The 136,879-nt window shown below is 33.5% G+C and overlaps 20 protein-coding genes, 2 long non-coding RNA genes and 1 pseudogene across 34 annotated transcripts; 10 read left to right on the top strand and 13 right to left on the bottom strand.

The window, feature by feature from the left end:
- The first annotated feature begins 833 nt into the window (after positions 1–833).
- On the top strand, positions 834–3,041 carry LOC105637902 (heat stress transcription factor A-2). The gene is made up of 3 exons (XM_012221570.4): positions 834–1,492; positions 1,802–2,641; positions 2,748–3,041. Exons 1-2 carry the CDS (start codon positions 896–898, stop codon positions 2,624–2,626), a joined length of 1,422 nt encoding a protein of 473 aa, XP_012076960.1. The 5' UTR covers positions 834–895; the 3' UTR covers positions 2,627–2,641; positions 2,748–3,041.
- On the bottom strand, positions 2,303–6,573 carry NPR1 (regulatory protein (NPR1)). 3 transcript variants are annotated; one of them, XM_012221572.4, is made up of 5 exons: positions 5,221–6,573; positions 4,313–5,060; positions 3,966–4,166; positions 3,522–3,791; positions 2,303–2,951 (listed from the first exon to the last, which is right to left on the bottom strand). In XM_012221572.4, exons 1-5 carry the CDS (start codon positions 5,746–5,748, stop codon positions 2,947–2,949), a joined length of 1,752 nt encoding a protein of 583 aa, XP_012076962.1. In that variant the 5' UTR covers positions 5,749–6,573; the 3' UTR covers positions 2,303–2,946. The 3 variants fall into 3 exon arrangements, with proteins under 3 accessions (XP_012076962.1, XP_012076963.1, XP_012076961.1); XM_012221573.4 differs by having other exon boundaries at positions 3,543–3,791; positions 5,221–6,572; XM_012221571.4 differs by having other exon boundaries at positions 2,303–3,791; positions 5,221–6,571.
- A 468-nt stretch (positions 6,574–7,041) lies between these two features.
- Positions 7,042–8,690, bottom strand: LOC105637901 (DEAD-box ATP-dependent RNA helicase). Its single transcript, XM_012221569.4, has 3 exons — positions 8,423–8,690; positions 7,871–8,099; positions 7,042–7,624 (listed from the first exon to the last, which is right to left on the bottom strand). The coding sequence occupies exons 1-3, from the start codon at positions 8,445–8,447 to the stop codon at positions 7,228–7,230; spliced, it is 651 nt and encodes a 216-aa protein (XP_012076959.1). The 5' UTR covers positions 8,448–8,690; the 3' UTR covers positions 7,042–7,227.
- A 3,971-nt stretch (positions 8,691–12,661) lies between these two features.
- Positions 12,662–16,106, top strand: LOC105637900 (calmodulin-binding family protein). Its single transcript, XM_020680993.3, has 8 exons — positions 12,662–13,162; positions 13,603–14,085; positions 14,180–14,360; positions 14,452–14,540; positions 14,642–14,729; positions 14,835–15,065; positions 15,164–15,265; positions 15,371–16,106. Exons 2-8 carry the CDS (start codon positions 13,646–13,648, stop codon positions 15,806–15,808), a joined length of 1,569 nt encoding a protein of 522 aa, XP_020536652.2. The 5' UTR covers positions 12,662–13,162; positions 13,603–13,645; the 3' UTR covers positions 15,809–16,106.
- Positions 16,107–17,465: 1,359 nt separating this feature from the next.
- Positions 17,466–19,185, top strand: LOC105638349 (EPIDERMAL PATTERNING FACTOR-like protein 3). The gene is made up of 4 exons (XM_012222141.4): positions 17,466–17,676; positions 18,050–18,307; positions 18,607–18,650; positions 18,729–19,185. The coding sequence occupies exons 2-4, from the start codon at positions 18,196–18,198 to the stop codon at positions 18,951–18,953; spliced, it is 381 nt and encodes a 126-aa protein (XP_012077531.1). The 5' UTR covers positions 17,466–17,676; positions 18,050–18,195; the 3' UTR covers positions 18,954–19,185.
- Positions 19,186–23,941: 4,756 nt separating this feature from the next.
- On the top strand, positions 23,942–29,817 carry LOC105637899 (casein kinase 1-like protein 1). Its single transcript, XM_012221567.4, has 14 exons — positions 23,942–24,476; positions 24,562–24,602; positions 25,848–25,917; positions 26,125–26,273; positions 26,358–26,453; positions 26,553–26,623; positions 27,257–27,318; positions 27,442–27,505; positions 27,589–27,673; positions 27,748–27,874; positions 28,005–28,087; positions 28,170–28,233; positions 28,589–28,734; positions 29,128–29,817. Exons 1-14 carry the CDS (start codon positions 24,401–24,403, stop codon positions 29,425–29,427), a joined length of 1,434 nt encoding a protein of 477 aa, XP_012076957.1. The 5' UTR covers positions 23,942–24,400; the 3' UTR covers positions 29,428–29,817.
- A 1,950-nt stretch (positions 29,818–31,767) lies between these two features.
- Positions 31,768–32,427, bottom strand: LOC105637898 (DUF3511 domain protein (DUF3511)). The gene has a single exon (XM_012221566.4). The coding sequence runs from the start codon at positions 32,262–32,264 to the stop codon at positions 31,878–31,880; it is 387 nt and encodes a 128-aa protein (XP_012076956.1). The 5' UTR covers positions 32,265–32,427; the 3' UTR covers positions 31,768–31,877.
- A 952-nt stretch (positions 32,428–33,379) lies between these two features.
- TAG1 (membrane bound O-acyl transferase (MBOAT) family protein) lies at positions 33,380–39,330 on the bottom strand. Its single transcript, NM_001305997.1, is given in 16 exon segments — positions 33,380–33,490; positions 33,618–33,671; positions 33,869–33,931; positions 34,128–34,175; positions 34,498–34,560; positions 35,117–35,137; positions 35,255–35,336; positions 35,581–35,717; positions 35,820–35,921; positions 36,894–36,992; positions 37,211–37,334; positions 37,913–37,980; positions 38,093–38,168; positions 38,291–38,364; positions 38,509–38,589; positions 38,968–39,330. Coding segments are annotated over 16 exon segments (1,566 nt in total).
- Positions 39,331–41,599: 2,269 nt separating this feature from the next.
- On the bottom strand, positions 41,600–44,311 carry LOC149493991 (eukaryotic initiation factor 4A-14). 2 transcript variants are annotated; one of them, XM_089724871.1, is made up of 5 exons: positions 44,116–44,311; positions 43,616–43,703; positions 43,413–43,519; positions 42,693–43,123; positions 41,600–42,499 (listed from the first exon to the last, which is right to left on the bottom strand). In XM_089724871.1, the coding sequence occupies exons 2-5, from the start codon at positions 43,681–43,683 to the stop codon at positions 41,864–41,866; spliced, it is 1,242 nt and encodes a 413-aa protein (XP_089580997.1). In that variant the 5' UTR covers positions 43,684–43,703; positions 44,116–44,311; the 3' UTR covers positions 41,600–41,863. The 2 variants fall into 2 exon arrangements, with proteins under 2 accessions (XP_089580997.1, XP_089580996.1); XM_089724870.1 differs by having other exon boundaries at positions 43,616–43,685; positions 44,116–44,310.
- A 636-nt stretch (positions 44,312–44,947) lies between these two features.
- On the bottom strand, positions 44,948–49,481 carry DWA1 (DWD (DDB1-binding WD40 protein) hypersensitive to ABA 1). 2 transcript variants are annotated; one of them, XM_089724872.1, is made up of 13 exons: positions 49,124–49,481; positions 48,963–48,994; positions 48,796–48,885; positions 48,635–48,711; positions 48,472–48,526; positions 47,796–47,856; positions 47,636–47,689; positions 47,403–47,483; positions 46,608–46,647; positions 46,136–46,245; positions 45,820–45,930; positions 45,400–45,516; positions 44,948–45,247 (listed from the first exon to the last, which is right to left on the bottom strand). In XM_089724872.1, exons 1-13 carry the CDS (start codon positions 49,316–49,318, stop codon positions 45,158–45,160), a joined length of 1,113 nt encoding a protein of 370 aa, XP_089580998.1. In that variant the 5' UTR covers positions 49,319–49,481; the 3' UTR covers positions 44,948–45,157. The 2 variants fall into 2 exon arrangements, with proteins under 2 accessions (XP_089580998.1, XP_089580999.1); XM_089724873.1 differs by having other exon boundaries at positions 48,472–48,517.
- Positions 49,482–52,299: 2,818 nt separating this feature from the next.
- Positions 52,300–56,098, top strand: LOC105633489 (ABC transporter I family member 1 pseudogene; annotated as a pseudogene). Its single transcript, XR_016321987.1, has 2 exons — positions 52,300–53,500; positions 54,943–56,098. The product of XR_016321987.1 is annotated as an ABC transporter I family member 1 pseudogene (transcript).
- Positions 56,099–64,651: 8,553 nt separating this feature from the next.
- On the bottom strand, positions 64,652–65,203 carry LOC110009922 (uncharacterized). The gene is made up of 2 exons (XR_016322069.1): positions 65,065–65,203; positions 64,652–64,960 (listed from the first exon to the last, which is right to left on the bottom strand). It is a non-coding gene; the product is annotated as an uncharacterized LOC110009922 (long non-coding RNA).
- LOC110009921 (uncharacterized) lies at positions 64,957–66,718 on the top strand. Its single transcript, XR_002284792.3, has 2 exons — positions 64,957–65,251; positions 65,579–66,718. It is a non-coding gene; the product is annotated as an uncharacterized LOC110009921 (long non-coding RNA).
- Positions 66,719–79,089: 12,371 nt separating this feature from the next.
- On the top strand, positions 79,090–81,266 carry NMT1 (myristoyl-CoA:protein N-myristoyltransferase). 2 transcript variants are annotated; one of them, XM_012221562.4, is made up of 3 exons: positions 79,090–79,332; positions 79,431–79,501; positions 79,679–81,266. In XM_012221562.4, exon 3 carries the CDS (start codon positions 79,726–79,728, stop codon positions 81,040–81,042), a length of 1,317 nt encoding a protein of 438 aa, XP_012076952.1. In that variant the 5' UTR covers positions 79,090–79,332; positions 79,431–79,501; positions 79,679–79,725; the 3' UTR covers positions 81,043–81,266. The 2 variants fall into 2 exon arrangements, with proteins under 2 accessions (XP_012076952.1, XP_012076951.1); XM_012221561.4 differs by having other exon boundaries at positions 79,670–81,266.
- Positions 81,267–82,122: 856 nt separating this feature from the next.
- LOC105637894 (telomere repeat-binding factor 4) lies at positions 82,123–85,109 on the bottom strand. The gene is made up of 6 exons (XM_012221560.4): positions 84,809–85,109; positions 84,316–84,536; positions 84,040–84,124; positions 83,348–83,431; positions 82,512–82,791; positions 82,123–82,436 (listed from the first exon to the last, which is right to left on the bottom strand). The coding sequence occupies exons 1-6, from the start codon at positions 84,956–84,958 to the stop codon at positions 82,405–82,407; spliced, it is 852 nt and encodes a 283-aa protein (XP_012076950.1). The 5' UTR covers positions 84,959–85,109; the 3' UTR covers positions 82,123–82,404.
- A 133-nt stretch (positions 85,110–85,242) lies between these two features.
- Positions 85,243–90,133, top strand: LUT2 (Lycopene beta/epsilon cyclase protein). 2 transcript variants are annotated; one of them, XM_012221559.3, is made up of 12 exons: positions 85,243–85,372; positions 85,458–85,790; positions 85,927–86,098; positions 86,332–86,467; positions 86,570–86,680; positions 86,781–86,883; positions 87,332–87,475; positions 87,562–87,669; positions 87,831–87,927; positions 88,013–88,141; positions 89,004–89,136; positions 89,786–90,133. In XM_012221559.3, the coding sequence occupies exons 2-12, from the start codon at positions 85,503–85,505 to the stop codon at positions 89,949–89,951; spliced, it is 1,587 nt and encodes a 528-aa protein (XP_012076949.1). In that variant the 5' UTR covers positions 85,243–85,372; positions 85,458–85,502; the 3' UTR covers positions 89,952–90,133. The 2 variants fall into 2 exon arrangements, with proteins under 2 accessions (XP_012076949.1, XP_089580992.1); XM_089724866.1 differs by having other exon boundaries at positions 85,285–85,790.
- Positions 90,134–95,163: 5,030 nt separating this feature from the next.
- Positions 95,164–99,292, bottom strand: LOC105638346 (putative transcription factor bHLH041). Its single transcript, XM_020680681.3, has 8 exons — positions 98,493–99,292; positions 98,286–98,408; positions 98,056–98,161; positions 97,938–97,952; positions 97,707–97,766; positions 96,742–97,566; positions 96,178–96,567; positions 95,164–95,445 (listed from the first exon to the last, which is right to left on the bottom strand). The coding sequence occupies exons 1-8, from the start codon at positions 98,609–98,611 to the stop codon at positions 95,377–95,379; spliced, it is 1,707 nt and encodes a 568-aa protein (XP_020536340.1). The 5' UTR covers positions 98,612–99,292; the 3' UTR covers positions 95,164–95,376.
- Positions 99,293–102,797: 3,505 nt separating this feature from the next.
- LOC105638345 (basic helix-loop-helix (bHLH) DNA-binding family protein) lies at positions 102,798–106,030 on the bottom strand. Of its 2 annotated transcripts, XM_089725241.1 has the most exons (9): positions 105,838–106,030; positions 105,600–105,722; positions 105,397–105,502; positions 105,279–105,293; positions 105,107–105,166; positions 104,709–104,991; positions 104,227–104,645; positions 103,619–104,005; positions 102,798–102,967 (listed from the first exon to the last, which is right to left on the bottom strand). In XM_089725241.1, the coding sequence occupies exons 1-9, from the start codon at positions 105,954–105,956 to the stop codon at positions 102,899–102,901; spliced, it is 1,581 nt and encodes a 526-aa protein (XP_089581367.1). In that variant the 5' UTR covers positions 105,957–106,030; the 3' UTR covers positions 102,798–102,898. The 2 variants fall into 2 exon arrangements, with proteins under 2 accessions (XP_089581367.1, XP_089581366.1); XM_089725240.1 differs by having other exon boundaries at positions 104,227–104,991.
- A 2,333-nt stretch (positions 106,031–108,363) lies between these two features.
- Positions 108,364–112,225, top strand: LOC105637891 (uncharacterized). 4 transcript variants are annotated; one of them, XM_012221556.4, is made up of 9 exons: positions 108,364–108,506; positions 108,624–108,732; positions 108,865–108,943; positions 109,056–109,174; positions 109,273–109,355; positions 109,821–109,942; positions 110,261–110,425; positions 110,618–110,711; positions 111,637–112,225. In XM_012221556.4, the coding sequence occupies exons 3-9, from the start codon at positions 108,919–108,921 to the stop codon at positions 111,836–111,838; spliced, it is 810 nt and encodes a 269-aa protein (XP_012076946.2). In that variant the 5' UTR covers positions 108,364–108,506; positions 108,624–108,732; positions 108,865–108,918; the 3' UTR covers positions 111,839–112,225. The 4 variants fall into 4 exon arrangements, with proteins under 4 accessions (XP_012076946.2, XP_012076947.2, XP_089580878.1 ...); XM_012221557.4 differs by having other exon boundaries at positions 108,418–108,506; positions 108,619–108,732; XM_089724752.1 differs by lacking the exon at positions 108,364–108,506 and having other exon boundaries at positions 108,591–108,732.
- Positions 112,226–112,447: 222 nt separating this feature from the next.
- Positions 112,448–115,239, top strand: LOC105637890 (hypothetical protein). 2 transcript variants are annotated; one of them, XM_012221555.4, is made up of 8 exons: positions 112,448–112,604; positions 112,734–112,812; positions 112,897–113,015; positions 113,112–113,194; positions 113,708–113,829; positions 114,158–114,322; positions 114,520–114,613; positions 114,849–115,239. In XM_012221555.4, the coding sequence occupies exons 2-8, from the start codon at positions 112,788–112,790 to the stop codon at positions 115,048–115,050; spliced, it is 810 nt and encodes a 269-aa protein (XP_012076945.1). In that variant the 5' UTR covers positions 112,448–112,604; positions 112,734–112,787; the 3' UTR covers positions 115,051–115,239. The 2 variants fall into 2 exon arrangements, with proteins under 2 accessions (XP_012076945.1, XP_089580877.1); XM_089724751.1 differs by lacking the exon at positions 112,448–112,604 and having other exon boundaries at positions 112,611–112,812.
- A 254-nt stretch (positions 115,240–115,493) lies between these two features.
- LOC105638343 (CRS1 / YhbY (CRM) domain-containing protein) lies at positions 115,494–119,547 on the bottom strand. Its single transcript, XM_020680642.3, has 9 exons — positions 118,515–119,547; positions 117,791–118,271; positions 117,584–117,714; positions 116,993–117,343; positions 116,742–116,898; positions 116,372–116,664; positions 116,222–116,281; positions 116,029–116,121; positions 115,494–115,821 (listed from the first exon to the last, which is right to left on the bottom strand). Exons 1-9 carry the CDS (start codon positions 119,505–119,507, stop codon positions 115,756–115,758), a joined length of 2,625 nt encoding a protein of 874 aa, XP_020536301.1. The 5' UTR covers positions 119,508–119,547; the 3' UTR covers positions 115,494–115,755.
- A 2,436-nt stretch (positions 119,548–121,983) lies between these two features.
- On the bottom strand, positions 121,984–124,995 carry LOC105637889 (cytokinin dehydrogenase 3). The gene is made up of 5 exons (XM_012221553.4): positions 124,161–124,995; positions 123,497–123,624; positions 122,884–123,165; positions 122,489–122,757; positions 121,984–122,397 (listed from the first exon to the last, which is right to left on the bottom strand). The coding sequence occupies exons 1-5, from the start codon at positions 124,786–124,788 to the stop codon at positions 122,109–122,111; spliced, it is 1,596 nt and encodes a 531-aa protein (XP_012076943.1). The 5' UTR covers positions 124,789–124,995; the 3' UTR covers positions 121,984–122,108.
- Positions 124,996–132,599: 7,604 nt separating this feature from the next.
- Positions 132,600–135,871, bottom strand: LOC105637888 (Translation initiation factor SUI1 family protein). Its single transcript, XM_012221552.4, has 7 exons — positions 135,582–135,871; positions 135,396–135,482; positions 134,563–134,627; positions 134,356–134,437; positions 134,188–134,255; positions 134,028–134,111; positions 132,600–132,853 (listed from the first exon to the last, which is right to left on the bottom strand). The coding sequence occupies exons 1-7, from the start codon at positions 135,727–135,729 to the stop codon at positions 132,797–132,799; spliced, it is 591 nt and encodes a 196-aa protein (XP_012076942.1). The 5' UTR covers positions 135,730–135,871; the 3' UTR covers positions 132,600–132,796.
- Between the last annotated feature and the right edge of the window lie 1,008 nt (positions 135,872–136,879).

The raw sequence follows: 136,879 nt of genomic DNA, 5'->3' as shown, positions 1-136,879 counted from the left end.
TATATATATGACCCGAAAATAGATTCATATTCAAACGTCTTTTTTCATTAAAAAAAGAAAAAAAGAAAAGAAAGTAGCAATTGTGCATTTGTGATTGGCATTTATTGTGTGTAGAGATGACAAAATAGATAAGATTTACTTAAAATTAATGAACAGCTCACTTATGTAGTCAATAGTTTTTCTTTTCTCGATCGGTTTTAAGTGAAATACCATAATGAATTATACAATAAAAATAATTTTCTGTTAATTCAAATTATAAAAACTTTTTACCATCGGAGATGTTCAAACTCAATACGAACTCGTTGTATAAGTGAGAAATTAAATTAGGCTTGGTATACAAAATCAATAATTATTTTGTTTTAAAAAAATATTATTTTTTATTACCAATTATGTCAGTTTTTCCCTAATGACCAGATACAGAAACGCTCATTTCCTTTATTAAAAAAAAAAAAAAAAAAAAAAAAAAGGAAAACTAGTTTGATGGGTATGGATTGGCCAGACGTCATAGACAAACAAATCTTTCCTTCCCGTACTGAATTCTTAACGGTTTTGGAAGAACCGGTTCGATTCCATTTCCGAACCGAAAGTGTGGGTGAAGAGAGATCGGTCCATAATGAGATGCCCCCACAAGGTGACAGGTGGCCGGTGGTTATATTTTGTTCATTTTAGTATTAACGTAGGTAGGGCCTTGTTCTTGAAGAAAGAGGCAGGAAGGAGTGGCAGAATGGAAATTTCCAGAAAATAGAGGGATTAGGATTAGGTGGGGACAAATGGCAATTGCCAGAAAAGGAAAAAAGCGTCTAAGAGGAGTAAGACGTGGCGCCTCTTCTTCACTTCTTCAAATAAATACTCGCTCGCTCATCACACACCTTACCCAAAGGAAAAACCAAAAGAAATGTTGGCTCCCGATTTTGAATCTTGCGGTGACGGTTGTGGCGGTGGAGGTGGAGGTGGAGGTGGAGGCCTTTCTCCGTCGCTTTCAGCAACTTTCATGCCAAAACCTACTCAACCGGAGGAAGAAGAACCTTTGCAATCAATTTCTGTCAAAGAGGAGGAAATGCCAGTGGCTGGCAGTGGAGGAAGCGATGGTGGGCCCTCTTCTTCAGCTTCTTCATCCTTAATGACAACTGAAATTGAAAGGAAGGCGGAGACTATCAAAGTAGTTACTATTAAGGAAGAAGCAGGGGAAGAGTATGATGCAGGGGCTATTGGTGACGTTGATAATGGTGTTAATAACAATGGATCGTCGTCTTCTTCTTCTTCAGTTGATTTGCCTAAACCGATGGAGGGTTTACATGAGACAGGTCCCCCACCGTTTTTAAGAAAGACTTTCGAGATGGTGGAGGATCCTGAGACGGATTCTACTGTTTCTTGGAGCAAAAATCGAGATAGTTTTATTGTTTGGGATGCGCATGAGCTTTCCAAACATCTGCTTCCCAAATACTTCAAGCACTGTAATTTCTCTAGTTTCATTCGCCAACTCAACACCTATGTAAGTTTTCTCCTTTTGATTCTGTTTGTTTTGGTGTTTTTCTTTGTTTGATTATACCTCCTGTACATGTGTTTGATATTTGGAAATATCAATATTCTCCCGTAATTAAATAATTTTGCATTTTGGGATTTTTACTGTTTTATGAACAATTTTTACGTACTCTGATATTGGGATATGTGTCTCCCAGGTTCAGGAACATGTTTTATGGACACCCTAAAAAACGATTTGATATTTTTACGCTTTTGATTAAGAAAAAGATAGTCGATTGTGTTGTGTGTTTGGTTTCTTATGGTGGAAAAATGGTCTCAGGGCTTCAGAAAGGTTGATCCTGATAGATGGGAGTTCGCAAATGAAGGGTTTCAAGGAGGTAAGAAGCATTTGCTCAAGAACATCAGGAGAAGAAGTAGGTACAACAAGCAACAACAAGGAGCAGTAACAAGCGATGATTCAGCAAAACTCAGTTTAGAAGTCCAACTTGAGAAGTTGAAGAATGATCAAGATTTATTGAAGGTTGAAATCTTCAAACTCAGACAGCAACAGGAGAATTCGGAGAATCAACTTAGCACTGTTGAACAACGCGTTCGAGTTGCAGAGTGCAAGCAATTGCAGATGTTTGTTTTCCTTGCCAAAGCAGCCAAGAAGGGTAGTTTTATTCAGAATCTAATCCAAAAGAGAAAGCGACAAAGAGAACTGGATGCGGCTGAATTCGGCAAAAAGAGAAGACTGCTTGATAGCCAAGTCCGTGCAAGGTTGCTTGATGCTGTGGATGCCAACCAAAGTGTAATTTGTAGAAACCAAGCTCAGGAACAATTGGCTACAATGCAAACTGAACTTACTGAGATATTAAAAGAGGATACAGAGACCAATACAATGTCAAAACTGTTTGAAACTCCAATAAGTGATGAGTTTTGCAGTCCGGCTATCGCGACGTGTGGTACCAATACTCAGGAATCTGTTTATCATCTAATGTCAGAGATATTGCTAGATGATGATACGGTTCCTGAGGTTTTAGTTGATGAAGACTTAGATGTGAATGACTCTAAGTTTTACCTTGAATTGGAGGATTTGACAGGAAAGCCAAGAAGTTGGGATGGATATGTAACTGAGTTGGTACAGCAAGCGGGTTGTATTTAGTTCTTGATTGCACTGGTAAAATCTTTTATATGCTTCTCTCTATGCATTATTTGCAATTGACTGTTATAAGTATACATGCTTAATTAGCAGATATTGATACCAAATTCTATACTGGTTGCAGGATGTGAATTGTCAGGCAGGTGGCCCTTCCATTTGAGCTGCTCCTAGCCCGCATTGGAAATGCTAGTGTTTGACAATGGTCATACATGTTCATATTTCCTGAGTCGTTTTTTTCTTTTTCTTTTTCTTTTTATTCTGTCACCAATGATGAATCATCTAGACTGTAAATATTCCCACACGCAGTAAATACCATAGTTTTATCATCCTGCATCAAAAGTTTTAAACTTTGTAATATCAGTAGTCAGACTTTGGGTATCAAACTACATAATAGTATGGAATAGCACTTGAGGTTTAATTGGTTTTTTCTGATTTGCTATGCCCTTATGAGGTGATAAAGTTAACATATACAGTCTCTGATAAAATGATTAGCTAATAAAATAATTATTAGTTAATGTTAACCAGAAGGTTCAAACTTTAAACAGAACAATCTGCAAGTCATGACACGTGTTCAGAAAAGGAGAAAGCTACGATATTGTACAGTTGGTGGTGGGTCTTTGTAGCAAGTTCGAGATGATAATAGAAAATGTAATGGTTTTAAAGTATTTAGGTGAGATTTTGTTGCCTAAAGAAGCAAAGTTATGGATAATTATAACAACCTCCTTGACTAATGACAAAGACAAGCATTTTATATTTGTATAACAACCTTTCCATTAATGAATTGCAGAGCAGAGTAAAAGAATTAAAAGCATAATTAATACTAACACAAACCAAGAAAAAGAAAACTTATAGCCCTATTAGTATCAAATATAAGTCAAGAGAATAGGTTAAGCCTTACCACCCCTGGTAAGGAACTTACTATTGGACCTCACTGCCCCTACAGATTTTGATGAAGAAGAAGATGATATAGTTGACCTGTCAAACTCTTGTTTATCCTCAGTAAATGCTTTAGTAAGAACTTCCTGGAGTTCCATGAATCTTTGTTTCTTTTGGAGTCTTTCCTCTGAAGTTTCATTTCCTAAATAGGCTAACTGTGATAACTCTTCTGCATCCATGATCCTGTTCAGCACCTCTGAGCACCGAGGGAAAAACCTTTTCCCAAGCTCCACTGCTCAGATCAATGTCAAGTAACAGAGTCAGTTAACATACAATTCCTAAATTTTTAGGATTGACCTTATTTGGATATCTAGAATTAGAGTTTTTAGGATTGACCTTGTGTTTTAAGACAACACAAAGAAAAACTCTACATGTAGGTTATTTACATATGTAAAAGGAGTGTTACCAGTTCTAGAGAGTGCTTTCATCCTATTCAGATGCTCCTCTTGAATTCTAAAAGGTGCCTCATTCAAGTCTACAGTTGTCTGTGTACTAGCCAAATTCTTATTCTTGACGCCAGTTAATGGAAATTCATTAGTTCCATCCACTTGAGCAATATCCATTGCAACTTTTGCTTCCATGGGGAATAGAATTTTTGCCAGTCCAACTGGTAAGAAAATATCAATAATGTCAGTGTCCTTTATAAAAACAAATTTAATTTTAATTCTCCAAAAGGATTATAAATTAATATGCAAATCAAAAAGAAGTTAAGAAAGAATATGGATAGACAGAAGGATTCTGACGAAAACTCACCTCTATTTTCGAGGTATAATAATTTCATTCGCAGGTCATCGCCAGCCATAGCAAGAGAAAGAGAAGCCTCTCCAAGCAATGGATCTCTTCTTTCAGCTTGTTCTAATATCTCTATACATAATCTCTCCTTGGGAGAAGCTTTCCCTTCCTCAATAGATTTATAGTAATCTGAAGCTCTAGTAAGTCTCTTTGAGATTTGGAGTGCTTTTCTGCCATCGGAAGTAAGATCTGATGGTCGAGCTCCCTTAGTTAACAGAGAGACTATAATCTTAGGCTCTTTTCGCATTGCAGCAACATGAAGTACAGTGTATCCCCTTAAATTTCTACAGTTAACATCAGCAATACCAAGATCAAGAAGTTCAGTGGTCGTCTTCGCGTCGCAATATGCAACAGCATAATGGAGAGCATGAGCATCATCCAAATTGGTATGTGCCTCTTTCAGTAGCATTCTAACTAATTCCACATCATCTGAGTCCAAAGCTCGATGTATTCTCTTTATATGTTTATCAGGATAACTTGTGGTTTGAGGTGTGTCTGAAGCAATCTCTAAACGAGAATCTGTAATTTGCTTTACAATGTTTTGGGGTAATGCCTTGTCAAGAGTTACAATATCAACATATGATTTCACAACGATCTCAATACATCTTGTCAACAATTTCTCACACGCTTTACCACAAATATTTGCAACAGATAGAACCACCAAGATATCATCAATTGCAACCTTTTCAAGAATGTCTAGAAGGTGCCTCTGCAATTAAATAGAAAAGCTCAAAAATTCTGGAAAGAAATCAGCAAAATGTTAAAAGCAGGGGATTGGTCACTGTAATCTTACCCAAAATCTGCTATTCTCCATCAGAAAAATTGGCAGACAAAAGAGAAAAATTCACAAACAAACTTCTAACTCTTACCTGGTAGAGAGCCACCAATTCAGGAACCTGAAACGTAAAAGCAGCATATAGCACCTCAACCATAAAATCCACAGCTGGTCTACAAGCCACATGGGAGCAATCTTCATCCACGCAAACACAAACGCCTTTAGGCAACGGCCTCACTTTTCCATTATACAAATAGCTCAAAACTGTTACAATCGAATCAAACCCAATATCATAGTCTTTGGCCAACTCTTTCACTTCAAAATTTTGACCTTTCTCTTTGGCTGCAGAACCCGAAAACACTGCCTTAAAGAAAGGACTTCTCGCCGATAGAATGCACCGGTGGACCGGGACCTCCCGGTTAGAGGCGGAGATTGTGATTTTAGCGTCGGCGAAAAAGTCAAAATCTGAAGAGTCAAAGATGGATTCAAGGCTTTTAGAGAGCTGTTGAAGAGCAGAGATTTCTGGGTTTGGAGGGTTTGGAGTAGAGAGGGTTTCTATGCAACAGGTGCTGCTTCCATTGCTGATCTCGTTCGAATCAGAGAATCCAATCCTATTATCCATTAAAAGAACAAAAAGCAGAAAAGTGGAATTTTTGATTGAGGGTTTAAAAAAGGGTTCAGTGTTTGAGACAAAAAGAAGCCATTTTTGGAACGAGTACAGATTGCAGAGCGAAAAAAAAAAAAAAACAGAGACAAGAGACCTCTGAAATCAATCACTATCAAGAACGTTAAAACAGAGTATTATATGCAATTCCTGATAAAAGGCAATCAATTTAGGGAAGATGACGGCCATGGATGATAAAGTCGATATGCAAATATCTCAGTTCGCAACAACTTATAACACAAGCGACGAAGAGTGCGAACAAACAGGGAGACTAGACCAGACCAGAGAAGTACAAAAGAGACAGAGCTGTTTTTCATGGGCTTGTCATTATTGAGTAATTGATTCCTGAATTTCGACCGTAAAAGAGGATCAACCCATGTTCTCTTTCATTTCTTCTTCAGTTTCTCTAGAAATTGAGGTTTTTGCTGCAGTATCTTTGCTTACTGGTTTTTGATAAAAGCTGTTGTCATCTTTTTGTCTTCTGATCTGAAAGGTGATTCTTTATTGAAGCGTAATCCAATGGCTGGGCTTTGTGCTTATAGCATCAATTGGGAGGTCAAGCATTCATTTTTGAAGTGCTTCCTTTAGCTACATTTTCTTTATCAATATTTCACAGTTGAAATTTTTGTTTAACCCGTTTTCTGCTTTCGTCATGGACTCATGGCGTTTTTGCCATTTTCCTATTTATTTAGTGTTCTTGGTTCTCTCTCCTGTAAACGTCATCAAATTGCTAACTGATTGCCGTCTTTGGCTATATATATAGAGAGAGGAAAATACTTCCTCAAATTCAATTCATAATCTCAAAATTTTAGAGAGTAATATGAAAAATAAAATCTTATATTGAGAATAAAAAACATATTATTCCTATAATTTAATTTAGCTGAAGATTTTAACTTACAATTTTATAATTTACAGAAACATCAATAAATATATACACACAATCGTTATTGGACGGTATTACAAGTTGACGGTGGAATTGGATAATGACAGACATTAATTTAGTCAACTTTATAAACAAACGAATTATTCATATTTGTTGCTTTCAACTGGCTGGTAGATGGGAAGGAAGGTAACTGAAAATAACAATTAATAATTCAATTACAGTGTCTTGAATCATTCCATAAGGTCTGGCATCAGGCATGCTTGGTTTAAGGGTTTGTTATCAGAGTAGAAGAACTGCAGTATGGTAATAAATGATATAATAATGCTTAGAATCTACCTAAGAAGGAGCAACCTCATCCTCGGACTAAATTTTGATATCAAAACCAAATCCTGTTATAAAAACCACAGATGGATTTGATAAAAATTCAGATTCTCAGCCAAACAAGCACATCAATGAAATGGGTAATGAAAAACAATGAACTATCTCGTACCCTGTAATTGTTACTCAAGAAAACAAGCGAGCAAGATATCATTGCTATGACAGTACTTTTCAGTTTAATCTTTCTTATTACCTCGAGGAGCACAAACTTTTTCAAGCCCTTTTCCAACTGGTGAACATACTTTTTCAAGCCCTCTCCCAATAGAAGCTGCAAACCCACTTTCCCTTACTGGTGGTGAAGAGGGAACAGAATCACTGGATTCCTTCTTAGGGTGGTGGATAGTTTCGACAAGGGCTTCCATTTCTTCCTTGGCTCTTTGAAAAATAATTGGCCCTTTGATCTCATCAATGGGAGTGTTTTCATCAATATCATCATTTCTGCCATGAGTTTCTATGTTATGAACGTGAGTTGACTTATCAGGATGAATCATTGCTTCAATCTCTTCCTTAGCTCTTCCAATTAAATTGAGCGGTTTGAAAGCGTTTTCTGCCTCTACCTCAACAGATTGATCTCTGAAATAGCAATAACACAAAAAAATCAGACATTATAAATGAATTTGAATTTTAGAATCCATGTATGCATATGATAAAAGTTGATTTAATTATGTTGAATTCAACAAAATTGAATTCACAAGAGTGAAATGAACGATTTTTATTTATATTGAACATGAAAACATGAAATCTCAAATAGATTTTATATAATTTTATAGAATTCATTTATATCAGACAATGCTAATTGATTCCGTTGTATATGGAAACCTTTTTTCCTGAGTTTCAGACTCTTTCTTGGTGTGGATAGTTTGAATCAGAGCCTCAATCTCTTCCTTTGCTCGCTCAAACACATTAGGAGCTTTCACATTATCCAATGGGGTGTTTTCATCAATGTAGTTGTCAGTGCCATGAGTTTCCTTTTGATAATGATGCATTATTTTCTCCTGGATCTCCTCCTTGGCTCTTTCAAATATATTAGATGCTTTTACATTCTCATCTGAGCAAAACAAATGCCATTCATCAAACACAAAGAACAGGTTGACACTCTCTAGTTATCTCATTGGCATAATTACAAGCACAATATCGACAATAACAAGAAAAAATCCAATATACAATCAGGGTCTCAATCATATTACAAAATGTGGTTAAATAGTGAATTACAATACCCTTAACTCTCTCAAGCACTACAAATTCTTCATCAATTCTCTAATTCTATGGTTCTTCTTGAACAGTGAAATCATCCAATCATTTTTCAGAACAAAAACGAATAATTTGAAATCAATTTTGGGTACACATTGGAAACAAAAGGAAAAATAGAACCTGAAAGGTGCTTCGATCCGGCCATTGAAGATGGAAAAATCTTAGGCAGACAAAGGTCCCAAGATTTTTCCTCTGTGCTTTCGATTCGATTCGATGTACGAGCTGGCGGTTAAAGTTCGAAGAAAATATAGGAAAGAGAGACAGATAGGACACAACACGTTTTTCGGATTATGATTCGTTGTCTGCCAGATCGGACACTTACTTAAAAATGATTATTGGTTAGGTTAGGATTCTTTATACCCAGAAAATTATGAATATTGGTTAAACTTCCTTGAAGTGTGTAAGAAGAAAACAAAAAATACTAAACCAACCGTTATAAAATTATACCTAGTTGGGCTATGGTCCAGCAAACTTTTGACAGGCCCAAAACTTTAGAAGTCTACAAGCCTAGCCCAACTTCACGGTGTAATATATAATTTTGACCGATTTTTCCTGTGGCCCTTCAACAATAACTTTTAACTTCGACATTTCAAGAATAATTATATTCTTCAGAAATAATTTTTTTAGAGGGTTCATTTATGATTATGTATTTTCACATTCATTTTAACGATGAACATAATTATTACTGGAATCTGAAAGTACAGGATAAAAATAAGTATTTCACAAAATTCAGGGACATGAAAATAATTATAGAAACTACATATTCAAATTTATACATTAGCCCCAACTTTATCGCTCCAAATAAATATGTGGATCTTGTTTTTTAATGTCTTCAAGCAAAAAACTAGCATGAGATGTCATGCTATGCAGCCCTCGTGATACCAGACTTAGTAGGCCCACCTGACCTGAAACGTCTATTAATGGGCCTTAACTTGAGACCCAAGTGAGGAGTACACGTTGAAAGATAATAATAAAAATAAACATTTATAAATGCCTTGTATAATATATCCGTACATGGCAGAGAGTAGGGCTTGGGAATAACTTTTGGAAGAAAAATAATAATTGAAAAATAAAAAAGAAAATGCAAATTCAAAGTTGAACGCCCACCACCAGACACAGACTAAAAAAGTTCGACACATGCTTGTTGGAAATATTAGAATTTGACAAAGACCATAGCTTAACGTTAGATATTTCTACGCGGAAAATATATAAACTTGGAACGTTGTTGGAATTTTGGAATGAAGAATAACAATTTCTTATTTTCTTTTCTTAAATAAAAAAAAAATACACATAATAGATTATAAGACAACAGTAATAATTCTCTTATAACAATGTAGAATCTATAATTATAATATATAATATGCCAATGGCGGCTTTGGAAAATTTGACAGCCTAAATTTTTGAATGGTGGGTTTATATAAATTTTATTTTTCTGTGAATTTTTTATTTCCAAGTTGGTAGCAAATGATAATTTTGTTTTGTGCAATCTTAAGGATTGTACAGCTTGTAACCCACAATCCCTACATATATAATATAATATATCCAAGCAAAGTATCAACTTAAATTAACTATTAATTCATAAAATTTCTGCACAAAGTCAATCCCTCCAATTGGTTCATTAATTAATTGATTAATTAATATACAACTAACTAATCAGTTAGGGTAGATGGGCTTCATGGCGGCCAATATTACCCAAAAAAAAAAAAAAAGAATTATATTAAATTATTAGACAAAATCTCAACTTATTAGTAATGTATTTGCCAAATTACACTCTCTAAAACTTAAAAAATAGCAACTAGTAATTATTTTAAGAAACAACACGTAATTGTAAATATAATTATAATGTATTTTGTATTTTTTTTATACATATATTTTCATGCTCAGATTGAGATGGTTTTTAGGTTTAAGGTGTTGTAGGGCAAGGCAGTACTCTTTGGTCCTCCCAAATCCCATCCTTTCTTTATATATATATATATATATATATATATATATATATATTCAACAATAAAAGCTTAAAGCATCTCTGATACAATCATGAATTGTGCTTAATGTGTCTTAATAAATGGAATTTATAGATGATAATGTGTCTGAATATATATTTTTAGATATTAAATTTTAAAAATAACTCTCCAATAATAAAAAAAAAATCAGTTTTAGCGCAAAAAAAATTTAATTGTCAAGAAAAGAGAAGACATAAAAGACAATAAAAAAAATAAAAATAGCAAAAAATTGAGTCATGCTATCTAACAGACACTCCAATAATAGAAAGTGTGATGGATAGTATCTCTTTTTGTTTTGATACATTAGACTCATAAACTAAACAAATAATAATATTGTAAAATATTTTTATTTTAACTTTCAATTTTTCAATGTGTCAAATAAATTAAAGCAAGCCATGATTACATCATAAATGCTCTTATTTATGCTTTTATGCATTGGTGGTGGGTGGTTGGTGAGTAGTGACCTCTCTCAACAATCATATCTCAACATATTTAATGGTCTAACCATATATAGTTTAAAAGCCTAATTACTGGTAAAAATTTCAAAATTTTAACTATTAATACATCTTTCTCTTAAATATTTTTCAATTTTAATTTTTTTAATTATAAGATCATAGCAATGTTAACTAAATTCTAATGAAACTAAATAATTCGTCGTGAATTTGTTTAATAGTTCCAAAAATTATTTTCAAAATTGAAGATTCAAGTAGTTATGAAAAATATATACATAAATAACAATACACAACGGCAGGACCAGACGCTGTACGAGTAGATAAGTGTAGTACACGTCATTACTCCCGACGGGTCAACCATCACCTTCACCTTGACAGCTATGAATTTGCAGTTAAAATTCAACGCCAACTTTGAGTTATTTTTACTGAAATACCCCCGTTTCCTTTATTTTTATATTCTTCCCGGAAACCTGGTGATTTTGTTTCCACTCATCTGTCATCTTCCTAATTCTTTTTTTTTTTTTTTTTTTTTAAAAGAGATTTACTTGTCTTTATCATTTTGTTTGTGCTGTTACTAAATTAATGAACTAGACTGGTAAAACTTTATTATTATTATTATTATTATTAGGTTCTATACGTGTTTCAAGAAATTATAAAATTACAATGAATATATTAGTATTTTCATTCAACTAACTTAGATTAATTCAATGTAATTCAAGAATAAAATAATTATACCTGCTATTTCACATCCTATATCCCATTTTAATATTTAAATTAATTAAAAGTAGTGAGTACATAATTTTTCAGATTCCGTACAGTCTAACCGTATATCTACTAAATGTGATTATTTTTTTATTTATATACTTTAGACGGGAAGTGAAAATATAATTTAATTTTTCTTTAATATGTTCAAACTAAAATTAAGCCATCATCATAAAATTAGACTAGAATAAAAAAAGGAGCATTCAAAAGCATCATCTAAAACCGGGGGCCAAACTAAAATTTCCATTTCTTGATCAATTCCCAATCAAATCACAAAATGAGAATGATCTTGATCTTTGACCAATCTCAGTTGATTACTTGATTTTGACCCGTGATTCATTTCTCCCAACATCGTGAGTCATTGGTAATGACTAATGATGGGCCGAGAAGAAGGGAGAAAAAACAGTATTCATGGTCTTCCACGTGGATATTTTAACTAAAAGGAAAAAGAACTTCAAACAAATAATAACTTGTGCAAAAATGAAAATCAACGTGTGTTTGAATTTTTTATTTTTTTATTTTTACGAAAGGATAAAATATTATTAAAGTGAAAGAGAGAGACAGTAAATAATAATATTATATAGTATATCAGAATAATATAATCCCATAAACGTTTATTTATCATTTAAAAAAAAGTTAAGAATCGTTTATTAACTTTTAAAATTTATCTTTATATTAAATATAATAATGATTTTTAATAATTTGTTTTATTATCATTTTTTCTTTTAATTTTATTCGTAAAATAAAAAAATTTAATTAAATAATTTAATTAAATTAAAAGATACTTTATTACTAATTTAAGTAATTTAAAACCACTAAGATACGGGGAAAAACGTACAAAAAGGGCAGTAGGAAAATTAAATGTACTAAAAGTAATAAATGCATTAAAACCCACAACTACAAGAAGTCTTCGATAAGCGTGTGCATGACTCAAGCCATGACCGAAAGTTGCGGTTGACTGTGAAGAAACACGAACAATAACAAAAACAGAAACGAAAATCTCAGCTAGTTTTACTTTTACAGACATTTCAATTTCGTGTTTTTTCATGGAAACCCATAAACAAGCTTCCTTTCTTTGACCGCCTATCAGTCTCTCTCATCTCTCTCTCTTTCAGTCTTTCTCCCTCTATCTCAACATCTCCATTTAACTGTTTTTTTTTTCTTTTTAATTATATCATATGGAAACAGCAGAACCTCTTTTCTATATTACCCTTCACATTTTTCGGAAAGTTGTATTCAAATTTTCAATCTTTGAATCTATCAAATAACTCGTGGTTTTGAACCTTGAAAAATAAAATGAATATATAAATAAATACCACGTTGAATATCATCTCACCTTCCATAACTTTTCCATTCAATTCAAACCCCTAATCTCTATATGTTATCGTCTCTCACTCGATTCTCATAATATAAAATATTCCACGACTTCTGTACACTGTCTTCTTCCTGCTTTTCAGCCACGTCTTTGAAGGTTCTAGTGGACCCATTTCCTTTCTTGTGCATATATATAAGAAGAGGAGTCAAGAAGCATTCTATTCACTTTAACCCATTATTTTGATTTAGCTTTTTTTTAGTTATCACTTATTAGCCATTCTAAGACAGTGCTCTATTCAAAGACCTTTTTGATTCTTTAATCTTGATCACAGGTAATACAAGACGAAAACATACAATTCCTTTCTTTCTTCCTAAAACATAATAAGTTTATCTTTCTTGTTTCCTTTTGGGATGGTTACTGCTAATTGATCTACATGTTTCTTTTGTTTTATTTGTTGTCTTTTTTGACGAAATGATTGGAATCAATTAAGTGTGGTGTTTTTGCTATTTTTTCTTGTTGTTGATGGTTTTCGTTTCCACCTATTTGCTTTAACTTTCTTTTTCCATTTATTCAATATTGGCCATAAATATGTTTGGGCCAAGGGGCATGAATGTTACTGTACAATTTCCACATTTCAATTCAATCTCCTTTTCAAACTTTGAATTTCCTGACCTTTTTATTTAAAAGATTGCATTTTCTGCCCATTCTCAATTCACAAGGATTCGACAATTTATATTCCTAACTTAATTTCTTTACTGTTTTCATGATCAGGTGCCGTCATAAGATTATAATTCCACTGGTGATTGGAAAATTTATGGGTTTATCGCTTTCTTTACTCTATTCAGCCTGGGAAGAAATTGTACGGCACAGCTTCTTTCGTTTAGCCTACAACTATAGTTTCGGTCCTAAATACGGTGGTATCCCCTTAAGGACAGATAGTTTCAAGAACACTTCTGATACGGAAACCATGACCAAGTCACTTCAGTCAAATTCGAGAGGAAGAAAAAATTCTATAAGTTTGAAGAATTGTAAACCCCAGAATGTAATGCTTGATACCAGTTTGTCATTCAAGAATCTAGTTCAAGATAAAGTAGAGTCAAAGCCAGCACTTTCTCTTCCTGAACCAGCAATTTTGTTTTCTCCTAGACCGGTTAGTGAGCTTGAAGCTGCTGCAGTTAAAGTTCAGAAGGTTTACAAGAGTTACAGGACTAGAAGAAATCTTGCAGATTGTGCCGTTGTTGTTGAGGAGTTATGGTTAGTATTTTGATCTTAACAGTTGATCACTATTTTGGTTAATCAAGCTCATTGCTAATTATTAGCGACTAATTCTCTGTTTAAAATTTTTCAGGTGGAAGGCTTTAGATTTTGCAGCTCTAAAGAGAAGTTCAGTGTCATTCTTTAACGTTGAAAAACCTGAAACTGCTATTTCAAGGTGGGCAAGGGCTAGGACAAGAGCAGCCAAAGTTGGCAAAGGCTTATCCAAAGATGAGAAGGCTCAGAAATTAGCTTTACAACATTGGCTTGAAGCTGTAAGTCTTTTAAACACATTTTCATATCTCCTAACACCCATGATGGAACATTGGAATTAACCATATCATTCAATTTTCTATGTGTGAACAGATTGATCCTCGCCATCGGTATGGTCACAATTTACACATGTATTATGATGTCTGGTTTAGAAGTGAGAGCACTCAACCTTTCTTTTACTGGTGAGTAATGACAGATTTTTTGTTTTGTAATCAAGAAAGTACATTAACAATATGCTTTTTATTAAATTTTCCATTTTTATTCATTCTTGTGGAAAATGCAGGTTGGATGTTGGAGATGGTAAAGAAGTGAATCTAGAGAAATGCCAGAGATCTGTACTGCAAAAGCAGTGCATCAAATATCTAGGACCTGTAAGTTGAAAGCAATATATATCTCTTAAATTAATAATTATTATTCCATTAAAAATACAGTTCAAGGGAGTGATTTCTGATTTCTGTTGTTTATCTTGTTTACAGAAAGAAAGACAAGCATATGAAGTAATAGTTGAAAATGGGAAGCTTGTTTACAGAGAGAATGGAAATCTTGTCAATACAATTGAGGGTTCAAAATGGATATTTGTGCTTAGCACGACAAGAGCTTTATATGTTGGGCAAAAAAGGAAGGGTGTGTTTCAACACTCTAGTTTTCTTGCTGGTGGTGCTACTACAGCAGCTGGAAGATTAGTTGCCCACGAAGGAGTTCTTGAGGTACTACACTATTTCTACCAATGCTTATTTATATATTTGCTTGGACAGTTAAATCAGTTGCTAATGACCTAAACTTATCTCTAATGTAATGAATTCAGGCTATATGGCCATACAGTGGCCATTATCACCCAACAGAAGAAAACTTCAGGGAATTCGTTAGCTTTCTTCAGGAAAACCATGTCGATCTCACAAATGTTAAGGTATCCTTTTCTTATCCATTGTGCACTGAAAGATGCACTTTTATGCACTTGTTTAGATTTGTACCCATATGCCTAAACTTATTTGATTTTGATCTTGTTATGCAGAAATGTGCAATTGATGATGATTCTTATATTGGACAAAAGGGAGAGTCAATTTTGGGTTCTGCAGAAACTTGTCAACCCATCAGCGCAAATAAGTCTGATGTAGATTTGTCCATCAAGGAGACAACAATGGCGGCTCTTAACAAAGAACAAGAGATTAAAATTAACTGTGGTGCCAATGTTTTTGAGTGGCCTGAGAGATTACCTTGCAAATGGACAACAGGGGCTGGACCTCGCATTGGGTGTGTCAGGGATTACCCAACGGAGCTACAAACAAGAGCATTGGAACAAGTCAATCTATCCCCTAGAGTTCCTCCTGGGACTATTAGCAATTATGGGCCAATTCCTTCTCCAAGGCCCAGTCCAAAGGTTAGGGTGTCCCCTAGGCTTGCTTACATGGGACTCCCGAGCCCAAGAACACCAATTCCTGTAGGCAGCTAAGCCGTTTCATCAAAAACGACAATGGGGTCAAGAATGATTGGCAGCAAATGGGGCACTGCTGGTGCGTTATATTTAGTTTAATTAAGAAAAATAAGGATGGATCAAAGGGACTAACCCAAAGTTTTTTAATTCACTTCATTCTTTTAATATGGCTTAAATGAGCCAAGTTTTTATTTTATAGTTACTAAACAAATTCTGGCCCCTTATTTTAGTGTTGGGTTTTGTATATCATCCCTGTATACAGAAAGTTGAGACTTGATATTTACATCAATGAAGCAGAATTATTTCCATTTATAAACCTTCTTTTATATATATATATATATATATATATACATATATATACATCTTAGAAAATCGCAAGATTTTGATTATCACAGTTTATACAATCCAATAGCATTTTCTAAAGATCAATTTCTAGTTTAACATTGGATTATTATATTATTATTTTTTGCAAATCAGGGCCTTTTTTCATATGATAGTAATTTAAAAAAAAAGGGGTAAAATATTTTTTTAAAATAAATGGAGACGGTGTCTTTCACAGTACAAAATTCATTTTTTGATATTGATGCAGCAGACTGAGAAACAAACTCCATTGAATAATCAAATCAGTCCATCAAAGTGTCAATTTTGTACCCAACAATCCCCAAAAAAATTTATAAAAAAAGAATAAAGTGTTTTTGGCAGTCAATTGTTAAATATCCAATAATTAATTCCAAATTAATAATATGCTTATAATTAATCTTTTTCTGGCCCAAGATAGACTGACAATAAGCTATATAATAGGGGCAATACTAGAAATCCACTGGACATTTCATAAACATTGTTTTGTTGTGACCTTCTTGAGAGATCATGAACTCTTCTGCTTCTCCCTACTAATAGTACTATCTTCTACAGCAGCAACAGCAAGCTAGGTATATGTATTAGGAGGCTAATATTTCAGTGTTTAGGTTTGCTTTTTTTAGCTTTCTGACTTCTTTTATCATACTTCTCTTGCTTCATTTTGCCTCATGACCTATGCTGACATTACAAATGTCCAAAAAAACTGAGATTAGATACTCATAATACGTAAATAATGGTTATTTTGTTAGAGGCAAATAAGCTTTCTTGTCATCTAATAAGAAATACTGCATTTGTTTTATTTGCAACATTCTCTTTTAATTCTGATAATGAAAATTTACATGCAAAAGTGATGCTCTTAACATAAATTTATGAAATCTCCCGTCAAAATTGCAGGAACCCTAGAAATTAATTCAAACAATACTATTTTAAGTGATTACTTACTGAAAATTCCCTAAAGTAGGATCTGTTTACATTGGTCAAAACTCAGAACCAATTTCAACAGCATTTTAAACAAGGGAAAATCTTGTTTATTTTCTGGGTTTCAGTTTAAAAGAAAAGACATCAAATTAGTGATTAGACAATGATGTGAGTAAGTAAAGCTTAGGACACTACAGTGACAGAGATAGGTCATTACTAATTAATTAACACTGCATGATCTGAATGGATGGTTCAGATTCAAAGTTCCATGACTTATTATAAGCCAGATAGATTGCTTGTTATCCATCAGCCAACCTGTATGAAATTGACCAAACGTTGTGTCCTATGAATAGTTTGTTTAATTAGTTGCAATTAATATATGTAATTAATCTGAGTTCAGTGGCAACTGACAATCTTACCAATGAAGCTTCATCATAATCTGTTTGTTAAAAAGTTTCAGTTCAAATCTTTACATTGTAGAAGTCAAAATATTTGAATTAAAACTACCCAGAAACAGAAAGGAAAAATTTTTGTAGTGGAAGCTAACAAATACTCTCTTCTTTTATTGGCACCAGCAACAGATTATCAGAGGAAGAGGCTCTGCAGTCTAGGTAAAGCCCAAACCCTATATGGATTCTTACTAAATTCTTATATTGCATAGGGTCCTGTTGAGAGCTATAAAGAGGAGCCTTTGCAACGGGAAAGCTGTATAAAACTATTAATTATACAATAGTTGTTTTTCATTTCTAAGACATTTTTTTGTGAGTTGTCAAATAGAAAAGATATAAATTTCTTTAAGTTGTTTATTAGATAATCTTCTTGAAAAGAAAGGTGGAATCACTTGTCTCAGAAGCAACATTGCTTGCTCCACCAAGAAAACCAGAGAAAGGAAATTTCATCTTCGTATTGTATTTGTATATATATTTTATACATTTTAAACATTTTCTTTTTTGTCTCTTTCTACAAAATCTTTGAATATTTCAGCTGTGTGCATGGTTGTCCTTCTGAAGTGAGTCTGACCATCCATGCCAAGAACGAAGAACCACTTCTCTTATTTCTCAGTCTTCACGGATACAAAAAAGATCACCATCGTCATCATTATCATCATTAGGGTTTTCTAATTAAGAAATATGAGAAGAAGAATTTGCTTCTTTATAATAGCAAGTCTGCAGATAATCACTTGGTGGTGTTGTGTAGCAAGCTGGCAGCTTTCATCACATGATCCTGCTGCTCCCAGACAGGGTTAGCTGTTCTTTCTTATTCTTTTCTTTTTCAACAGTAACCAATTTGTCTGATTCATTTCTTTTTTAATAAAGAAAACCCTTTCTTTTCCAAACTTGTTTTAACGTCAAATGTCCTCCAACATAAAAAATTTAAAAGCTTGATTTTAACCTTTTGTTGTATTGATTGATCTGATCCCAATTTCCATTTTTTCCTTTCCTTTTTGAAGTTCATACAAACTTTTTACTAAAAACACTTCTGTCTCTTTCTGCTTTTGGAATTTTTTATTTACTTATTATCCTTATTTTTTGATCAAACAGGCCAAATCCCACAATTCCAACAAGCTGCATTCGGACCAAATCAGGTAATTTTCATCCTTCATACAACTCTTTAAAGCTCTTTGTTAGTATATATCTTATGATCTTTGGTTTTATGTTTTTAGGGTACAAAGAGAATTAATGGAGTGGCTTATGGTAAAGAACAATCATTTAGAGGGCTAAGTAGACTTGGGTCAACACCGCCAAATTGTGAGAATAAGTGTAAAGGGTGCGTTCCTTGTAATGCCATTCAAATACCTGCAACAACTGATCGCAAAAGAGTTGAATATGCTAATTATGAACCTGAAGGATGGAAATGCAAGTGTGGCTCTACTTTCTTTAACCCGTAGGATTAGCTTATGAGTTAATTACTTAAGTTCTTTTTTTTAAGGTTTAATAGGAATTTTTTTGTCGGAAGGTTAAAGTTTTGGCTGTAATCTTTAATGTATACATCTTTAGGTTAGAGATTTCCTTTTCTTATATTATATCAATTATTCTTGTTAATCCCTTGCATTAGGTTTTAACTTCAAAGAAACTCTTATTTCTCACCAACTAACTTTCCTTTATCTCTCTCTGTTTAAGAGTTACGTGGTTCTAATTACAATTCAGTGTCTAATAGAGATTATTCTCCTATGCCAACCCTTTTTTTTTTTTTAACGAGGAGAAAGAAAGTATTAACATATTATATTGATTAATGCAATTTAAAAATGAAATATCCTATTGGATATTATAAACAAAACCTAGTTGATATGTGTACTTAACAACTTGATTAAGATTATGGAGGTATAATTATTGGATCAGCTTCCATTATAACATATATATATTTTATTTTTATGATGTGTAAGTTGTCCTGGAGCGATATTGAGCTATGAACAAATACAGTATCGATAAGCTAGCCTGGAAGGATAGTTGGCCAGTTGGTGATAGAGACATAAAACAACTTGGACTTTGTATCTTTATGTTTTTTTTTTTTTTTTTTTGACATTGTATCTTTATGTTTTTATTCCATAGGCGACCACAAGAAAAATAATATTCCATGAACATATATATGCCCAGTGAAACGCGGACACGAGAATCGAAATCATGCATTGAAACTGTGCTAAAAGGAAACTAATCGCTGTATACGCATCTCCGGAGTTAATCGTGTTCGTCATGGAAAATTTACTTCTCAAAATATATAGCACCTTAACAGAATATATTCCATATAAGAATTTTACTTGAACGAAAGATTTAGAGTCTAAAATTAATGGCTAATAATGTTTTTCTTAAAAAATTCAGAGGATCCGAATTAAAAAAAAAAAAAATTTCCCATTTTTGTAAAATTTCTTAAAAAAAAAAAAATGGACCCAGAGGGATGCCTCCACATGCCATCTCTGACTCTGTTGTTGAGATCAGAAGCTTGAAGTATGAAATTGTCAGCCATAAAAAAATTATACTTATGCAGGCATACATAACCTTCAATTTGCCATAAATTGGCAATTGCTGAGATAATATGCATTTTATGAAATCTATCTTTTATTACCAACTATTTATTGACATGTGCAGAATTTTCTTAACTCTTTCATATGAAATACGATTTTTTTTTTTATTTACTTTACTCAGAACTTAATTATTTTGCACCTGCACATAATTGCACGTGATAATGATTAATTTAATTTTGGATCCTTCCATTCAAAAAGATTGAAAATAAAAAATGAAACATTCAATCTAACCATAATTAAGCAATTAATATAAATTGGTTTATCAATTTTTTTTTTCCTTTATGTATTCTACAAATCATATAATTAACTAGCAATATACCCGTGCTATGCACGGTTAAAAAAAATTAAAATAAAGTAAAATTGAGAGAATATACATATAATTTATAAATTCTTGAATGAAATTTTTTTATTATGCTATTAAAAAATATTACAAAGATATATCAATAGTAAAAAAAAAATATAGCCTGATTTTTTATTATTAAAGTACAATTAGTATATATGCATGTGTTCAGTAATATGGATTAAAAATATTGTAATTTATAGAGATAAATAAAAAAAAGTAAAATGAAAGGTGATAAAATTCATTAAGTTGATTAATTTAAAAAATAATGTAAAAAATAATTAACTCTTTATTTCATTAAAATCCATGAATAAATAATTTATTTTAAACAATTAAGAGTTGTATAAATCTTCAACTTACTTATATTTAACATAATTTAATTTAATACAAAAATTTTTAATTTTTTAATATAAAATAATAACTGCCCATATCATTACAATTTATAAATTTTGTAATTTATTTATATCACTGAAAGTTATATAAATTATTACTTAACACACTACTAATTCTCTAACGTTATATTAATCGAATGCATTTAAGACGGTTTAATTTAATCATAATTTAATTTATTTTAAAATAAATATAAAAATAAACGATTAAGTCATACGCATGTCATTAATTTGGAAGCCTTACGTGGTAATATCAAGGAAAATTCTGCCTGTTTTATATATATATATATATATATTGATTTGATAGTTTACGACTACAAAAACATGTTAAATAATCTTTAAAAAATGAGAAAAAAAAAGTTTAAGTAAGGACTACTAACCCAATTAGTGGAAATAGTTGAAATGTAGAAAATTCTGAACTTAAAAAAAAAATGAATAATATATTTAAAAGTAGAGACCAACACACATTTGCCAATAATATAGAAAAATATAATACATATAGTATTTCTAAAAAAGCTAAAGCGTTTCTTGATGATAAATAATTTAAATTAAAAAAAAATGCTAAACTACACCATTTAAAAAAAAAAAAAAGAAATGGAAACGTTAAAGTAGGAAAGATATATTAACAATTGTTAGAGTCGTTTATTACTTCACAAATTTAAGAGTAACCATTTGTTACAAAACAATACATTAATACACTAATTGAATAATTCATTGTTATTAAACTCTATCATTTTTTTAAAATAATAATTAATAATAATTACTTAAAACCATTAATACATTAAATAATCAAATCAAACCAAACCAAAAACACCAATTCAAAATAAATCTAAACTACATTAATACATTAAATAATCAAATCAAAAACAATAATTCAAAATAAATCCAAACGAAACCAATACATTAGTACATTAAATAATCAAATCAAATCAAACCAAACCAAACCAAAAATACTAATTCAAAATAAATTCAAACCAAACTAAACAAAGTCAATACATTAATGCATACTGAACATTTCACATGTTAACTTTTTAGGTAAAAAATGCTTGCTTTTATATATTTTGATTAGCTCTGCTTTCATATTCAAAATTCAAAACTTTGTGAATTGTCAAAGTATAAATTAACTATAGATTGTACGTTTATCATATGCATCACATGTTGATTACAACTTCCTTTAGCATGCAGAGAAGTTTGATTAAAGACTATTAGTTGGAGATTCACCAAGGTAGGCTCTATGGTAAACCTAATTCAGTTAATTAGATACTAATACTATCAGTTTCTTCTTGGAATTTTAGTCCAATTTTATAGAACCTACCCATTTCCTTTATTCACACAAAAAAATGTTCATTTTTTGGAAAAATTCAACGAAGTACAACTATCACCAAGTCAAAATAATTATTTCAATTTTAATATTATTATGTTAAAACTTAAAATTTATTAATAACTTAATTTATTTGAAATAGTGATATCAATTACAAAATACTCTATGTTAGAAGAAATATGAATTCATCAATCAGATTGGTTTGATTGGTCTTCCTACCTATTTAGAAAATATAAAAAGTGAGAAGTTTCGAGTTTGAGTCATCTCCACTTGTTAATGTTATTCAAAAAGGACCCAATGGGCTTTTTATATATCCAAAAAAAAAAAAAAAAAAAATCAATCCATTCTCTCATGCATCCAGAAAAAGAAAAAACATGATTTTACAAAATAGGTCATGAGTTTGAACTAAAAACAATCTCTTTAAATATTCGTGATGATTTTAAATTTAGAATCTTAATCTTACATATAAAATTTACTCAGAAAAGCGGTTGGCTCATTATTAAACTCCGTTGATAAATTGAAGCAAAATTTTTGATCAGCAACCGGGCTTAGCGGTATCATCACTGTATAAAAAGGGGCATATGAGTGATTATTCATGGCACGACAGGCCCAAAATGTGGCTGCTTATGGTTCGCAGGTTAGGAAATTTGATGCCAAGACATCCTTGAACATGAAGAAACACACATTCAATTCACACGATAAAAAGAGAAAGTGAGAATAGATAAAGCAACAGTTCTACTGATTAAATTTAAAAAGCCTAACAAATTATTAGTGTGAACTCCAATAGTTTAAATCACTCGCGATTATATCACGTGGAAAATACGCTCAAGGATCATGTCACGTGATAACGGGATAGTTCCCACGTGAGACAGACAGCATCCAACCATTGGGAAGATTACTACTTCATCCTTTTAGATTTGACAAAATTAAGTTGACCCACAATTTATTCAAATATCTACGTGGTCTCCAAAATTTGCCTCCATGTATGGTCCGTGCTTACATTTTTCTGGGTAAGGTAAGTTTGCTCGATAGCTCTCCACTTTTTGCATTTGTCTTTTTCGTCTCTCGATAATCATATAAAAAAAAAAGAAATTGAAAAATAAATAGAAGAGTTTAAAGTATTTTATTGTATTTTAATAACAATAAAAGTGTGCGGAAGAATCATATAGTTTGACAGAGTTGGGATGATTTAAATATTTGATTAAATTATAAAAATTATAATTAGAGCATATTTGACAATATTAATTATTATAATAGCTGTTAACTGCTTTTTTGAATATTGAGAAGGAGATTTGAATCTGAGTCGATGATAATACTGTATATGTACTTACCATTATATTATGTCTTAGTATATATTAATTCTTAGCTAAAAGTTAGTATTCTGTAAAAATAACTGTTTAACTTAAAATGATAAAAAAATATTAATAATTTAAACGTTCTAACATTTAGCGTTTTAAAATAATAAATTTTTTAAAAATCATATCCATTATTTTTTTTTTTCCGAATGCACTTAATTAGATAATTAATATCTTTTTTTGTCATTTTAAATTAATTAAATAAGCTAAAAACTACTTATCTCTAATAGTAGATAACAACTATGAATTGCCGAATAAGCCTTTAATCTGAAGAAACCTAAGGGCAAAATAGTAAAAGTATCCACTTTCTTTCTTTTAGTTTAACTTTCGGCACGCGTACTAATCACGCGTCGCCAACCATCTCTTTTAGTATAACAGTAAAGATAGTAATTAATTATAATTAATTTAATTATAAAAAATGAAATCATTGAAAGAAAAGAAAGACCCACACACAACGTTGCCTCGGTGTTCAAAGTCTTTTGCTTCAAATTAACAATGAGAGAAAAGAAAGAGAGAGAAAACTGAGTTTTAGAGAGAGAAAGGAAGATGATAATACCAGGAGAGACCGTCAGCTTCTAATATTCTTTTTCTGATTTTTATTTTTTTTCATTATCTGTAATTAACCTAACCCTAGATTAGAATTTTTTTTCCCATCTCTTAATTCACTAATCTTTAGAGAGCTACGAAATTCTAGATCTCCAATCCCCTCAATTGGTTTTTTGATTTGGTTTCTTCGTTTCCGTGCGACTTTTTTTCGATTTGTCGGTGCGGTTGAATCGGTGTACAGTATCGTGTTCTGTTTTGTCTCAGCATTATTTTTGTATTTTGCATTTTAATATTTTTTGGGGGTTGGATTAGGGTTTGTGCTGCGTCAAGGAGGTTTGAATTTTTAGCTTTTGTGGATTTTCTTGATGGAACCGCGAGTTGGTAATAAATTTCGGCTTGGTAGAAAGATCGGCAGCGGGTCGTTTGGGGAGATCTATCTCGGTTTGTTATTTCTGTTTTTATTGTTAAGTGTTCTTATTTTTGTTAATTTGGTGATATTGAAATTATTGATTAATTTTGTTGTTAGGTACTAATATCCAGACAAATGAAGAAGTCGCCATTAAGCTTGTTAGTGTTTCTCTCTAATTTCTGTTGGGATCTCGTGAATTTCTTCAATTTTACGTTGGTGTTTGAATTTAATTTTAGTAGATTACGTGGAATGTTGATGTTTTCTTTTGTCTCATTCACTTTACCTGAATATTTGGAATCAACAAAGTGGCTCAGTAATATAATATAATTGGAGCATGAGTTTATGTTGCAACTTACTAAGTGACTAGTTTAGGTTCTAGTACTCTGACAGAGCAAATTAAATGATGGGAGGCCCGCCTTTGCACCAGTAATCGAGTGATGAGGTGTTTTACTTGTAACCTATTAACGAAATGATGGTGGTAGCAACTAATTATGTGAGCTCCACTATTAAATTCGAACCCAACTCACCTTTACTACCGAGATTTTATCCAATGCCGATGAGGCCTTTTATTCTCTTCTGTAATCAAGCTCACTTAGATTGCATGCTATTGCCTTTGCCTCTACAAAGGGAGCCTCTGCGAAATTTAAATAGGAGCTTGGCAGAAAATTTTTACTTGTCTCTGTTTCAGCCCCATTTGGAAATTGCTTTTGGGATGGAGATCATCATATGGAGTTGCGTCTTGATATGTGAACTTCTTTCGCAGTCCCATTAATTTCTTCCCTAGGATTACAATGGATGTAGAGAGTCTTGAAGTCAAACAATTATTCCTTACTTCTGCTACTGCTAGTAATCATTATTAACTGTTTGGCAAAGATTTTAGATTCACATAGCTTATTTGGAATCATTGAGTATGTTCACAACAAAGTATCATGAACAAGTGAGCACGGAATTCTCCATGCACTAGAACTTCTCTTCGAACCTATGGGATGGTGTTTTGTGAAAATAGCATGAGTAATGCTATTGTCTATTACACTGCCATTTTTTTTTCTTCTCTTTACCGGCTGTTGTTTTGGCCTTATTCCTGCTTTCCAGATGATTATTGAATTAAGATTACGTGTAAATTTTGCTTGGAGGCAACTTATCTAGTGAGTAATGTTTAAGTGAGAAGTACTCTATGAAATGGGGAATTTTACTTACCTTAAGAATTTGCGTTGGAAACAACGGATTCATATAGCTGACTCCAACTAGTTCGAAACTAAGGCTTAGTTGTTATTGTTGTTGTTTAAGAATTTGTGTTTGTTGCGGAAATTGACCTTTGCTTTTTTCAATTATTTGGATTTTTATGGAGGGAATCATTTTTTCCTGCTGTGCAATAAATGCTGAAATCAATTTCTAATGTTCAGGAAAATGTCAAGACAAAGCATCCTCAGTTGCTATATGAGTCAAAGTTATACAGAATCCTTCAAGGAGGAAGTATGTGACGTCTTAAGATTTAGTAGTCGATTTATTTTGTGTTTAATTCTATTTTTCATGTGCTTTTGTCGTTAGTTCTCTTTTTCTGCTTTTATTATATATATATATATATATATATATATATATATATTATATGCGTGTGTATATATATATATGCATATAATATAATATCTCTGTTTTTTTTTTTTTTTATTTAATTTTTGGCAGCTGGGATTCCAAATGTGAGGTGGTTTGGAGTTGAGGGAGACTATAATGTCCTTGTGATGGATTTGCTTGGACCTAGTCTTGAAGACCTATTTAACTTCTGCAGTAGGAAACTCTCTTTGAAGTCAGTTCTTATGCTAGCTGATCAGATGGTAGGTTTCATAAACTTTGGGTATTCCTTCTAGTAGGTTTCGTGCTTTCTGAAAATTACACTGGGCTTTTGTTTTCTTTTTAAGATCAATCGTGTTGAGTTTGTTCATTCAAAATCATTTCTACATCGAGATATCAAGCCAGACAATTTTCTTATGGGCTTGGGCAGGCGTGCTAATCAGGTTTCAGTTTGAAGTATATGTTTTTTGTATAGTTATGTAATCTTCTACATTCCTGAATGTCCATATTAGATGTACTTACTAGATTGTTAATATCTGCAGGTGTATATGATTGACTTTGGTTTGGCAAAGAAATACAGAGATAGTTCAACCCATCAACACATTCCTTACAGGTCAGCCGATTCAAGCAACTCCTGTTGATAGGTTAAACTAAATGCAATTATATGGTGGTGGTAACATTTGTAACAGTTTTGAAGGAATTTATCCTTGAGCACTGGATGTTGAGATTGTTTGAATGTGTGTTTTTATACACTGAAGGTTTGGGTGCCAAAATTGGTGAAGGGGAGGGGAATGGTGGATTTTATAGAGGAAGGGGGGTGAAAAGGGAGGAGAAAACATTTACTTTGTGTTTTGGAAGATACAACCAAATGATAAAGGGAAGGGAAGTTTGTTTGGACAAGGGTTAGGGAGAGGGAATTGCAACTGTGGAAATGAATATTTTTCCTTTTCTTTGAGGTGAAATTTTTTACGTCCTGAATTGGGTTTAATGCATTCCAAAGCCTAAGAGGACGATATCAGTAAGGGGTTATCCTTTTTGTCTCTTTCCACTCCTAAAAACAATTAGATGCAAGAGGGTTTCCCCACCATTCTCATTCCCTTCCATCACTTCTCTATCAATGCATATTGAAAAAGCATTTGAGCTTGTTGTCTAATGTAATCTATGATTTTTACTGTTATACATTTTGTCTATTGTAGTATAGTTATTGTAAACAAATGCTGACAACATTTGGTAATATTCTTTGCAGAGAAAATAAGAATTTGACTGGAACTGCCAGATATGCAAGTATGAACACTCACTTGGGAATTGGTATGTGCTTCCTATCTTTTCCCACTTTGCCTTCTTTGCCATTCTGATGGCTTTACCATTGGGCAGTCCCTTTCATCACCATGATTTCATTTATTTCATTCCTGACTCATTGGGCTGTTGTAGAGCAAAGCCGGAGGGATGATTTAGAATCTCTGGGTTATGTTCTCATGTACTTCCTAAGAGGAAGGTGATTCTTGCTGCCTGCCTACCTCTTCTTGTCTTGCTGGCTCTACATTGGTGTTTTGTTCACTGATGTCCCCTTCTCTGCAGTCTTCCTTGGCAAGGATTAAAAGCAGGAACTAAGAAACAGAAGTATGAGAAAATTAGTGAAAAGAAAGTGTCCACTTCAATTGAGGTAAGCTGCACCTTCAGTTAAACATTCACCGTCTCCAATTTTATTAATCTGACCAAAGACATATGCTTTTGCAGGCCTTATGTAGGGGTTATCCAACTGAATTTGCATCCTACTTTCATTACTGCCGTTCTTTACGATTTGATGATAAGCCTGATTATGCTTACCTGAAAAGAATATTCCGCGATCTCTTCATTCGTGAAGGTAGGAATATATTATTGTCTAGTTTCTTCAACTCTGTAATGCCTATTGTGGTCTCCAGTTTTGATTTATCTATACCTATTGAATTATAGAATTGGCATTTAATGTTTTCATATATTGCTCTTTGTCATAGGCTTCCAGTTTGATTATGTATTTGACTGGACAATATTGAAGTATCAGCAATCGCAGCTGGCTAATCCTCCAGCTCGTGCCCTCGTAAGTTTTAACGTGTTACTTGTGTTTGTCTTCTGTTGGGCTTTGGCATAGCATGCATTTGAATAGTTCTTGTTTATATTAGGGCCCTGGAATTGGAACTAGCTCTGGAGTGCCCCCTGCTATTGCCAGTGCAGATAGACAGACAGGTACTCTCTCGTGCTTCTCACTTTTAGCATAATGCTTCATTTTTGGGTAGCAATGGAATCTGTTCCCTTGCTTGCGTGGAGATGTTGCAGTTTTGTTTTACTTTTTTGTAATTTTCAAAAATACTTTCTCCAGTTTGTTCTTTTACCTTTTGTTTTTCATATTGTACATGAATTTTCCTGGTAAGGTTTGAACAACCTAGCTGAAATTTCACCTACTTGTTTGTCTCTTGAGCTGGCAGTGGAGCATACTTGATTTGATGATGAATATCTGGTCTTGTAACTTCAAGTTGCAAAAACTTGATCTTGGCGTTAAAACATGCTTGTGGTTTTTAATTGTTTCTTGTCCTTGTCCCAGGTGGTGAAGAAGCGAGACAAACTGGTCAGTCAATAGATTCTGCTCGGCGCAGACTTTCAGGGTCGGGGCCTATCCTAAATAGTGGAAATTATGCAAAGCAAAAGAGTCCAATTGCAAATGATTCTCCCGCTAGTAAGGATCCTCTGGTAAGTGTTGAAGGTTTCCTGGTCTTGTTCTGGATGCTGAACTGTGTAAAGGTCCTTCCTTGATGCTGTGATGCGCAATTGAATTTTATGGCCAGATACATTTGAAGCTTGTATCCTAATTGTAGTGCGGTTTTGGCATCAGTTTTGAATGATATGTGCTTTTATTGTTTTCCCCCCCACTAAAACCTCTTATTTATGGTACAATTGCATTGTCAAGCAATAATATTGTGCCTTGTGGGCAGTGGGTTTGCCTGATTGTGATTTTGCAGGACTAGTATTGCTAATTGATATGTGTGCCTTTTTGGTCTTCGTTATAAATATTATGTGATACTGATGGATATTTTTGTATTGCATTCAGTTTAGGCCTAACCTGCATTATTCTGCATGTCACAGTTACCGAGCTCTGCTTTCATAGGACGATCAAGTCGATCCACAAGGCAAGCAGGTACCGTTTCTACTAGCCGCGATATATTTGCTGGAAGTGAGGCTGATCCGCAACGCTCGCGCACAACTGATGCAAGTCCAGGAGCCGCCCATAAAATTTCTAGTGGACAAAGGAGTCCTCCTTTAGGATCTGCAGACCCCAGGCGGTCAGCATCAACCAGAAATGCCACGCACATGAAGAGCTATGAGTCTGCCCTCAAGGGAATCGAGGGCCTGAATTTTGACAGTGATGATAAGGTTCATTATTAGGTGCTCAGTGCAGTGCATTGTTGTAAATCATGAACTTGGTGTGCCGCTAAACTTGCAGTGAATAGATTATTCTCATGAAGTTGAGTTTCGGAGAAGTGCTTAGAGGCCATATAAATCTGCATTTTCAATTTGCACGCTCAAGGCATCAGCCTGATAATGCGAAAACGGTCTTGGGAAGCTGAAGTTTGCAAATTGTAGAAGTCTTAAAATTCGACGTTTGAGTGTGTTAATGCGGTACATTTTCTTTTTTCAGATATTCCCATAGCTTAACCTGTTTCTGTTGCCACTTTGTTTCATTTAAGCTCTCATATTTTTTATGTTCCTTTGAATCAGAAGCGTTAAAAACCTGAAGCCAATGTAAATTGGGCGTTGTATCCATATTCCTCTTTAGTTTGTGTGTTTTGGGCTGCAGGGTAATGTGTCGGGTAACAACTTGCCAAGCACTATTGGTCACCTGCTCTTAATGATTTTTACCATCATGCTATATGAAAATCGAATGCTTCTGTGTCGAAATGAAATGCTCGATCTTTTAATCTTGTTCTAATCTATTTTGAAGTGTAATGATAGGTCGTTGTAATAACCTTGACACTGCAAAACCTGGGGTTTCAATGTCGTTTCAATATATGATTGTAACAAAGTCCAAACGAGGCCAATTGGTCTCTTCATCCTCTTGTCTGATCTGTTGCCCTTTTCCCGTTATTTCGTTGCTTAAACACTTATTTCCATCACTTATGCAACAACAAATTGGGTTGAGGAATGGTTCAATAATTGGTTTGGGTCCAAGTTATAAGTATCTTTGTATAAGAAACTTAGGATTGAAACATATTCTTCAATATAAATAGGAAGTCATCGATTGGAATATTTTCTTGAGGCTTTTCGTTCATTCTCCGATCTATGCAAGATTTTGAATAGCAGAGACATGAAGAAGACTTGCTATGGATTCAGTTTTATAGAAGTCATTTATTTGTCGCTCAGGCAACAGGGAGACTTTATCCTTTTATGAAGGAAAACATTCCCTGTCGTCCATTCATTTGAAAGACTAAATGTTCTCGCACGAGGAAAACATTCTATCTTTCCCTTGAGCCATTTTAACATGCTAAGAACACAGCATCCAATTTTAAGCATAAACTTTTCACTGGGTCAGCACTCTGGCTGAATTATCGGTCCTTAATCCAATTACAAGTATGGAAGGATTCTAAAGATTCATTATCACAAGAAAATGATACTTCAGTAATTACTGGTTTAATCAACTATCTTAATTGGTTAACAAGACACGACAGAGTTCAATATTCAAAAAGCAAGAAATTAGCATATGAAAAATGAAAAGGGTTTTAGAACTAATTGTTCTCTCCCTGACTCAATGTGATGATATAGGATAGGAAGATAGAACATAGAGAAAATCACCTTTGCACTTAGGTGAAAGGCAATTACATCGTCCGGTAAAGCAAAAGAAACATAAAACCAGCTACCAGTTATAATACAGATCAAATCATCTTCCACTGTAAGCACGTTGAAACTTATCAAGTAGCATTGAATTCTGTTCAGATTCGGATCATATTAGTCTACTACTCATTGTGCAACTCTGGATCAAACCCAGTTTCTGCAAGATAATCCTTAGAACCTCAAACAACTGGAAAATGAAAATGCTAATCTCCAAAAATTGGGGACAAGACACAATATCTTGAAGAAATTACGGGACAGCTAATCCTCTAAAATTGCCTCCCAGCTTGGGAAAAATGTCATAATTAACCAGTTTCTACAAAATGATCTTTGTTCATCCTAATCTCCTGAGGATCCTAAAATCCCCATGGGTATGCGAACCGGATTCAACAATGATACCCAGAACAGTTCCTTTCTAGTCACATTGTTTGTATGTTTGCATCTGCCTGAACCCAGGAAGTTATTACAGAGAACAAGCAGGATTTCTATTGCTTTTTTTTTCCCTCCCTTTTTACTAGGTTGCAAGCTAGAATCAAATAGGCACATAAAATTTATATGGTAAGAGGAAACTACACCAATAATAACGGGCATTCAATTCAAACCAAATCCTCAACGACATGCATATGCAAAACATGCCAAAAACAGTTCAAACATTAATCAATGTCACACTTTAATGTAAGTTATTTGCCCCAATTAAATATAAAAAAGGAAAAATCACAATCATATGACTTCAATTTCAAATATAAGCTCTATGACACCGGTATAAGACTCCAGGAAAGGAATAGACGCCTAAAAAACTCCCAGCTTCCTATCAGAACTTGTTTATCCGAACACAATATTTCTAGAACCAACAAACTTATCACAATTCCCAAATCAAGGCACTTTCATCTCCACAACCAATTTAAGAACATTCAATTATCATATACTCGAAAAGAACAGTACAGTACACAGCTTAGAAAGCCCAAAAACATAACATAGAAAAATCGAAGAATAGAAGTTAAATTCAGAAATCACCACCAGCCATAAACGACTCTACTGTACCTGTCCTTGAGCCACCTAAAACTCTTCTTCAAAGACCCTTTAACTTTCCCTTCTACAGTGTAAACCTTATAGCTAGCCACTCTTTTCTTCCTTTGCAACTCCGGATCATTAAAGCTCCAGTTTTTAGAAACCGACCCATTCATTGACTTCCCCTTTTTGAACTTAACATCGGTATTACCAATCTGGGTTTGGTTTGGGTAAGCTGAAGATGCATAAGACGCACTGTAGCATCTGAGATCTTGCATGCCACTCACGCCTGTTGATGATGATGATGCGGGTCCCAGTGCTCCATGGCCATTATATGTCTGTAATTGCATTCTTCCATCGCCAAAAGACTTAGATCTGAAATCTTCCATTGAAAATTCTGGGCCTCTCTCTCAATTTCCTCCAGGTTTTGTACAATTAATTTAATATTTAATGGAGCTTTGTTATTTTGTGTTTGCTTTCTATCTGTCTGTGCAATTATTTTTAAGCTGTGGCGTTGACCGTATGAAGAAAGCTGTGGCGTCGGTGGTGTATACTAAAAAAAGGTTTTACTGGGTGCGAATGCTTTCATACTTAACTTTTGACTTTTCAGTTTTTTTTTTTTTTTTTTTCCCACGATCCCATGCCAACTTTTTTATAATAAAAAAATGTGCTCACTTACTTTCTTTGTAACATGAATAGCAATATTTAGATAAAAATTTTTGAAGATTATAACATTTATTACAACCATATAATTAAAAGTTTAGATTTTTTATTTTAGAAGTTTGCACAAATTTATATTTGGTATTTTACGTTTAAATTTATATATTTAAAAGGTCATTAATTTGTTATCGACATTATCTCTTAAACTTTTTTTTTTGAATAATTTCACCAATTATTTTTCTATTCTTTCCCCATTTTTATAAATATAATTAAGAATATATTTATATTATGAAATAAAGTGAATTGGTGTTCATAAAAAGAAAATTTCTTTTGTATATTCCTAATATGATATAAAAAATTGAATAAATCTTGTCAAAGTAAAATAATTAATCAAATTTATTAATTAATATTATTTTCAAAAAAATATATTAACATATTAATATAATAATTTGTTGAAAACAAATCTATGAAGTCAATCTATGAGAATAAGTTATAACCGATCCTTTGTAGGAAATGTCCCTCAAAAGAAAAATTGAGAATACAAGGAAGGAGCTTTAAATAATTCCTGAATATTACAACCGACGGCAAACTAATAATAAAATGACAAAAATGAAATATAGGGCAGAAAGGGGATTGCTGATGCATAGAAAAGAGAGCATACACAGATTGAGCATTATACATTTACAGTTTTACTCTAATGATTAACGATTAAAATCCAGTAGTACAACAGGGGACTAGTCCCCGCATAGCCAAAATTGCTTGTAACATTTTCTCTCATGCACAAAATGTTGGAAGCAAACCCATCTCTGGTAAATCCTATATATAAAGCACAAGTCGGTCGGTTTCATCTTAATTCAGCATTGCCTTTCCGATTCATTAGGTCATGATAATACAATAGCACACACATGGGTTGACCAAGAATGCAGAAAATGAACCAAAAGATCATATTTCCCACCTGTGCCATTAAAAGAGCAAGTATCATGATATGACCTTTTTTTTTTCCATGGAGGCTGTATGTGGCGGACAAGATAGATTAGCTAAAATAAGATAGGAAATAAAATCTGAAAAGAATGAAGACATACCATGGAGCTTCTGAACTTGTTCTGGAGGTAATTAGTGATCCCGACCAATGGAATCTGATTCAAACAGGAAAGCAGCAATTTTTTTTAATATATAATTTTAATCTTGATGAAGAGAACAATATTTCCCCCTAATCCATCAGGAGATTCATTGGACCTAGGACTATATTATAATAGGTAGACCTTTTCAATCCCCACCCCAACTCCATGCCAGAACCCAAGTTCCAAAGTAAAATAAACTTCTAACATATTACCTGAAACATAATTCCAATAAAAGCCCAGAGCTTGAACATGTGGCAAGGAACAGCAATGCACAACTGCGAGCAAGCAAAAAACACGATTAGCTTAAGCAAATTTTACGGTTTCATCTCACAAGTATGTCCACCGGACCCCTAAACAGAAATAACTCAAAAATAAACATTTAGACATACATCACCATGTGCAATGATGACATCCTTAACAAGGGAATTCAAAATTGGAAAAAAAAAAAACAAAAGGTCAACCCTTGAATACCTCATGAAATACAGCTGAAACGAAGAAAGCAATTAACAAGGCTACCCCCTGCATCATCACAATAGAAAGAAAAATTGTGATTATCGAGACCAACAAGGTATTAATGTTAACTTTTTCTAACATAAACCACAAGAAGCCGCTTGGTATATGAACCAACTGCTTACAGACCTAAATAGAATAAAAAAAAAGCAATGCTCTATGCTAATTCAAAACTTTAAAGTTCTCATACAACCTACATCAAAATCTAGGCAAGGTTTTAGAACATCTTGAAATTGAAGCGATATTCTTCTATGCATATGGCACACAGTAAAGCTTCCAAAATAAGTTATATCAAGTAGTAATTGAATTCTAAAGCGAGAAGCAGAAATACCCTTGGTATTTTATGCCGCAAGCATGGAAAGTAGATATGGCGAACCATCCACTTATGAACAGGCTGTGATAAATACGATCATGTTAGTAACATTATTGACCAAAAATTCTGTGCAAGTGTTTGTTAGTGTCAGCGTGTGCATGTGAATCCACACATGTGCAGGCACATGCATTTATGTGACATTATCTGATATTTATTATCACAAGATTCAGCAATACAATTAGAATGCAACAATTATAAAATCAAACTTGTAAATGATTTGCTCAGATTGATACTTGAACTCTCATCAAGCAATTTATAGAACACTCCAGTATTAGAAATTTAAGATTGTACAGAAATTAGAAGTTATAGATCCATTAAAATTATAAGGTTGATACAAATGTTATTAGTACGAAACAACCTCATGGGCTGTATCATACTAGAGTTCCAACACCACTCATGTGACGGATCTCAAACAACATTGTCATATCTGAATATGCAGCTTATAAAATATGTGATATATCAGACTACATATTGCCAAAAATAAAAAATAAAACCACAAGTTATGAATAAAATAATCATCTTAATATAGAGAAGTCAAAAGAAAAACTATGTTATAATTTCAAGTAAAGAAACATACCATATTCCACATTCTCCAGTACTGATGAAGCCACAAATCCAGAGAGGTAGATACATGACAACATTTACAATTTGAAATAAGCAAAGGATTCTTTCAGAGACATACCCAAAGGAAAACATTACTATAAGAAACTTTTACCTCCTCAACTGTCCTTGCATTCCACCAATCTTTATAGAACTCTCTGTCACCAAACCGAAGGAGCTCAGCAAGTATATTTAACCTGCGTTGCCAAATGTAATAATAATACACCTCAAATGTCATGCATTGGTCAAACAAATCAAAGCCTGTGTAAGACATGAGCCAAAAAAAACGTACAAGTTAAACATAAATATGATAGCATGATCTCTGAGACATTAGTAGAAAAGAAAACAACCTTCGTGACAATCATTAAAAACATTTCAATAGACAGAGAAAGTGTAATACTTGAGACTTGGGAAAAGAAAACAAAAAGAAAAGGAACTCACCATAGATGAAAAAAGCAGTAGAACATGCAAAGCCACACATATAAGTTTGGAACTGAGAGCTTCAAAACCCTTTCAATGGCATATAATAGATCCCCCTTTAAGGGATGTTGTGAATTCTGGACAATAGGATTGATATACTGCAGATTATGTCCACAACCATGTCAAGAATGCATGTGCCAATTTCCCAAAACAGCAGAAAGGACAAGGAAAGCTAGTTTTGAACATAAAGTTCTCCTTACTTGTTCTATGATAAATCCCATGAATCCTGTAAATATTATTAACTTGACAAATTGACGAACCACCCAACCCTTTCTAACTGAATCTGTTCGAGGATAACTTGGCTACAATAAACAAAGGAGAATTAGAGACCCATGACAAGGAAAATATAACTTAAGCACTCCACATGACAAGGAACAAGTGAAGACATTATATTGACAAAAACCCCGCCCACAGTACCCAAAAATAAGAGTATGATATGAAGTATAATAAACTGACACCACCACACAAATTTTAGAAAATCAATGGTGAAACTGATTTGGATGGAAATGCAGTCATTACAACAATCTCACTATGTAGCAGAACATTCAACACGCATACAACAGTATCAACAATCATCCCCAGCTGCCACCACCCAGTAGAAAAAGAAAAGATAATAACAATTGAAAAAGGAAGCCATAAGTATAGGTTTCTTTCCTAACATATCAAAGACAACTACTTGATGCAATGTTGCACATATCAGTTATTAAAAGTATGCTTTTATAGGTCAAATTATTGGAAGAACTAAAAATCAAACTAAGCTAATCACAAGTGCTGATTAATAAGATATGTATTGACACGAAACAAAGCCATAAATGAAAGAAATATTGACCTCTTGGTCAGCCAATTCCTAGGACTAATTTAGAACAGACGACTCAAGCAATTAAACACCAACACGCCCAAAAATTTCATGAAAAATCAGAAGTAAAATATTCAGAGCTTTGAGAATTTTAAGAACAAACGAGGAGACACCGTATCACAAATCCATGTAACTACAAGACCCAGTATGCATGTCCAAATCCATTCAAAATAACAGGAACAATGTCAAAATAAAATAATGGATTTTACTGAATTAAGAACAGTAAGTATGCCAATCATCGAAATACAGAGAAACATCAGAGGAGTGTCTTTCATTGCAACACATCCTTGCAGATAGTTAAATCAAATCAAACATCATTAACAGTGATAGGAAGGCATGCCAACAAGCATTGGTATTATTGAAATAATACAAATGCAAAAATTTCTCATTTTTACAATCTAATAATACGATCAGCTACCTGGTAACATAGCGTAGGAGCAACCATGAAGTAGACCAAACTCTTGAAGCTAACATCACGTGAAGAATCTGCACCTGAAGTATCGGATAGTGCATCTCCCTGGCATCAAGTAGAACTACACTGAATGAGGGATGGCCATTTTGTTTGTATTCCGTAAATATCATTGCAGAAGATGGAAAATCTATCCAAGCTAAACATTTTTTTCCACTTGGGAGGGGGGCAGGCAAGAAAAAAAATTGTGCATTTCTAGCAAAGAATACTGATAAAACTTTTTCAGGCGTGTATCAATAAATTTTACAAAAGAATTAGAGTTGCACCTTGTCAGCTGAGTTGGCAATGGCTCTCATGTCATAGTTTGTATGTGCATAAGATACTAATTTCAACCACACGATACAAGCAAAGAGCATCAATGCAACACCAGACAGAACAGCAGACCCACAACTACAAAGATTAGCAAAACAAATGATTAAGCATTTTAGCATCCTTGCTAATTACTAAGACAAAAACGACACTCCACAAGATATAAGATATTCCATTAATATGCTGCTCAGAACAAAATGAAATGAAATTAGCAGGCCAAAATTCCTAATATCACTACATCCTTCTGGAATTGTACAAATAGACAGAGATGGAAAGAGACATGTATGTATAGACAGAAGAGAAGAAGAGGGGCTGAATCAAATATTGAAAGGAAAACTGAAAACTTTGCACATTTGCAAAATTGCAATGCTGAAAGGCGGAGAACAGAAGAAGCCAACCAATGTCGGCAATTCCAGCCACCAAATCATAAACATTCCCAAGGCATTTGATTCCTTATCTCAACATGTATTTCCAACAGCGTTTGCTCTCAATAGCCTTTCTCATAGTACACACATTCTTTTAACGATTCTGAAATAGAATGCAGCCATTCAATTTTCAATTTCCATAAAAACAAGGGAAATTTGCATTCCAACAGTATTTTAAACAGTTATAAATAGACAGCTAAGGCAGCTAAATCTATCAAGAGCAAAGTGAAAAACCTGAGAATCACAGAAACTGGGTACAAAACTGCTGTTGTGGTAATGAGCATATGAAAGAAAATAACAATCTGCAATATTAAAATTAAAGTTAATATCAAATAAATGTCTTCTGTTGGGAAATTTCAGTAAGCCACCCCACTCTTAGCACTAAACAGAATAATCGTATAGAAAAAAACTCACAGGTGCAGATATATATTTTCGATATGCCAACTTCTCAACTAGATAGGCGGCAAGAGAGAATATAGGGAGGGTAAGACTGCATATAAACCACAATCTTATCATGTTTCACGTCAACTATCAAAAGGAATCAAAACCAACTCAAACAGCATTTGCATAAAAAAATTACTTTGTCAAAATTAAAACTATAAAGATAATTACCAGCACATAAGAAGGGGCCAATCTCTCAACGATCTTGAACTAAACCAAAACCCCGTTTTAATTAACCAACCATACTGCAAAATCCATTTAATACCATAAATTGCAACAGTAAGTTTCCTCAACCAACCAGAAGACAAAACGTAAGAAGTCAAATATACCACCCACCATTCAACTATTGATGTAAATTGCCAATGAGGAAAAAAAAAAAAAAAACAAACCTTCATTAGATTTTCAATGATAAGCCTGCTGTTAACAGCAACAAGCACTACTATACAGAGGTTGAACAGACCTGCATGACTCTGATATAAATGTAAAAAGTAAAAACTAGTTAATTAAGAATAAAGCATCCATTAATATGAAAATAATTTAGACATTCTTAATTACTTCTCATTCAAATACGCATAGCAGCTCAAAAATCAACAAAATGGTATTAAAACCTTAACTTCACAACCTAAAAGTCATTTCACCAACTTAACAAAAATAAGTAATTTTATTTTCGTCATCAACCTGCACCGTAAAATCCACCTCTAGAGCAAAAATACAATCAAACATACTCATTTATAAGCTTCAGTAAATGCAGAGCCAACAAATACAAAGACTTCCGTCTTAGAACCGTATATGCATATGAAAAATAAGCAGCAGTTTGAAGAAAAAAAAAATCGGTTCAACATCCATACTTGTTTAAATATAGCATCAGAGCTAAGCGGACTCTCCCTGAGCGCTCGATGAGCCGGCACCGATGGCCGGTACGTGAATTTAATATCCGACCTCCCACGATTCTCGCGATTGTCAATCTTATCCTTGTCACCGCCGCAATCTTTTCCATTAATTTTCTCTGTCTCCGGTTCCGTCACCATACCTGGATCCATCATCACCTGGCCACCGCTTTCAGATTCCAATTCAACAATATTCGAAGTCAATTCCGGCAAAGCTCCATCCGAGCTGGTGCCTTTCCGTCTCCGTCGAAGCGATACGTTAAGATCGGAAGACGACTCAGCAACACCATCACCTCCGCTAGTAGTGGTCTCCAAAATCGTCATTTAACACTAAATAGCAAAAATTGTGAATTGGAGAGGGAAAAAGAATCCAATCATATAAAGCATATGTCAAATGAAAAAAAAAAAAAAAAGGGAAAAACAAATGATTGTGTATTTATAGCAACAAGAGTAAGTTCATGGAAAGGCGTGTCGGTGAATGGGAAGGCAAGGAGCAAAGACCAGAGGAGGAGATTATATATGGATTTTGAATTTTGAGTAGAAAAAAAGACAAGTGTGACGAAATCCGAAGTGGAAGGTAATGAATGCGTAATGGAGTTTAGCGTTTTTAGTTGAACAGTCGCAAGAGAGGGCCGAAGGCGGTGGTCGACGTAAAGCAGTGAGGTGTCGACAATTAGAATTGCAATTTTATAACAAACTATCTTTGCCTTGAAGCTTTCTTTATTGAGCAGATTTTTTTCTTATTTTTCTTGTAATTTCTTTTATTGTATTTCTGGTGGTGTTTCTGTTTGCTGAGAATAGATAGACAAGTTGGACTGGAAAGAGATATTTTCTAAGTTAATTATTTTGTAAAGCGATTTGTTATTAGATTTGTAATCTAAAAAAATATATATATATCAAGTTTTAACTTTGTTTAATTAATTGGTTATTGATTTAAGAAGAAACAAATTACCTCTAATAAATTAATTTTTTTATGAAAAAAATAGTTAAATTACTTAAATAATAATAATAAAATATTATTTTATTTAACTAAATCACTATTTGTTTCATTATACTTTAATCTCAATAATAGAGATAAAGCTAATATTCGCAAAAATTACTTAATATTCTTTAATCTTTTCAAGATAAACAAATAATTTTAAGAAAAATAATTTCTAAAAAAATGATATATAAAAATGAATGAAAAAGTAGTTTTTTTGTAAAGTTACATTGATTATAGAAAAATAAAAGTTTCACTCAATTATAGCCGAGAGCTTTCCAATTCGAAAAATAAAAGTTTCACTTAATTATGATAGAGAGCTTTCTTCGAAGGTGAATGTTATATAAAGGAAAACATTTTTAAGAAGTAAATTATTTTTTTGAAAAAAAAAAGTGTAAAACTTAAAATCTCAGTTAATGCTATGGGAAAGTGTTTTTTTTTATTATTATTTTTTGGGTAACAAGAGATGGTATATTAAGGTATCTGAAAGGATCCAAACCAAATCCAAGTTTCCTATGGATTGTGAGCTTATGACCTTTGACTTACCTACCTACCATCTTTGTCAATTGTCACCTTCTTTGTGAGAAGGGGCACAGTTAGTTTTAATTTTTTTTTTTATTTTAAAAAGTATTCATTTTTCCTATATTATTTATTTCTCTAAATAAAATAACGGGATACATTAAATTAAAATTAATGAATATTTTCTCATAAAAATTTTAATAAAAAACAGAAGAAGATTTTGATTATTTTTGTCGAAAATGACATATTTAATTTATTAAAATGCTCGCTTCACGCAAAGCGGTTAGTAACTGAAGGGTCACGAAATGTGGATTGTGGACAGAGAAATTGACTGCCAAGATGTCTTATATAATGAATTGAAAGAAGCTTATTAGCCAAGGGAATGGGTTCGGGCTGATTCGTAGACAAAGCTTCATTTCTGTTGCGAGGAAAGCTTCTCCCTTTTCCGAAATATGAGTCGTTTAACGTCGTGTTGTATGTCTGATGTGATTCCCAGAGACAAAGATCACCACACATGTTCATCGTCGAAAGTCCAGATACAGATCAGACGCGTCGTTTAGTTTCAATCCTAAACTGGTGCGGATTAGACTCTAAAAAAAAAGGCAAAATTACATGTACGTGTACGTTTTTCTTTTAGTTTTATATCTGTATAGAGTAGTATAAGATTTCAAAGATTCTCAAGAATCAGTTATCACTTTTTATTCTGTAATTGTTAAGGCGGACAAATTCAGTTATGGGTCAGACAAGTTTCAGACCTTAGCTGTTTAGATGCCATATATGCAAAAAATGGCATCTAATTACAAGTTTTGTAGGTTCTGTAATTCAGGATGAAACTCAAGGCCACTTCGACGCACTCTTTTTTACTTTTTCTTTTTTGCCTTAACCATTATTTACCAAACTAATATCCTTACTCGACAATATCTTGTTATATTTTCGTTTTTCCTTTTTTTTTTTTGGGAGGAAATCTTGTTATATTTAACAAAAAGAAACTAATAATGCTAATCTAAATTGTCATAGAAATTGTAAGTACTTGCTTGCATATATAAAGATTTTGATGAAATATTTAAAACAAAAGAAACATTAGAAACCCCAAGGTAGATAAAGGATCTTAATTAAAAGAAACAAACAATGCAACAAAAATCATCAATGCGTTGTATAGCATTGCTGAATCTTGGAATGAAGTATCACTTACTGGTCAGCAGTAAATAAAGATACCAGATCCTACAAAACAAGACTTTATAGCTTTAAAAACAGATATAAAAAAAAAAAAAAAAAGAAAAAGAAACGAAAAGCACAACAAATGGGGGGGAATTGCCCTCTCTCTTTCTCTCTACTAACAATGAGAAGACAAAATCTCATTTAGAGGAGATCAGCAACATTTGATGGCAGCTCCTCAATCACCACATTGTAGAACCTTTGGATGTCAAACAGCATCCTGTCGTCATCCTTCGTTACAAAATTAATTGCAACACCCTTCCTCCCAAACCGTCCACCACGTCCGATACGATGGAGATAGTTCTCTGGCTGAGTTGGGAGATCATAATTTATAACAAGGGAGACTTGCTGGACATCAATACCACGGGCCAAAAGATCAGTGGTGATTAGAACACGAGATGACCCAGATCGAAATTCGCGCATGATAATATCTCTCGTGTTCTGGTCCATGTCACCATGAGTAGCAGAAACTGTGTGGTCTCGACTCCTCATCTTGTCTGTCAACCAATCAACCTTGCGCCTAGTGTTGACAAAAATAACACTTTGAGTGATGGCTAAGGTTTCATACAGATCACAGAGTGTCTCCAACTTCCATTCTTCCTTATCCACGTTGACATAAAACTGCTTTATACCCTCCAAGGTAAGTTCATCACGCTTCACCAGAATTCTAACAGGTTTGTTCATAAATTTCCTCGTGATTTCTAGAGCCTCAGGTGGCATTGTGGCAGAGAATACACCAACTTGAATCTTTGCTGGAAGAAGCTGGAAAATATCATAGATCTGAAGGACAAGCAGGACAAAGATTAGCACAACCGATTCAAAAATAAAGCTGCAGCTGCTTAAAGCATGAACAGGAATATGGTATTTTAAATGGTTTTGCACAAAGAGAAACACAAACACAAAGACCTACACCATATGCTTGTGCATTATGAGATGGAAACTGCAAGTAAAAAACCTAGGAACAAAGAATGACCTGATCCTTGAAACCACGTGAAAGCATTTCATCTGCCTCATCCAAGACAAACATCTTGATATAATCAGGACGAAGTGACTGCCTTCGCAACATGTCAAACACACGACCGGGAGTGCCAACGACAACATGTACTCCACTAGATAGAATACGTTGATCTTCACGAACACTGGTACCGCCAACACAAGCATGCACTTTGACACCAAGATAATCCCCAAGTGCTCGCATAACCTTTTCAATCTGCTGTGCCAGCTCCCTAGTGGGTGCTAGAACCAAAGCCTGGCACTCCACCACGGCATAATCGAGTTGTTGGAGAATACCAGAACAGAAAGTAGCAGTCTTCCCTGTTCCAGATTGAGCCTGTTGAATCACATCAAGTCCCTTGCAGAAGGGAACAATTCCTCTCTGCTGAATTGCTGAGGGCTTTTCGAAACCTGCAACAAGTTAAAACTTTAGATAGATCCTTAAATGAAATAAAGGATTAACAGAGTAACAAAAAAAATAAAAGGAAATTTCCGTGATGCATAAATACATGTATTTCCACGTAAACGTGCAAGCTACATCAAAAGCACATGCAGAGAAATTCAAATTCTTTTTTAGAAAAAAGTTACAGAAGTGTTTGGCTTTTTAATGTGTGAGATCGTTTTATGTTGATTTCTAACAATTCATATACGGAAGCATGGCTTTTTTCAAATCCATTTGATGATGCGTAATTGATGTTACCATATGCATAGATGCCTCTCAGGAGATTCTCTTGCAAACCCATAGAGTCAAAACTATCATAAACTTCATCATATGTTGTGAAGAAATCCTCTCCATCAGTTGCAAGCCTAAATAGACAAAGTGTTTAAATTATTTACATAGTGTGTAAAACACCCAAACAGCAAATGGAACAGGAATAATTGCAAGGAAATAAAGTAACTTACAATTCATTCATTTTGGAATCATACTGTTTGGCATCAAATTGCGATCCTTCTGGTGCTAGTCCCGCCATAACTGGAACAACAATTTACTCTCATAAAGAACAAAAAAAATATAATGTCATAACTTCCAAACAGAAAAAATAATAATAATAATAAATTGTCAAACAGTGTACATACCCTAGTGAGAAAATTTATTATCAATCGAACTACTACTACAATAAAGTAGAATATGAAAGCTACTTCCACAAATAGTAATCAGAAGATTTACTAATCAAAAATACAAAAAACAACAATGAACAAAGCATAATTAAAAACCCAACATTCTATCCTAACTGGATTCGAAATAAGAACGTATCCCCAACTTTCAACAATTGTTATATCCTAACTGGATTAAAAAAAAAAAAAGCGTATTCCACACTTAATCGTAAGCACAAGAAACATAACAAGATATGAATAAAAAACAAGCGCTGGATCGAGGATAAAGGGTCAAGAAAGAGAAAAACCTTGTGGTCGTCTATGATGGTGATGATGATTTGCGAGGAGAGAGCTTTAGCTTGTGCTTGCTTCACTTGCTTCTTCGGATTAGAAAATTAGGGTTTCCCAAACTCCTCGGATCTAAACCGTGGAGTTGAGGAACAGAAACGAGAGCTTAACAACTACAACTGCTGCGAGTGTGTTATGGTAAGAGAGATTGCTCGCTGAGGGTTCCGCTTTTATATTAAACTATTATTTTATTATTTTATTTTAGTTTGTACTTTTCCGATTCAATTACGGATTCGCCCCTGCTTTTTTTTTTTTTTTAAATAGAGATGGATTCGAAATATGATTGATTAATGGGCTTTTAACTTTCAAGCCCAACACCCTCCATTACTCCTTATTCAATTCTTTGATTACATCACATGAGTTGCGCAAACCAAGTGACAGATTCAATAAACTGAGAATTTATGCTATAATATATATATATATATATATATATATATATATATATATACACTCTAATACGTTAGGCTTTGTTTGAGAAGGAGAAGAAAGAAGACGATGAAATAAAAAAAAAAAATAATAAAATCAACTTCACATTAATCAATGCAATTTTCTCAATTTATTCGTCATTGTTTCCCTTAATGTAGGTCCCTCGTCTTTTTCGAATTAGGAAAAAATTTTTACCCAAATATTTTTCTTACACATTTTCTTTCCTCCAAAAGGATCATTCTTTTCAAAGAAAAGGTTAGTTTAAGAGAAAAAAATCGATTTTTTGGGACAAACTTATTGACAAATAATTATCTCGAGATATATACTATCCGAAATCCTTGAAGGAAGAAAATATAATAAAGTCTATTAATACAAAGTTTTTTTTTTTCAAAAAAAAAAATTGTCTTTACAGTTATTGCAGTTCATGCTCATTTAAGCAAAAGGATAGATGTTAACCGAGACCGCGGAGCTTTAGCTACTTCGTCAAATCCACTAATTAACTAGGTGCTTCCTCATTTTAACTTCTTAATCTCTGTACACACACATTTATCAGAATTACAGAAGATCAATGAATTTTTACACACATTTGCAACGAAATGTGCAATAGTGACTTCCAAACTGAGAGATGATATCAACAAGACCTCCATAACCTCCAACAGCAGTCACCTGAACATAGCAATGGTGTCAAAGGCCTACAACATGATGCTCAATTATATGGGTAATATGGGGGCAAATATCATTTCTAAACTATCAGCACTTTAAAAAAAAAAAAAAAAAAAAAAAAAAAAGCAATAAGAAAAAGTGAAATAGAAATATACTCCTGACGGGTGTATGGAGACCGAAAATGCTGACTGAGGAGCACATGGAATTTGTGAAAGAATTGTGCCATTTATGTCAAAACGACTGAGTAAAGGCTCTGCCCCAACAGCTAAGATCTGAAATGGTGATACAGCAAAAATAAGATTGGGAAAATATTTGCAATAGAAAAATGTGAAAATTTTAGTGTGATAATAAGTTTATAGGAAGCAGAGAACATGCAGCACAGTTACTGTATAATTGCTATTGAAGAGAGTTTCATGAACTGGGGAACTCAAATTGCTTAATAGAACATAATAGCATATCAAATTGCTTAATTCTCGAGTGCATGAGCAAATACAATAAATTAATAAAACTAACGCAGTGTTAAAAAATGTAAACTTAGGGATAAAACAATTCAAACTACATATAGGGGAACTCACTTGGTTGTCATCAAATATAACATCCTGTATAGATGCAGGACAAGAAGACCTTGAAACACATTCAGAAGCTGGTAGATTCCAAACTGATAAACTCTGGCCATTGCTACAAGCCTATGAATATAAAATTTGGTTAACAAGGCCATACAACCATCACAAAAAACCACCCTTGAAATTTAAAATCCAAAAAGGTCAATTAATGCATTAATATTTATTTATTTTTTAAACATGTCAATTTCTGCCAAGTATAGTCTTTAACATGAACTGTTGGTACAGAAAAGAAAAGAATAAATCATGTCTTGGCAACATGAAATCTTACCAACCAACTTTCACTTGAATCTAGAGCAATGCAGCTAACACACAAGGATCTCTTCAACTTCTTATCCTTTGCTGAACCAATTACTTGGATACACTTTCCACTTTTGCAATCTAAGGAAATCACAAATACATGCTCTAAGGCACGAATACTGATGATAATGTAATTAAATAATTTAATTATAAACAAAAACTGATGTAACTACCAGATTTTTTTGCAGTTGCATTGAGAACAAATTCATAAATGGGATTATAGTGGCAACTGGCAACTATAATTCCAGATATCGAGTGGACTTTTGTCAAAATGGGATTATATTAAATCATGCAATGACTTTCAGTGTTACCAGGATTAAAAAACATCATCTGTTTTATAGAACGTTACAAGCAATGAAAAAGCTAACAGAAAAACCAAGTAACAGGAACATTTTTTTATGTTGACTTTGTGATTTAAATCCTTGAAAATCAAAGGTGGTTACCCCAAATTCGTGCAGTCCCATCTTCTGAACCAGTTATGATCTGAATCCAAAGAAGACAAAAGAACCATACAGAATTAGAAGTCATACATTGCATCTCCAACCCAAAATGTACAGCTGTATGCATTATTGTGCATTGCTCCTCTATGAATAAGTTAAAAATTGTCAATAAAAAAGAATACATACATTTTTGAGGAAAAATGTCTCAGATATTAACCCAATGAATTGCAAAAGATTACTAACACAGCTGACTTACATGATATTCATATGACATTACTGAAAAAGAGGAAAGAAAAAAAAAAACAACAAACAAATGCAATAAAGAGAAAGTGACAGCGCCTGAGATCTTCTTGCTTAAGTCTATTGCTTATTGAAGATTCTGTCTCAGAAGGCTAAGAAAATGTTGCTCCTCACAGAGTGCAAGATTTATATTCTATTGCAACCATTTTGTATATGTACTAATGGGTTGAGTATCTTGCTATAATGATCCTAGAATGTTGAATATAAGAGATAATCTTAGCCTATCAAATTCTTTGAAAGGTTCCTTTTACATGAACTTTTTTACTTGGTTTCATTCCTCGCCTGGCAGACTCCTTAATTTGCAGTCAATGTCAAGATCTCCTCCTCAAGTGTTTTTTTTTCTTTTCCCTCTCAATTTGAGAAATTCACATTCTTACAGAATTTATATGATAGACTCCAGCAAATCTTAGAGTGTAATAGACAACTGAATAATTTTTAATAAGTTATAAAGATTTAATGAACCAAAACTACAATGAACAAGAAAAAAGGAGATATAACCTGATTGGTAGAATTACGGGGAACAATGCAATGCAGGTAGTCAAAATGTCCCTTAAAAACCATTCGGATCTTAGAAGTCTCCTGAAAAGCTCCATAATAACCATGCCAGTGTCAGCACTTGTTTGAGAATAAATCAACATATGTGAAGTCAATAGGAAGCAAATAAAACTCAAACATTTTGACACAGGAATTTAATAATATGAGTGATTTATTCACCTTGAACAAATACATACCACATCCCAACAGTAAGCACAAGAATCACCAGCAGCTGAGAAAATGCATCCTCCCTAATGTACAAAAGGTGAAATAAGAAATTTTTATCTTGCATATAATTATCTGCCAAGCTAGGGGAGAAAGTTGAATATAATGGTGGTTAGAGAGAGAATCTCAAACCTGAGTATCCACCGCAATGGCATTGTTTTCAGGGATAGGAGAAAGAGCGCCCCAAGGACCTCTGAAAGACAGTAATAAGAAAAGCAATGAAGTGTCTGAAGATGAATGAAATAAAAATAAATCCCTGTTCCAAAACTGTCATAACAACAACTGCAGCACAAACATTTACAATATTTATACAACTATGAACCAATAATTACAATACAAAAACTAAGCATTAATCCCAAACTAGTTGAGATAAGCTATATGAGGCCTTTGTTTCCATTCTGCTATATTCATAACTATGTCCATACTAATTTCAGTAACATAATTACATTTAACGAATGACCTACTATATTTTTCCTGAAATCAAACTTATGTTGTAGGATTTTCTGAAATTATATAAATGAATTATGTTTAGTGACAAATAGGGATTGCATTCTATTCATATAGCAACATGCTTGTTAGTTCACAGGCATTGGATCAGTATAAGAAGATACAAGCTAGTTAGGCTAACAGCTAGCAAAGGAGATTTATCATGTCATGTGAATATACAGAAACAAAATATATATCAAACAAAATTATAGTGCAGTAAGATAGCAAATACGCTCATTCCATTATCTACAAGTAACAACAGAGGAGTGAATAGCTTATGAAAAGATGCAAAACAGCAAAATTTAAGCTTGTGACCACTCACTTGTGCTGGGGATTCACCAAGTCAACAACTGGCTGTATATGATTACCTGAGAAGACTAAAAAAATTTTAACAAAAAAAAAAAAAAAGAGGGAAATGATCAAGCATGAATACATGGGGGAAGCAATTATAATTTAAACAGTTACTACTATTTCATCTAAATTACCTTTTAGGGAAATAGGCGCCTCTAATTGTGAAAATTCCTTCCACCTCCATCCTCGAATCCGACCATCATCACCACAGCTGCAAAGAAAATACCATAGATAGAGTTATCACTGCAAATGGATTGGACCGCCAAAGCAAGCAAGCGCAAACGAGAAATGGAACCTCAATAACAAAGCATCTTCACCATTCCCATAAAATTTGAGATCGTATGCTGGTCCATCGTGCCCTTGAAGGAACGCAGTGGGTTCAATCCTAAACAAGGATCCTACATGAGTAACCAAGAACTAATTCTCCTGATAAATTTATAGAAACTATTGCATTTTACTTACTGTTGAGCTTTGGCATTGCTAAAACCCAATGGCTGTCGGCAATAACAAAAACAAAACAAAATAAATTACGCCATCCAAATAAGTAAACTAGATTGCAATTACAAGAGAAATCGAGAAATTGAAAGGAGAAAGACAAGAAAAAACAAATGAAAGGGAAGCACCAGATTGGAGATGCAAGAGGATATAGAGTAAGAAGCAATTGATCCGTCGCTGGAGGCGACCACGACGGTATTGAGGCTGACGTCTGAAGAGGGAGCCCAAGCAGTTCTAAAGACGGTTAGGGTTTGGATCTCTCGCTCCTTCAGTATGCTCTCTCTATACGCGTCCTCATCCCAGTTTGTTGCGTCTCCGCACATTTTTCGTTTCAGTGTCCGTGTTGGGGGTTTAAGCTTCGTTGTAGCTGCACTCTGGTTTTAGCGTTCCGTGAATACTATTGCGAAGAGAACGGGCCCCAAGACGGGAAATCGGAAATAAGGTGCCCGTGCTTGGAAACGACGTCGTAAACAAATAGAATATATATTACAGAAATGGAATGAAATGTTTTCATTGCCTTTGCCTATTATGCAGAAATCCTAAGTTAGTAAGTTTGATATCATGTTGTTGTTTTATTATATTTTTTAAAAAAAATATTGAGAATTTCTTAAAATTACATATATTCTTCTTGAGCAAAATGTAAAATAGAAATTGCATTATTAACTTTTAATAATTAAAATTTATATTTCTCCAATCAACATAATTTGTTAATTCTCCAACGTTTCACGGAATGAGCTTTTTTACTACGCTAGGATCAAATATTCAATATTGTATTGAAGGCTATTATTTTGTTTGGAAAATAATTTGTGTGCTTGAGGAATTTAAATTTGAACTTTCAACCTGAATTAAACAACATAATCTGAATTTATAAATATTGAATTCTTATTTGATTTGAAGTTTGACAATTATAAGTTAAAAAGTTATATATATATATATATATATATATATATATATATATATATATATATATATATATATATAGACATATATTATTTTATTATATAGGATGAATATTTGATGATTTTAATTATTTTTTATTATTGAATTAATTTGTAATTGTTATCACTTTAATTTTATTAAGAGATTTATATATCTATTCCAATAAATAGATGATTAAGTGTTTTTAAATTTTTAAATATTTTCTCTTATATTTTAAATCTGTTTGACTTGAAAAAAAATAGTATTTATGCATTAAAAAAAGAACAGAACTATATTTTTGTTTTGAGTTACCCTTTAGGGTGTTAAGAATTTATTATGTGCATATTTTTTTTTCTAATGTACTGGATAATTGGTATTATCAATATAGCTAAAGTGAACATCATTATTAATTCAGATATCTTCTCATTTCTTTTCTTTCTTACCAGCAGAAAAAAATAATTTATTTTTATTTTTTCACTATTGTATTATATAAATATTGATTTGGAGTTGAGGATAGAGGTTGAAGATTGAGTCATGACTTTTTTTTTTTTTTTTCTTAGCATTAAAATAAAAATCTTTATTTATAAATTAGAGATTGAAATCTTAGATCTATAAATTGGATTGAACTTTTTTATTTTCAGATTATTTCATTATATAAATAGAATTAAGTATGTAAAAAGTAACATTATATAAGTAGCTTAGACAACAAAGTTCAATACAAATTAATCAATTGTATTTATTTTAATTTAAATAAAAAAATTATGCTTTAATATTATATAGATAAAAAATTAAAGAGTACAAAAAATGAGTGTGCGTGCAACACCCGTCATAAAAAAAAAACCAGTATTCTAAGAATAAACCAGCACTTTGTTTTGTCTTAGGTGATGCTAGGCTTTGTTTTGTCTGAATCAAATTATATTAGGTGATACTAGGCAGAATTGGACTTTCATACTAGATAGAAATGCTAGGTTAACTTCAACAATTTCTTTGTCATCAACCTTATTCTTATTGTCATTGTTATTGTTATCGGATATTCAGTAGTCGGTACCGATTCAAGGTTGGACTTCAAAAATCTACTAGACTTTTGAGGTCTTCAGTGTTTTACAAGAATGTGTAGGTTTTTTTTCAAGAGAATAAATCCAAAAAGAGAACAATAATAAGAACATGAACAATAATATTCAAGAGCCGTAAAATTCATAAAAAAAATATTGAAAGCCATTATTTTTAAAGTCTTTTTAAATATAACAAGAAAGAACATTAAAAGTTATTGTGTTTAAAGGTCATAGAACTCATAAATTAGAGAGAATATCAAGAGTTATGAAGAGCAGTCTGCGCATCAAAAGTTAATTTTTGTTTAAAAGCTATAAAGGTCAAAATTAGAGACTAATTTTTAAAGAGGTATTATGTTTAATATCCTGAAATCAGAGAGGTAAGGGATATGTGTTTTTCTACAAATTCTTCAATTTTTCCTAATCAAGTTAATACCAAATGCTCAAATTTTAGAGAGTCTCACTCTTTAGATAGAGTTTCACTCTTCAAGCAAATAATATGTATGTTATTTTTTCTGAAGAGAAAAAAATATATTTAAAAAGAAAGAACAATAGTAAGAGCATAAACATCAATATTCAAGAGTTCAAGAACTCATAAAAAATATATATATATATATACTAAAAACCATTATTTTTAAAGTCATAATTTTTTAAAGTTATAAAAATCATAAAATTATAAATCAGAATAGGAAAACACCAAAAGTCATAGAATTAAAGAGCTATTATGCTTAAAATCATAAAAACTATAAGAGAACATTGAGAGCCATTGTATTTAAAAGCTAGAAAAGCGATAAATTAGAGAGTAATTTTTAAAGAACTATTATGTTTTAATATACATAAATTAGAAGTTATATGGATTAAGCAAATTGAATGGTTAGATCATGTTATAACTGCATTCTTATTAATTTACAATGTAAGTTTTTATTCCTCTAATGATTTAAATAAATGTGTAAATACTGTGAGATTCTCAAATTTATTTCCCTTATCCTTATATAAATTTTTTTAAAAAATTAATTAAATAAAAAAATTACATAGATTAAAAAATTAAATTACAAATCCAAGTGGTTTTATTCATTTTAACAGTTTATTATCTGTTTTCAACAAATTTTTTTATTCAATTCTCGGTTTATGCGTTAAATCGATTAAAGCATAACTATAAATAATAAACATTGCTTGAAATTTAAAACTGCGGTCCGCGGAGGGTTATTTTGTGAACGGTGAATTATGCTTAAATTATCATAATACCCCTTCATCTTCTCTGTCCAAACACGATGCACGTCGAAGGGTAAATATGTAATTTAGGTTGCTATCATATCACCCTAAACAGAGATCAGGAAATGAAGCGTTGCCTTCTGTCAAAACCGACGCCCCTGTGGACTCAGATGTCAAGCCAGAGCGACCAGCTCGGAAACGAAGATGGATTAGTAACTAAAAATTGAAATCAGCAATCTCTATTTAAGGTGCATTGCTTTTGTCAGCGAGGAAATCCGTGCTTGGCCCAATCCAATTCTTTTGAAGATCATGCCATTTTTGGATGATCATAATATCTGTAGGCTTGCAGGAATGGCCATGTACCTCAGCTGTAGTTATTATATAATATTGTAACCCATACTTATTTAAATGCTGTGTACATACTAACAGATGTAACATTGAACTTGCCATCTTGTGGTGGCTCAGAATTGCTTTTTAGTGTCGATTCAAATTTGTACTAAGATTGACATGTGAAGGGAGCGGAGGACTAGAATTGCAAGACCTGTCGAATGGCCGTAGGTGGAAACAGAATCTGGATCGCATGAAGATGCCAGGGTCTGCAAGTTGAGATGAAATTGAGGTTGAAAGGAAAGGGAAAAACAGAAAAATTTTCTGTATCTGCAGATGAAGACTAGTGAGTCTATGTAGTATATGTATGTCCCTTTTTTCCTTATAGTTTTTATTTGAGCAAGAAGTTGGAAACACACAAAGAAGATCTTGTATTTCATGAATGAGTTACAGTCAGCGATTGATTAAAAATGAAAAATTTTTATCTGTCATCTCTCTCTATCTCCTGATACAGTTTTAGCTTGCATGTGAGAAAGCACGCAAAATGGTAGCCAATACCAATTGGTTTTTGATTAATTAATTACATGGGAAAGTGGAAAGTGATTCTGTTTGGTTATCCCCGCCTGATTTATTAAATCTCTCTCTCTTTTCGTTCTCTCAACTTAGCGCCTCCCCAACAAAAACATCTTTCTCAGGCTAGAATCAATGAAACCCAAACGCATCTGAAGCACTAAGCCCAAGAGCTCTTTGATCCTCTTTTGACAATCTCACGTGCTCATGCATTCAATCTTAGCACTCTCGGATGTTTAATGTTGGTGCTTCTGCTTCGCAAATCGTTTTTGCATCAGTCTCGCTTTTCTCTGTTTCTCTGCTGTGACTAGTCTCCAATCGAGTCTCTTCTTCAGCTGTTGGTTTCTCGATTCTCTCTCTCGCAATTCACAACTCAACAAGACCAGTGTTTGATCTTCTTTCCTCTTAGCTCACTCGATTCTCTTTGAGGTAAGCTTCTCTTAATATATATATTTTTTAATCTTTTCTTTTGGTTGGTGACGAGATTAATGCTCTATGAGTGGGTTTCAAATTTTGTATGGGTCTCTCTTCTTTTTTGGATTTTCATGCATTTTCATGTGATTAATTTCCTGTATTTGGTTGGGTGTTAAATCTCCCTTTATATCCTGAAACTACAGACCTTATTCTTTTCTCTGCAGCTACTCCTAATTGGTCAGGAGGAAGATTTTTTACCCAATTCATTTGGAATTGAGGAAAAAATGTTATGGCCGCGAATATGAATATCGTTTGCTCTGCAAATTTTAACATTGCATCTGCATCTCCATAAGTTTCATGACTCATTTCATTCTCCGTGCTGCACTATTCATCTTGAAGCAAACCAATTTTGATAATTTGTGTTTTCAATGATGGTTTATGGCACATCCAAATGGAAAGTTTGAGTTGGTTGACTACAATAACTAGGTTCTATCTTGGACATTATAAAAATCTGAATGTCCATTTTATCTGTCAGAGTATGGGAGATACAAATTTTACTGTTTTAATTTTTGAAATTGTCCTATTTTATTAGCCCTTTGATATTGATTTAGTGATTAGTGACATATGCAAGCAATTGGGAAAATTCTGAAATCATTTGATTGAATGCACTTGAATGGAGGGTTTTCAGTACTTGTTATCATTAGAGATCAATTTTTTATTGATTTAATATAATGATTCATCAGTTTCCTTCACATTTCATTTTGAAAGCCTATAAAATTATTTCTATTATTTATAGCTTACTTCGAATTCTACTTTTGCATATAGAAATATATTAGGGGGATGCAATTTGCAAGTGTCAAAAATAATAATACTTGAGGTCTCTAAGGCCAAAGGTCCTTTTATTTATGAATTATTATCTTTGGATGTTAATCAAAGCATTTAGAAGTGGTTGAAGCATGCTAGTAACCAATTTTGCAGTGCATTATCCTAACAAAGAATGGAGTTGTTTTTCGTTTTTCTTTATGTAGAAACCGCTGTCTAATAAGAAATTAGTTGTTTTTCATCTTACTTTATACAAAGCTATCTTGAGAATATGATTGACCGTTGTCAATCTTTCAATATTTTTTGATCTTGTCTTCTGATCTTTTAAGTGGGATTTGGTAGCTTAATTCTCATTTGCTAATAGATCCAAAGCAAATTGTTAAAGCTCTGTGTCTCTGTTGTTTGCTTAGTTCATGTTCAGTTTTCATTTATATGTACAAAGTTCAATTCAGTTTGCTCTATTGGATTTTGCTAATTTGTTTAGTTGATTTGCGTAATATCATTTTGCGAAGTAACCACCTACAATCAATCTTCCTTCTTTGGTTCAAATGAAATCTATTTTCAGAATATTGACTAGCAGCTGGTTTCATTATATAACACATTTCCCTTACTTTTTTGAACTTTATTTTGCGCAGTGATCTACTTTTAGTTGTCCCCCTTTTCCAGTCCACCTTCAAACTAATGATTTGCTTTTATTGTATATGATGCCGGGTTTCTTTTGTTTTCCCCCACTCGCATTAAAGTTATTGCTGGGCTAAGTGTTGTTCTGTAAGATATTATTTTAGAGGATTGGTAGGCTTGGCTCCTAGCATCATCTTCAGATTCTAAACAGTGAAAGCCTCTGTAAAATTGGAAGTACCAAAACTCCTTTTTATTTTTAAAACTTGATGTCTCTTCGAAAGCCACCACTTCCTCGGATCCTTCTTGACAATGTCTCCTGCATGAGAAATGCCCAACAAATCTTGCGACATGTAAATGTATCTGTTCATGATGGAGGGGCACTTGTTCTAAGCGGTAGCAATGGCTCAGGCAAGACCACCTTCTTACGTATGCTGGCTGGATTCTCGAGGCCTTCTGCAGGTCAGATCCTCTGGAACGGTTATGATGTGACAGAATCTGGAGTTTTCCACCAATATAAGCTTCAACTTAATTGGCTCTCTTTGAAAGATGCCATCAAAGAAAAGTTTACTGTCCTTGACAATGTTCAGTGGTTTGAGATTCTTGAAGGCAAGCAAGGGAATTCTATGCCTGCTATTGAGTTGATGGGGCTTGGAAGATTGGCAAAAGAGAAGGCAAGAATGCTGTCAATGGGCCAACGAAAGAGGCTGCAACTTGCAAGACTGTTGGCCATTGACCGACCAATTTGGTTACTGGATGAGCCTTCTGCGCATTAGATGATGAAGGGGTAAAATTGCTCGAATATATTATTGCAGAGCATAGAAAGAAGGGAGGGATTGTGTTTGTTGCAACGCATTTGCCAATTGAGATTGCCATGTATTTGAGACTGCCTCCGAGGTTCCCTAGAAGGATGACTTTGGTAGATATGCTTGATCGAGCCGATATCTGTGAAATTCCATCACCGTAGGATAGGCTAATTAAGTTGTTCTGGTTCAACTAGTTGAGCTTGCATTAGTTGTAACAGAATCGTTTGCTGCCTAGATGTGAAGCCATAGGAATGAATAAAGGATTAATAAAGGATTTTGATTCTGAATGAAATGGATTGTGTAACTATTTCTTGATTCAAAACTTTTATTTTATTTATTTATCTATTTATTTGTTTTACAAGAGAATTGAATGAGAAGCTATTTATTCAAAACTTGGCATTGTTGTGTTTAGGAGGAGAAGTCAATTTTACGCGCGTATGGTTTTATTTACCAAATTATCCTTAACTTATTGCTCTCCCAGTTTTATCTATATCCATCATAAAATTTTGAAATTTTAATGACCAAGTTACCGTTATGCTCCACCGCCCAACGTCGCACACTCAAGAGGGCAATCACGGAATAAAATAAAATTAAAACACGAAGTTAACATAAAATGCAAGATGCGCCCATTGTACGCACTCTTGAGAAGGAAGCTTTGCTCTCAGAGAGGCGGCAGAGAAGGCGGTAGCTCCGCCTCTCTGAACGACTGCGGAGCCTATGATTTCCCCGTTGTTTGTGTAATAGTCGCCGTTTGTCTGTCACACAACATCATCATCCTCTTATTTTTTGGCATTTTTTTTCTTTCTTTCTTCCTTATAAAGAGGCTATGACGATTTTTGGGTTTTAGAGTGCAAAAGAAAGACGTTAAGGAATAGCTTGATCGTTGGCGGGGCAGTATGGAGACTTTATTCTAGAATGGCTTTTTTCTTTTCTAAAATAGAGAGCTCCATTTCTGCAGCAATGGTCACTTTGTTCCTTTTCTTGTCTGATTAAAGGTGAATCTGAGCCTCCATCCTCTACGATCTCTCGCTCTTCATTTTCTTCGATTTTTGTTCTGTTCTGTTAAAGGTGAACCTGAAAATCAGACTCGAGGAGAAATACTCAATTTCTTGGCGAGGCAACTTTTTGTTGTTGCAGCCATGGTGTTGTGGTGTTTCTGTCCTGTCTGATTTGAAGGCATATCTGATCTGAGCCTTCTCTTTCTATAGATTTCTCTGTTTCTGTTTGGGCCTTGTTTGTTTTCCTGGAAAATATTTTTCTAAAAAATATAAAATTAAAGTTTCCCTAAATTCAGCAGTATATCTGCCTGTGTATGTGCATGTGTATTTGAGGCTGTGATGATACCATTTGCTGGGTGAATTTGATTGTAGGGAATTGATCCGACATTTGGCTCGGTGACTTTGAGCTTCTGATTTTGCTTTGTCTGTTTGACAAATAGCTCTTTGTCTTAGAGTGCAAAAGAAAGACGTTAAGGAATAGTTTGATCGTTGGCGGGGCAGTATGGAGACTTTATTCTAGAATGGCGTTTTTTCTTTTCTCAAATAGAGAGCTCCATTTCTGCAGCAATGGTCACTTTGTTCCTTTTCTTGTCTGATTAAAGGTGAATCTGAGCCTCCATCCTCTACGATCTCTCGCTCTTCATTTTCTTCGATTTTTGTTCTGTTATTTTTTTTTTCTAAAATAAAAAATTCCCAATTGCTTTTGCATAAAATATGTTTACCTTAAAATTACTGTGTGAATGGTTTAAGTACGAGGCTTTGCTCTCAGTTAGAGGCGGTTGGTTTCAGGGTGGTTGACACTGTCCTCTCTGATAGATAGCGGAGCCGGTGACTACTGATTATGTTTCTTATGTTGGCAACAGCCCTTATACCAATATATCTGCTTTCTTTCTTGTGTGTGAGTGGCTGTTTGACGACTGGCGAGGCTATGATGATATATATTCAGTGAGCCTGAAAATCAGACTCGAGGAGAAATACTCAATTTCTTGGCGAGGCAACTTTTTGTTGTTGCAGCCATGGTGTTGTGGTGTTTCTGTCCTGTTTGATTTGAAGGCATATCTGATTTGAGCCTTCTCTTTCTATAGATTTCTCCGTTTCTGTTTGGGCCTTGTTTGTTTTCTTGGAAAATATTTTTCTAAAAAATATAAAATAAATTTTCCCTAAATTCAACAGTATATCTGCCTGTGTATGTGCATGTGTATTTGAGGCTGTGATGATACCATTTGCTGGGTGAATTTGATTGTAGGGAATTGATCCGACATTTGGCTCGGTGACTTTGAGCTTCTGATTTTGCTTTGTCTGTTTGACAAATAGCTCTTTGTCTTAGAGTGCAAAAGAAAGACGTTAAGGAATAGTTTGATCGTTGGCGGGGCAGTATGGAGACTTTATTCTAGAATGGCTTTTTTCTTTTCTCAAATAGAGCTCCATTTCTGCAGCAATGGTCACTTTGTTCCTTTTCTTGTCTGATTAAAGGTGAATCTGAGCCTCCATCCTCTACTATCTCTCGCTCTTCATTTTCTTCGATTTTTGTTCTGTTATTTTTTTTTTCTAAAATAAAAAATTCCCAATTGCTTTTGCATAAAATATGTTTACCTTAAGATTGCTGTGTGAATGGTTTAAGTACGAGGCTTTGCTCTCAGTGAGAGGCGGTTGGTTTCAGGGTGGTTGACACTGTCCTCTCTGATAGGTAGCGGAGCCGGTGACTACTGATTATGTTTCTTATGTTGGCAACAGCCCTTATACCAATATATCTGCTTTCTTTCTTGTGCGTGAGTGGCTGTTTGGCGACTGGCGAGGCTATGATGATATATATTCAGTGAGCCTGAAAATCAGACTCGAGGAGAAATACTCAATTTCTTGGCGAGGCAACTTTTTATTGTTGCAGCCATGGTGTTGTGGTGTTTCTGTCCTGTCTGATTTGAAGGCATATCTGATCTGAGCCTTCTCTTTCTATAGATTTCTCCGTTTCTGTTTGGGCCTTGTTTGTTTTCTTGGAAAATATTTTTCTAAAAAATATAAAATTAAAGTTTCCCTAAATTCAGAAGTATATTTGCCTGTGTATGTGCATGTGTATTTGAGGCTGTGATGATACCATTTGCTGGGTGAATTTGATTGTAGGGAATTGATCCGACATTTGGCTCGGTGACTTTGAGCTTCTGATTTTGCTTTGTCTGTTTGACAAATAGCTCTTTGTCTTAGAGTGCAAAAGAAAGACGTTAAGGAATAGTTTGATCGTTGGCGGGGCAGTATGGAGACTTTATTCTAGAATGGCTTTTTTCTTTTCTCAAATAGAGAGCTCCATTTCTGCAGCAATGGTCACTTTGTTCCTTTTCTTGTCTGATTAAAGGTGAATCTGAGCCTCCATCCTCTACGATCTCTCGCTCTTCATTTTCTTCGATTTTTGTTCTGTTATTTTTTTTTCTAAAATGAAAAATTCCCAATTGCTTTTGCATAAAATATGTTTACCTTAAGATTGCTGTGTGAATGGTTTAAGTACGAGGCTTTGCTCTCAGTGAGAGGCGGTTGGTTTCAGGGTGGTTGACACTGTCCTCTCTGATAGGTAGCGGAGCCGGTGACTGCTGATTATGTTTCTTATGTTGGCAACAGCCCTTATACCAATATATCTGCTTTCTTTCTTGTGTGTGAGTGGCTGTTTGGCGACTGGCAAGGCTATGATGATATATATTCAGTGGGCCTGAAAATCAGACTCGAGGAGAAATACTCAATATCTTGGCGAGGCAACTTTTTGTTGTTGCAGCCATGGTGTTGTGGTGTTTCTGTCCTGTCTGATTTGAAGGCATATCTGATCTGAGCCTTCTCTTTCTATAGATTTCGCGGTTTCTGTTTGGGCCTTGTTTGTTTTCTTGGAAAATATTTTTCTAAAAAATATAAAATTAAAGTTTCCCTAAATTCAGCAGTATATCTGTCTGTGTATGTGCATGTGTATTTGAGGCTGTGATGATACCATTTGCTGGGTGAATTTGATTGTAGGGAATTGATCCGACATTTGGCTCGGTGACTTTGAGCTTCTGATTTTTCTTTGTCCGTTTGACAAATAGCGCTTTGTCTTAGCCGTGGATGTGATGTTCCTATCCTTTGTTTGTTTGGTGTAAATGAATTTAAAGCATGTATTTAATTTAGTCATGTTAATTTACATTACAGTTGTTTGGTGTCCCTGTATTCATCAGTATCTCTCTGTCTGTGTATGTGCATGTTTATTTGAGGTTGTGATGATACCGTTTGCTGGGTGAATTTGATTGTAGGGGAGTAGATCCAACCTTTGGCTCCGTGACTTTGAGCTTCTGATTTTTCTTTGTCTGTTTGACACATAGCTCTTTGTCTTAGCCATGGATGTGATGTTCCTATCCTTTGTTTATTTGTTGTAAATGAATTTAAAGCATATCATTTGATTTAGTCATGTTAATTTACATTACAGTTGATACCGATCATGAAAATTCAAAATTAAAAAATCAATTGTGTGGAGTTTATTTTATATTTTTTTCTCGTTGAACTGTTTTTCAATATTTTGCACTAAGCTTGTCAATTTTGGTCTATGGGTGAGAGTAGAAAGCCAACCATGAGAATGAGAATGAAGTTATTATCAATGTTGTCAATTTATGAAGATTGTCGTGGTAAGCATCCTTCTTGATGCTTTTGATGTATCAATTAAGTAGGATGCTGGTTTATCATATCTGTTTTTATCTATAGTACATGAACAAATGGCAGGCAATGTATCATAATCAGCTTTTTGTTAGAATCTTCTTATGCATTTGCTTCGCAATCCTACGAGTCTGAGTCATCTATGACGTTTTAGCGCTCCTCATTTGTCACACAATACAGTGAAATATGATTTGCTGCTGTTCTAGTGAATCTCCGCTTAGTAGTTACATTTTGATTGTGAACTTGTATACTCTTAATCAATTGAAACTTCCTCGATAGTGTTCTGGCCTATATTCACCAACTTATATTTTGACAACTAATGGCTGCCGGCTTACTCTTGTATTTTCCTGTTTTCTTGATGGCTAGTATGTGGCTAGCCATAAAAAAAGGTTAACATAACAGGTACTTCAATTTCAGTTCCTTTCTTGCTCGCACTTGATTTTGAACATTTTTCTAAAAAAACATTCGCGATTGCTTTTGCATGAGTTTTGTTAAGATTGCGGGTGAATGATTTAAGTATGAGGCTTTGCTCTCAGTGAGAGGCAGTTGGTTTCAGGGTGGTTGACTCTGTCCTCTCTGATAGGTAGCGGAGCCAGTGATTACTGATTACGTTTCTTATGTTGGCAACAGCCCTTATACCAATATGGCTGCTTTCTTTCTTGTGTGTGTGAGTGGCTGTCTGGGACTGGCGAGGCTATGATATAATATTCAGTGAGCCTGAAAAGTCAGACTCCAGGAGAAATACTCAATTTCTTGGCGAGGCAACCTTTTGTTGTTGCAGCCCTGGTGTTGTGGTGTTTCTGTCCTGTCTGATTTGAAAGCATATCTGATCTGAAGCCTTCTCTTTCTACAGATTTCTCCGTGTCTGTTAGGGCCTTTTCTTTGAAAATCTTTTTCTGAAAATTATAAAACCGAAGTGTCCCTGTATTCAGCTGTATCTCTCGGTCTGTGTATGTGCATGTGTATTTGAGGCTGTGATGATACCATTTGCTGTGTGTCTTTGATTGTAGGGAATAGATGCGACCATTGGCTGGAGGATGACTTTGAGCTTCTGAATTTGCTTTGTCTGCTTTACAAATAGCTCTTGGCCTTAGCCGTGGATGTGATGTTACTATCCTTTGTTTGTTTAGTCAAAATTAATTTAAATCATATCATTTGTTTGTGTATGTTTGTGTATGTGCATGTGTCTTTGAGGCTGTGATGATGCCATTTGCTGGGTGGCTTTGATTGTAGGGAATAGATGCGACCATTGGCTGGATTGACTTTGAGCTTCTGATTTTGCTTTGTCTGTTTGACAAATAGTTCTTTGCTTGAGCCGTGGATGTGATGTTTCTATCCTTTGTTTGTTTGGTCTAAATCAATTTATATCATATCATTTGTTTGTGTATGTGCATGTGTATTTGAGGCTGTGATGATACCATTTGCTGGGTGACTTTGATTGTAGGGAATAGATGCGACCATTGGCTGGATGATTTTGAGCTTCTGATTTTGCTTTGTCTGTTTGACAAATAGCTTTTGGCCTTAGCCGTGGATGTGATGTTACTATCCTTTGTTTGTTTTGTCTAAATTAATTTAAATCATATCATTTGCTTGTGTATGTGCATGTGTATTTGAGGCTGTGAGGATACCATTTGCTGGGTGACTCTGATTGTAGGGAATAGATGCGACCATTGGCTGGATGACTTTGAGCTTCTGATTTTGCTTTATCTGTTTGACAAATAGCTGTTGGCCTTAGCCGTGGATGTGATGTAACTATCCTTTGTTTGTTTGGTCTAAATTAATTTAAATCATATCATTTGTTTGTGTATGTGCATGTGTATTTGAGGCTGTGATGATACCATTTGCTGTGACTTTGATTGTAGGGAATAGATGCGACCATTGGCTGGATGATTTTGAGCTTCTGATTTTGCTTTGTCTGTTTGACAAATAGCTCTTGGCCCTAGCCGTGGATGTGATGTTACTATCCTTTGTTTGTTTGGTCTAAATTAATTTACATCATATCATTTGTTTGTGTATTTGAGGCTGTGATGACTTTGAGCTTCTGATTTTGCTTTGTTTGTTTGACAAATAGCTGTTGGCCTTAGCCGTGGATGTGATGTAACTATCCTTTGTCTGTTTGGTCTAAATTAATTTAAATTATATCATTTGTTTGTGTATGTGCATGTGTATTTGAGGCTGTGATGATACCATTTGCTGGGTGACTGGGTACTTTGATTGTAGGGAATAGATGCGACCATTGGCTGGATGACTTTGAGCTTCAATTTTGCTTTGTCTGTTTGACAAATAGCTGTTGGCCTTAGCCATGGATGTGATGTAACTATCCTTTGTCTGTTTGGTCTAAATTAATTTAAATTATATCATTTGTTTGTGTATGTGCATGTGTATTTGAGGCTGTGATGATACCATTTGCTGGGTGACTGGGTACTTTGATTGTAGGGAATAGATGCGACCATTGGCTGGATGACTTTGAGCTTCTGATTTTGCTTTGTTTGTTTGACAAATAACTGTTGGTCTTAGCCGTGGATGTGATGTAACTACCTTTGTCTGTTTGGTCTAAATTAATTTAAATCATATCATTTGTTTGTGTATTTGAGGCTGTGATGATACCATTTTCTGGGTGACTTTGGTTGTAGGGAATAGATGCGACCATTGGGGGAATGACTTTGAGCTTCTGATTTTGCTTTGTTTGTTTGACAAATAACTGTTGGTCTTAGCCGTGGATGTGATGTAACTACCTTTGTCTGTTTGGTCTAAATTAATTTAAATCATATCATTTGTTTGTGTATTTGAGGCTGTGATGATACCATTTTCTGGGTGACTTTGGTTGTAGGGAATAGATGCGACCATTGGGGGAATGACTTTGAGCTTCTGATTTTGCTTTGTCTGTTTGACAAATAGCTCTTGGCCTTAGCAGTGGATGTGATGTTACTATCCTTTGTTTGTTTGGTATAAATTAATTTAAATCATATAATTTGATTTAGTCATGTTAAATTTTACATTGCAGTTGATACCGAACATGAAAATTCAATATTAAAAAATCAAATTTGTATTATATATATATATATAAATCATATATATATATATATATATATATATATATATATATATATTATATTGAACTTTTTTTCCAATATGTTGCACTAAGATTGTCAATTTTGGTCCGTGTGAGAGTAGAAGGCCAACCGTGAGAATGAAGTTATAATTTATGAAGAATTGTAGTGGTAAGGCATCCTTCTTGATGCTTTTGATGTATCAATTGAGTAGGATGCTAGTTTATCGTTTCTGTTTTGATCTATAGTACATAAACAAATAGCAGGCAGTGTATCATATTCAGCTAGGTGTCTTCTTAATGATTCTTCTTTTTCGTTAAAATCTTTTTATGCATTTGCTTCACAGTCCTTTGAGTCCGAGTCATCTATGATGTTTTAGCTCTCCTGATTTGTCACACGATGTAGTGAAGTTATAATTTGCTGCTGTTCTAGTGAATCCCCACTTAGTAGTTTCACTTTGATTGTGAACTTGTATACTCTTAATTAATTGTAACTTCCTTAATAGTGTTCTGGCCTACATCGACCAACTTGTATTTTGACAACTAAAGGCTGCCCGCTTACCCTTGTATTTTTTCCTGTTTTCTTTATGGCTAGTATGTGGTGAGCCACAAAAAAGGTTAACATAACAGGTACTTCAGTTCATTTTCATGCTCGCTCTTGATTTTGAACATTTTTATTTTGTCATTCTGGCTTTCATTGCTAGCATGTTGCCGAAGGATAATTAGTACATAGTTGTTTTGAGTGTCATTCTGGTCTTTGAAAGTTTGCTTTGCAGGCTGGATGCTTGCTCCGCTTCTTTGACATGATTGTTTGTATATGAATTTGTAGTTTTTTAGGATGTTTGTTTCTTTCCCTTTACATTCATCTGCTGTTTATGGATAGATTTTGAAAATTGCCTATTGATTTTTTTTTATTTGTTGAATTCTAGCAACTTTGAAAGATAAGTCGATACAAACAATGTGCTTAAATAGGGTTTGCTGCAACTTATGCTGGAATATCTTTCAGCATTTGAAGCCAGACATGGATGATTAGTTTTTTCATAAAATGAGATGGATTTTTATTTATTTGTTGGTTGGAAAATTGTTTGATGTCAATGTTTGTTTGAAGAATAATTTCTTTTACTTTGTTTAGTTTACTGGAAAAAATTGTTTCAATTAGGAGATATAGCAAATGATATAATTTCTCACTAGCTTGGTGGTTTTGCTGGTGTCGTTATGAGTTTGAATCTTTGGAGTTTATAATTAGTAAAAAAATACTGATAACAGATATTCAAATATAACATTATCGTAATAAAAAAATTCCAGAAAATAACAAATAAAACGTCATTTATACACGTTGGTAGATTTCTTGAAGGGCCTAAGTTGGGCCTGGCTTATCAGTCTTACGTATTATCAAGATCAATTAATTATATAAACCATGGCTCTTCTTCACCTTCTTGTAGCTCTAGGTTGGTCTCTGACTCTCTGCTGTCCTTCATCAAAAAGTTGGCTCTGCTCTGTTTTAGATGCGTTTATCCTTTGACTGAAAAAAACAAGGGCAAGTAGGCAGAATATTTTCGTAAAACGCCTAATCTTTTGCAAGTTATTACGATTTTGCCAACACATAACATGCAATGACAAAGATACCTTTGCTCTCAGAATATGCAAGGCCATCACTAGTTTAAGAATAGGCAAGGCCACATGGACAATAATGATGTTCTTAAGAATGTGGCTTTGCTCTCAGTGAGATGACCCAGTATGGCGGTTGCTCCTCTCTCTGAACGACTGCGGAGCCGATGATTTTACCGTCGGTTTATAAAACAATCGCGTATGTGTACGTATATATGTTGTCAATTATTACTCTCTCTGTTCCATTAATACTATATTACCGGCGTAACTTGATCGGAGATCTGATACGTTCAATCTCTGCCAAGGTTCTGTTGCTGCTTACGAAGAAGCTATGACGATTCTTATTTTCTAGAGTGCAAGATCCAAACGATAAAGGAACAATTTTGATTGTTTGGCGGGGCAATGTGAATATTTTCTATCTCTTGCAGATAGATCCATCATTGCAGCCACATTCGCTTTGTTCCTTTTGTTGTTTGATTAAAGGCGAATCTCAGCCTCACTTCATATCTTTCTTTCTCTGTTTTTTGTACAGTGGAAATTTTAGCTCATTAGTTTGAGAACGAGGTTTTGCTCTCAGTGAGATTGAAGGTTTTAGGGCGGTTGACTTCGTCTCTCTGATAAAAAGCGGAGCCTGTGATTTATCTTCTTATTTGCCAACAGCTCCTTCTCCCTCTACAGACAGAGAGGCCAAATGCATAAATCTACCCTCAACTTTGCACTTCTACCCTTTGTTTGGATGGAATGATTGGAAGTTTTAGTAACTTAATGAGGTTATGATGATATTATCAGTGACCTAAAATCAGATTAGAAAAGAAACACCCATCCTCTGGCGGGGTAGGCTTTTTGAAGCAGCGGCTTTAACTCCACTCGTGGTTCCTGAACTTAGACAGCCTTTGGCAGTCCTTAAATATGGGTTTCACCCTATTTCCTGGTAGCTATTGGCTGCAGCCATGATGTGGTGTTGTTTCTTTCTTGTTTGATACTAGGGCTATCTGATCTCAGCCTCCATTTCTCCAAATATCTTTGTTTAGGTTCTGTTTGTTTCGGGGAGATATTTCAAGTGAAGGGTGAGGCTTAGCTCTTGGAGAGCTACTCTGACTGATTGCAGAGCTGACCCTTATTTGTCAATATCTATACCTATCTTTTTCTATCATCTCTTTCTTTGTCTTGTGGGTCTATGCATGGCTGTGATGATGCTGTTATTTTTTTAATGAAAATCGGACAATTGGATGAACACTAGCAACTTTGGGTGGGTGACTCGGGAGCTCTGATTTTGAGCTCTTTTGTTGCAGTCATGGTTGTCATGTTCACTTTTCTGCTTGAAAAAGGCGAATCTGAGTTTCCTTTAATATGCTTATATCAAGGTCACTTTAATTTTACATTTTGTGAACATTGTTGGTATGTGAACAAGGTTTGGCATAATTTGTCTCTGATTGATTGCAATGCGGAGAGGGATATTGCGTTGAATTGGTTTTTAGAACCATTGTTTGCAATTGTCAATTTTAGTTTGTGGTTCAAGAACTGTCGATTCAAGTTTTAGAGAGGTGAAAGGACAGCGATAAAAAAAAAAAATCCAAGGGATTTATGCGGTCAAGTAATGAGAATTGCTGTAGCAGGTATCGTTCTTTGATGCTTTTAATGTATCAATCAACTGTCAAGTGAATTGGATGCATTTTATTGTGTGGTAGTGGTGATCCCAAAAGTACAAATTTTGAGATTGAGAAGTAATTGAGAAAGCTGCTTGTTAATTTTTTTAATCTTTTAGTCAAAACTAATATAAAAATGCTACTCATGGCTTAGTGTCTTAATGTCAAAGCATTATGTTAAAGTATGTGCAAAAAATTTGATGCACTCTAAAATGAGGTTTATGAGATTATATGCATTTTTCTCCAATCAAGAGGCATTGTTGATCAAAGTGGAGAAAGGTCAAAATGAAAACAAAACAAAGGACTCACCAACAGCTGGTATGCATATCATCTTTCTATCATCTCTTTCTCGCCCTTGGGTGTCTTTGCATGGCTGAGATGATTCTATTATTTTTTAAGTGAAAATTAGACAATTGAATAAACACTAGCGAACTTTGGTGGGTGACTCGTGAGCTTCTGAATATTCAAGGTCCACTTTAGTTTTACATTCGGTGAATATTGTTGGTAGCATTTGTCAATTTTAGTCTGGTTCAAGAACTATCAATTCAAGTTTTAGAGAGCTGAAAAGACAATGAAAAAAATATGAGGGAATTATGCTGTGTAGCAAGTATTATAGAAAATGATACCGGTAAAGATAAACTTTTTTCTTAAACTCGGTGGTGATCTAACTTGACGCAACCACATGGTCAAGTATTTTGATTTAACTGCAGTTAAGACACATTGGTCAGCTTTGATTTTTTTTTTTTTTTTTTTTGACTCTAGTACGTATCACTTCATTGAAAGATGTCACTTTTGGCCAAATGCATGTGAGATGTTCCATTATGTCGATGGAAGTGAAAATTTTCTTTCTAGCCGTGATATATTATTCGAAGAGAACCATCTTTCGGGGAGTTTTTAAAATTTCTGGTGGGAGCCAAATGACTCATGAGTGATAAACTATGCGGATTTGTGTTGTAGGTTATTGGGTAGTTTTTGTAATTTTTTTCCTCGTCAAGGGCAGAGATAAGAAATGGCATAAATTATCATTGCCCTTGAGTTGATTGAGCACTTAAAAAAAAAAAAATCGTTAAAAAGAAAATATGATTTTTCCAGAGAGAAGCATATAGGTAAGGCTTTAGGGAGCAACTTTCTGTATGCAATGTGAAGGGAAAGTGACGGTATTCTACAAAATGAGTCAATAAAATTAACTGTAGTTATTTTATAATTTCGATAGTTAACTTGGTTTATACTTATTAAAGTAACTATAGTTACTATGGTAAATAGTATAATTAATTATTGTTAATTAAACTAATTAACTATAATTAGTTAATGTGTTAGATAGTGTATGTACTTAGTTTATGTACTTTAATAAGTGCTTATATTTTAGATAGTATATGACTAATTAGTTAGTTAACTATACTTAATTAGCAATAGTGGAGTTAGTTATAATTAATTAGTTAAGTATACAATATTATAGTTAACTAGTCAACTATAGTTATTTAGTAATTTTAGGTAGTCTTCTTAATCATGGAGACCTAATTAGTAGTGTGCTTAGTTTATGAGCTTAGTTAATTTGCAATGTTAGAGGGTCTATACGTACTTAATACCTATTATTATAGGTAATAATAGTTGATTAGAAACATTAGATAGTCTATTTGGGAGTTTAGAGCTTAATAAATCAACTATAGTTAGTAATTTTAGATAGTCTTCTTAAACGTAGAGACTTAGATTAGATATACATGTACAAACTATATGCGACTAAAATTATAATTTTTTTAATTTTTAGTAATAGATGTAATTAAATCAAAATTTAAATTTTATATAATATTTCACTTTTATATACCAAAAAAATACATATTCAAAAATTAATTTAAAAACTTTTAATAGCTATTCAAAGTCATATGTATTTTATGGTATAATTTTTCTGAATTTGTTTTTCATATTTTGCATGATGTTATTTTTTTTCCTTGTTTACTAGATAAATGTGGAATGTTAATTTCTTTTTTTCAAATCGCCTAAACTGCAGAACCGAACCAAATCAAATTAAACTGCTGCTAAAGATTTGGATTGGCTTGAAATTTTAGATGGTTTAATTTGGTTTGGTTTTAAAGTTTTCTCAAACCAGTATTTTAAGTTTGATTCGATTGTTATATTCAAATCGAGTTAAATCGATCTACGAACTGCCCTACTATCTTTTATATAAGGGTAAGAAGCGTCTTGTCTTTTATATGTTCCATCATTTCAAAATTTTCCTCAATGGATTCTGCTTCAACATATAACAATATATATATATATATTTTTTGTGAATTAAATTTTGAGTGCATTACACCATTTCAGATTAAAATTAATAATAACCATTTTTAGAGTTTTAGAGTTTTTGATTTGATAAAGTTCATGCAACTATTGAAATAATAGTTTTTATATTTTTTTTTCAGCCATTTAAAAAAAAGCTATTAGAGAAAAATTCAAATTAACTATGAGCTTCTTATTATATGAGGTTCATATATGAGGATCTTTGTTTTAATTTAATAATTAGATTTTTAATTTATTATTTTATCAATACTTTGATTCTTTCCTCAATATCAAATTTAAAGAAAATTGTCTATTTTCATTGTCCGTTTTGAGAAATTAATTTCTAAAATATTAAGCTTTTATTATATAATTCAACTAAAGCTTTTATTATAATTCAACAAACTACGAAGTTTTTATGATGATTTTAATGTTTTTTTTTTTCATGGTATCATGTTGACGGCAAAGTGGCTGAGCCTTTTGCTCTTTATAAATATATCTATATTATATTTAAATGTAAGAATAGGAGAGTTTTTTGCTCTTGATAAATATATCTATATCTATATAAATGTGGGAATAGAGGATTAATAAAAATTTCAATAGCGCCTTTAATAAAATTTGGAATATTTTATTCTAATTAGAAAATTACATTTTATTAATTGATTAGATAAAATTTATAAAAATTATTTTTTAAAATAAATATATATAAATAATTTTTTATTATTGAATTAATTTGTAATTGTTATCACTTTAATTTTATTAAGAGATTTATATATCTAAGAGATATATATATCTATTGCAATAAATAGATGATTAAGTATTTTAAATTTTTTAAATATTTTTTCTCTTATATTCTTAATCTGTTTGACTTGAAAGAAAATAGTATTTATGCATTTAAAAAAAAAAAACTCTATTATGTGCATATTTTTTTTTTCGAATGTACTGGATAAGTGGTATTATCACTATAGTTAAAGTGAATATTATTATTCATTCAGATATCTTTTCATTTCTTTTTCTTTCTTACCTAGCAGAAAAAAATAATTTATTTTTATTTTAATTTTTCACTATAGTATTATATAAATATTGATTTGTAGTTGAGGATAGAGGCTAAAGATTGAGTCATGACTTGATTTTTTTTTTCTTGGCATTAAAAAATCTTTATTTATAAATTCGAGATTGAAATATTAGATCTAGAAATCGGATTGAACTTTTTATTTTCAGACCATTTCATTATATAAAATAGAATTAAGTACATAAAAAGTAGCATTATATAAGTACAACAATGTTCAATACAAATTAATGAATTGTATTTGTTTTAATATAAAAAATTTATGCTTTAATATTTTATAAATAAAAAATTAGAAGAGTAAAAAAATAAGTGTGCATGCAACACCCGTCGTAAAAAAGATTAGTATCCTAAGAATGAACCAGCACTTTGTTTTGTCTGAATCAAATTATATTAGATGGATACTAGGCATAATTGGACGTTCATACTATGTAGAAATTTTAGGTTAACTTCAACAATTTCTTTGTCATCAACCTTATTCTTATTGTCATTGTTATTGTTATCAGATATTCGGTAGTTGGTACCGATTCAAGGTTGGACGTCAAAAATCTATTAGATTTTGAGGTCTTAGTGCATTGCAAGACTCATGTAGGTTTTTTTTTTTTTTTTTTCAAGAGAATAAATTCGAAAAGAGAACAATAATAAGAACATGAACAATAACATTCAAGAGTCGTAAAATTCATAAAAAAAAATATTAAAAGTCATTATTTTTAAAGTCTTTATAATTATAACAAGAAAGAACATTAAAAGTTATTGTGTTTAAAATGTCATAGAACTCATAAATTAGAGAGAATATCAAGAGTTATGAAGAGCAATATGCTAAAAAACTATAAAAATTCATAAGAGAATATCAAAAAATTATTTTTTTGTTTAAAAGCTATAAATGTCAAAATTAGAGAATAATTTTTAAAGAGGTATTATGTTTAATATCCAGAAATCAGAAAGGCAAGAGAGACGGTTTTTCTACAAGTTCTTCAATTTTTCCTAGTCAAGTTAATACCAAATGCTCAAATTTTAGAGAGTCTAACTCTTTAGATAGAATCTCGCTCTTTAAGCTAATAATGTGTATGTTATTTTTTCTGAAGAGAAAAAAATAGATTTAAAAAGAGAGAACACTAGTAGAGAGCATCAATATTCAAGAGTTCAAGAACTCATAAAAACAAGTATTAAAAGCCATTATTTTTAAAGTCATAATTTTTTAAAGCTATAAAAATCATAAAATTATAAGTCGTAATAAGAGAGAACACCAAAAGTCATAGAATTAAAGAGCTATTATGCTTAAAATCATAAAAACTATAAGTGAACATTGAGAACCATTGGCTAAAAAAGCGATAAATTACAGAATAATTTTTAAAGAACTATTATGTTTCAATATACATAAATCAGAAGTTATATGAATTTAGCAAATTGAATGGTAGATCATGTTATAACTGCATTCTTGTTAATTTAAAATATAAATTTTTGTTCCTATAATGATTTAGATAAATGTGTAAATACCGTGAGGTTCTCAAATTTATTTCCCTTATTTTTATATACATTTTTTAAAAAATTAATTAAATATAAAAATGAATAAATTACATAGATTAAAAAAATTAAATAACAAATCCAATTGGTTTTATTCATTTCAATAGTTTATTATCTGTTTTCAACAAATTTTTTTATTCAATGCTCGGTTTATGGGTTAAATCGATTAAAGCACAACTATAAATAATAAACGTTGCTTGAAATTTACGACTGCGGTCCGCGGAGGGTTATTTTGTGAACGGTGAATTATGCTTAAATTATCGTAATACCCCTTCATCTTCTTTATCCAAACAGGATGCACGTCGAAGGGTAAATATGTAATTTACGTTGCTATCATATCACCATAAACACAGATCAGGAAATGGAAAATGCCAGGGATTCAAATCCCTCAATCTATCTATTCTCAAAAAAAAAAAAAAAAAAAAAAAAAAAAAAAATCCTCTCATTAGTTTAAGTATGAGGCTTTGCTCTCAGGGAGAGGCGGTGGGTTTCAGGGTGGTTGACGCCGTCCTCTCTGATAGATAGCGGAGCCAGTGATTACTGATTACATTTTTTTCGTTGGCAACAGCCCTTGCATATCTATCATATATATACATATATATATACATACCTTCTTTCTTTTTGTGTGTGCGAGTGGCTGGTTGGCAAGGCTTTGATGATATTGTTCAGTGACCCTTAAAGATCAGACTCGAAGAGAAATACTCGATTTCTTGGCGGGGCGACCTTTCATGGTTGCAGCCATGCTGTTATGGTGTTTCTTTCTTGTCCGATTTGAAGGCATATCTGATCTGAGCCTTCTATCTCTACAGATTTCTCTGTTTCTGTTTGGGCTTTTCTTGTTTTCATGCAAAATATCTTTATAACATTTGTAGATTTGTAGGAACAGATGCTTCCTTTGGCGGGGTGACTCGAGGGTCTTATTTGACAAATAGCTATTTGTGCAGCCATGGATGCGTTGTATAAATGAATTCATGTATATATTTCATTTATTGATGATAGAAAAGAACTTTCTAGTTTATACCAAACATGAAATTTGAAATTAAAGATGAATTCTTTGGAATTCATTTGCAGTACCTGGGCCTTTCTGTCGGGTAAAATGAGAATCTGAGCCTTCTTTTACTGTCTTGTTAACCTTCTTGAAAATGTGTTTTTCATGGTTTCTTTACATAAATCATGTGACATGTTTTTTAATATGTTGCCCCGAGAATTTCAATTTTGTTCTGTGGGTATGGGAGAGGAAGAAGGTCAACCACGAAATTAAAGTTATTATCATTGTTTTGAAAACAATTTCTGGATTCATTTTCTCTTTCACTTCCATTTTTGGTTCCTACCGTGTGTGATTTGTACACTTTTGGCCTTTTTATCAACTTTATATTGCACATTTTAAAATAATTATAACTTCCTTGATAGTGTTATGGCCTACTGCCCCAAACTTGTATTTTTGACAACTATTGACTGCCTGCTTACCCTTGCATTTTTCTTGTTTTCTTGATGAGTTTTATGTGGTACCCATGTGATATAGGAAATTCTTTGCTGCTGCTTACTAGTATGTGGCCATTCTTAATTCCTTTTCACCCTTGCCCTTGATTTTGAATGTTCTTATGTTGGTCATTTATTGCTTTCATTGCTAGCATGATGCCGAAGGGGAATTAGTTTGGTAGTTGTTTGAGTGTCCATGATTGGATGCAAGCTGCTAAAGCTTAACTACACATGAAAGTCTGCTTTATGAAGTATTTCGTTGCTCTGGCTTATTTTGTGCTGGTGTTAATTCATGGAGTAGCATCGTGGTCTTGGAATGTCTGCCAAGGGTAATGATATGGCAGAGCTGCATTCTTGTTCCACTATGTTTTGGCGTCACTGTCATATCAATTTCTAGTTTTTTAAAATTGCTGTTTGTTTTCCTTCACATTCAGCTGGAGTTTATGGAATAGTTTTTGGAAAATTGCCTATTGACTGTATTTGTTTGAATTTTAGGAAACTTTAAAAGACTTATAAAACAAAAACTGTGTTCGTATAAGGTCATCATTAGAGTTATATTTAATTTAATATTTTTTGGTTTTAAGCCTCGAGAGTTGCAAGTTTTGGATGTGCCTTCTAATGTCAGTAGAGCATCCTCGAAGCTGATAGGATTTGTGTTTTTTGGCCTAGAGTGATTAATTTTTAGCTGGATGATCAATCTTCCGCTTGGAGTTGTAACCATAAGGGGAAAAATAAATTCTATGCAATAATTTGTTGCTACACATGTAACTCATTTGTAGCTCTTATATGTAAGAACCCTCGTGATTTCTTTCAGCTTGAAACTGCCAGTCAAGCTCCCAAGAAGGATAGCTTTGGTAAATATGCTCGATCAAGCGGAAACCGGATGATAATTGAATTCAGTTCTTGTTCAACTAGTTCAGCATGCTGTAACTTTTTCTGGTTGTAGAAGATCCTTCTGTCATTTGATATGAAGCCAAATCTGGATGAGTAGTATTTGGTACAATGAGATGATTCCATATTTATTTGTTGGTTAAAACCTTGTTGAATATAAATATTCTTCTGAACTTGTTTAATATAAATGTTTGAAGAATATTTTTATTTTGCTTTCTTTAGTTTACTGGAAAAGTTGTTTCGATGTGGAGAAAACAAATGAGAAATTATTTTTTTCATCTTTCTGGGAATGAAGGATGCAAGGTGGCTATCGTTTCGGATAACTATAATGTATACCAGAATATAAAAATTCTTGTTTCTCTCCCTTGCTCGTGTGCATCGGCCGGTTCTGTTTTCAAATCAAATCGATTGAAAACTGAAAAACGAATGTGTGCAGTTGAAACGAAGCAAACCAGGAAAATAGCTAAACTGATTTGATTTGGATCATTTGGTTCGTTCTGCTAATATTTTACCATTTTAAATGTTGAAAAAGAAATTTGGTGATCCGAATTCGAACTGTTCCTGTTGAATTGAATTGAATCCAAGTTGCTCAGGTTGATTCGGTTTTGAGTTTTCGGTGAGTTTTTAATAATTGCTCAGTCCTACCGAATGAGCTGGCTTTATCCCTTTTTAGGAAAATATTTTGAGGTATTTTTTTAAATTTTGATTGTAATATTAAAATATTTTTATATGAAAATATAAGATATCATACATATAAACATGAGTGTTGATGTAATGAAGATTTCTACAATAACTAATTAACATGAAATATAAGTATTCTTCAAAATTAGACATTGAAAAATCAAAAAGTACTGAGAATATTTTTGATGAAAGGGACCCAAATCTTCGATTTTGCCGACAAATAAATAAACAAAATTACAATGACCAAAGATGAAAGATACCGTCGGCCTCGGGACTCGGTTTACTCGAAAGGGTAAAGAGAAGTCTAGCCAACAATAAAATGCAAGAAGATGCAAAGCAGCATCAAGCACTCTTCTGAATGAGGCTTTGCTCTCAGAGAGACTGTTGAGTTTGGCAGTTGCTCTGCTCTCTGAACGACTGCGGAGCCGATGATTTCACCGTCGTTTTATGAATCAACCGCTCTTGCGTATATGTGTATGTATGTGTTTATATATTTTTGGGTAAATTATTATTTCGTCCCCGAGGTTTGATCTACATTACAGCAGTACATAATCTTCTCTGTGGAGGTTCTGTTGTTGCTGAGGCTATGATGATTTTCATTTTTCTCGAGTGCAAGAAGTTAACAATAAAGAACAATTTGATGGTTTGGCGGGGCAATGTGGATATGTTCTTTGTAGAGAGCTCCATTTTTGCAGCCACAGTCACTCTGTTCCTTTTATTGTTTGATTAAAGGCGAATCTGAGCCTCATTTCATCTCTTCTTTTTTTCTTTTTTTTTTTTTTCAACTACATCGTAGCTCATTGGTTTAAGAATGAGGTTTTGCTCCACTGAGGTGGAAGGTTTCAGGGTGGTTGAGTTCACCTCTTTGATAAGCAGGGGAGCCCGTGATTTGTCTTCTTATTTTGCCAACAGCCATCTTCCCTCGTATGTACAGAGAGGCCGAATACATAAATTCACCCCTAACTTTGTACTTTGACCAAGGATGAGATGATATGATGGAAGGTTTATGAAGGTAAAGTAATGAGGCTATGATGATATATCAGTGTTATAGAATCAGACTAGAATATAAACATCATTCTTCTGGCGGGGTAGCCTTTGGAGTCGCTGGAATGTGGGTTTCCCTCCTTTTCCTGGTAGCTCTTGGCTGCAGCCATGATGTGGTGGTGTTACTTTCTTGTTTGATTCAAATGCATATCTGATCTGAACCTCCGTTTCTGTGCATTTCTCTGTTTGGGCTCTGTTTGTTTTCCGGAAAATATTTCAAGCAAAGGGTGAGGTTTTCCTGTTCACTTTTCTGTTTGGAAAAAGGCGAATCTGAGCCTCCTTTTATATGCTTAAACCAAGGTAGAATTGAGTTTTAACATTTGCTGAACATTGTTGGAATGTGAACAAAGTTTGGCTTAATTTTAATTTCTGTTTCTCAATCTTCCTTTGTGAGTGAGATATTATGTTGAACTGTTTTTTAGAACCATAGATTGTGATTGTCAATTTTAGTCTATGGGTCAAGAACTCTCAATTTAAGCTTAGAGGTGAAATGTCAACAATCACAATGCAAGGGATTTATACTGTCAAGTAATGAAGAATTGCTTAAGCAGGGATCACCCTTTATGTCATTAATGTATCAATCAAACCCAGGAAAAACATGTAGATACTTTTTGCTTGTTAATTTTTTTTAATCTTTTAGTTAGAACGAGGAAAACGTATTCGATGGTTACTTTTGCTAATAAATTATATGCGGTATTGGTTATAGCTTGGTGTCTTAATTTAAAAGCATTATGATCAAGTATTTAGAAAAATATTTGGTGTTGTCTAAAATAGCGACAGTGAGCGCTTCTCATACATTTTCTTCACTCTCATAAGTCTCAGTTTGAAAAACTCACTTTACATCCGTTCAGTTGTCACATTATAGACTGACTAAAATTTACCATATTTAATTGTAAATCCCACTATATTCTTCTTGCTTTGATCTTCATCCTTGCTGTGACCATTCTACTATTTTTAATACCTAAGTCCTGAGCTCCGTTTCTCTTTCCATTCCTTTTTTTTTTCCTCTCTTTTTATCTACTATTTTTAATACCTAAGTCCTGAGCTCCGTTTCTCTTTCCATTCCTTTTTTTTTTCCTCTCTTTTTATCTACTATTTTTAATACCTAAGTCCTGAGCTCCGTTTCTCTTTCCATTCCTTTTTTTTTCCTCTCTTTTTATGGAGTGGAAATTTTAGCTTATTTGTTTAAGAATGTGGTATTTGCTCTTAGAAAGTTGGATGGTTTCAGGTGATTTCATATCTTATGTTACCAACAGCCCTGAATATGCTGATGGTGAAAATGATTATGTTGATAACAACAGCAAATGAGGCAATGATGATTCGGTGTAAATTTTAGCTCATTAGTTTAAGATTGAGGTTTTGCTCTCAGAGAGGTGGATGGTTTCAGGGTGGTTGACTCTGCCTCTCAAATGGGTAGCGGAGCTGGTGATTTCACATCCTACAACAGCCCTTTATATGATGATGATGATGATGATGATGATGATTACGTTGACAATAACATTAATAATAATAGCAATGAGGGTTTGATAATGCATTTAGTGACCAAAAAAAGAGAAACACATTATTTCTTTTGGCATGGCAGCCTTTGGCAATCAGAGGAGTAAGGGTTTTCCCTCACTTCCTGCCAGCTCTTGGATGCAGCCATGGTGTTCCTATCTTGTCTTATACATAGGCATATCTGATCTGAGCCTCCTTTACTCTAAATTTCTCTGTTTGAACTTTGTTTGATTCGTGGAAAACATTTCACCTCTTATATATGGCCGGCAAAGGCTTCTCTGTGATTGCTAACGTCAATACGTAAGTACCTATCTGTATCAATGATCTAGCTATCTGTGTGTATGTGCAAGTTGATTTTTAGGCTGCAATTAAGTCTGTTCCTTTGGGGCCTAAAAATCAGACATTTTAAATAAAAGAAGTGTGTACAGAATCTTTTCTTTGTGGATTTGGGGATAGCAGCATAGTGTGTTAATTCTACGTTTGGTCTGTTGTTTACTGAAATTTTTCTTTACTGCTTGTCCTAGTGTGAGTCCTTCCAGAGCATATGTTTGCTAATTCTTCATTACATCAGTCTGTCCGGTTGATTTTTCTTTTTTCGAAACTGTACTGGTGAATTTTTTTATTAAAATAAGTTGCTGTATTCTTTTTTCATGCCCTTTTCAGACTAATATTTTGCTCTAGTAAGGTATTTTTTTCTTATTTGATTCCTCCATTTAATTAACAAACTTGGTTGCTTTGATTCCACTAATTGAGCTTGATGTGAAGTCATAGCAATGAAACGTTTAAAATTCTGAAGGAATTGCACAGCACTATCAGTCAGCTTTTTTGTTGGAGATATAAAATCAAATGACTTTTTTCATTTTCTCTAATTTATTAGAAACTTACATATCTTTTATATTGAATAGACTGAAGTTTTGTTGAAATGACAAAAGCAATGATTATCCTTACCAGGAATATTATTAAATTTTATTCTCATGTTTCTTCAATCAAGAGGCATTGTTGATGAAAACGGAGAAAGTTCAAAGACGAAAACAGAACAAAGTACGTACTCCGCTAACTTACTGAGTAGGTTTTGTATCCTCTCCTCAATGAGTCGCTGTCTCCGGCTGGCATCGGCGGCATTCATTTACTAACGACAAAAATATTTTTCATAAATAATTCTTTTTTAGAATTTAGAAGAGTTATATATAAACTTTTTTAAGCTGCTTTACTTAACACTACTCGTACTGAAACCGACGAAAATAGACCTAAAAGTAAAATCACTTGCATGAGCAAAATTATTTCAAAGATATTAATGCGGACTCAGTCAGAAACAAAATAAAATACTAATTAATTTTTTTTTTTTTTTAAATTTGAACTTTCAACTTGAATTAAACAACATAATCTGAATTTATAAATATTGAATTCTTATTTGATTTGAAGTTTGACAATTATAAGTTAAAAAGTTATATATATATATATATATATATATAGACATATTATTTTATTATATAGGATGAATATTTGATGAGAATAATATACTATATATGTTAACTATTTTTGAAATAATTTTTGTTGCACTCCAAAGATGTATATATACTTATATGAAAAATGTTAAAATTAAAAAAAAAATTTGCCAATCAGGTAGGTAATTATCTGATTGGTCTTTTCACTGAGCTATATTATCTACCCGCAGTGCCACTTTGATCTATTAGATTCAATCCGATCTGATCTTGGAGCAATAATGGTGCTGGTTCGATTCTTGATCCGGTTCCGAAAACATTGGGCAAATTCAATGAAAAAAGAAAAAGGCGCAAACGCAAACCTATCAATTTGCAAACATCACGTGGTTCGGACAGTAATAAATGAAAGTCGAGGGACCATTTATGAAAAACATTTTCATTTATTTAGTAAAATTAGAACGATAATAATAATAAAAAAATTATATATAGCGTTTAAATTTAAGGGAAACTTCAGCCTCATGCCCTTTTTGCACAGAGGCAAGGGCATTGGGTTAAAAACAGTTTCCTTTGCAGCCCCAAAAGCAATTCCAATACGCCGCCCACTCAATTTCTCTTCTCTTTCCCAATGTCTGCAGGACTGTCTTTGAGGATCTGATTATTTACTTTACTTCAGTCGTGTCAAAACCATCGGAATATTTCAATATCTGTCGCTAACGTCCAGTCCTGCGAAAGCTTATCCACTGAAGCTGTGAGTAATCCTTTTGATTTTTCTTTCTCTAGATCTATTAGTTTTTTCGATTTTAATGTCGTTTATGGGAATCCTTTTTTTGGCTATGGTTCTTATAGGAGGAGGAATAGATCATACAAAAATTGAAAAGCGCCGAATCTAAGTTCCAAGACGAGTTAAATTACAATAGGTAGTTGCTTTCTTTTACGTGATTTAGCTTGTGGCTAGATTCTTTTTGGAATTGTTTTGCCTGGTTTACTTTGCTATATTCCCTTTCAGCGCTGTTATGTTTAGGTTTTTGATTTCCTCAGGTGCATTTTACGACATTAACAAGTTCTATTTTATTTTTATTTGATAGGGGATTCAGATAATTCTCCTCAATATATAGTTTCTGTTGAAATTTGATTTATTGGCATGGAGGATAGCAGTAGTAAATCACAGCCTGGGTCTCCTAAAGAAAACCCAGATCATGATTCTGAGAAAAAATCAATAGTCAAGGATGATAACAACAGCACACTGGAAACAATAGTCCGTACGATCCAGGACTCAATTTCTACAGGCAAGAAACACAAATTTTGGGAAACCCAACCAGTAGGTCAATTCAAGGATGTTGGGGACTCGAGTTTGCCTGAGGGCCCTATTGAACCTCCAACCCCATTGTCTGAAGTCAAACAAGAACCTTACAATCTCCCTAGCCCATATGAATGGACCACTTGTGACATGGACTCCGAAGAGACTTGCAATGAGGTTTACAATCTCTTGAAGAACAACTATGTTGAGGATGATGAGAACATGTTTAGGTTCAATTACTCTAAGGAGTTCCTTCGGTGGGCTCTGCGCCCACCCGGCTATTATCGGAGCTGGCACATTGGTGTTCGTGCCAAAGCTTCAAAGAAGCTGGTTGCGTTTATAACTGGTGTACCTGCAAGGATTAGGGTGCGTGATGAAGTTGTGAAAATGGCCGAGATCAATTTCTTATGTGTGCATAAGAAGCTCAGATCAAAGAGACTTGCTCCTGTTATGATTAAGGAAGTTACTAGAAGGGTTCATTTGGAGAATATTTGGCAGGCGGCTTACACTGCTGGAGTGGTTCTTCCAACACCAATAACTACTTGTCAGTATTGGCATAGGTCTTTGAACCCAAAGAAGCTTATTGATGTTGGCTTCTCTAGGCTGGGGGCAAGGATGACCATGAGCAGAACAATAAAACTTTACAGGTTACCGGATTCACCTGTTACTCCTGGGTTTAGAAAAATGGAGCTTCGTGATGTACCTGCTGTTTCACGTTTGCTTAGAAACTACTTGAGCCAGTTTGTTGTTGCCCCAGATTTTGATGAGGATGATGTGGAACATTGGCTTCTTCCAACTGACAGTGTGGTTGATAGTTTCTTAGTTGAGAGCCCACAGACTCACGAGATTACTGACTTCTGCAGCTTCTACACTCTTCCATCATCCATCCTTGGCAACCAGAATTACTCGACTTTGAAAGCTGCTTATTCATATTATAATGTTGCCACTAAGACTCCACTGCTTCAGTTGATGAATGATGCGCTTATTGTTGCCAGGCAAAAGGATTTTGATGTTTTTAATGCATTAGATGTTATGGAAAATCAGTCTTTCCTGAAAGAGCTGAAATTTGGACCAGGTGATGGGCAACTTCACTATTATCTTTACAATTATCGCATACGAAATGCTTTGACACCGACAGAACTTGGGCTTGTACTCTTGTAGTTTCATACTTCTGAAGGTCCACACTGTGGTTTCTTTTTATTTAAAAGGTATGTGGGTTACATTTATTTTTAACTTTTTTCCCCCAGAGCAGCAGCATAGAATGAGATTTTTGAAGTGTATTTGAGAGAGTGGTTCTGTGGTTTTATAAAGCCTGAGATGTGGAGACAATTTTCGATTTGGTTAGCCATTCCAATTGTTATCTGATTCTTGATTTTGCTCTCTCATTTTTCCTGCATAATTCCGTGCACTTGGACAGCATGATTATTTGCTTAATTCGCTGGAATCCACTTTATTTAGACATACATGAGCTCTGTTTTTTTTTTTTTTTTTTTTTTTTGGTTCTATATGTAAATTTACTTATTTTTTGGTTTGCTTATGGTTCGTGGAATATGTGTTGATCTAAGAATCATGGCCTGTCAAGCAGTGTTCTTATTGGTTTTAACTCATAGTAGCAGATCTTAGGCCATAATCCATGAATTCCCGAGTTCATATCTTCTGGCGAGCAGGGGAGTGGAAGCTCACAAATATCCCTAGCAGCTCTCTCTCTTCTGTTGCTCTCTGCTACTGAATATTGATAGCTTTAGCCTTTAGCCTTTCATGTCAAGAAAGGAATTATGAGTTATGACTGCATTAAACGTGCATTATTAACAATGCAAATTAGTGTGGTTCTTAAGTTAAACAACTGTGCTAACATAAATTGATGTATTTGCCAACTGAGGCCTAAGAATCAGGAAGAATAAAATCAGCAAACTGAATAAATAAAGCATAACTAGTTGGCTGCTTCGAGCTTCGATCTATTCCAATCAATTGTTCCAATCTCCCAAGCCACAAAAGTTAGATTCTGTTATAAGAACGGTTGATTAGCTGAAGCTTCTGAATAGAAGAAAATCCCACAATTTTAATTTAACGAGTTTTACTTTGCCGAGGTTTGTCACTCTTAAACTTCAATTTGCAATGCAAAAATTATCTAATCAATTTAGACAGGAAAAGCACTTTTTGTGTTGCAAATTGATGTTCACGAATGATAGAATGCTATCCCGGGACGACTAATGAAAATGTGCCCCAATATCCAAATGTGAATGGCTGAAAAATAAGGGTCTCGTCTTGCAGTGAAAGAGCCAAAGTGCACATACCTATTACCACAAAGCCCATGTTCAGAAGGCAAAATCTCCGGTCTATAAAGCACCATCACTAAGCCTACTCGAAAACTTACATTACATGACAATAATTACTACAAAACAACCATTTGATTTAGCTTGATCTGACAAAAATATCAAAAGAGAAAAGGCAATATCTACATGCATGCACTCTAGTTGGAATGGTTGCCATATTTCTCATCTGGTAAGGCAAAAATCTTGCATCTTATGCCATCAGTACGATCTCACCTCGTGAACCTGTAGGGTTACAAGTAAACATTAATAGAATGGGGAAAAGCAATAGACAAAAAAAAGATCAGAATTTGAGTTTACATCTCTCTAATATCTCTTTGGCCAATTGTACAAGTGAATCTGCATCTTCAGCCAACTTGGAAACTCTCTCTGCCTCCTTAACTGCTTCAGCTGCAACAAATGATTTATTTTCTGCCTCTGCAATTCTGTATGCAGCTGCCACTGCTGCTTCTTCCACGGTATCATCAGTAGTTATGCAACCAATGCTCTGTAATTGCCTAGGCTGGATGTCTTTCTGTTTTGGGGTATGGATTTTCGTTCCTATTGAGGGACTATTCTTTATTTTGTAACAATTTTCTACCTGCATTTTAATCACAGAAAAAACCATTCAGTATGCCCTCCCAATTAGAATTCATGATTCCTTTCTACTACCTCTACAAAAATTTGTTTGCTCACTCACCCTTGTTATGTTTCTTAAACACAATGAGACAGATTTCTTTCAATTTATGGAAGGACAAGGAAGAAAACATATATCGGTCTTCTTAGCAGCAGTATTTAGCTGCAACTTTTTACTAGAAGCTACTTCTTTGTCTATTATATGTATCTTTTTCCCTTTTTTTATTTTTTTCATTTTTTGAGGGGAAGGTGGCAGTTCCTAGAACCGTTTTAACTTGAAACTGCCTAAATTGCAGTTCCCCATATAACCACATGCCACTATCTTCATTCCCCAGTCTTTTTTCCATGCAAAAATGCAGTCAGCAAGATACAGCAGAACAGAGCAAATGCAATTGGAAAAAATATAAGAGGAAAATTGATTTTGCATTTTGAACAAATATACTTAGCAGTACAACAACCAGGTATGAATATCAAAGCCAAATCAAGAATGAAGGAACATTGCAATAGTAAAATTCAGTCACCTTTTCAAGTTTTTCCTGTGCAACCAATCTTCTTAACTTTGCACTTAATTGCCTTCGAAAGTTTTGTGGTACCTCTTGCCTTTGCTGCAGGAATAAATCCAGAAAATAACACGCTTCTTATATTTATCAAACTCAGAGCACAACAAAGGACATGGAATTAAAAAGAAAAATTTAGTAAATAAGATGCAAATGCAGCAGAAGTACTAGTAAAATCTCAATATTATCAAAGGTGGCAATTATAGTGACAACTAAATACTGATAGAATGGTCACCAAGTCTAAAAAGAAAAATTGAATTAGGGTTGTTTCTTTATAATTTCATGTTTTATAATCACAACAAAAATGTCCTCAAGCCTGTCACTTCCCACAGTAACTTTTTCTGGGCTGCCTGCCTCCAAAGGGCACAGGAGTACAAGTATGAGAGGACATTTTTCACAAAGAGATTATCTAACGATAAAATTTGTGCATATGCAGGCTGAACTTGCAATTTACTAAAACAATTCCGCTTCTAGTCCAATACTTGAAGGGAACCAGGACAAAATATGATTAGCAGCCTCCATAAAGATTATATCATCATAGAACAGCATAAATTATCAAATTTGACAAACTAATGCAGCTTTTTACAATAATAACAAATAATAGCCTTCTCCATGGTACCAACACAGAAGTCAAAAAACATAATCTTTCTTCATACCTCAATGTAGCCTACAATAGCACTAGTGTCTACTCCGTGTTGCTTATTCAAAGTTGAAATTGCTTCAAAAATCATTGCATTATACCTACCAAGTCAAGTAATTTTGTCAAGTACAGCTCATTGAACAGAGAAAAAGGAGAAACAAGGGTCTCTGCTGCATTGGAATGTAATTGGGCACCAACAAAGCAATACTTCACTTGTGTAGCATAAGCACAAGTAGTGATGTGATGGAATTAAAATATAAACAGCAAGGGGAGGAGGAAATTAAGTGCATACTTCGGAGCAGATTTCCCATCCACTGTGATTTTGGAAGAATCATCAACAACGGGATCAGACTTAGTAAGAGCAACAGAAGCAGAAGTCTGTACAATGGTGAGTGGACCTGGAGAAGACACAGCAGTAGCAGGTTCCTCAGAATTCACTTTTGGTTTTTGTGTCCGTGATTTCTCCCTTAGACCTTGGCCGCCAGCACTGACACTCATATTTCTCCATTTATCCTACAAAAGCAAACAACAAAGCAGCTGAAGATTTTTCAACTTCATCATTTAAATATCACCTCCGTTTTCCAATTACAGAATCGAATTACCAATCATGGAGCTTAAAATTGCTTTTAAAATAACCAAGGAGACGTTTGATCATAAAAAGGCAAAAGCTTTTCACACCATGTTTGTCCATAATAGCTCTACCCTTTAAGACAACCCAAAGAAGATGTTTTCTTTCTGATTTTCCAAATCAAAAATTAAAACATTTAAAGATGGAGATAGAAAACCTTAAGATCGATGTTGGAACGGGCAAAGAGGAAAGGATTGAACTCTGGGTCTTTCTGGATGTTTTTCCACTTGCCAGTTCCGTGTTTGGCCACTCCTGCTCTTAGTGCTTCTTCTTCCTCCGCAGTCCATTTCTGCTTTGGATTCCCCATCTCTGTCGCTGCAACCTTCAATTGTTCCTATTGATCCTGCAGCAAGGTCCGTTCATGGCAACCTTATTCACTGTCACCAGTCACCGCCCAACCCACACGCAACGGGAACCGTTTTTCATGTGTCAGCCCTAAATTTTGCAATTGAAAACGATCACGTCGTTTACGTAAATAAAACGCACCGTTTCTCATTCTCGAGACATCTCTCACGCTAGCAGCTTTGTTGATTTGGAATTACTTTTCAAGCACTGTGCCAATCTCACCCATCCACGTGGCGTATTTTGGGATGACAGTCGTCCAAGTCATCATCGCTCCCTATCCGCAAGGGCCAAGACTCTCTGAGGAAGAGGAAAAGCTTTTCACGTTTCAGACTCCAGTTTGTACAGGGAGCTCAGACATCAAAGAACGCATGATATGGTCCTCAGTTTTTTTCTTCGCCGAAATTTTCAAACGATAGAAATGGCGTGAAACCTAAACCCATTACTTTTTTTTTTTTTTGTAGTTGTAGAAAAAAAATCTTTTTCAAGGAAAGAAAAAAAAGTCCAAAATGGAGTGTATCGGAGCTCGAAACTTCGCAGCAACGACGGTGTTTTCTTTCCCTACGGGAAGGACAAGGAGGAGAATACTGAGGACAAGTAAACATGTAGGTATTTCAGAGAAACGGAGTCGTTTGTATCAAGTGAGAGCAAGCAGTGCAGGAAGTGAAAGTTGTGTGGCCATTAAAGAAGAATACGCTGATGAGGAAGATTATATAAAGGCCGGCGGCTCCGAGCTTGTTTTTGTTGAAATGCAGCAGAATAAGGACATGGAGAAACAATCTAAACTTGCCGATAAGGTTTTCCTTCTCTCTTTGACTGTAAACTGTAAAGTTACTTTCATTTTCATTTTTTCGTTTTAATTTAAAACGACTTGGCGTTTATTTTGTTTTCTTCGTTCAAGTATTCTTCTTTTTGGCTTTTGGCTCTGTGCAGTTGCCGCCGATACCAATTGGAGATGATGTACTGGATTTGGTGGTGATTGGTTGCGGTCCAGCTGGTCTTGCTCTTGCTGCAGAATCAGCTAAGTTGGGATTAAGTGTTGGACTTATTGGTCCTGATCTTCCTTTTACTAATAATTATGGTGTGTGGGAGGATGAATTTAAAGGTAATAACTTTTTTCTCTATCTCAGTTATCACATTTGATTACACAATATCATTTATAAATGTCATGTTAAATTTTCTCTGTTCTATCTAATTTTTAAATAGAAATTTGTCTCTTTGTAACTTATATAATAATACTCTTTCCGTGTCTTTTTCTCATTTTTAAAACTTTATAATTTTGTTTGCCCCTTGCATTAGCATTAAAATCCAAGTAATTTAATTTAATTTATTTCTCAGGTCTTGGACTTGACGGATGCATTGAGCATGTATGGCAGGATACCATAGTTTATCTTGACAACGATGATCCCATTCTGATTGGCCGCGCCTATGGACGAGTAAGTAGACATTTGCTCCATGAAGAATTGTTAAGGAGGTAAGAGGGTGTGTATATAAATATTTTATATTTAATTTATCTCATTTGGTGTTGAAATGTGGGATTCTGTAGATATATAATCTATATATTAATTTCCTCTAGGTGTGTCGAGTCAGGTGTTTCATATCTTAGCTCAAAGGTGGAAAGAATTATTGAAGCTGCGAATGGTCATAGCCTTGTAGCTTGTGAGCATGATATTGTTGTTCCATGCAGGTAAAATGAGATATCCTTAGTTTAAGCTCTTCTCATAATAGTGCTTAGGAGTTAATTTTAAGTTTACATCCAAAGCCAAGTTTCTAATTTGTTATTATAGGCTTGCTACTGTTGCATCTGGGGCAGCTTCAGGGAAACTACTGCAGTATGAAGTGGGAGGTCCAAGGGTTTCTGTCCAAACGGCTTATGGAGTAGAGGTTGAGGTACAAGTTAGGATACGCTGTTCTATAAATTATATAAATTTTCAATTTTTTTACTGTGCTGAATTTTACTTTGTAGAGCTGATATTTCTTTTTTTTGTTCGCCTTCCTTTTGTCCTCTTCCCTCTATATTTAAAATTATTAAAAGGACCCTTTTTACTTTAATTGGAGATGATGCACCGATCTTTCTTGTTGTGCTTACTTTAAGATAAATTTAAACGACAGAAGAAAGCAGTTGATGTTTGCCTTTTCTTTTTTGATATTGTAGATTGTGATTGAGGCATAGCTGAAATTGAGTTCTAGCAAGTATTGGTGTTGGAATGCAAATTTGAACAATTAGTAATCCTTTTCATAGCACACAGATTGAGGACTTCAGAAATTGTAAATTGTTTAGAAATGCAATGTTAACCAGTTCTGACAATCCATTTTATTTTTAATTTTTCAATTCCAGGTGGAAAACAATCCATATGATCCTAGTCTGATGGTCTTCATGGACTACAGGGATTATATTAAACAAAAAGTTCCCTGTTTAGAGGCTGAATACCCGACATTTCTTTATGCCATGCCCATGTCACCAACTAGAGTTTTCTTTGAGGTTTGTTCAAACGTACTTATTTTGGGTATTATATGATTTTGCTTAGAACAATTTATGTCTGAAGTGTTTTTGGATCATAACTGCAGGAAACTTGTTTGGCGTCCAAAGATGCGATGCCATTTGACTTGTTAAAGAAAAAACTAATGTCAAGGTTAGAGACAATGCAAATCCGAATTCTAAAAACTTATGAAGAGGTAATCTTCATAACCAAAACTGTCAGGTCTTTAACAGCATTTCTTCTGCTAGGATGCAGCTTTTGCACAACTCATTCTTGCTTATATAATATGAATTAAGATTTAATAATATTACATTTCTTTGAGTGCATGAGACAATAGTCATTGAATCCGTCATGCAGGAATGGTCTTATATTCCGGTGGGTGGTTCCTTGCCTAATACTGAGCAAAAGAACCTTGCATTTGGTGCTGCTGCTAGCATGGTGCATCCAGCAACAGGTATGAAATGAAGAAAGATACTACTTATTTTCTTGAAGAATCTCAAATTTGAAGGAGAATATTTATATCTTGCTTTATCAAACAGGCTATTCTGTAGTGAGATCATTGTCAGAGGCTCCCAATTATGCTTCTGTAATTGCAAATATATTGAAACAGGGCCATTCCAAGAGCATGCTTACTCATAAAATAAGTAATGCAAATATCTCAATGCAAGGTATGTTAAGTGTCGGCATATCAGCAAGCACACATTATTTGTGCATTAATATTAGTAAGCATCAACATAAATATAATATGACAAATTCAACAATCAAAACATGACCTCATATTGTTTATGTATTTTGCATAACATAAATGAAGCACTTCCATTTGAATTTAATAGACTACTAGACTTCTTGGGGGCCAATCCTCAACACTACCAGTCATGGCTTCTTCTGGGACTAGATATGTACAGACTCTCTGGTCCACATTCCTCAACAAGATAGAATAAATGGCTCACTGTGATTTTACTCCCTTTATGTAATATGTAGATTCCCTTACCTTTATTTCAAGCAATTAAAGTAAGTAATTACTAGAAACCAAAAGGGAAAAAGTACTGTCAGGGGCAATGCTGTCAAACAGCATCATTTTCTTATGTTATGTTTTTGTTTTAAATATTTTACTGCTTCCCTTGCAGCAGGAAAACATTTTCTGTTCATACGTATCCCATTTATAAATGTATATTTATTGTATATTGTTCATATCTAGTCATAGGGATCGTTAATTTTCAGGATAAATGAATTGCACGTGGTGCATGTAGAAGTATGAAATACTCAAGAATTTAGGAACATGCCAATTCAAGTATGCTATTAGATTAGCTTGTGGTCATGCACAAGAACTGGAAATTTGCAGTCATACATTTGCTATTTGATGCATAATAATACAAGTAACAGTCAAGCCAAGAAAACCAAGTCCAAATGCATACAAAACAATACTGAGAACTTTGCAAAATAATTTATTGCATGTTTAAATCATAGCAATAACATCAAAATGATTGTAATTATTTATTTAGTTTATGATAAATATGTTACTTTTCTCAGCTTGGAATGCTCTTTGGCCACAAGAAAGGAAACGGCAGAGGGCCTTCTTTCTCTTTGGACTAGCACTTATACTGCAACTGGATATTGAAGGCATTAGGACATTCTTCCATACTTTTTTCCGCTTACCCAATTGGTACTGTTTATTTCTCCTTTTACCTTTATTCTTATTTCATTTATCTTTGTCTACTGCTATGCCTTCAGTGTATACCTATACATAGAAGCTCGAATTAGACAAAGGTTTGCATCTTGAAATATAAAGATGTGGCAATTATTCTGGCAAACATTATCCTTGATATGTGTAGATATTTGATATAAGTCTGGAAAAATACAATGTCATAGACTAAGTGCTTTTGACTTGGCTGTTTTCTTGATCAAGCAGTCATTGCATTCTAGAATATGATAGCTTGTGAAAAGTAAAATTACTTAGAAGTTTTATTTTGCGTCAAACTTAAAGTTAATCAAATTTAAAAAATATCTATGCCTTAAAAGCTATTCTTGAAGGCCAACTTAATAATAGCAAAAGAAACGGGAATAACAGAATTAGTAGTGGCAGCAGTACCATAATGGTTAAGTTATGATTTAGGTGCTGAAGCCTTAGATGGAACCAACATTTTTTTTGTCATAATGTTGAGATTATGCAGAATAAAATCCACTGAAAATGCTTCTGTGATTCTGATAATTTTGATAAGCATATCATGGACAACCAAGACATGCTTGCTGCGACATTCCTATCTTAACAAGTTCCTGATAAACATAATAGTTGATTATGTGTCTTTCTGCAGGATGTGGCAGGGATTCTTGGGTTCCACTCTGTCCTCAGCTGATCTCATACTATTTGCTTTCTATATGTTTGTTATTGCACCAAATGATATGAGGATGTGCCTTGTTAGGCATCTACTTTCTGATCCAACTGGAGCAACTATGATAAGAACTTACCTTACAGTGTAGTCCCCCATCTTTTCTATTTCTTCCCTCGTTTGGCTCTAAATTTTGAATTGCCAGTTTAGAAACACGAGGAATCCCCTAATAAATGTAACACTAGGTACTTGTATATACATATTTTGTTTATATAATTGTATCACTTAGCTTAAAGATAATGGCAACAATGTTGCCTATACTCCATTGCTCAACATGCATCTATGATCGTCTCTAGCAGTCATAAGAATTTGTCATTCCAATTGAACATACAATATCAGAAAAGGAAGAACTTACTTCACATCAATTAGGGCTCTAAATATGTTAAAATAGATAAATTATTCAATGTATTCTATTTATTCATTCAAAAAAATTAAAAAAAAAAGGATAACCTCGTTGGGGTCCTTGGGTATAGTGGGGGAGTAGTTCTCTACTTTATCTCATTAGAGAGACATAGAACCAGTTGCTCTAGCAAATGAATGGGCCGCTATGAACACTGTCTTACTGGATTTAAATACAAATCTTCTTGAATTTGGGCCGTGTTGTTGGGCTTGGGCCACGACGTGACTTTCCAATTAAATTGATCGAACTAGTTAAACGACAGTACTGTGACTTTGTTGTTGGCGTTTTGAAACGATGCTCAGCTTGATGGCTCCATGTTTTCTTCTTTCTTCTTTAATCTTTAGTTAATTTATATCTACTCTTTGAACTAAATTACCGTTCTGAATATGCTGAAAAGCAACTTTTCCTATTAGCTCCGCAAATTGCAAATCTCAAACCCGGTTTTAAAACGGATCGTTGGTGTTGTGATCGGCAATTTGCGGGGGACGGGAGAAAATGAGTCTTGAGTCTCGACAACAAGCAGTATTAAGCTCTCCAGATGATAAGTTTGGACATAGGAGTGGATTGAGCATTCGGTTCGACCGAACTGAACTGAGCCATCCCTTTCTTCAATACTATCTGCAGATGAAATCAAAGCATATCCCTTTCTCCTTATATGTCAGAAGCAGCACACATTTTTCGCATTTGGCTACCTTAATAATCACCGTTACTATCAAGAAATGGAAATAGAACTAAAAAAAAAAACAGAAGAATGCCTGTGAAATTGACTGTCCCTTAATTAATGTCCCTAAAAGGAAAGAACCGAACATTTTGCAAAAGATTGAGGGAAAATCAAAACTTTTCGAAGAAGGTACTGAAATCTATAAACTCAATGATTAAATCTACATACTTTTTCTTGCTGTGATTGATTAAACAGAAACACTAATTTCAGTTTTTGCACATAGGATTATCTGCGGAGGCCGGCCACTAAAGCTTCTTCATCGTGTTCAATCTGGTCAGGTATATATTTCGTTTCTGAGTTTTATTTTCTATTCTAGATATGATTACCACTATATGCGTTGGATAGGAAATTAGGTTTTAATAATGAAGTGCATTTTGAATTGCAGAGAAAAAGACATGCCTGATCTAGATGTACCACCATCTGTAATAACTACAGCTAGAGTGTTGAAACTATTAGCTTTCGGTGCAAGTGTTTCTGCAACCATTGTAATGGCCATAAGCCGCGAACAGTAACTATTTATCACCCTAACACCAACATCCAAATGGACCAAATCAAAGCAGCTTACAAGGACCTCATGTTCTTCAAGTAAGTTGCTTTCATCTTCTTCATATATGCATATATTTCTAAATCAACTAGCAGAAGCTAGTTATGTATATATGCAGGGCCTTTTTAGGAGTAAATATTGCTGCAAGCGTTCATGGGTTGTTCGTTGCTTCCTTCCTGCAAAGAGCATGCTTTGGCGATTAATCGTAATTCTAGATGTGGTAATTATATTCTTTTAAACATGAATAAAATGCTTTTATAAGTTTTACATTTTGTATGTTCAAATTACAAATAGATCTTGTTTGTTTCACCTTAGATTATGTGTGCCCTGCTTACTTCAATTGATTCAGCAGCAATGTCAGCTGCTTATCTGCACAATAATGGAGATTCTCAGGCACAATGGGCAGCAATATGTGAGTAAGTCCCTATTTACTATAGTCGCGTAATGGGAGCTATAGCTGGTGCCTTCATTGGAGTTCTGATATATCTTATCATCATTATTTATTCCATGTCTGTCATCCTCAATTCCCTTCTTGTACAGTAGATTCTGTAGTTCTCTGTCCATTATTTTATTTAGTTATAGCAATGGTGGAGGAAATCCAAAATAAGAAAATATTTATTATTTAAAAAAAAAAATTCCTTATCTATTCCAACTACAACTAAAGAATTCTCATTCTTCCTACTCTATTTTCTTCTATTTCTGTTCTCCTTCGCTTTCTAAAATAAAAAATGGAGTGGAGAATTGACACTCTATTTCCTGTTCCTTTCCAAGTATTAACCATTGATTTGGAGTTTATCAAATATGCAGTTCTACTCTTTGTTAATTATTTCAATAAACCAAATTCGATTACGCAATCAGATGGGTGAAAGCAGAACAGTGAACCCAATTCTTTTTTGGATGCAAGTGAAGAATGTTAAGATTCAAATATTTGGACAATTTTTCAAATTCGTAATTGGACTTTTTTCTTCAGTCATTGGCAAGGACAGGACCTCGTTTCATCTTCTTGTCTCCCAGTCATGAGTAGCAATATAATACAATATGCTATAATTATAATTTGAAATCTTTAGATCCATTCAGGTTTAATATTCTACTCGGTGAACAAATGTTTGAATGCAGCCCACATTTATCCTAAAATGACATTAACTCATTTCACTACAACCTTTTCCTGTTAGATATGTCATTGGACTGCATTTTTTGAAAAATATATATTTTCCCTTACTATTTTTATGTATATCTGTTTATTTTCTTTCTTTTTTATTAAAAGAAAAATAATTAACTAATTATACAGTAAGGGCGTTCATAAATGCATAATTGATTCAGATATTAATTATATATATTAACATAATATAATCGATAATTTAAAATTTTTCCCATGGTATTAGTGAAATTTATTCAATTTTAAACATAATGCAATTTAAGTTTCTTGTTTCGAAGACTTAGAAATAATAATAAATGATTTGTATCTAATTAATCTATGTGTCTAAGCAAGGCAACCAAAATATTTGGACCTCGTGTTTTAACTGTTGTGTTCTTACAGTTCGTTTCCTAAAATGGAACACCTTTTTTTCTTTATTTCTAAAAGGTCCTCGGCAAGCCTAGCTTTGAGAGGATTTTTTTTTTCTTTTTTTAAATCAAACAAGAAATTTCATCCTTAAGAGAAAATTATATACAAATATGTAGTACAAATTAATTTTATTTTTATATTTTTATATAAAAATCTAATAATAAACCCTTTATAAAAAAAAAAAAACACAATCTGCACTTTTAATAAACTTAAAATTTATATTGTAAATCTGTCTTCTAACCCACTTAATAAAATTTGGGGGAAGAAAATTACGAAAATGACGTTATATTAGGAGAATGAACTGTTAGTTTCTAGAAATGGGATCCACCAAAATTTTGAAGATCTAAGAAACAAGGAAGCAATGGAATTGAGAATTAAGACAGTGACAGAAATTAGAAAGCTTGACTGGGTTGAATAGTATGGGTTCATTGCTTAGAGTCCCTTGCTTTTTTGAAGGAGAAATAGATTTGTTTGATGAGAATTCTTTATCAAGAAAATGATAAAAAGATAACCCATTGATTATGAAAGGACTTGGAAAGTTCTTATCAAATAATTTTTTATTATCACTTTTTTTTTTTTTTTGAGTATTTGAGAAATGGAGATTTGAATATGGATTTATTACTATTTTTGTAATACACTAACCATTAGATTACGACTTAGTGTGTAATTTTTTATTATCACTAATGATAACAAATTTATTACTTTATTTGTGTACATATTGGAAAGGAGTGTTAATTATTAAATTTTTTTTTTATTAGATACTCAATCATAAAATAATTCCATTTTTAATAAATATAGATTAGTCTAAGTGAAAAAGACTAAGTTGTAAATGGAGAAAATTCCCCAAAAATTATACTTAGTCTAATGGGGTAAAAATACATGTGGTATAAATTTTTTTATTAATTAAAATTATAATAAATTATTAGAACAATATGAATTTATTTTGGTTAAGTTTACATGTTGACAAGTTAAGAGATTAATCATTTAAAATAAACAGGTCAATATATAGGTCATTTCTCATATTACTAATTTAAAAATTAATTTTTGGATGCGCATACAAAATATCTTTAATTATTAAAAATAAATTGAATCTAAAAATTTATTAATTAGTAGCATTATAGCCCGCAGTGTTATTAACTTCCGTTGATTAGATTATAATTGATAGTGTTGTTTTAGTCTTTTACAGCGTTCACACATAGGACTCGTAATATGATGGCCAAGTTCCACCAAATTCTGGGAATTATCGAATCCTACGTACTTAGATTTGATTGGACTTTTAAAAAAAAAAATAAAATTCCAGTCTCCATCAGAGTGAACAAAATTGACATTGTTCAAAAACATAACAAACCATAATTACTACCCACAAGAAAAAAGAAAGTATGATAGATCAGAAGATGAATATAATAGGCAGAAAGATGCATTATTTAAAAAAAAAATGTGGACTAATTGTTTCAGATTCTTTGTAATAATAATATGGCGGTCAAAACCGCCGTCTGAGGTTGCGTTTTTGATTCCTAATTCTAGGTAGAAAGACCCACTTTGGAATCCAGTATGATTCGTCTTCGTCGTCTTCGTCTTAGTCTTCGTCTAGAATCGAACGTGGCAAATTGTTGGTTAAGACATGAACATGGTGGCTCTAATAATCCAAAACTTGCAACATCACATACACAATATTGAAGTAATTGAGTTTTGTGCATAAGAATGAACCACTTTGAAATCTAGCGTGGGGTTGGGTCGGTAAGTTTGCCCTAGCTAGAAGTTGAAAGGGTTTCTATTTTCTATTTTTGGACCATCCTTTTTATTTTTAGTTCCGATTCAATCAACTCCAGTCCACCCATAAATAATGCAGTCAATTAGGGCGACACAGTTTGTTTCATTCATGGAACAAAGCATATGAATTTTTGATTTTTTTTTATATTGTATATTTAAAAAAAAAAAACAAAAGAAAATATTCCTACAAGTAATTTAATAATTTATTACTGACATATGAATTTAGCTATCAATAAATTAATCATATGAAGAGCGGATATATTATAAGTTCGTTAGATAAATTTATATAAAATGAAATTAACAATATTCAAAATAAATTATATGAAGTCAGCATACTAAATAGACAATAACGTAATTAATCTGATAAGTAAAAGAATTATATATATTGACTGAAATTCAAGCAATATAATAAATAATTTCTTTTAATTCATTGGAAATTTTCCGAGCAATAATATTAAGCTCTAAAAGCAGCAGACAGCAGAGAGGAGGAGATAATTAAGAATTGGTGCAAAATAGGTCAATGGGTTAGGTCAGCAACAATCCTTCTCACTGCTTCCTGGAAGGCAGATTCTTCCCATTCGTTCCCCTACAAATAAACAAAATTAGATCCATAAATCAATTCTTCTACGATCACATCACCTTTTTCTTCCCTTTTACTTTTAGACATGTCCTTTAAAAAAAAAAAAATAATGTAACCATCACTGAACATCATCCTTTTGTTATTGTCACTATTTCCTAAATTGTTTGTTTCTTTAGTAAAAGGGCATTTCCTTCTTGTTTCCTAATAGCCCAATCAATCTTTTTTGTTTTTTTTTTTTTTTTAATTTTTTTCCTTCTGAGAATGAGCAGAGAAAATCATATCCTTTATGGTGTTCTTTCCTTCTTATTTCCTAAAGTGAGAAAAAAGTATTAGTCTTTGGAAAAAAGTTGCTCATCTAAGATTTATATGTAATGCCCAACATGCAGTTGCCAATTAGAAAAAGAATCATACTGAACAAAAAACAACATAAAACTAGAAAAAATGGAGGGAAACAATCAAATAGAGGTACCCTTTTAACATCTATCTCTCTTTCTTTCTCTTTTTCTTTTTATGCCACCATTATTAAGAAAGTAACTAACGATATATAACATATTGCACATAAAAATATTATTACTCGGAAAATGAAACTATAATATTGCACATAAAAATTGAAAAGAAAAAATCAAGAACTTGATAAGAGAGGTAAGAATAATAATAATTATAATGTTTAATTAAGGAGCTGGTTATTGCATGCTGCAATGTATGTGTATATAATTGTTGGTAGTTTAGTGCACTTACCTCAATTCTCAATCTCAAGATTACACGATTCAACAATCTTGATTCTGTTGCACTTGTGGTAGCTTCCATGGACATCAAATTCACATTTCGATCGTGTTTCAAGAATTCAAGGATCCCAATAACTATATTTGAAATATTAGCACTACCTCCTCTTACAAAAACTTGCAAGTCGATAATTCTTTCTTCTCCTTCTGGTGTTGATTCAGAAACAAGTGCAACTCGGACTTCAACTCTTTCATTTGATGACTCGCTCACTTCTTCTGTAATTTCTATGGCAGGTAGTAGCGCCTGTGCCTCTAACTGTTGGTTTCTCTGGCTAAGCTCTGCGACTTGGGCTTTCAAAGACGTTAAATACTCCCTTGTTCGAGTAAGCACTGATGCTTTGTCTTTCTATATTCAAAATAGTTCAGATATTATTTTCATGCATTAATAAATTGCTATGTAATTAATGATATATATTATTCTTATGAATTTACTAAAGAGCTGTGAGATTGAATTTAAACCCTAGTTTGGAGCCAAATTATATGTATGGATGAATTTTTCTGTTCAATGTTAGATACGTACCTTGGCTTCTGGAGGAAGAAGTTTTCTCAATGCCTCAAAGCTTTCATTAATCTTTTCGCGTCTTCTACGCTCCGATATCATATGGTGCATCTGAGAGCTAGTAGGGGTGGAGCGGCTTGCTTGCATGTGTTCCCGTCTCACAATAGTTAAGTTTCTGTAATAATTGATAGCTCTTTTAAGCAGACTTTGACTATGTAAACCTGCCAGTCTTGTTGCTGTTGTTGTGGTGGGAAGAGATCCATACTTCTTGAAAGCAGTAGCTCTTTGCCGTAAGTTAGGTGTAGAAGAAGAGGTCGAAGAGGAAGGAGAAGTTAGAACTGCAAGAATGGCTCTTGCCATTACAGCATCTTCACTTTCTTGGGTTGGTAATTGAGTGTTTCTTACCAAAGCAAACGCGTGCATGACTTGTTGGTGTGGAGTAGGACTAATTGCGCTTGGTATTGGCTGCAAAGATTGCATGGAACATTGAAGTGGGCTAGTAGCGGTGGTTTGTAGTGGCTGCAAACATTGCATGGAATATTGAAGCGGGCTAGTAGTAGTGGCTTGTATTGGCTGCAACGATCGCAAGATTACTTGCTGGATTGCAGTTGATGTGGTTGGTATTGGTTGCAACGTGGGATCTTGAGGGAGTTCTGATATGTGGGGTGTCGTCGGAATATTGAATAAAAAAGGAGAGGTTTCTGGGCTATCCATGGATAGTGATTTTAATGAGGAAGAAGAAGATGATGGTCGATTTGGATCCATCGGTTGAGAAAATTCTGCTAATGGAGATTGCTGGGGAACGTCCTCTGAAAACCAATTCCTCAATGTATCTTCCATGTTCATCTGAGAAAAAGAAATCAATTATTAAATTTCAATAATTCTTCTTCTTTCTTATGTGATTTCTTCAAACAAAAAAATTGAACTAGATACAAATTAATTAGAAAGGTGTAAAAGAAATGCTGAATACTGAATAGGTCTCTTACTTGCACTCTAGACCAGCCCATTTCAATTTCCCCACTCCGGCATCCCATGAACACTGCGGTCTGTAATTATCAAACAGAAAGAAAAAATTAAGTAATATTGACAAATTCTCCAATATATATATATATATATATATATATATAGATAGATAGATAGATAGATAGATAGATAGATAGATAGATATTAGAGGTTATTCAGTGCGGCGGTCACAGCTGGTAAAGTGATGAACAAACCTTGATCCTTGCTTCCTGCAAGAATTAAAGACACAGTAGCAAGACTAGGTTAGCTATCGAAAATATGAGTAAGTTGAGTTTATATATAGTTAAGGAGATGCATGTCATAGATTATTACCCGATAAAATTGGCGCTGCACAGCAACAGACGCCATTCTTCCAATTTCCGACTCGGTTAACTCTCTATAAGGTTGTTTATTAATGAAAGCCATTCCAGGAACACGGCTGAATATATATATATATATGTTTGTATATATAGAGAGAGAGGGAGATCAAACAAATTAAGAAGCCATTTCAATGCCTGAAACAAGAGTAGCAAAAATAAAAAATACATATGTGTATATCATACTCATTTACAATGAAGAACATTTCTCGCCGATATTCATCAAAAAGCCTCCGAGCTAAGCTTCCTGAAGAAGGACTAGCTTGGTTGTTTTCTTCATGGTAATATCCGTCCAAGAAGTATAAGCAGCTGCTGATTAATTAATTCAGCACCAAAAATAAGCAAACATATAAAATTTCATATATAGAGAGCAATTAAAAGTTAAAAACTTACCGGGTCGGTTCAGGCAAATACGACCAAAGGCAAATGTAATTGCAACCAATAGCTTCCATTAATGATCGGAGATGGCTAGCACGGTCCTCTTCGCTGATGAGCGAAAAGACGGTGTCCATGTGAAGTAGCGGGAATGGAATATTTGATTAGTATAGCATGAGAGATCCTTCCATAAATTTGATCGGATCCTTTTATCTGAGTCACTTCATTTGATTCTATCATCTCTACCTTTGATCTCCATAGATGGATGACAATTCATTATAAGACAAGTATAGTCGAAAGGGTGTTTTATATAGCTATATTTATGTTAAAACCACCATCGCCTATGCTATAATATAGGTTTGGCTACAGTTCTTTTATGGAGGATCATCAGAAGAAGGGAAAGGAGCTTGCTAGGTTTGCGGACATGGAGAGAAAGATGAGAAGTTTGAAAATTAGTAGAAGGGAATAGTAGAGAGGAGCCCACAAGTGCAGTGCAGCGGCAGCGATGGAGAAGAATTGTCTTATGAGTGAGAACTGCTTCTTGAAAAGTAGTAGTGGTGGTGGTTAGCCAGCTCGGAGAGATACAGAGATAGAGGGAGATGAAGAAAAACTTGAAAAGTAACGGTCAAAGTCCACGCTGTCGAGGGTTTGAAAATAGTCAAGAGAGGAAGGCAGAGCGTCTCTTTCCTCTTTCTTCTTTGATTTATTTGTTTTCTAGCTTCCCTCTCTCCAGTTGCTTGATTTAGCGGTTATTTATAGTTAGCTAATAAATTTGGTTTTTGGTAAAATTTAATATTAATTATAATTAAATGTAAGAGTATAATTATTTAGGTAAATATATTATTTTCTATTTTAAATTTTCTATAATAATATTTAATAATAATTATAAATAAATTGATCAGATACAAAAATTAATTTTAAAAATAATACTTTTAATAGGTTAATAGAACTCCAAATATAGCAAGTATAAGCAAATATTGACTGATTTTTCTACAACATATAGAACTAATTCCTTATGTAAACATATATAAAGGAGAATAAATATTAAAGCTTTTACACGTGAGCAATAACATTAAAAAAATTCACTTTGCTTTCCATGAAATAATATATATTCAAATTGTTCACACTTAATATAATTAAATTCAAATATTATTCCTAGAATGTCCCTATACAAGTTGAAGTTTGACCTCAATTTTTTACTATTGTGACTTTCTTTTTATTATCTTATGGTGGATAGGATCGATATTATTTTAATTTAATTTTGATTAATTAAATTTCAGCCCTGAAATTTTGATTATGTAAACGATCCATACCCAAAAAGTAACTAGGGGCCCATTTAGCCGACCAAAACAGATCAAACGGTGGCCCGAGTTATCGATAAAGCCACAAGCCCACTAACTAAACGGACCCCTAAAGCAAACCTCCTTCTCTTCGCCCCTAACATAATAATTAATATTCTTGGTTAATTAGGTTTTTGTTGAAGTATTTGTGTTTGGTTCCTTAATTGTGCGTTTCATTTTTTAAAAAATAAAAGAGAGAAAGAGAGGAATTAGAAAAAGAAAAAAAAGGAAAAAGTCCTCTTTTCTACAAATGCAGACTTATTTCTATTTAAATATAGATTAAAAAAAGCAATAAATAATGTTTGAAAAATAAATTTTATTTATATTTTTCTAAAATACAATTATATTAATTTTTTAAAATAAAATTTAAGATTTTTTATCAAATTAGTTTATTCTTTTTTAATAGTACCATTATTTATTTATTTATTTATTCAAACTACAAATTCAAAAAAGAATTTTAAAAAACTTGAAAAAGATTATTTAATTTTGGAACAAGCAGAAACAAAATTGAAATCAACAGTTCTAAAACCGTTTTGGAAGATGAATCGATTTCCGGAGAATATGCCACACGTCACTTTCTAGGAAAAATATATTTGCTTATATATATATATTATTTGACATTACAACGATTAGGGCCTACCCAAAAGTCAATTTTTAATTTTTGGTTATAGTAACTAAGTTGGAGTAAGAGGGGTTTACACTTGATCTTGATCTTGTGGTGGATCTTCAAATATAGCATCCTCTACAGCATCTTCATCGTTTGGTGGATCTTCAACTACAGCATCTTCATCGTTTGGTGGATCTTCAACTACAGCATCTTCTCCCACATCTTCATCGCGTAGTGGATCTTCAAAGACAATAACCTCTACCGCATCTTCATCGTATGGTGGATCTTCAAATACAATATCCTTTAAGGCATCTTCATCTTGCGGTGCATCTTCAAACGCAACCGCCTCCTCTTACATTTCATTTCATCTTTGGTGAAATACATCAGTAATTCCTTGAAAGATAGGAGCCTCATGCATGTCCCCTATTCGCCATGCGGCAAATTGGCTTGGTTAAGTAATCGGGATGACATTGAGCTGTTCCCACTCACCATGGATATGTGGATAGTTGTGCCACTAGACGTTAAACATATGGCTAATAGTGAACCTCTCATGCCATGGAAAGTTGTTATTCCCTTAGTCTAAACATAACCATACATTTAATATTGTGTCGAATGCACCAGTGTCCCAAGATTTGCGCATTACAGTTGTCTAGACAATTTATTGGAGCAAAGATAGAACCATATATCTCTTTCCTTCTTGAATATCCCCTGCATATATGGTAAAAATAAATCACCACTCATTTCAAGAACTACATCATCTCATTTTTCATCGATTGAAGGATCATATTGTAATTTTTCCTCAAAAACTTTCAGAGTAACTCTTTGTTGTCTTTTTGTTATATATGTTACTCTTTTTTCTGTATATGATTTATGATTTTTCGTGTTACCATAATATTGAATTTTTCATATATAAAAAAAACTGAATTGAATTGTCACAACCTAATTTTAAAATCAGGGTGAAAACCGCACACCGACTCCAATTCTTTTTCGGATATAAAAAAAAAAAAAGGAAAAGAATGATAAGATTCAAATATTTCGGCCAAAAAATTGACAATTCTTCAAATTCCTGATTGAACTTTTATTTTTAGTCATCGGAAAAGACAAGACCTTATAGCTAATTGTCCCTTGAGTAGCAATTATGGATGTGCTATAGTTAATTATAATTCAATAATCTCTAGATCCTTTCATGTTTAATATTCAACTCAATGGAAAAATGTTTGAATGGTTTGGACTACTAAAAGTAAAATGACCTTCACTCATTTCATTACAACAACCTTTGCCCTGTTAGATATGTAATTGGTTTGGACTTCATACAAAACTGCATTTGAAAAAAAAAAAATCCTTCTATTTATATTTCTTTTATATATTTCTCTTTTCTTTTCATTCGCTAAAAGAAGAATAATTTATTAACTAGACGGTATTAGGACTTCCATCGCTTGTGTATAATGAAATTAATCCCATTGATTGATTATAAAAGGACCTAGAAATTTCTTATGTAATAATTTTTTATCATCACTAATGGGTGGAGCTGATTGGTTTAGTGGAAATAGGTTAGATAGAGAAGAAAGACATTTCTAAAAAAATGAAATACATAAACATTTTTTTAAGATTCTTTTGTAATAATAATAAGATTGTACAGATTATGTCCTGCCAGTCAAAACCGTCGTCTCATGTTCTATGTAGAAAAAATAAATACCCATTCCTTTATAAGTCTTCGTTTTCATCTAATAATATTCTTGGTGGGTCTAAATTCTAAAAAATAATCCACAGATTGTAACATCCCATATTCAATATTTAGGTAATTGAGTTTTGTGCATAAAAATAAACCACTTTGAAAGCTACGTGGGGTTGGTTTGATTGGTGACCTTTACCCTTGAAAAGGCTATTTTTTTTTTCAAAGGACGTTAATGAGACCGTGATTGGGCGACACTCATTTGATTCATTCATGTACGAAAGGATATTAATGTTAGAAATTTTTGACAACATAAAATTTTCTAGAACAAAAACCGTACATTGAATAAGTAAGAGAAAAGTTGCATATTTCAAAAAATAATAATAATCCCATGACAAATTCAAATCTGTTAATTCTCATTAAAAATAAATATTTACTTAGCAAGTTAATAATCTAATAATTTATTCATTACATGAATACAGCTATCAATAAGTTAATAATGCCTTCTTCAAAAAAAAAAAAAAAAAAAAAAAAACAACAATGCATCTCAAAATTGGCCTTCCTTAGCTGTGAATGGCCTCCAAAAAGGATCCATACATTGCATTATGTTGTTTAGCCTGAAATAATAGAAGAAAAGTAAAAAAAAAAAAAAAAAGAAAAGAAAACCTAATTAATCTTGTTAGTAAAAGTAATTAAACTGGATATAATTAAATAAAAGAGGAATTAATAAGTAATTTCTTTTTTTTTTTAAATTCATTGAAATTTTCCAATCAGTAGTAGGAGATTATCAATTGGTGCGAACGTGTCAATGGGCCAGGTCAGCAACCACGCTTCTCACTGCTTCCTGGAAGGCAGACTCGTCCCATCCGTTCCCCTACAAATCAACAAATTAGAACCATAAATCTAATGTTTATGAATATTTTGAGTTTTATTTTTTTGGATATATCACTTTAATATCGATCCTCCGTTTATTATTATTATTTTCTAAATTTTTTATTATTCTTTAATAAAAGGGAATTGCCTAATACCCAAATCAATTCTTTAAAATAACCCTACCCAACATGCAGTGGCCAATTAGAAAAAGAGAATCCTTGCAGTTGAAGTTATAGGACAAAAACTAAGACAAAATGGACGGAAACCATCAAATATACGTACCCTTTGAACATCTCTCTCTCAGTTGTTTTAGAGATGATTAAGAACCATTGAAACAAATTTTGCTAGTTTAAACTAAGTCTTTTTAATTCAATTCAAAAAGCATGCATTCCAATACTGTTAATAAAGTAGCTAACGATAATGTTTAAAAAAAAAAAAAAAAGAGTAGCAACTAACGATAACATATACCCAATATTATTACTTGGAAATTAAACTATATTGCGAGTAGAAATTTTTTTTTTTTAAACTAAAGGAAAAAACTTTGTAAGAGATATAATACTGATGTTGTTGTTGTTGTTGTTGTTTAAGGAATTGATTATTGTGTGGTCCAATAAATATATATATATAAATTGTTCATAATTAGTGCACATACCTCAATTCTCAGTCTCAAGATTACACGATTCAGTGATCTTGACTCTGTTGTGCGTGCGGTAGCTTCCACGGACATCAAATTCACATTTCGATGTTGTTTCAAGAATTCGAGAATCCGAATCACTATATTTGAAAGATTAGCACTATCTCCTCTTACAAAAATTTGCAAGTCTATAGTTCTTTCTTCTTCTGATGTTGTTTCAGAAACACGTGCAACTCGAACTTCAACTCTTTCATTTGATGACTCGCTCACTTCTTCTGTACCTTCTCTAACAGGTACTAGCACCTGTGCCTCTAACTTCTGGTTTCTCTGGATAAGCTCCGCGACTTGAACTTTCAAGGACGTTAAGTACTCACTTGTTCGATTAAGCACTGATGCTTTGTCTTTCTATATTCAAAGTCAAAACTTAATTCATAATTCAAACGTATTCATGCATTGTATCATTAAATTTCTATATAATCACCCATATATATATATATATATATATATATATATATATATATATATGAGATTGAGATTGAAATTGAATTTAAACCCTAGTTTGGAGCCAAATTGACCAAAGATGTATACGTATAAATGAATTCGCATGTTAAATATTAGATATATACCTTGTCCTTGGGTTCTGGAGGAAGAAGTTTTCTCAATGCTTCAAAACTTTCATTAATCTTTTCGCGCCTTCTACGTTCCGATATCTTGTGGTGTATCTGAGTGCTAGTGGGGCGGCTTGCTTGCATATGTTCACGTCTCTCTATATTTAAGTTTCTGTAATAAGTGAATGCTCTTTTAAGCATACTTTGTCTACGTAAACCTGTCAGTCTTGTTGCTGTTGTTGTGGTGGTGAGAGATACATACTTCTTGAAAGCAGTAGCTCTTTGCCGTAAGTTAAGTGTAAAAGAAGAGATGGAAGGAGAAGTTAGAACTGCGAGAATGGCTTTTGTCATGGCGGAATCTTCACTTTCTTGTGTTGGAAATTGAATGTTTCTTGCCAACGCAAACGCGTGCATAACTTGGTGTAGAGTAGCACTAGTTGCGCTCGGTATTGCTTGCAAAGACTGCAAGGAATATTGAACTGGGATAGCAGTTGTGGCTTGTATTGGGTGCAAAGATTGCAAGACTACTTGTTGTTGGATTGCAGTTGATGTGGTTGGCATTGGTTGCAGGGTGGGATCTTGAGGGGTTTCTGATATGTGGGATGTTGTCGGAATATTGAATAAAAAAGGAGACCTTTTTGGGCTATCCTTGGATAGTGATCTTAATGAGGAAGAAGAAGATGATAGTCGACTTGGATCAATCGGTTGAGAAAATTCTGTTAATGGAGATCGCTGAGGAATGTCCTCTGAAAACCAATTCCTCATTGTATTTTCCATGTTCATCTGAAAAAAGAAATCAATCATTGAATGTTAACAATTCTTCTTCTTTCTTAATTAATCTTGAAATAGATTTAAATTAATTAGCAGGGTGTCAAAAAATGCTGAATAGGTCTCTTACCTGCACATTAGACCAGCCCATTTCAATTTCCCCACTCCTGCATCCCATGAACACTGCATTCTGTAATTACCAAACAGAAACAGATTATGAAATATTGTCAAATTCTCATATACAAATCATGTATATTAGAGATCATTACATCCAGTGACAGCAAGCAAAGTAATCAACAAACCTTAATCCTTGCTTCCTGCAATAATTAAAGACAGTAGTGAAAACTAGGTCAGGTATATTGAAGAATCTGATTAATTTGATTTAATATAGTTAAGGGGATGTATATCATAGATTATTACCTGATAAAACTGGCGCTGCACAGCAACAGACGCCATTCTTCCAAGTTCCGATTCGTTAAGGTCTATATAGGGTTGGTTATTAACGAAAGCAATTCCAGGAACACGGCTGATATATGTAGAGAGAGCAAACGAATTAGAAGCCATTTCAATGACTATGAAATGATTAGAGTAGCACATATAATATGTTTATGTGTATATCATACTCATTTACAATGAAGAACACTTCTTGCCGATATTCATCAAAAAGCCTCCGAGCTAAGCTGCCTGAAGAAGAACTAGCTTGGTTGTTATCTTCATAGTAATACCCGTCCAAGCAGTATAAGCAGCTGCTAAAAAATTAATTAAGAACCAAAAAATAATTAAGCATCCAGTTAAAATTTCTTACTTATATATATATATATATATATATATGTAAGTAGCAATTAAAAACTAAAAACATACTGGGTTGGTTGAGGCAAAAACAACCAAAGGCAAATGTAATTGCAACCAAAAGCTTCCATTAATGATCGGAGATGGCTAGCACGGTCCTCTTCGCTGATGACCGAAAAGACGGAGTCCATGTGAAGTAGCGAGAATGGAATATTTGATTAGTATAGCATGAGAGATCCTTCCATAAATTCGATCGGATACTTTTATCTGATTTATGTCATTTGATTATATCATCTCTATCTTTGATCTCCATAGATGGATGACTATTCATTATAAGACAATTATAGGTCTTAATATACAGCAAGATAGATAGCTACTACATGTATAATATATAGGTCTGGCTACAGTTCTTTGAAGGAGGATCATCAGAAGAAGGTAAAGAAGCTTGCTGGCTTGCGGACAGAGAGAGAAAGATGAGAAGTTGAAAAGTAATAGAAGTAGGGGTCGCCATATTAGGATTTTTGGAACGGTAACTGTGGGTTTAGATCCGGAGGGAACTGAAATCAGAACTGTGAGGAATCAGAATCGGTCCGAACTAAAATTGGAACCAGGAGTCTGCGGTTGGGTTCTGGTTCTAAACTTTGAGGAACCGTGAACTGAAGGTTTCAAGAACCGACTGACGGTTTTTTCAACTGGTTAGAACCGATGGTTCCACTCAGTTCCAACAATTATTTTTTATTTTTTCAAATATTTTTGTGAAATTTCCAAATTAACCCTTCTAACAACTATATAACAACTAATTTTAAGAGTATTTATGTAAAGTTGATATTTTGAATTTACTATAAGTACCTCTTTTCATTTAAAAAAATAAATTAAATTCAAGCCTTTTTCTAAAAAAAAAATTAAATTTAAGCCTTTTTCTAAAAAAAAAAAAATCAAGTCTTTTTTTTAAACAAATAAATTAAGTTAAGTCTTTTTATTAATTTTTTCTAAAAATTATTTTATAAATATTTAAATTTTAAATTTTCAAAAAAAAAAAAAACGTTTCCTAACGTTTGATATTATCATTATACGATTCACCGAAAAATCAATCGGAAAACCGGCCGGAACCGTCGATTTCGAACTGTTAAAGAACTGAAATCAGAACCATAACTGTTTAATTTCAAATCATAACCGAAATCGATAATTTTCAATTCAATTCCAATTTTAAATTTTTTAGAATCGAAACCGTCGGTTCCAAAACCGATGGACACCCCCGTGAAGAAGGGAATAATAGAGAGGAGCCACAAGTGTAGTGTAGCGGCAGCGACGGAGAAGAATGATCTTATGGGCGAGAACTGCTTCTTGAAAAGTAGTAGTAGTGGTGGTTAGCCAGCTCAGCCAGAGAGATAGGGAAAGAGAAAGAAGAACTTGAAAAGTAACGGTCAAAGTCCACGCTAGCGAGGGTTTGAAAATAGTCAAGAGAGGAAGGCAGAGTGTACCTTTCCTCTTTTTTCGTTGATTTCTTTGATTAATAATTAATAACTTTGTTCCTTTGTTTTCTGACTTTCTTATTTCTCGTTAGCCGTTGGTTTCTCTCCACTTTATATACACTACTATATAAAATTATGGTTTAATCTAATTAATTAATTAATTATATTTTATAATAAAAATAATTTATTTACTTAACTTGAGCGATATGATATGCTTAATTAGAACGCTAGGACAATAATTCATTAGCTCTAATATATTAATATGATATGTCGCTTGAAATTAATGAACGTGAGTACAAAAATTCTTAAGGAACTAATGCAATAAATTTTAATCTATAAGTCTCACATATTTGAATTTATGGTATAAATATTTATACATTATTATCTTATAAAAGGAGAGTTAAAAGCTTAAAAAATAACTATAAGCTATATTATTTAAGTCGCAATCCAATCAAATAGAAAGACTCGAAGGTGAAATATCTATTGATAATTAAAATTATATATGACATTCAACACTAATTAAATGAAGAGAATAGAATTGTATAAAGCAGAGATATGTTGTTTTTTAAATAGATAGTGTGAAATTGTAAATAAAATATGAAATATTAGAAAGTTGACTGTGCCATGTACACACTACTTCTCATAACATGTGAAAGAATTCTTTGAAGTCAAGTTTTCCATTTCCATTATTGATTTGTATAGAGAATCAATTTCCAACATTTGAAAGATCAATTTGCTCACTTTAATTTATAGTGTAAAGGCACTATCAACATGTACATGGGCTATGGGACCATTTCCATTTGCAAATAAATATATTAGGCAAACCCTTTTATTGTTTTGTACTATTTTTACATTTAAATGAATTGAAAAAGACGTTTCTATTGAGTAATTTTAATAATAATATTGAAAAATTCACTTTGTGGTCCGTGAAATATAATATTCAAATTGTTCACACTTCATATAATTGAATTCAAATATTTTTCGCACCTTGTCTCCTAATTTGAATTTGAATTGCAATTTCAATTTGGAGCTAATAGGAGATGGTGGATTAAAACGACAAGTCGCAGAAGTAATATATAACTTCTCCCTCAAAAACCTGGGAATAAGAGAAAAAACATGAGTATTAAACACTGAAACTAGAAAACGAACATAATAATTAACAAACCTACATTCTTTCATCAAATGGCTTATAAACCAAGTTCATCAATATCTGCAATTATGGAATTATATGATGATTGTCGTTTTCTGTACGCTATGAGTCGTCAGCTAGTAAGAGGAATTATGTCATTTGTTTTACATTATGAATTTATGATGCTCAATTCTAATAATCTCGTAATTATCTTTAATTTTAATTTTCATAAACATTACAAATTATTGGAAGAGCAGGCAGCAGATCAGCTAGTGGGGCCTCACTGGCGGAGAAGAAGAGCACCACAGTCGCCTCCACAACCAAACTGCGAAACGCTGTAGCCAATCCCATCACCACTCAACATAAGTATATAGTTTTAACATTTTTTTTTTTTTTGGAAAAAAAATGGAAACCCTTGTTTGTAATTTTAATTTAATGGTTACGAATTCTTTAATTTCAAAAAAGGCCCGATCATCATCTACATTTCCTCATCGCCAGGTACACATCATCGTCTCTCACCGCAATCGCAGCTCCGCAGCTATAAAATTTACTATGTTGAACTCCGCCCAAAATTTACGTAATCTATTAATCATCTTATTCTTTTTTTTTTTTTGAAAATATTCATCTTATTCTTTAAAACAGTTTAATTGTTTTTGTTTAATATGGCATGTGTATTGCTTGGTTTTTAGTTGTTAAGCAGCAAAAATTCATCATACCAAACAAATATGGTGAAAAACTTGTGGGCATATTACATGATACTGGATCTAAGGAGATTGTGGTCTTATGCCACGGCTTTCGTTGCACAAAGGTTTGCTACTCTTGTACATTTTAAGTTTCTTTGTTAAAAAGAGCACTCATGGCATAAGTAATTTACTGGCGGCGCTTGCTATCGTATTCTATCTCCAGGAAAATGAGACGATGGTGAACCTTGCTATTGAGTTAGAAAATGAAGGAATCAGTGCTTTCCGTTTTGACTTTGCTGGAAATGGGTACGTTGTCAGTTGGCTGATATATATTGATTTTCATTTTTGTATGTCACATTTATATATTGTATTGATATCCCTTTATCCATTCTTGTTGGTTTCCACAACAATACTCTGTTGGCATCTTATTGCGCATTATACGGTTGCAAATTTGGTAATTTCATCTTCAACATGTGACATTATTGATTTTGTCAAGAACTTGGAGACATATGTGATCCAAACTCGCAAGATGATGAATTTTCAGTTAACTTGCAATTTTCACTAATATTATGCTTCAATGCTGTGATCTCACATGTCTAAAACCATATGAATCACATTGCAATACCATACGACTCTGATTTGAAATTTAAATCTTTATGAAAATTTTGTCTGAAGAGACAACCTGGCCTCAGAACAGACAAATGTAATGTACATGTTAGTCTTGTTCATATGAGCATATGTTGATCTTTTTTAAGGTTATTTTCTTTCCAGGGAAAGTGAAGGTTCATTTGCATATGGCAACTATTGGAGAGAGGCTGATGATTTACGTGCTGTAATCGAACACTTCTCTGGAGCAGATCGTGTCACAAGTGTGGTTCTTGGCCATAGTAAAGGTGTATATATATCTACGGTTGCAGTAGATGCAGAAGATGTAACATAATTCTAATTTTTAATTAACAATGGAACTTCAAATGGTGTTTTTAAGAGGCTAGTTTAAAGTTCTATGCACTGTTTCTAAACCGGGGGTTGGTGGTGTTATTCCCTTTGGAATTGATGGTAAAACAATTTAGTAGTTGGTTCTAGTCATTAGGCTAGTCCATCTTGTTTTGTATTTTTGCATGTTTGTTCAGTTTGAAGGTCTGCTTTGGTAGTTTTAATTGCATGTCATTTATTTTCCCCTTGAAAGTTATTACTGAACCGCGTAAATACAGGTGGCAATGTGGTGCTCTTGTATGCTTCAAAATATCACGATATCAGTGCAGTTGTTAATATTTCTGGCCGTTATGATCTGAGTAAAGGTATTGAGGAACGATTTGGGAAGGACTTTATGGAAAAGATCAAGCAAGATGGATTCATCGATGTTAAGGACAAAACTGGTAATTCATTTTCTGGTCTGAAATGTATATGCATTCAAAAATGAAGTGATGGGGAATGGGAGAGATGGGATAGGAAAGAAGTGAAGCATGCCAATTCATCCTGTATGTGCAGACCGATTAGTCACATAAATATGCTATCTTGCTCTGCCACAAAATGGTTATGGATACTTATCTGACGTTTTCCTACTGTAGGAAGTTTTAGTTATCGTGTGACTCTGGAAAGTATGATGGATCGCCTGAATACAGATATGCATAAAGCCTGTCTTCTGATTGACAAAAAGTGCTGGTGAGCTGAAATACTAAGATTCATGTATGCTGTTCTTGCATTTTTACTGGATCGAGTTTACTACATAGTACAACTTTAATCCTAAATTCACAAGGTTGATAGAAAAAGCTAATTTGGTAGAATATGTTTTCATGTCTCATAACTTGTGACCTTAAATGTTGATTTGCAAGATAATGAGGAAGTGCTTGATATCACATGGTCTTTGTATTTACTATTTAGTTATCTACTGAAAGATTAGAACTTTCTTTTTTGGCATGTGATGTGAATGAAACACAACACACTCGAATTCTTGATGATCTTAAGGTTCCAAAGTAAGAGGAGAGAAATATTCTATTGACTTAAAATGAATTCACTATTTTCTTTCTGCCTTTTCTTTTTGCGGGCGTGGCTTGCCGTGGGGTAGGGTTAGGCTGGTGGATCCACTTAGTTTCAATACTGACCGTATGATAATGAGGGGCCGTATGTCCTTGTCAGCTAGTGGTACTACTACTGCTTATTGCCTGTGAATGTCATGTCCCGAATCTGGAAAATGATGGTATAGATACATTAAGATTTGCGATAAGAAAATAATGAAAAATTTCTCCAGTTGTAAATATGCTACTTGAAATGAATGAATTTGTTCATTTCATCATTTGATTTAAGAACAACATTTCTGTGCAAGATTATGTTTTTCCTGCCATCTTCACTTCGTTGTAATTGGCTTTTGCTATGGGAAAACATTTCATTTTTAATGTTACATGTTTTGCTTCATGGTAGTGTCAATTTCTCATCTAAGATATAAATTTCGACAATCCTTAAATTCTTATAGCTACTTCTCTCTTTAATCTATTTAACCTTACTAGTTCATGCATCAACCTGTAAAATGCATTCCTTGATAGAGAACACTTTGGTCATGCCATTGACTCAACTACTTCTCCATAAACAGGGTCCTCACTGTCCATGGATCCGCCGACAAAGTCATTCCTGTAGAAGATGCGTTTGAGTTTGCGAAGATCATACCAAATCACAAATTACACATCATAGAAGGAGCTGATCATCCATACACTGCACATCAAGCTGAGTTATCATCTGCTGTTTTGAACTTCGTAAAGGAAACCTTGCGTCCGCACAAGGGTACCCCTAACTAGATGCTTCTGCGTGTTAAGATGATCGCAACATAGTATTTGGTGGCGTTCATGTCTGGTTGTTCAAGGTGGAGCCTTCCAATAAAATTTACTGATAAATGTTTAAAAAGTTCCCCAACGCAGCATTATAATGTTTTAGCATATGCTAAGAGTCATCATGTAATGCAATAAAGGTTATGTTATAAATTGTGAAGATTATATAGCGACCGTTGATCTCACTGATAATGTATACCCACGCACTGAAACCCAATTCATGATCACTCTGGGATATTTGTTTTGTCTATGGTATAGTGCTTTCACGGCTTATCTAATTCCAAGAAGCAGACTGTGATCAAACGACATTTGTTAGTGTGCAACTTACCTTTCTAATAAAAGTTGTCATTTTAGATATGTAAATTAGTTATATGGAATTATTTTATATTTACTTCACATATGCACTGGCAGACAGACGAAAACAATAGGGAAAAAAAAAAAGAAATTATAAAGTATAAAGCAATGATGAAATCATACAATGGTTGTCGTTTTCTGCACGCTACAGTCGTCAGCTAGTAAGAGGATGTCGTTTGTTTTATATTATGATTGCACAATTTTAAATCATCTCGTATTTAAGTTCTTTAATTTTGTTTCTAATAAACACTACAAATTTTCGGAAGAGCCCAGCAGCTCAGCTAGTGAGGCATCACTGGCGGAGAAGAAGAGCACCACCACTATCGCTGCCACAACTAATCTGCAAAAAGCTGAATAGCCAATCGTATCACAAGTCACAAAAGTACATACTTCTGACATTTTTGTTTTTTGGAAAAAAATGGAGACCCTAGTTTGTAATTTCATTTCAGTGGTTACAAATTCGTTAATTTCAAAAAAGGCCCCAGCATTACCTACATTTCCTTATCGCCAGGTACGCTTCGTTCTATCTCCCCCCAGTCGGAGCTCCGCCACCACAAAATTTCCGATGTCGTACTCCGCCCAAAATTCAGGTAAATCTAATACATAAGTTACCTTCTTCTTTTAAAACTGTTTAGTTGTTTTTGTTAATAGCAGTTATGTATTGCTTGATTTAGTTGTTAAGCAGCAGAAGTTCATAATACCGAACAAATATGGTGAAAAACTTGTGGGCATTCTACATGATACTGGATCTAAGGAGATCGTATTCTTATGCCATGGCTTTCGTTCCTCAAAGGTTTGCCAAATTTTATATGTTAAGTTTCTCTCTACAATAAATTCTCTTGCCATGAGTATATTACTCGCTGCGCTTGCTTTCTTATTCTATCTTCAGGAAGATCAAACGATGGTGAACCTTGCTGTTGCATTAGAAAATGAAGGAATCAGTGCTTTCCGTTTTGACTTTGCTGGAAATGGGTAGGTTGTAAGTTCGCTGATATGGGATTTTTCATTATTTATGTCACATTTGTATAACGTACTGATAACCTGTTATCTATTCTTGTTGTGGTTTGCACAACAATTGACTCTGTTGGCATCGTATTGCACATTATACGGTTGCCAATTTGGTCATTTTCGTCTTCAACATGTGACATTATTGATTTTGTCAAGGGCTTGGAGACAAGTATGATCCAAACTTCAAATTAAGATGATGAATTTTCAGTTAGCATGCAATTTTTCCTAATATTATGGTTCAATTCTGTGATTTCACATGTCTAAAACCATATGAATTACATCTAATATATTTGACTTTAGATTTGAATTTTAAATTCTTGTAAAAATTTTGTTTGGAGAGACAACTTGGCCTTAGAATTACAGACAAATACAACATACACATCCTAAGATTTGAATTTGGAAAAGGATAAAGTTATTTATGTTAATCTTGTTCATATGACCTTATGTTGATCTTTTGCTGGGTTATCTTCTTTCCAGGGAAAGTGAAGGTTCATTTGCATATGGCAACTATTGGAGAGAGGCTGATGATTTACGTGCTGTAATCGAACACTTATCTAGGGAAGATCGTGTTGCTAGTGTGGTTCTTGGCCATAGTAAAGGTGTATATGAATCTATGCCTATAGTAGATGCAGAAGATGTAACATAATTTGAATTTTTTATTAACAATGGAACTTCAAATTGTGTTTCTCGCTAGAGGCTAGTTTAAAATTCTATGCATGATTTCCAAACAGGAGGAGGAAAACCATATTAGTTCCTATGGAATTGATGGTAAAACAATTTAATAATTGGTTCTTAAGCTAGTCTATCTTTGATTTTTTTTTTTTTTTTTTGCATGTTTTTTCTGTTTGAAAGGTCCTTTATGATAGTTTTGAGTCGCATGACATTTAATTCCCGCTTGAAAGTTATCACTGAACCACAGAAATTCAGGTGGCGATGTGGTGCTCCTTTATGCTTCGAAATATCATAACATCAGTGCAGTTGTCAATGTTTCTGGCCGTTATGATCTGAGAAAAGGTATTGAGGAACGGTTTGGCAAGGACTTCATGGAAAAAATAAAGAAAGATGGATTCATTGATGTTAAGGACAAAGCAGGTAATTCATTTTCTTGGCTGAAATGTATGTGAATTCAAAAATGAAGGGATGGGAATGGGAGAGATGGGGTCGGGAAAGAAGTGAAGTATGCAAATTCATCAATTTCATATGTGCAACCCAATTTAGTCAAATAGATATTCTCTCTTGCTCTAACAGATGATGTTTATGGATACTTGTCTGACATTTTCCTATTGTAGGAAATTTTGATTATCGTGTGACTCTGGAAAGTTTGATGGATCGCCTGAATACAGATATGCATAAAGCCTGTCTTCTGATTGATAAAGAGTGCAGGTGAGCTGAAATATTCTTCTTGCGTGTTCACTATATCAAGTTTACCACATGTTACAAATTTAGCTTACGCATCTAATTTGAGATTAAGATTCAGTTGTTGTTGTATTATTCATAAGGTTGATAGGAAAAGCTAATTTGGTAGAATATGTTTCGATGTTTCAGAATTCATGACCTGTAAATGTTGATTTGCATTATAATTAGAAAGTGGCTGTCGTCACACGATCTTCATATACAGGGTCTTCACTGTCCATGGATCGGCTGACGAAGTCATTCCTGTGGAAGATGCGTTTGAGTTTGCAAAGATCATACCAAATCACAAATTACACATCATAGAAGGAGCTAATCATTCATACACAGCACACCAAGCTGAGTTGTCATCTGCTGTTTTGAGCTTCATGAAGGAAACCTTGCAGCAGGACAAGGGTACCCCTAGCTAGGTGCTTCTGTGTTGATATGATAGCAACATAGAATCTGATGGCATTCACTTCCTGTTGTTCGAGGTGGAACCTTTCCATAAACTTAATGATAAATGTATAAAAAGATTACCGATGTAATTGATAACATTTATTGTGTTTTTAATCATCATGTAATGCAGTAAGATTATACAGCATGAAAATTTTTTTCAACCCCGAAAAGGAATCAGGAAGCCAGTGTCTCATGTACTAATTGACATTCCCAACTCATTCTTCATTAGCTTGACTATACAATTACCTTATAGTTACTGGTAATTAAAGTATGAACTGAACGATAAAATGTAGATACTGGTCTCAAGTATCGATTTTATGATGCTTTGTGAAATTGTATGAACCGAACGGTACAATGTAGATGCAAGTTAATTCTTCCAGTTATGAAAAATTAAAGCACGTGAAGATGAGCTAAATACCATCACAAGAAGTAACAAATAATACCATTGCAGGATTGTGTTATTTACAATGACCAGTCAGATTGCATTTACAACATGAATAATGCCGGTGACCCTTTACTCTGATAAAACCAGGGAAGCTGAGGTTGCAGTGTGAAGTCATGCCATAATCTCATCCATTGTTTGGAGTGGTGGAACTGTTGATTTTTTCCAACATCTAGTAAAGCATGCACAAAATCTTAAGCTGACATAAGCTGGTCTTCCTTCCTTTTGGTATGTTTTAGTTGCAATCAGAAGTATCCTCATTGCTGCTATCATACAATTCAAGAAAAGCCTCTTCCCCTTCCTGAGTCAAATAAGAGCATTTGAAATTTAATGGATAATCACTAGAATCTTTCTTTATGGAATGAATAAGGTTATCAACTTAGTGTATAGAAAAATCAATGTCCAGAAACAGAGATATTAGATATACGATGCTAAGAGGGCAACTTAGTACATTAATTCTAGCACACAAGTTTTAAAACTTCAGCTTGATAATTTTGGAGTCATTTACCTCTTCAACATCCGTGTCGGAAACAGAAGCATCATCCAATATTGAGCATACTTTTTTGTCTACATCAATCTTCTTAGCAGATTGCATTTCTTCCTGAAATTAATAAAAGAATTATAAACTTATTAATAATTTAATCAAGTTCTCTGTTAAATCAGAATATCGTCAATTTTTATTCATAAAAACAGCATCATACAAGTTCAGACTTCAGCAACTCAACTCTCTCTTGTAAGTCTGAGATGTGATGCTTCAGCGCCTGGGAAAGGAATAAATTAGATGGTGCAGCACAATACCTTACTTTGCAAAGAAAAGCATGGAGATCAAATGTAGTACATTGGTACATTACCTCACGTCTCTGAAGTTCGATTGACCTGGCTAATGCCTGCCGTTTTGTCAATAAATTTTTGGGTTTTATTACCTGAGGACGTTGATAATTCTTTCCACGATAAATAATAATCGCATAGCCCTTGGTTGTTCTATCTACAGATACTAATACCCCACTGCTCTCAGCCTCCAAAGAAATCGCAATGTGCTTGACTTTTCGAAAATTTTTTTCTTTCACAATTACCTTCACAACTTCACGATATTTCCAGTGTAAGTGCATGTTTTCAATGGTGCCATCGTAAACCCCCCTCCTCCCTGGAGCAGAAATCTCAAGCATGATTGGCTCTTAGCTTTAGAAAAATTAAATGCAATAATCAAAAAGGTTGTCTTACCTAGGAGGAGGTAGGGCTTCATGCTCAGACCAAGCTTGCGAAACAAGACCCTTTCCTCATCAGTTATGGTTTCCAAATCAGTTGGGAACTCTGCAGGTTCCAGATTTTCCTGTACTTTTGTTAAAGCTTTCTCAGCCCTTTTGAGTTTCCCTTTTGCCTAAGACAATTTAAAGTTACACAGAAATTATAAATGCATATGAAGTTCATATCATAGAATATTGATGATACTCATATAGTGTATTTCAACTTACAAGAGCTAGTTTATTCTCAAGATGCTTGACTAATGAAGCACTTTTAGCTAAAGCAGCATTTCTCAGCATTTCCTCCACATCTTTACTGCCTGATTGAATCCTCCAGTGAGAGGTTGCCGCCACAGTTTCAGCAAGAGTTCCAGCAACCAATGGGCCTTTAATAGTTTTGGAATTTGAATCAACAAAAGCCGAGGCCATATTCCGGGCTTTCTCTTCTTCATCTTGTTTAAGATATGTTAGTTTCCGCCTCTCTCTTAGTGTCTCCATTATAGCTGGTGGCAAGAAGTCATTTCCCCTGTAAAATACAATATACTCTTTGTTTCTAGAAAGTAATGTTCCTCCTGTCAACATCTGTAAGCAAGAATTGCAACTGACATTATCTGGAAAAGAAAGAAACTAATGGAAGGATTATTAAACAAAAAGAAAAAGAGATACATCTAACTGATTTCAAATGCAAAGCAGGAAAATGAATCAAAAATACAGAAATTTGCCTCATACTTGGTTTAACTAAAAGTTTTATATTATCAATCGTTGTAAATCCCAAAAGATGTACACTGGATTCATGAAGCAATATTATTTGTTGTATCTCACCTTGAGTTCTTCTGCCATTCTCTCATTACGTGTATTCTGCACACCACGTTTGATGGCTATCTTTGCAATAGCACTTCTTTCCCACAGCTTCACCATAGCTTTTGCCAGACCTTGCAGTTCTCTGCTCCTTCCTACAAAAATAAATGAATGCAAAATCTTACACAAAACACAATTTTGTGAATACGAAGTAGATTAGTTGTATCATACCTAGGGCAAAATGAGGAGGTGTTTGTCTTGCAAGCCTGCGGAAAACTGTCATCTCCTTGTTTGTTAAACAATGTCTTACCCCATAAGGGAGAAGTCTGAATGGAGCTTTATATCCAGGATCCACTGCAGGAAGCAAATCTGCATCAACAGGCAATGGCTCCCTGCCACACCAGTCTTTAAACCTAGGACCAAGCTCATCTAACAACTGATTTAGTTCATTGAAATCTGTAAGTTCTTCTTGCGATAGATCCTTTAAATGCCTTGCATAACCAGGCATAAATGATTCTGTAGTTCCATTGAAGTCTATTACTCCTACGTTATGTGTAGCATTACTTGTCACTTTTTCAGGATGCGAAAAAATATCGTTACCAGCCTCATTTTGCTTGGAATATGACTGTACACATTGAAAGTTGTAGGTCATTCCTCTGTACAACACCACTGAACTGCCTGATCTCCATATAACCAAACCTCCAGTTCTACTCTGACAGAGGAAAATAGCCAATTAGCACAAAGTGCCAGTCCAAAAGTTCAGGACATGCACAATAAAGAGTAAGAGTCGTGGAAACCACGCTTCATTTCCATTCAGGAAATGCTAACATGCTGAAACTCAATCAAGTTCAAGCAAAATAACCAAAGTCTCTATAAGCAACAAAGTGATAGACATGCTCTAATATTTAAGTAGCCACTGAAACAATTTAAATTTAACAAATGCACAAATGCTCACCTCCAATATCTCATGTGTTCTCTTCATGTTACATGAAAGTGGCCATTCAAACTTCAATTTCACCACCTCACTCAGCCTCCAATTCTCATGAATTGCATCCACCAAATCCTGGTTAATGCCTGCAGCCCCCACTTTAATCCTCTCAAACATCCTCAAAGCATTATTCCTCAGCCTCTTCAGCTCATGTTCAGGCAACATTCTCTCTGCCAACTCTGTGTTGATTCTGTTCCTCCTCCAATCTCCTTCACTAGACTCCACTTCTCTCTCCCTTTCCCATGGCAATCCATTTGAACTACTATTATCATGCTGAGAAACCTGAAGATTTCCTTTCTTATTCGAAGACAATACATCGTTGGAGTCTTTAGCTCTTGCTATTACCTTATCCCTTGTTAATTCAACTGAAACAGCATTAAATTTTACTTTTTTTCTCTCAAATTTGTGATTATAATCGACTTTCTTTCCTGAGCTTTCTACATTATCAACTACAACATGTAAAACATTATCCTCTTCCCTAACTTCATCTAAAATCCCATCAAGATTTTCTCCATCTTTAGGCTGAGAGCTTAAATGGTTTCTTTTGGGTAGTGTTCGATGAATCGAAGGAGCTGTAATTGAGCGACTTGGTACAGTATAACTCACTGGATCACGACTTACTGATGGGCTGGCATCAGTTTCTCCCTCGGACAAAACTACTCCAGAACTTTCCCGCGTATCTATTTCTTCCTCTTCATCTTGTTCTTGCTGTTGCTGATGTTTTAGTTCTTCCCATGGAAATTTCTCCCTTCTTGAAGGAATTTTGACAGACCATTTATCACGAATTTGTTCAAAGAAGCTAGGCTTGTTTTTTCTCGTGGTATTCGCAGCGCTAACTTCAATTGAGCGACCAGAACGGCAATAAGTTTCAAATTTGAAAGTTTTAAACGGAGAATGATTTTGAGTTTGGAGGGAAAGAGGGTATACACACGAATTAGAAGTGGGAAGGAAGAGCGCCATAGCAATGGCTACCGATAACAGTACTGTTGTAGGATTTTACACAAGACATCGCTTGTATGCCGATGAGTAAGAGTAACACCTCTAGCAGGCCCAAACACTTTACATGTTAGCCCATGTCTACAGAAATTGGCGTACGATAAGCCCACGATCCAGCCCATATCTTATAGTATCAATGTACCTTTAATCAAATTTGGCATTTCAAGGTGAACATACTAATTGACCCAATTTTCTTTTTTTTATAATTAGGTTCTAATGGGAGTTCAATTCACAATTTTTACCATTTGCAAGAGCATGACCTTATCAAAAGAAATTCAAGTTTGCAATTTCATAACTTTCTAGGTTACCTGCAGCAAATCAGCCTATCTTTTCCCTTAAATTTTTACCTGGCTCCCAATATATTCATTATTACCAACTTCACTTGCTTGCAACATTTTACTAAAGCTAAAGCTCATAAAACAATATTAAAAGAAATGAAGGACTTAGAAAAATGTCACTCCACACAGCTTTTACTTTACATGATTGACAATGTTTGGCACAAGAGCACAAAGAGAACCAAAAAAAAAAAAAGAAAGGTGAAAAGGGTGTTTTCAGTTATCCCATCACTAACATATTTTAGTAGAAAAACTAGACGTAGTTTATAACTTTTGATGATAAAAAAGGGCATAGCTAGTAATCTAGGAAGTGAATATAGGGAGGGCGGCTACTTGTTTACTTTTGGTGTCTCCCGGTTGCCTGCAACCTGCAAATAAAGTTGCCAACATTCTCTACTCCTTACGTGGCCCATCTTGGCCGCAAAGTTATGAATCTAATTTATTCATTATTGTTTCCTATTCTCTCGTCAATCTCATTATTGAACATCATGGTGTTATCAATTTTTCAAACTTGGATGTTCTTTTTTAATATTCTTTCAAGAGAAGGACGGATCAAAATGATGTATGGTGGACAAAGATACTACAATCATATTTTAAATTGGTTAATTATGTATCATTTGGTTTTTTTAGTTATTATATCCTACAGCTAGCCTATGGTTTTGTATTAGGATTGAAAAATTGTAGACTACCCCATAATTACTAGGGTAAGGTTCCAAATAATTAAAGAGGAGGAGCCAATTAATTATTGTTTAGCCAACTATAATGTTTCTTGATGAATGATTACTCGTAGAAGCTGTAGCCTTTTCTTTCTTTTTCTTCTTTTTTTTTTTTTTTTTTCCAGCTAAATGATCAAATGCATGTTGTTCCTTTTATCAACTTTAGTAGTTGGTTTATTCAACTTGCGGTTTAGATAAAAGGAATCGAATTAAGATTTATTTTTTTTTTTTATTTATTAAATTTGGAATTGAACCGAATTAAAATTATGAATTCGAGTAATAGCAAAAACATAGGAAGAGACCATACTCGAATTTGTTTGGATTTTACCTTTTTGGATCCAAACCGGACCCTTCACCAACACGCTAATTAGAAGATAAAAACAAATCCTGAATGATACAAAAATCTTGTTCACAGCATGATTCGTGGACCCTCCACCCAATAACACCAAATTACCCTTCCAAAATAAAATACAGCAGTAAAATCCTTTTCAGGGATTTTTCTATTACTACAATATAGTAAATTTTGTTTGTAAATTTCGTGAATCAGTGAGTTCTCGCTTCATATATATTTATTGTTAAAGGATTATGACCGTGACTCTTTCAACTGGCATCCCGTCTTCATTATCAAGGACCGTTTAATTTGATTTCGGAATTAATTATAGTTAAAGATTATCGCCCCTTTCTACAAATGCATTTAATGGGCATCTGAGCTACAATCCGTAGGTTCGATTACTTCTTCTGTTACAAAAGAAATTCCATTTCATATATATATATATACACACCAAGTATGAGGAGGAGGTAATATATTAGAATACTTTGAATTTTTTATACGAATTTTATTTTTTTATCAATTTTACTCCAATTTTGTTTTTAGTAGCACCTTCAATTACAACTAATGATAGAATTGCAAATACAAAAAGTATTTTTATTTTTTATTAAATAATAATAATAATAATGAAATTTTAAATATCCTTTGAATATCAAATTTTATTCAAATCTAATGGGAGATACATTTATATTTAAAAATATGATACTTGAGACTAATGACATTATTTAAATTTTCTGTTTTTTAATTTTTTTTATCAAAGTCACATGATGATTTAAAAAATGATGGAAATATTTTTTATTTATAATTCCATAATTAATTGATGTTGAAGATACTATTGCTAAAAAATGTTGAAATTAATTAAAATAAAAAAAATCAACAAATGGTTTAATAATATATACTAATTAAAATAAAATTATATTTATTTAATGTGTTTATAAACAATTTATTAATATTTAATTATCTGTGCACAGCGTGTGAACTTGACTGAATGCTAATTTCTGTCAACTTATAGCAACCTGTTCTTGTCTCCTTAGTATTATCCGAATATATATAGGTGGAGGTTTGAAAAAACAAAACAAAATTGTCTATTCATTATTGTCTCTATGATCATTTTCATACACCTGATAGTAATTAATGCAACCACTAATTAACCGTAATTAGACACTTGAGTAAATTAATTAATTAATTAATTGAAAATTCTCTGGCCCGGTGAAAGCATCATTTTAGGATCAAATAGAGCTTTTCTCTCTCTAAAACTTCTCCACTTGGACCCGAAATGCTTAATCCATTCTTCTTTTGTTTTGTAATATGGAAAGTATTGTTTAACCTTAATCCCAGCTTTGTCACAGAAACTTAATATTTCTTTGTTCTGATCATCGTATCTCTGCCAATCATCAAACCCGCTTGAATGCAAAAATCCCACTGTGTAGAAAACCTCCTCGTCCGGTATAACAGCTGATGTTCTATCATCCCATCTGCAAAATTTCATTGATCAATAATTAATTAATCACGATTATTGATAACCAGATAGCTTAATATAATTATAAACTTAGCAAATACACTTACTTGTTTCTGTTCATGGGGTAAACGAGGACAGGTCCTGTTGTAATATTTCGTTTAAGGACAATATCCCGAAAAACACCTGAATTGAAATCAGAAATGCTAGATTTTGGCAAAAATAAATTTAGCCATGGATGAGGAACCTCCCATAGTCCTTCTGATTGAAGCTTTAGCTCTCCATTTCTTACTCTATCTAAAAACTCAACATATCCCACATCTTTCTCTGTCTTAAATCCAGCAATGAAGCTTAATTCTCCGTACATTTGTTCGAGTTCCTACAATATTTCAAGAAGATAATATTTCAGGATTTAAATTCTAAATAAGTTAGGTATTTTTGATACATGTACTAGGTAATTATTAATTAAGTAGGAGATACAAAAGAAATATATAGAAATGGGTACCTTGGCAGCAGAATGTTGGGTGGTGGCATCGTCATAATAATATTTGGCAATTTCTAGACAGTAGATGATGCGATGTTGGATAAATAGGGACATAATTCTGGGGATATCAGAAGAAGGGAAAAAAGAGGATCTCCAATTATTTGGAGGACCCTGGTCCATTAGAAGTGAACCTTCCACATAATCTACTGCATTGCTTTGTTTTCTTCCATTTTTTGATATTAAATGTTCTTGGTCTTTCGTGAATGCTGAGAAATCGCTGTAAAGCATCCTCACCCACTTAACCTAAAAAAATAAATAAATCAATCAATCAAACCCTACACCCAACATAGTTTAAACTATATCAATTCTTTCTTTTTAAAATAATGGAGATTTTTTTTAAAAGATGTATTAACATTCGGTCTCCATGTAGTATTTAAGAAAATTTCTTACAACAGATCAATTGTAACAACTCTGGGTTTTGAATTTATGATTTTACAAGTAAAATTTGTTTGAAGATGTAATATATTTTTGAGAATTTTCTTTTTACATTATGTATAAACTAATGAAAAGCAATGTTTTTGACAAAGTATATGACAATTTTGTATTTTTATAGTAAATAAAGTTGGTAACGTACCCTCTTAGGTGCTGGCTCTATTGCTATTCTAGCTCTAGTTATGATTCCAAACTGGCCTAAGCCTCCCAAAACAGCAAAAAATAGCTCTGAATTCTTCTGGGCAGAGCAAGTCACAAGCTCTCCTCTTCCTGGTTTAAAGAAAAAAAAAAAAAAAAAAGGTAAATCTCATTGAGTTAACCCTAAATAACTGCATGCATGCAAACAACTCTTAAAATAAAAAAATGCCAAATTTTTTTAAAAAAAAAAAAAAAAAACATGCTAACTAGAAATTAATAAAAATCCTTGACTTCCCAACACAAAAATAAAATAAAAATTTATTACGGTATGTATATATAACAAAGTAATAGACCATAACCAAATCATATATTGTGATTTCGTTGTCTTGAAAAATTGAAGTCTATATATGAAACACATCTGGCTGGTATCACCATTCACAAGAGACATTTTCTCACTGTGGGACCAAATGAACATGTTTCTAACATTAATAAATGTTTTGAAAGTGACTCTATAACACTTGTTATTAGCTTAACTACAACCGCCACCGCCAACCGCCACCCGCCACCGTCACCACCTTCCATCTTCCATATCGATAAATAATATTAATCTAATACCAAACTTTGAAAAGGAAAAAAGAAAAAAGAAATAGCACTTAAATGTAACATACCAGTGATAACATCCATTTCATAGACATTGCTGATCTGTGGACCATATCGGAAAGTTTGTCCACTAATTCCGGCATTAGACAGAGTTCCTCCGACAGTAAGATACAAGTAATCGGTCCACGACGTCGGTGCAAGCCCATGTTCGATTGTAGCTTTTAACACATCAATCCATAGTTGTTCACCTCCAACGTCTGCATAAAAACCCGAAGAAGGGCTTTTAAAGATTTCAACACCATTCTTCTCTGTATAACTCCTCAATCGCATCATATCTACTACAACTCCATTGGGAGCCATAGCTTGTCCACTAACAGAGTGGCTGCGGCCTCTGGCAGATATAGTGAAAGGAGGAGTAGAGAAATTATATGCATATGTTATTAAAGAGAGTATGTCTTGTACGGAAGATGGGTAAAGTACTGCTGCTGGTTTTTGATGGATTATGTTACCATAATCAGTAGAGGCCGATTTAATGGCCAATGGGTCAGTATGGATTCTCTCAGCAAAATCAACATTTAAGAAGAGCTTAGGAGGAAGAAAAGTTGTCCATGGCTTGGATTTTCCTGCTGTAGAAATTAAACGAGATATAAATAATATTACTATGAAATAAGCTGGAAAGGCATAATTCACAGCCATTTTTTTTCTTTGTTCTCTGTTTTAGGTTTCTTCAGAGGAAGAAAGAGAGAAAAAAAGTGTCTTTAAGTGGTGGTAGTGGTGACTGGTGATGACTGGAAATGAGGAGGAAAGGAAGATATGCATATTTATAGAGAGATTGGAGAGAGAGAGAGAGAGAGAGAGAGAGAGAGAGTTTGCATGAAAACGAAATGGAAATCTTGGTTTGCAGAGAAAAAATCTTTTGGAGTTAGGATATGAAACGACATCGTTGGGAACATGCATACTTTCTCAAAGATATATATATATATATATCAGGACAATATTTTGGATTCGTTTTCATGAGTTACTCGTGGTTGTGGTAATACTAATTTTTTTTCTTTATTAAAAAAAAAAAAAAGAACGAAAATGTCCTATTAAGTGTTTCTTGTGCATCTGTAATGATCATGAAGATGATTCCGACCCACCCACAGTTTTGGTTCATTCTTGTGGGTCTAATGCTAAGGGCCAAACCCGATTGATCTTGGACCATTGGATTTATGATACGTGATCATATATGGTCAAGATATGGTCAAGTTTAGTTATGTATCCAATTTTCTTCTTCTTCTTCTTCTTCTTCTTCTTTTCTCTCTTTTTTTTTTTTTTTTTAATTATTTCAATATATTGTATTGGCAGCCCTTCCCTATTATAGGATGAATGGTAGTCAAGATTAGGTAATCATCAAAAGGATCTTTAAGATTTTCTTTTTAGGTTTAAGAAGAATTGTCATGGATCAAGGAATTGTCTTCAACACAAGATCCATATATTTTTTTTTCCCATTTAGAATTTAGAGATTGAAGGAGACATGAGCCTGAAACTTCTTTTATCTCAAGATTTTTTATGCTCATGTGAAAGGCTACATGTAATTGGTTAAAGTCAAAAAAAGAAAAATAAAAATAAAAATTGAAACCATATAATTACATTCGGTCTATGTTGTCTCACTGAACTTTCAATTAACTTTAATTTTGCAATTAGTATGTTTCATTTATATGGATTTCCATGATTACCACTTTAGGAAATAGCTCAAACATTTTTTATATGTTCTTTATTTATTTGTCACCCTCAAGGATCGATCCCCTAATCCAAACTTTTAAGATTTGCCCTATAAAAAATTATCAACGGAAGAATCACTTGATTAATTAAGATAATGCATATGAATTAATCGAAATTATATGCTATTAACTATTAATTAATTAATTAATTAACCAACTTGCTTCCATTAAAAAAGATGTACATATAGCAAGAGAACAACATCATGCCATGCACACGAGAGAGAATAAGTTTTATATATTCATATTTTTAATTATTTGTAACAATATATAGGTACGAAAATAATTTTATTTGCAATAAGAGAATGAAGTAGATGATATAAATTTATTATATATGTTATGTAATATTGTCTTTTCATTTGTATTATAGTTTGTTATAATTATATATTTTCAAGTTCTAAGAAAATTAATTAATCAAAGAAGTTGGTGGGAAATCAATATATGTTAGATTATAGAAAATTATTATATCATTCAAAAGATAATCTTTGACCTAAAGATCTTATGGGTACAAAGACCTATCAGATAGCAGCCCTTCACCAGGGATGAATCCATTTATTTCCTAATGAAATAGTTACATTTTGAATGAAAACATTCTTGTGCTGCTCATGCATATTTAATCTATATATTTAGCGCTTGACTCTAATGAAGCTACGACAAATAAATTATAATTAATTAAATTAAACAAAAATTATAATTCTAAATTCTTTTATTCACTTAATTATATATATATATGTATATTTTACACGTACAATAACATCAATAAACTCCATGAAAACAACTAGGCATGCCTTTGCACATGCCAAAACAGTGTTAGTTAGGTCTTCACCTACCATTGTACGAATAGAGACAGAATGAGATAAGAGTCAGAAATTGAATAAAACATGCATATTTATTGGTCTACAGCTTATATAAAACCCAAAACAAATTTAAAACATGTATATATATATATATATATATATATATATATATATATATATATATATATATATGTTCCCTAATTTTTGGAAAATATTAATCCTATATTAATTTTGTTGTCATAATTTCAAAACCTAATGGCTGCATATAAATTATTAAATTAGTGATGATGGAATTAAACATATGAATTAGGCATTTACGCTTTTGAAATATATTTATATTTCAATAGTAACGACTCGAATCCTTTACCTTGTAAATTTCGTTTCGTATAGAGATGTTTTAAAAAAAAAAAAATTATGAGCAATAAGATGATAAGTATCATAGAGGATATTGAATCACTTAAATTATATTACTTATATTTTAATTAATCAGAGATTTATAAATAATAAAATGATTTGCTTTAATTAAGTTCTCATACAAAAATTCGTATTCATTTAACAAGTGATTAAATATTTAGATATGCTGTGCTATAAATCTCAGTGAACACTAGGAAGGAAGTAGTAGGTTTAATTAAATTAGTTTTTGGCTATGATGATGAAGAACACTGGAGCAGTAAGTGAGAAAAGAGAGCAGAAAAACATGGGTAGGGACCTCGTGGGGGGACTATTCCAGTGCAAAGATACTCAAAATCTTTATGGGGATCGAAGCCAGCCCACAAGATCACGTGGTCAAGAACCACCGCCACCAGGCAGCACCACCACCATCCACCACCGCCAAGGAAAAAGTAAAATCTATGTCACGTATTGCAATTATAACCATCCATGCGTGCATGAAAAGGAAGGCATCAATCATAAGTAAAGTACACTCGACTCGCTTCACTCGCGTTATTTTTGTCCATCTCTGCCTACACTGGACTCGCTTCACTCGTGTTAATTTTGTCCATCTCTGCCTACTCTGGACTCGCGTTATTTTTGTCCATCTCTGCCTTTTCTTTTCTTTTAATTTCTTTTATTATTTATTTATTATTATTGCTATATTAGAAACAAAGCCAACGTCCTCTCAATAATTAACAATTTGTCCCAAATCGCATATATAATATGTTTTAATTTGTTCTCCCAATAAGAAGAAGACGAATTGTTTGTTCAATCTTAAGTAGAAGACACGTCCTTTTAATTTGTCTTTTTTAGAGTGATTGTTGTAAAATTTTTGGATTTTAATGCTTTTAATTTGTCTTTCTTAATCATTTCTCAAATCTAATTATCAATTTTGATTAATTAATCTGAAGTGAAACCTTAATCGATTTCGGTTCGGTTCATTATTGAACATATAGTGTAGTTATGTGTCTATTTTATTTCGAACAAATAGCACATTAAATTAAACAATTTAAACTAATGTTTCATTTATTTTATTAATTTTTCAAAACATTTGAAGCATCTTTTCAGTCAAAGTTATTTTTCAAGACTAATTAATGAAAGATTGGTTGAAAAAAAAAAGAGCAGGTTGGGTTGGCTCGGATGGAGTCCTGCCTGTACTTGGGATGATTTACAGACACTTGGCTTCAAGCATTCGTCCTATAAAATGAAACCTCCACCTCCTTCCAAGCGCGTGTCATCACCTCTTTTTTTTATTAATAAAAAAAAAAAATGTGTATATGTATATCATCAATCACAGGCCTGCTGAGCAGGAGTTTGGTTTTGTCATGTGTCTTAAAAGGGTTTATTTTTCATGTGGATCTTTGAGGTGAGGAAAAGGAAAAGTTCAGAAACTTACAATGTTAGGAGAAATCCACATGATTTGATTGATATATGAACACGTGTTAGTCTAAAACTTTCACACAAATTGATTTTTCCCTTGAATAAAGTTTTTCTATTTCGGGATTTCTCTTAAATAATATTAACTATTTTAACAGACGTGTTCTAATAAAATTCATTCAATTTTTAAAAATTATTATAAATGTTAAAAGAATAAAGTTTTGACTTTGTTTAAAAGCTAAAAGCCACGTCGTAAATCTGATAAAAGGATTAAAATGTTTTTGAAAAACTTTTTAATAATTTTGATATTGTTAATATCATTATATCAAGAATGCACTTGTAAATATAAACAGATAATGTTTGATACAGTCTGTGCCATTTAGCAAAGTTGGAAATTGGACAGGAAGCAATGGAAGTTAGGCAAGAGGAAGTCTAAATCATGAGCAAGGCAGACATGTGCATAAGATTGATGAAAAGGATGGTGATATATAAATGTGATCTCACATGATGATACGATATGATCAATCAATCAAAAAAAATTTTTTTTCAAAAGTACAGAATAGGGCTAAGAGAAGGGTTCCCTGGCCACGCAAGAAAGATGAGAATTGATACCTTGCAAGTTTATGTACTTTACTATTTCTCTTAGGTCCCCTGCAAGCTTTGCTCTTTTTATTTTTCTATCTTAGCTCTTCTGTTCTTTTCTGCTACAGTAGCTTAGGTTTTAGCCTATGGGTAATCGTACTCTTCTTTGTTCTTTTGTAACCCTTTTCAGTCCACGTATCTTCTTCTCTGATTCTCCACGTCTTAATTAAGCCTTTCAATTTTTCTTAGGGAAAAAAAATAAATTCATCCTCTTGACTTTTATTTTCTATGACTAATTATGAATTTTTAACTTATGATTTCATGGTTCCTCCCTTTAATATTGAAGTATTAATAAAATCATAAATTAAAAATCTTAAAAGTTAGCTCGATGATAGTTTAGGAACTAACGTCTTAATCAATTTGATAGTTGAAGATATGTTGTTTTGAACGGAAATATTAAAGTGTTGATAGAGTGACCAAAGCGTTAACGAAATCATAAATTAAACATGTCATAGTTAATTTTTGAACAGAAATTCTATGTCTTAATTTGACTTTTTTTTCCTTTTTATTTTCTCATAATAAAAGAACTCCAATTATAAGAAATAATTTCTTTTTATTTAAGTCAATTAAAAATATTTCAATCAGCATAAGGGAACTGTATTTTTAAACGAATTTTGTCAATATTAAATAGATTTTTTACTTGTTAAAATATAATTTAATTGTCAAATGTGTAAATATATAAATTTGTTTTTGGATAAAGTGAATTTCCATCGCGACAAAGTGACTTTGATACTGTATTCACAGCTATGGGACTTTCCTGCATGATAGGATATAAACAATAACAAAATCTAAGAAAATCTGTGTTAATAGACATATCTTAACATGGGTGACAGCTAAAATGTACGTACTACAACATTGAGAAAGGGAATCAGGAAAATCACAGAGCTTGGCCAAGAGTCTCCAAACAAGTGGTCTCCCAATTAATTGTCATGCTCTTGCATAAATTATTTCTTTCTTGGAGATGTTTTCTTTCTCATATTTCAAAGCATATTCAATTTCCCAATGTCAAAATAACAATGGCATCCAGCTAGCTAAATGCCTCCTGAATATACTCATAGATCTTGTTTGTCATTTAATCGAAATTTCCTGTTTGGCAGGGAAACTATAATTAACAATAAGTGAAAAAGACTAGCTATTTAAACGACACGGTATTGGATTTATTGGAGGCAGGTGTCTTGATCAATGAGATCATGATCCATGTTTGGCTAGGCATTAGCAGAAACCAAATTGAAGAACAAAATAAATTATTGGACATGTACAGCTTTGAATGAGCTTGGCTTTACTCCTTTTTGCTCTTTTTATTTTACTGTTAACAACACAAACGTACACTCGTTTGGCTTGGTTGTTTTGTGATACTTCTGCACAACACCCCCCCCCCCCCCCCCCCCCTCCGGACAATCTTGTCATTTCAGCACCCATATAAACAAACAAAATCTATTTTCATACAGGCCCTTGTTTGCCATTTTACCAGACAATTAACCGTATGCTTGATTTCTTTTGTCATATCCACCAAACCCTTTCCCCCCCACTTTTTTTTATCTAATTGGGCATATATTAATAAGAATGGTTTTTTTTTTCTTAATTCAAGAATTTTTAAAAATAATTATTAATGAAAAACCATGTGAAAGCGTTGACAAGATGGACCATGCGTGGAAAATGATAATCAGAATGGGAAGACTCTATGAAATCTAGACATGGTCCAAGTAACAGAGAAAGGGAGAGGAAGGAACCATAAATGGGGACAGAAGAAGAATAAAATGGGTACAAGTTGGATGTGAACGCAAATTAAGTAAGAAAAGGCTGTATTAACCATCTCAAAAGAGGAGGAATTAAAAAGAAAAACACATTCACACAAGAAATTAAGGAGATCAGAGATAAGAAAACAGATGAAATAATGAGGAAATGTGCATTGAGTAATCAAGACAGTGCTGTTTGGAGATTCTGACGACGATGATCATAGGTGGATGACAATCACCTCTTCAAGGATTGCCAAATTGACTATCATCATCCCAATTTCCCGCCCTTTTCTCTGTTGTATAAACCATATAAATTATATCTTAACCCATTGCAAATTTCATTTCTGATCAAGATTCAATATTGTTTTCCCCTATCAAGAATGACTGAATGGCAAGACACATCTGCGTAGTTAATAATTTTTCAAGATTAGAAACTCATAACCATCGACCCCTACAACTAAAATTTTGAGTCCTTTTTCACGTGTCAGTATCAAACTGTCCGCGTGACTGCCTGCTAGGCTGATGCTATTATTATTTTCTTTTTTTTTTTTTCCTATTTTCTGCATTAATGTTTTATAACATAGAAGTACAGTGGTTCAGAAGGGATACATTATCGTCCATCTACTAATATGCGCGTCATGCCCTCGCAAGTCTAACCTTTTCGTTCTGTATTATCATAATTATTGTAATTATTACTCTAGCTAGGTGAATCTAAATCAAGGCAGACATTACTGGGGAAAACAAGTTCATTGTCCGTACTCACTGTACAAAATGAGGTCACCGACAGAGAGCAAGTAGAAACAGAATAAGATTCACCTATGGAATCTAAGATATCATTCATAAGATCAAACAAAATTACTAGCAGCATCAATATCTAGAATAAATACTAGGATTTGGTCAAATATTTGGTATGGTTGTTTTATTAAATGAGACAAATCATATTCACGGCAGTAGTTGATAGAAGCTACGCTCAAAAGCATTGGACGATTCTTCTTCTTCATTTTGTTTTTTTTTTTTTTAAATCCGGTACTATATCAAGCCTCAATGTAAATTGCAATTTAAATAGAACCAGTATAGTAATGCCAAGTATAACAGCACTTGCTTGCGATTCATTTGATAGCATGTCATTTGAACTCAAACCAAGTCCAAACTTAAGATTAAACATCCAAACTCATAATTAAAATTTGCTTATCAACCAATTAACTAATCAAAATTATAACATTTTGATATAATTTTTCCGTCTAATAATAACATTACATATTAATAGCTATTTTATATACTAAAAATCTATATTATATTTAGTTAGCTTTCATTTCATACTAATATATTTTATAAAATTTACAAAATAATAATTATTTTATTTTTTTTATTTTATTTTATTTTTCTCAAGTTGTTCACAAGCTTTGAATCAAACAAATAGACACATCAAGCTTATTTGTAAAAAATAATTAAGACCGTTATCAAATTAGTTTCAGTCATACGTTTATCGAGTTAAATTCAACCAAAGTTTAAGTAACTTGAATTGTTTCACAAACCTAAATAGAACGTTCATTCTTGTTGGCAAATTCAAAAACATGAGCATCCTCACTGCCCATAGAAGCATAAATTTCCTAGGAGCAGCTAGATCACTTGTATAAACTAGAAGTAATGTACCATGAAAAGACCGTTGCTTAAAAAATTCAATTCATCAGCTTTAAAAATAAAAATTTAAAAAAACAAAAAAGCAAACAGCACAGAAAACTGCCCTGTACAACTTGCACCCATTAGTTTTGAAGACTTTCTACTTTCAGAAATTAGGAAAACAAGAGATCTTATAGAGTAACAAAATATTTCATTAGTGATTAAATTCTGCTCTCTAGTCCCTTTACCTTGAGATTACATTGAGGTCAGACGATGCCATGCTAAGAGGAAGACACCACACCCCAATATCCATTTGTATAATTGTACCTATAATTCAGAATCAAGTTGCTGGGACTTTTTTACCATCTTCAATAAAATAAATTGCAGTTTCTGGGACCTGCAAAAAGGAAAATTTACAAAGAAAATGTCTTAGCTAATTTTAATATAATTATAAAATAATACTAAGAGAGGACGTTTTCAAGAACTATAACATTGTGTGTAAACCTGGCCAGTTCACATCGAACCAGCAGTTCTAGGCCTGCTGGTTCCAGCGAGCTGTTGGGCCCATTTCAGCCCCTTTTTTAACCAAAACCGCTGGTTGAACTGGTAGTTCCTATGGGGCTGGAAGCGAAACCGCACGGCCCTCTCAGTTCTGGTCCTGTTCAAAACCAGAACTTCGAGGCAGGTTCCTATACAGTCTGTTGTTGGGCTGGTTCTGATCCAGTTCTAATCTGTACCAGACTGTGGCCGCCCTTAGATGTGTTTATCACAAATTGTACGAGTCATGACTTAATGGAGGGTGGAAAAAAAAAATAAATCAAAACCTGCATAATCAAACATCTAAAAACTACAGTAGCATAGAAAATGTGAAGACTACAGCACACCAAAAAGTGAGGGCCAAACTTTGACTCTTTAAGTCTGTATTGTGCTTGAAACTTTGACTCTATATAAGTAGGTCTTGCCCATGGGAAGTCTGAAGACTGCCTCTATTTTTCCTCTCTACTTTACTACAACTGTTCAACAGAGGAGTTATGACTCCGTGAAGTTTAGACCCTCAAGACCTTTAACCTTTCCATAGACAAATCTTTGACTTAAACAGAAACAGAGAATGAGACAAGTCTGTGTCGTGTTTTCCTAGCTGATAAGGAACGTTTTAGATATTCCAGCGAATGAAACAATGACCATCCTCTTAATCCCAAACCTCCCAATATAAATATATAAATAACAGCAAAATTCTAAATTTTATAACTGCATGTGTCTAAATGTCTACTTTTCTAGTGTTTATCTCATTAGTTCCTAGGTATGTCAAAGGGAGTAAATCTTATCAAGAATCAAAATTACGAGAACTAAAATATAGTCTGCATGGAAAACATTGGCTGCAATTAGTGTCTTTCATATCCATTCAATCTCCTCAAAGAAGAAGTTCCTTTTATAAAATGGCATGCCCAGCCAAAATGTGAAGTAGCCAAGGGAAATCACAGTTAGGTTAGTAAAGATATGAATACAACCAAGGAGAGCGGCCTAACAGGCTAACACAAAATTTATGAAGGAGAGTATGATGAATATCTTACATCAGGCCAGGTATCTGTAATGAAGTCCACAATATCATAGGCTATGTCTCCTTGCACATCAATCTGCTCCTTCTCAGTTGGACCCTGAACCATCAGAAAGCATACAACATGAGCAATGAAACAATAAAAGAAACACATACCCCCAATAAACATTACATACCTTAACAACAGAGGCTCCAGTAGCAAACTTTTTCCCAAGTTTCTTTGATGCATCACTAAGTTTAACACCTAAACCACCATTGCCATGAGAGAGGAAATGTGTGTTGAGGGGGCTAACAACAAGAAAACAAATGACAAGAAAAGGATTGAAGCAGCAAAAATTGCTCACCAAACAGGTCCAGCCCTTTCACAGTGGTGATACATTTCCTCTTGTTACGTGTGACTTTTTCAATAACAACTTCTTGCTTCTCCTGAAAGAACAGATTCAATGCAGAAATCAATTATACTAATATCGATTACAATGTTTAAAAATACCAAAAATCGTTAACTGCAGATTTTCAATAATTTGAAAAGGGGAAACATTCTGAATTCTTACTTTCTTCTTTATCTTCCCACCAGGAAGACGTTTCACTTCTTCCTCTTTAGAAGCAGAAGTACTCCCTGCAGCCACAGACACCAGAGTATCATAGTTACATATAAGTCACAAAACTCAGATATCAATTAAAACTTAATAACAACAACAGCAACTAAGCCTTAGTCCCAAACTAGTTGGGGTCGGCTATATGAATCCTTTGCCACCATTTACATTCTGTTGAATAATAGCAAGAAGTAAGCAAAGCATAAAATAGGTAAAAAAAGGATTTTGAAAAAGAACTACCTAATAACAGAACCACAAAAATTTGAAATAAAAATTGACAGCAGAGTAAACTCTTTAACCAATTAAATTCTTGAACCACACATAACTCATTAACTGATTAACAATCACAGCCATGCTCTTTATGTATGATAGCAAAAAGGAAAACATGTGGCAACAGTTGTAAATCAGATTCATGTTTGATCGAATTTGGATTCCATGCTTCACAAGGAGCAATCTTCTTTTTTCACACAGTCTCTCTCTTGAGAGTTAGCACCAAACTAATATTTGTGCTTCCCTTCATTTTCAGCCAGTAGAACATTCCCTAATTTTACTGTTTGTGCCTAAATGCCAAAATCAAACGCTATCAACACATTACTTCGACTAAACTAGCCTAAATGAGTCACAATGAACTGATAAATATTATTTGTATTACCATTTCATCTTTCTTCACTATTCCAATAATTAGATACAGATAAATAAAATCCATTCCAAGAATCAGTTTGAATAGTTAAACACCTAAAAGCTCATATATAAGTATCTAAACATGTATTGCATAGACCAAAGTAGGTCACCTGAAGGAGTAGCAGCAGCACCGCCCGATGAGATACCAGTGGATTGTAACTGGTCGGCAACCTTATCAGCTTCTTTGGCATTTGCCTCTGCAGGAATAATAAAAAAATTAATTAAAATTATTTATCTAATAAGGAAATAGAAAAAGAGAAATTAAAAGGTGATTTAGGGATAGGGAATAGGGCAACCTTTGATGAGATCGGGGTACAGGTCAGGGGCGTTTTGGATCAACCAGGGCTTGCATTTCGCGAAATCGGGGCCGAATTCGCAGTACTCTGCGGGTAAACTGCAAACTGAGCAATACAGAACGCGGACAGGTTGGGGCTTCTCCGCCATTAGAGCTCAACCACCGGAATCTCTCTCTTTGTGGGTGGAGTGTATATACTAGGAAACGCGGCGTTTCGACAACGCAATTCTTGAAGACACTTGTTATTCCAGTCTTAAATCGAAAAACGAAGTATTTATTTATTTATTTTCTGTTTTTTTCTTTTAAAATCTTCTTCTACAAAAACGCAGCTGGTAAGCGAGTTTCGCGAAGAATTATTGCTTCCGTGCGGGAAGCTTTCACTTCACACGCGCTTCAGTTTTCATATCAAAATTTATTTTAAAAAAAAAAATCAGCGAGACAGTGATTCCAATCGAAGTAACAATCAAATGCAGCTAACCTTCAATTTCAATCCAATTTTTAAATAGTTGTAATTTTACTTTAAATTGATCTTTATATTATGAACATTCTGAATTTATTAACTTAGTTGTAATTATAGTATAATTTAATTTTAAGGTGTAATTACAACACAATAAATTTGCCAATTTATTGCAATTACACTTTATAAGTAAACTAAGATTGGAATTTGATTAAAATAATTTAAAAAAATAGACTCCATACCCAAATATTTAAATAATAAATAATAAAATCAAATTTAAATATTCATATAATAAATAAAAAAAATCAAGATTGAGCATTTATTTTAAAATTGAACCAATTTTAAGATACAAAAATAATGAGTTGGATATTAATTCAAATTAGGGTATAATTACAACTAAATTGATAAGTTCAGAGTGCTCATAATGCAAAAATCGATTTAGAGTGATGTTGCAACTATTTAAAAAGTTCAAAGTGAAATTAAAGGTTAAACTATCAAATATTTGTCTTGAATTTTAAATAAAAATACAAACTACAAAATAACAACTACAAAAATAACAATCAGTAAAATCTTAAACGGGTTAGGACACAGCGCAATAGCTTATTGCTAAGTGCATGTAAAATATATTTCAATTCGAATAAAATTGGAATGAATAGTTGAAAATTTGTCTTACAAGTTTTACTTTCAACTTTATAAGGAAACTAATTTTCAAAAAAATGGAAGTTTTGTCAAACTATGTAATATCTAACCCCGTTAAAATTTAGATATAAAAAATCTTCTAAAACACATCCAATATTTTAATATCCGATTATTTAATTGCTTAAATTTCTATATAAAAAAAT

Source organism: Jatropha curcas, chromosome 8 (genome assembly GCF_041381405.1).
Source record: "Jatropha curcas cultivar XTBG-Jc1 chromosome 8, XTBG_Jcur_1.0, whole genome shotgun sequence".
Classification (NCBI taxonomy): domain Eukaryota; kingdom Viridiplantae; phylum Streptophyta; class Magnoliopsida; order Malpighiales; family Euphorbiaceae; genus Jatropha; species Jatropha curcas.
The sequence above is the reverse complement of the archived record's forward strand: the minus strand, read 5'-3'. Positions and strand labels throughout refer to the sequence as shown.

Excerpts from the sequence above, each read along its gene's own strand:
- LOC105637902 (XM_012221570.4), top strand. The coding sequence starts at position 896 with ATGTTGGCTCCCGATTTTGAATCTTGCGGTGACGGTTGTGGCGGTGGA. Across the intron at positions 1,493-1,801 it reads TTCGCCAACTCAACACCTAT|GGCTTCAGAAAGGTTGATCC; the intron begins GTAAGTTTTCTC and ends AAATGGTCTCAG.
- NPR1 (XM_012221571.4), bottom strand. The coding sequence starts at position 5,748 with ATGGATAATAGGATTGGATTCTCTGATTCGAACGAGATCAGCAATGGA. Across the intron at positions 5,061-5,220 it reads AATTGGTGGCTCTCTACCAG|AGGCACCTTCTAGACATTCT; the intron begins GTAAGAGTTAGA and ends ATTTAATTGCAG. Across the intron at positions 3,792-3,965 it reads GAAAGCACTCTCTAGAACTG|TGGAGCTTGGGAAAAGGTTT; the intron begins GTAACACTCCTT and ends TGATCTGAGCAG.
- LOC105637901 (XM_012221569.4), bottom strand. The coding sequence starts at position 8,447 with ATGGCCGGATCGAAGCACCTTTCAG. Across the intron at positions 8,100-8,422 it reads CGGATCGAAGCACCTTTCAG|ATGAGAATGTAAAAGCATCT; the intron begins GTTCTATTTTTC and ends TGTTTTGCTCAG. Across the intron at positions 7,625-7,870 it reads TCTGAAACTCAGGAAAAAAG|AGATCAATCTGTTGAGGTAG; the intron begins GTTTCCATATAC and ends TTGCTATTTCAG.
- LOC105637900 (XM_020680993.3), top strand. The coding sequence starts at position 13,646 with ATGGGTTTATCGCTTTCTTTACTCTATTCAGCCTGGGAAGAAATTGTA. Across the intron at positions 14,730-14,834 it reads GCATCAAATATCTAGGACCT|AAAGAAAGACAAGCATATGA; the intron begins GTAAGTTGAAAG and ends TCTTGTTTACAG. Across the intron at positions 15,066-15,163 it reads CCCACGAAGGAGTTCTTGAG|GCTATATGGCCATACAGTGG; the intron begins GTACTACACTAT and ends TAATGAATTCAG.
- LOC105638349 (XM_012222141.4), top strand. The coding sequence starts at position 18,196 with ATGAGAAGAAGAATTTGCTTCTTTATAATAGCAAGTCTGCAGATAATC. Across the intron at positions 18,308-18,606 it reads TCCTGCTGCTCCCAGACAGG|GCCAAATCCCACAATTCCAA; the intron begins GTTAGCTGTTCT and ends TTGATCAAACAG. Across the intron at positions 18,651-18,728 it reads CTGCATTCGGACCAAATCAG|GGTACAAAGAGAATTAATGG; the intron begins GTAATTTTCATC and ends TTATGTTTTTAG.
- LOC105637899 (XM_012221567.4), top strand. The coding sequence starts at position 24,401 with ATGGAACCGCGAGTTGGTAATAAATTTCGGCTTGGTAGAAAGATCGGC. Across the intron at positions 27,506-27,588 it reads ATGTACTTCCTAAGAGGAAG|TCTTCCTTGGCAAGGATTAA; the intron begins GTGATTCTTGCT and ends CCTTCTCTGCAG. Across the intron at positions 28,088-28,169 it reads ATCCTCCAGCTCGTGCCCTC|GGCCCTGGAATTGGAACTAG; the intron begins GTAAGTTTTAAC and ends TGTTTATATTAG.
- LOC105637898 (XM_012221566.4), bottom strand. The coding sequence starts at position 32,264 with ATGGAAGATTTCAGATCTAAGTCTTTTGGCGATGGAAGAATGCAATTA.
- LOC149493991 (XM_089724871.1), bottom strand. The coding sequence starts at position 43,683 with ATGGCGGGACTAGCACCAGAAGGATCGCAATTTGATGCCAAACAGTAT. Across the intron at positions 43,124-43,412 it reads GAGAGGCATCTATGCATATG|GTTTCGAAAAGCCCTCAGCA; the intron begins GTAACATCAATT and ends AACTTGTTGCAG. Across the intron at positions 42,500-42,692 it reads CACGTGGTTTCAAGGATCAG|ATCTATGATATTTTCCAGCT; the intron begins GTCATTCTTTGT and ends CTTGTCCTTCAG.
- DWA1 (XM_089724872.1), bottom strand. The coding sequence starts at position 49,318 with ATGTGCGGAGACGCAACAAACTGGGATGAGGACGCGTATAGAGAGAGC. Across the intron at positions 47,484-47,635 it reads GTGCTTACTGTTGGGATGTG|GAGACTTCTAAGATCCGAAT; the intron begins GTATGTATTTGT and ends GGAGCTTTTCAG. Across the intron at positions 46,648-47,402 it reads CCCGTAATTCTACCAATCAG|ATCATAACTGGTTCAGAAGA; the intron begins GTTATATCTCCT and ends CTTTGGATTCAG.
- NMT1 (XM_012221562.4), top strand. The coding sequence starts at position 79,726 with ATGGAGGATAGCAGTAGTAAATCACAGCCTGGGTCTCCTAAAGAAAAC.
- LOC105637894 (XM_012221560.4), bottom strand. The coding sequence starts at position 84,958 with ATGGGGAATCCAAAGCAGAAATGGACTGCGGAGGAAGAAGAAGCACTA. Across the intron at positions 82,792-83,347 it reads CACAGGAAAAACTTGAAAAG|GTAGAAAATTGTTACAAAAT; the intron begins GTGACTGAATTT and ends ATTAAAATGCAG. Across the intron at positions 82,437-82,511 it reads CAAAGAGATATTAGAGAGAT|GTTCACGAGGTGAGATCGTA; the intron begins GTAAACTCAAAT and ends GTAACCCTACAG.
- LUT2 (XM_012221559.3), top strand. The coding sequence starts at position 85,503 with ATGGAGTGTATCGGAGCTCGAAACTTCGCAGCAACGACGGTGTTTTCT. Across the intron at positions 86,468-86,569 it reads CATGAAGAATTGTTAAGGAG|GTGTGTCGAGTCAGGTGTTT; the intron begins GTAAGAGGGTGT and ends AATTTCCTCTAG. Across the intron at positions 87,670-87,830 it reads TTCTAAAAACTTATGAAGAG|GAATGGTCTTATATTCCGGT; the intron begins GTAATCTTCATA and ends TCCGTCATGCAG.
- LOC105638346 (XM_020680681.3), bottom strand. The coding sequence starts at position 98,611 with ATGGACACCGTCTTTTCGCTCATCAGCGAAGAGGACCGTGCTAGCCAT. Across the intron at positions 98,162-98,285 it reads ATGTTCTTCATTGTAAATGA|CCGTGTTCCTGGAATGGCTT; the intron begins GTATGATATACA and ends ATATATATTCAG. Across the intron at positions 97,567-97,706 it reads TGGGCTGGTCTAGAGTGCAA|ATGAACATGGAAGATACATT; the intron begins GTAAGAGACCTA and ends TCTTTTTCTCAG.
- LOC105638345 (XM_089725240.1), bottom strand. The coding sequence starts at position 105,956 with ATGGACTCCGTCTTTTCGGTCATCAGCGAAGAGGACCGTGCTAGCCAT. Across the intron at positions 104,992-105,106 it reads TGGGCTGGTCTAATGTGCAG|ATGAACATGGAAAATACAAT; the intron begins GTAAGAGACCTA and ends TTCTTTTTTCAG. Across the intron at positions 102,968-103,618 it reads TCTTGAGACTGAGAATTGAG|GGGAACGGATGGGACGAGTC; the intron begins GTATGTGCACTA and ends GTTGATTTGTAG.
- LOC105637891 (XM_020680644.3), top strand. The coding sequence starts at position 108,772 with ATGGAAACCCTTGTTTGTAATTTTAATTTAATGGTTACGAATTCTTTA. Across the intron at positions 109,356-109,820 it reads TTTGACTTTGCTGGAAATGG|GGAAAGTGAAGGTTCATTTG; the intron begins GTACGTTGTCAG and ends TTTTCTTTCCAG. Across the intron at positions 109,943-110,260 it reads GGTTCTTGGCCATAGTAAAG|GTGGCAATGTGGTGCTCTTG; the intron begins GTGTATATATAT and ends GCGTAAATACAG.
- LOC105637890 (XM_089724751.1), top strand. The coding sequence starts at position 112,641 with ATGGAGACCCTAGTTTGTAATTTCATTTCAGTGGTTACAAATTCGTTA. Across the intron at positions 113,016-113,111 it reads ATGGCTTTCGTTCCTCAAAG|GAAGATCAAACGATGGTGAA; the intron begins GTTTGCCAAATT and ends TTCTATCTTCAG. Across the intron at positions 114,323-114,519 it reads TGATGTTAAGGACAAAGCAG|GAAATTTTGATTATCGTGTG; the intron begins GTAATTCATTTT and ends TTCCTATTGTAG.
- LOC105638343 (XM_020680642.3), bottom strand. The coding sequence starts at position 119,507 with ATGGCGCTCTTCCTTCCCACTTCTAATTCGTGTGTATACCCTCTTTCC. Across the intron at positions 116,899-116,992 it reads TTGAGAATAAACTAGCTCTT|GCAAAAGGGAAACTCAAAAG; the intron begins GTAAGTTGAAAT and ends AAATTGTCTTAG. Across the intron at positions 115,822-116,028 it reads CCGACACGGATGTTGAAGAG|GAAGGGGAAGAGGCTTTTCT; the intron begins GTAAATGACTCC and ends TATTTGACTCAG.
- LOC105637889 (XM_012221553.4), bottom strand. The coding sequence starts at position 124,788 with ATGGCTGTGAATTATGCCTTTCCAGCTTATTTCATAGTAATATTATTT. Across the intron at positions 123,625-124,160 it reads TGAAATGGATGTTATCACTG|GAAGAGGAGAGCTTGTGACT; the intron begins GTATGTTACATT and ends TCTTTAAACCAG. Across the intron at positions 122,758-122,883 it reads CCCAACATTCTGCTGCCAAG|GAACTCGAACAAATGTACGG; the intron begins GTACCCATTTCT and ends GAAATATTGTAG.
- LOC105637888 (XM_012221552.4), bottom strand. The coding sequence starts at position 135,729 with ATGGCGGAGAAGCCCCAACCTGTCCGCGTTCTGTATTGCTCAGTTTGC. Across the intron at positions 135,483-135,581 it reads GTACCCCGATCTCATCAAAG|AGGCAAATGCCAAAGAAGCT; the intron begins GTTGCCCTATTC and ends TTATTCCTGCAG. Across the intron at positions 134,112-134,187 it reads CTGGAGCCTCTGTTGTTAAG|GGTCCAACTGAGAAGGAGCA; the intron begins GTATGTAATGTT and ends CTGATGGTTCAG.